Consider the following 144,179-nt stretch of genomic DNA (forward strand, 5'->3'; position numbering starts at 1 on the left):
AAAGTCTTTCTCAACCTAAACATATCCTCTACCTAATCTGACTCCTTTACCCATCACCCCAGCTCCTCCCACATCACGCACCCTCAACACTGGAAAAGCTCTGCTGACTTGCCGATACCCCTAAACTCCTAATATTAAGATTGGACTAAGCATAATACTCAAGAATGATGGGTAGAATCAGAAAAACAGGACAGAGAACGCTATAAATATGAGAACCAGGAATTATGAAGAGACAACAGAAATCACGAATACTGACCTACTAGAAATGCAAGAAGGGGAGTTCAGAATCTTGATGTACACTATGATGAAAGGATTTAAAACAAGTCTAGAGGAGGTGAAAGGTAAGTTAAAAACACTAAAAAAGAATCAGAAAGAGGTCTGGAATGAAATGAAAGAGGCAATAAGTGAAATGAAGACAGCAATAGAAAGAAATTCTGGAAGATTAGATGAAATGGAAAACAGAATATCAATATTAGAAGGCAGTACATCCCAAATTGAAAACACAGTCAGCGATATACAGAAATCTTTACAGCAACAAAACCTAAACATCCAGCAAATATGGGATAATATGAAGCGTCCTAATTTATGGATAATAGGCATTGAAGAAGGGATAGAGGTACACAAGGGCATCTGTAATATCTTCAAGGAAATAATCTCAGAGAATTACCAAATATGAAAAGAGACTTGGACCTTCATGTCCAGGAGGCATACAGAACTCCACTGAGACAGGACCAAAGAAAGACCACTCCATGCCACATAATAACCACAATGACCAATATAGAGGCCAAGGAAGGAATCTTAAAAGCAGTGAGAACAAAATGATGGGTGACATATAGAGGTAAAACAATAAGAATCACCCCAGACTATACAACCCAGGTCATGAATTCTAGGAGAGACTGGTATGACATGATTCAGACCCTGGAATAAAATAACTTCCAACCCAAACTAATCTATCCAGAAAAATTACTATTCAAGATCAATGGTGAAACCAAAGTCTTTCAGGATAAACAGAATCTCAAAAAATTCATGAATTCAAAGCCAACATTAGAGAAAATTCTTAAATAAATAAACCATAAGGAAGAAAAAATAAACAGACTTCAGGATCAGAGAAGAGATGAAGTTAATAAGTGGACCATTTAAGTAAAGAAGAAAGATCAAACCACCCAAGAATAGACAAAACACAAAATGGCAGAAAACAAAAATCATATTTCAATAATATCTCTTAATGTCAAAGGACTTAACTCACCAATCAAAAGACATAGACTGGCAATGTGGATTAGGAAACATAATCCAAATATATGCTGTCTGCAAGAAACTCACCTTACAGCCAAAGACATTCACAGACTGAAAGCGAAAGGATGGAAAAAGATATACCATGCCAATGGTGACCAAGAAAGAGCAGGGGTAGCAACCCTGATATCCAACAAAACAGACTTTAAACTAAAACACATCAAAAGAGACACATTAGGGCACGTCCTTTTATTAAAAGGAACAATACACCAAGAAGATATAATGATAGTAAATATTTATGCCCCAAATATGGGTGCAACCACATTTGTAAAACAAACCCTTCTGGACATAAGACCCCAAGTAGACCCAAATACAATAATTCTGGGAGACTTTAATACACCTCTCACACCACTGGATCGATCTTCAAGGCAACAGATGAGTAAAGACGCTTTAGAACTAAAGGAAACCATAAACCAATTGGACCCAGTAGACATTTTCAGATTATTTCAACCAGGAACTACAGAATACACATTCTTCTCAGTAGCCCATGGAACCTTCTCCAAAATAGACCACATCCTGTGACACAAAAAACCCCCAGCAAATTCAAAAAATGTAATATAATTGCTTGCATCTTTTCAGACCACAAGGGAATAAAAGTAGAAATCAACAACAGGAAACTCAAAAGAAATTATTCAAATTCATGGAGTATGAATGATACACTATTGAATGATGAATGGGTAAGAGCAGAAATTTGTGAAGAAATAAAGAAATTTATGAAAACAAACGAAAACAGAGATACAACCTACCAAAATCTATGGGACACCATGAAGGCAGTATTAAGGGGAAAGTTTATTGCATTGAATGCCCACATAAGAAGGACAGAGAACCACCAAATAAAGAACCTAATGACACAACTCAAGGACCTAGAAATTCTGCAACACTCTATTCCCAAAGCCAGCAAAAGGCAAAAAATCATTAAAATTAGAGCAGAAATACATGAAATAGAGAACAAAAAAAAAAAACAATTCAAAGAATCAATAAAACAAAAGTTGGTTCTTTGAAAAGATTAATAGAATTGATAAACCCCTGGCCAACCTAACCAAAAGAAAAAGAGAATCAACTCAAATTATCAAAATTAGAAATGAAAAAGGAGATATCACCACAGATAGTGAAGAAATTCAAAAGATTATCAGAAACTACTTTAAAAATTTATACTCCAATAGACTTGAAAACCTGGAAGAAATTAATAGATTTCTAAGCACAGTTAACCTTCCTACACTCAGCCAAGAGGACATAGCAAGCCTAAACCAGCCAATAACAACCAAAGAAATAGAAACGGCAATAAAAATTCTTCCACCAAAGAAAAGCCCAGGCCCAGATGGGTTTCCAGCTGAATTCTACAAAACCTTCAGTGAACAACTAATACCAATACTTCATAACTTGTTCTGGGAAATTGAAAGAGATGGAACTCTCCCAAATTCCTTCTATGAGGCCAGTATCACATTAATCCCCAAACCAAATAAAGACACCTCAAGAAAGGAAAACTACAGACCAATATCCTTAATGAACATAGATGCAAAAATTCTAAACAAAATACTAGATATACGCATTCAAAACTATATCAAGAGAATAATACATCATGACCAAGTCGTTTTCTTCCCAGAAAAACAAGGATGGTTCAACATACGCAAATCAATACATGTTATTCACCACATAAATAGAACCAAGAACAAAAACCACATCATCATAGCAATAGATGCTGAAAAAGCATTCGACAAAATCCAACACCCATTTATGTTAAAAACACTGCAAAAATTGGGATAGAAGGAAAGTACTTCAACATAATTAAGGCAATATACTGTAAACCCAAAGCCAACATTATATTGAATGGGGAAAAACTGCAAGAATTTCCACTACAGTCAGGAACAAGACAAGGATGCCCACTATCACCACTCCTTTTCAATATAGTCCTTGAGACTCTTGCTGTAGCAATAAGGCAAGAGAAGGAAATCAAAGGAATTCACATAGGAAGAGAGGAATTAAAATTTTCCTTATATGCAGATGACATGATCCTTTATCTGGAAGACCCAAAGAACTCAACCAAAAGACTTCTGGAGCTGATTGACAAATTCAGCAAAGTCACAGGATACAAAATCAACCTAAAGCAATTAGTGACTTTTCTTTATGCCAACAACAAATCCACAATGAAAGAAACAAAGAAAACAATTCCATTCACTATAACTTCAAAACCAATAAAATACCTAGGAATAAACCTAACCCAAGACATAAAAGACCTCTACAACAAAAACTATAAAACATTAAAGAAAGAAACTGAAGAAGACCTTGGAAGATGGAAAGATTGCCCGTGCTCATGGATAGGCAGAATAAATATAATCAAAATGGCCATTCTGCCAAATCTGATCTATAGATTCAATGAAATTCTCATTAAAATACCAGCGACATTCTTCAGAGACCTAGAAAAATCAATCATGAATTTTATATGGAGAAAGAAAAGACCTAGAATAGCCAAAGCAATTCTCAACAATAAGAAACATGCAGGAGGCATTACAATCCCAGACTTCAAACTATACTATAGAGCAATAGTAGTAAAAACAGCATGGTACTGGCCCAATAACAGATATACTGACCAGTGGATTAGAATAGAAGATACAGAAACAAACCCACATATCTTTAGTCAATTAATCTTTGTCAAAGGGGCCAAACTCATAGGCTGGAGAAAAGACAGCCCTTTCAACAAATGTTGCTTGGAGAACTGGCTAACCATTTGTAAAAAGATGAATCTAAGCCCCTATATCTCACCAAACACAGGAATCAACTCAAGATGAATCAAAGACTTAGAAATGAAACCTGAGACTGTGAAGTTAGTAGAGGAGAGCATAGGTTCAACACTACAACATATTGGCACAGGCAGTAACTTTCTCAACAAAACCTCCAAAGCTCAGGAAATTAAAGCAAGAATAAACAAGTGGGATAGCATCAAACTAAAAAGTTTCTTCTCATCAAAGGAAACTATCAACAACCTAAAGAGGAAGCCTACAGAATGGGAAAAGATCTTTACCAGCCACCACTCTGTTAGAGAGCTAATATCCAGAATATACAAAGAGCTCAAAAGACTCTACACTAGCAAAACAAACAACCCAATCAAGAAATGGGCAAATTAACTAAATAGACACTTCACAAAAGAAGAGATACAAAGGGCCAATAGATACATGAAAAGATGTTCTTCATCACTGGCCATCAAGGAGATGCAAATCAAAACTACACTGAGATTCCATCTAACACCAGTCAGAGTGGCAAGCATAAAGAAATTAAACAACAACAAATGCTGGCGAGGATGTGGGGGAAAAGAAACTCTTTTACACTTTTGGTGGGAATGCAAACTAGTTCAGCCACTATGGAGATCTGTGTGGAGATTCCTAAGAAAGGTGGGAATAGATCCACCATATGATCCAGCTATACCACTCCTGGGTATCTTTCCAAAGGGGTTGAATTCAGAGAAATACAGCAACATATGCATACCTATGTTCATAGCAGCACAATTTGTAATAGCCAAAATATGGAACCAACCCAGATCTCCATCAACAGATGAATGGATAGCAAAACTTTGGGAAATACACAAAATGGAATTCTATTCAGCCATAAAGAAGATCAAAATTATATCATTTGCAAGAAGATGGAAAGTCCTGGAGAACATTATGTTAAGTGAGATCAGCCAAGCACAGAAGGAGAAGGTACATATGTTTCCTCTAATATGCCCAAACTAGGAAACACAGAGGATACCAGTGGGACTCCAGATAATGGAGGGGAAATACTAGCAAAGTTTGAATGGAAAGATAGGAGAGGAGGAAGGCTGATCTTGATTAATGAGGGTCTACATCTGAATATGTATAAAATTATGAATATGACATGGTTAACCTGGACAACCATTGGTGGGAGGGGGGAAGGGAAAATGGGGGTGGGGGGAGAGGGCACCAAATATAGTTTAAATGTATACTATTTATGTTCAATAAAAATTGTTAAAAGAAAAAAAATAAAAAATAAAAATAAAATAAAATACTGAAGTAAGCACATCTTTTGGGATTTAGTAACAGAGGCTGTCACTAAATTTTTAGCGATATCTGAGAAAATGTCTATTCTAGACAAGGATGGCTTGTCTAGCAGTCTGGGATATAGTATGGTACAATTAGAAATAAAAAAATGATAATTAAAAAAAATTGGAAACAGGGTCTCTTGAGCCAGTGATGTTGGCTTTGAACCTGCGTGATCCTCCTGTCTCCACCTCCCAAGCGTGGGAATTACCAGCATGCACCACCACATCTGGCTCTCCTCACTGTTTTTGTCAACAGCATGGAAAAGAAATTTCAAGGAAGGGAAATCCAATGATATGCTAGTTGACAGTTCTAATAACTGCAAAACTCTGGCGTTATAGTTGCAAATATTTGAGATCAAGATCATTCGATGTGCCCAGCGTGGTGGCGCACGCTTGTAATCCCAGCATTTGGGAGGCTGGGACTGGATGATCGCGGTTCGCAGACAGCCTCAGCTACTTAGCGAGGCTCTTTGCAACTCAGTGTGACCCTGTCTCAAAGTAAAGAATAAAAAATAGGGCAGGGGGTGTAGCTCGGTGGTCGAATGCCCCTGGGTTACATCCCCAGGCCCGCAAAAAAAAAAAAAATCATTCGATGTTAAAGAACAATAAATTCAATAAATAAATACTCTAGAACAGTGCCCGGCATAAAATAACTCTAATAAATGTGACTTATTATAGTTACTATTATTGTTCTATTGTTTCTTTTTCTTTTTCTTTCCTTCCTTCCTTCCTTCCTTCCTTCCTTCCTTCCTTCCTTCCTTTCCTTCTTTTCTTTTTTCCTGGCACCGAGGAATGAACCCAGAGACATTGTACCTTTAAGCTACATCCCCAGTTCTATTTTAGTTTTTGTTTAGAAACAGTCTTCCTAAATTGTGGAGGGCCTCACTAAGTAGCAGAGGCTGGCTGTGAACCTGTGCTCTTCCTGCCCCAGCTTCTTGAGTACTGGGATTACAAGCATGCTCCTGGCTTTCATTATTCCTTTCATTCAAATTAAATTTTAAATCATAAATAAAACATAAACATTATACATACGAGTGGGGTACTCTGTGATGTTTCAATACTTGCATACATTGTGTTGGGTTTGAATCACAGTAAATATATCTAACTGCTTAAATATTTATCTTTTCCCCTTTTTATTGTGTGTAGTGCTGGGGATCGAACCCAGGGATGTTCTACCACTAAGTCACGTCTCCAGCCTTAGCCATAGTTTTTTTTGTTTTGTTTTTTCATTTTGAAACAGGGTGTCGCCAAGTTGCTGAGGCTGGCCTTGAGCCTGTAATCCTCCTGTCTCGGCTTCCCAAGTACCAGGATTAGAGGCCAGTGTGCCACCATGTCCGGCTCATATATTGTTTCTTTATGGTGAAGCATTCAAAATTCTTTCTTTTAGAGTTGACAAAAATCTACAGTAGATTATCATTATCTATAGTCACTCCACTGCACAAGTATACACCAGAATTTCTTACTCCAATCAAATTGTCACTTAGTACTTAGAGATCAACCTTTATCATATTCCTCTCTCCCTTCTATCATTATGCTCTCTTCTTCAGTGTGCTTATTTTATTTATTTCTTTATTTTTTGTGATACTGGGAATGAAACCCCAGGCCATTCTACCTCTGATCTACACCCCCGCCCTATTTTTTATTCTTTCTTTCTTTCTTTTTTTTTCCATCTGGTCCTGGGTTTTTCTTTTTTTTAATTTTTAATTTTTTATTGGTGCACTGTATTCATACATCATAGTGGGATACAAACTTTTGTAGACATACATGCACACATCGCCCAGTCAGCCCCCACCCGATCCCCACCCCATTCTCTCCCCATCCCTACCTCCCATGCTTGGCTTAGTGGTTGACATCTAGTATTATAGCAATTTATCCAAAATTAAAAATGATAATCTCACATAATAGTTTCATTTGTCTGATACCAAGCTTTTGATGACTTAAAGATAACATTTCAATATTTCTTTTTACTTTCTTTCTTACCAGAGAATATTTTTTTCTATTTTTTTAGGTGAAACTATCATATATTTATATATTTATTTTTCAGAAAAAAAATCTATCCTAATATGGAATATGGACTCTAGATACCCAAAACGATCTTGAAAAAGAACAAAGCTAGAAGATATATATTTTCTGATTTCAAACCATATAAAGCTACAATAATTGAAACAGTGTAGTACTATTCTAAAGGCAGATATATAAACCATTGGAGTTAAATAAAAGCCTAGAGCTAAATTCTTCCCTATATTGTCAAGTTATTTTTGACAAGGTTTCCACGAACATTTGGTGGTGGGGATAATAATCTTTTAACTAAATATTGTTGAAACATAATAATTACATGGAAAATAATAAAGTTGGATCCTTACCTAATCCCATATACAAATATTAACTCAAAATAGATAAAAGACCTAAATATAAATCTTAAGACTATAAACTTTTAGGAGAAAATCTGGGTCATAAAACCTCACAACATTGAAATTGGCAGTGATTTCTTGGATATGATTTCAATGGCACAGGCAACAGAAGAGTATACAAACTCCCTAAAAAATAAAAAAGATATTGTATATACAAAGACAATGTAAACAGAGTTAACAGTTACTAATAGAATGGGGTAAAATATTTCCAAATGCTATATCTGAAGGTATATTAATATTCCAAATAGAAATCCTAAAAATTAACAACAATAAAGGCAAACAATACCATTTAGAGATAGGTAAAAGACTAACATAAGTAATGAATCTCCACAGATAACCAATCTTAGTTGTCTGTTGGATAGAAACTCTTGTTTCTCTGGTTATGGTGTGTGTTACCTATTTCTTCTTTGTAGTTAATCTCTTTGGGGATTTTATCTAGTGCTGGTTTTGAAGACATAAATTCCTTCAGTTTCTGTTTGTCATGGAAGCTTCTTATTTCTCCATCTAATTTGATAGAAAGTTTTGCTGGGTAGGAAATTTTTGGCTGGAAGTTGTTTTCTTTCAGAGTTTGGAATATGTTACTCCAAGCCCTTCTGGCTCTCATGACTTGGTTTGGGAAGTCTGGAGTGATTCTAATTGGTTTGCCTCTGAATGTCACTTGGCCCTTTGTTTTTGTTGCCTTTAAGATTCTCTGCTTGGCTTCCACATTGATCATTTTGACAATTATGTGGCGTGGGGATCCTCTTCTCCGATCCTGTCTAAAGGGAGCTCTATAAGTTTCCTGGACCTGTGTATCAACCTCTTGCTCTATGTTTGGAAAATTTTCTGCTATTACTTCCTTGAAGAGATTGTTGATCCCTTTGGTTTCACTTTCTTTTCCCTACTCTATTCCAATTATTTTTAGGTTAGCTCTCTTAAAATGGGCCCATATTTCTTCAATATCAGATTCCTGCTGTCGGATATTTTTTCTAGATTAGAAACTATGCGTTCATTTTTGGAATGATCATCTTCTAAGAGCGAGATTCTGTTCTCCATGTGGTCTAATCGGTTGTTTGTGCTTTGAATTGAGGCCTTTACTTCATTAATTGCATTCTTTATCTCTTTTTGGCTCTCTCTGAGTTCTTTTCGAAGCACCTCTATTATTTCTACAGTTATTTTCCTGATTTGATCTTCTAGAAATCTCTGATTTTCTGTGTTATCGGGTTCTGATGTTGTGGGGTTGTGGGCATTCATTGCTCCAGTATTATTCCTCTTTCCCATGATTTCGGAAGTTTGTGCCTTCTCTGGGTTCTTCCCTTGGGTCACTATGACTTCACTTAAGGTGTTCTGGATCTCGAGTCTGTGGTATCTCAGACCCCACTACTCCTTTACTGGGTTGTATCACAGAGTCTCCGACCCAGAGAGTCGATAGAGGCTGCTTTAGACTGTGGGGGGTGCCAGGTTGCACGTTCTCCTATGGTGTGATATTTCTGCCACCGCCCCTCCCCCACTTGGTCAAGTCCCAGGGAGTACAGTACTGGGATTTCTCCTCTGTGGCCCGCAATTTGACTCACTGTTCTTGAGTTCGCAGATGTAGCTGTACTGGATTCGGTGAATTCTCTGCTGCTGCCGCCGGTGGCAATATGGCGCCGCTGCTACGCCCTCAGCCGTGAGACTGGCGTATTTCTTCTTGGTTTTGATTTCCACTCTGAATCCCTGCAGCGTTTGCTGAGCTCAGCCACTGGGAGCTTTAGATTTTACCTGCGGTGAGAAATCCTGCCTGGCTGTTCTGCAGCGGCTCACCTTGTCTTGCTGTAGCCGTCCGGTAAAGTCGCCGCTGCTGCAGGCAGTATGGCGCTGCTGCCGCGTGTGTATCTCCTCTGTGGCTCTGAGCTCTGTTCTCAGTTCGCTTTCTCTCTGGAGCCTGGTGATTTTTTTGTTTCTCTGGTGATGGTGTTTTCTGGCTATGAAAGGCGCTGATTTTGTGGTAATGGAGATTGGTGTTAGCGGGGCTCTTAAGCCCCGCTTTTCTCGGTCGCCATCTTCCCGGAAGTCTCATTTTATTTTTTATATTTTATATTTTTGGTGGTACTGGGGTTCCTGGAAGCCCTTCTACCTCCAAGCTACACTCCCAGACCTATTTTATACTTTTTGAAATAGGGTCTCTTAAGCCAGCGCAGCTGGCTTCCAACCTGCGTGATCCTCCTGTCTCCACCTCCCAAGCGCGGGGATTACAAACCTGAGCCAACACTCCCAGCCTTATTCTTTATTTTGAAACATGGTTTCACTAAGTTATGGAGGGCCTAAGTAGCTGAGGCTGGCCACAGACTTGGGATTCTCTGTCTCAGCCTCCCAAGTACTGGGATTAGAAGGGTGTGTCACCATGCCCGGCTTTTATGTTTGTCTTTGAGATGGAGTCTCACTTTGTTGTCGAGGCCTTGACCTTGCCATCCTCTTGGGTTAGCCTCCCCAACAAGTCACATTACATATACTTGCCACCCTGCTTGTCTCCGTGTGCTTCTTTTACAACAGAAGCGATGCCTTCGCTTTCAAAATGTTTCTGCTCATGCGCATTTATTATAGTGGAGGTATATGTCGAATGTTTAATCTGTTTTCTTTTTGTAACTAGGTTTAAGCCACATATTTAAATGAAGGTGCGCATACCTTTTGGAGAGATTTACTGTGATTGATTTTTGGTAAGTATTTTAAATTCAGCAGCAGAACAATTACATTCTACTTGATATTGGCCCCTACTGCAGGTTGCAAAGTAAGTTTTGAAAATAAGTCTACTGTTTTGTTTGGTACTATGTATATTTAAAAAAATCACAGGGGGATGAATAAGCAGAATATGATTGTGCATGCCAAACAAGACCTAGCATGCTCACGATTTCTAAGTTTAAATATAAAGAAAGTAGTAGTTCCCTCAAAATGGGTTTAGAGATCTCTCCCTACCCGTCTTTCATACTTCTCATACTGGGAATTGAGCCCACGAGCATTCTAATTCTGAGCTACACCTAGACCTTTTTAAATGTTGAAACAGGGTCTCACTAAGTTACAGAGAGGAAATATTTTCTTAATAAAAATATAAAAGTCACAGCCGGGCGTGGTGGCGCAGGCTTGTAATCCCCACACTTGGGAGGCAGAGACAGGAGGATCGAGCATGTTCGAAGCCAGCCTTGCTGGCTTAAGAGACCCTGTTTCTAAATAAAAATATAAAATAGGCCTGGGAGTGTAACCCGGAGATAGAAGGGTTTCCAGGAACCTCAGCACCACTAAAAAATTTTTAAAAAATAATAAAAATATAAAGGTCACTTTAAAAAGCCAGGCATGGTGGTGCACACCTGTAATCCCAGTACATGGGAGGCTGAGACAGGATGATCGCAGGTTTACAGCCAGCCTTAGCAGTTTAACAAGGCCCTAAGCAATTTAGTCAGACCCTGTTTCAAAATAAAAAAGAATTAAATAGGGATAGGGATATAACTTGGAGGTAGAATGCTTCTGAGTTCAATCCCCAGTACCACCACCACCACCAAAAGTCACTTGTAAAAATATAGGCACATTATCCAGACATGGTGGCACATGTTTGCAATCCCAGTACTTGGGAGGCTGAGACAGGAGGATGGCACAGATTCGAAGCCAGCCTCAGCTATTTAGTGAGATTCACAGAAACTTAGTAAGACCCGGTTTCCAAATAAAATAGAAAATAGGTCTAGGAGTGTAGCCTGAAGGTAGAAAGCCCCTGCATTTCATCCCCAGCAACACACACACACACACACACACACACACAAATATATAGGCACATTCAGGAAATGCTTTCAGTTTAAAGAAAAATAAAATGTGAATGTCTGAACATGGCAATATGCAGTATGTGTTACAAAAGGAAACAAATAGAGTTTTGTTACCTTTACAAAAATTTTGTATTCCTGAAAGACCATTTGTTTGATGCCCAGAGAAACAATCGGCTTGTTTTTCATACGTTAATACTAAAGTTCAATATTGTATGTACACAACTTGTCATGTTCTAAGGATTCTATTATTCTTCACACAAATTTGATGTTTTTCCTTTTTATAAATCTGAAATCTGGTTTCTTTTCATTAATTCTTACCGGCCATATTTGATGGTGATGACACCAATTATCACAATATTGGTTTATTTGAAATTATTCCTCCCCCACCTTTGCTAAACCTAGGGAATAAAAATATATGTACCCATCCACAGTGTAGAAAATGTGTCTATTTCATTGGCTTTAAAAAACTACTTATCACTAAAGTGGAATTTTTTACAAAATAAAATAAAAATAGTAATTATCAGAAGTAAATTTCTTTACAAAGTTAATAAATTAGATCATTCTGTTTCCTTAAGAAATCATTAGTATATATTTCTAAAGGAAATCTCTATTTTTATATGGATTACAATGCTGCCCTATTTCTTCCATACCTTTTTAAGTGGATAATTTATCTGGCAGAGTAGTTTTGTGTGTGTGTGTGTGTGTGTGTGTGTGTGTGTGTGTGTGTGTATTAGTCTCTCAAAGGTTCACATTTTATATGCATGCAGTACAGTAAATTCACATTTTTGTAACCTTTTATACACTTAAAATATGCTATTGTTTAATAATAATGAATCAGTTTTGCAGTTTTACATATTTGACTATATCCAGTCCTTTTTGGAGGAGAAAAATGAATCAATCGGAAAGTATGATAATAATGAATTAAAAAAATGTTTAGAGGTAAAGTTATAGCTTATTAAGAAATAATTATAAAAACCGGGTTCAGTGATACAGGGCTATAATCCCAGTACTTAGAAGGCCTGAACAGAAAGATACTGTTCAAGGATACCCTCAGAAACTTAGTGAGACCCTGTTTCAAACTAAGAACTAAAATATGGCTGTGGGCGTGGCTCAGAGGTAGAATGCCCCTGGATTCAATCCCTAGTACCACACACGCATAAAGAAAGCAATTATATACTGTACACTGAAGAAACTAATAGAGCTGAAGAAAAAAGTAAATTTTAATCACCTCATGGATTTCTGGTGTTCTTGGAACAAGTTAATTAAAAACATTAAATAATAAAACAATTCTAGTAGTACCAGACAAGTACAAATACACTTAAAGGAAAATTGCTTTATTATTTTCTTTTCATATCCTAGATTAACTCTAGTTTGGAAATACCATTTTAAGATGAAACAAAGACATGAATTCTCTTTGAGAATTGGTTATTACTTACCAAAATTTGCCATCTGTATTGTCTGGTTGCCAGGCTCTGGAGCATTGTAAATCACAACAGCATCGGCGTTGCTTCTACCTGCTGTTTGAATTTTTTCTGAAAACGTACAATTACCTCTTTCTATCAGTGCAATCCAGGGCTTCTTCATGTTAGTAAATTCAGTGTTGTAATCGCAAGCTTGGTAGTTATTATTCGTAGGGATGCTGACCACCCCCATAGCATTAGCCAGTGGTGAGGCTAATCCGTAAACACCACATTCACATGCCTCAGTTGTAGTATAGTTGCTGGTTTCATTGTAATATATCACAGTCACATAGGCATTCACTGAAAAAGATGCTGTACTTTTAAGTAAAAAGGTAAAAATTACAAGGAGCCGAAAAAACCTGGTCTTACTCTCTTGATTCATTGCTCATTCATCTGAGCATAAAACTTAAGATGTCTGCTGATACTGTCCACTCATGTCCCTGCTAAACAGAAGTTTGAAATTTCAGTTGCAGGCAGGTAACTGATCTCACCTCTAGCAACATAAGCTCTGAATACATCAGCTCTTTTTCACTTTAGTTATCTACATTCACCTTTGCCTGTCCCTTCTCCAATTGTACATGGGCGTATAATTCTTAACCAGGCTACCTTAGTACTAAATAGCACCACCAACTTTATTCTACATGTCAGCTTATCAGGGTTGGATGACTTCCTGCACTGAAGTTTTTTTCTTTTTACTGTTCCAGCAAATGCACTTTCATAAACACGGCGTGGATTGGAATGAGGAACTGGACTCTTGGGAATCACACGTGACAAGGCTGAAAGTCACCTCTCGCAGAATATCTATAGCAGTAAACTGGTTTTCCAAGCCCTGCTAAAATATCCTATTAACCAGTTCAGTCAGAAGTAAGTTAAGGTCCATAATTTTAATTGCTATGGCATTAGTAAAAAGGATTTAACTGCCTTTCTTTTCTTGAACTTCTCTGTAGATGTTTTTCTTAGCAGGCTCCCCAAGGAGTATCCTCTGCTACCTTGTTTATTAGAAACCAAGCATAATTCAGTGGCAAGAGATCCTTTCAAGTACAATGCCTCCTTGCCCCTGGTAGGTGCTCAAATGTTTGTTGATTGATACCTATGATTTTCTGCATTCCATTAATTTCCTTCCCCCATGTGTTATATTCCAAAAAAAGACTGAGGCTTAACTTTTAATATACTTTTATTGGTGTATTGTACCTCATAATGAGGTGCAGAGTGATAGGAATGTACTTGCACACAGCACTTGGTGTGTTTCCCTCTGGATCCCACTCCATTCCCTCCTACTCCCCCGACATATTATTGTGATTGATATTGATAACTTCATATATGTGCATAGCATTATTTAAACTGTTTCTTGCACCAGGGACCTTTCTTCCCCTCTTGACTACGCTCCCAGATTCCCTTCCACTATTCTACTTGGTGGAACTTAGAGAGAAACTGGGAAACCAAATGGGCAAGAGATAAAACAAAGTGTGTGTGTGTGTGTGTGTGTGTGTGTGTGTGTGTGTGTGTGTGTGGTACTAGGGATTGAATCCAGGGGCTTTCTACCTCTTAACTAAATCCCCAGCCATTTTTATTTTTTATTTCAAAACAGAGTCTTGCTAGTTTTCTGAGAGTCCTGCTATGTTGTTGAGTTTGTCCCCAAACCTGCGATCCTCCTGCCTCTGTCTCCCATGTACTGAGATTACACTTGGCTTAACATTTAATTTTTAACGTTAGAGTTTTAAATTTTCATTTTTTCATATATATAGAAAGTTTTCTTTGCCTTCTTTGAAGCTCTGTTTTTGTTTTTGAAGCTGTTTTAAATAAGTAGACTGGACATTAGCAGCAGTTGGAAACAAATTGCTAGAGGTCAGATGGTCTGGGGAATTTTCTGGGCTGGGGAGATTGCAATGTGTACTAAGGGCTCCTGAAGGAATAGATGAATGTACAACCACGGGACAGAAACAAGATAACAGAAGTTCTTGTTGAGTCAAGAGTCAGCAATCTAGACAAACAGGCATGAGGCTGTCAGAGAAACAGAAAGTCACCAGGTCAAAGGAAGGCAGGTGCAGTGATAGTCCAAAGTCCAAGGCAAGTAGTTTGGAACCCAGACGACTACCGACTATCGGGTGAGTCAAGAGGAGGAAAAAACAAAAAATAAGAAAATCAGAGACACTGTTGATGGGGATGGTCAGGGAAGTTGCTTACATTTCTATGCTTAGGCAAGTGAGTTCTTAGCATTACAGTGGACCTTGCAGGTGGCAATTAACAGTTAACACTACCAGCAGAGGTGAGGAGTTCTGAGGATGAGCAGTAGAACCTGCTGAATAAATCCCAACAGATGCATAATACAAATATAAACCTACCATGTCACAGCTGCCAATTACCCATCAGTGTACCTACCAACAATATCTGGTATTAGTAGCATTTTACACATAAAAACCATTTAATGATCCATATAATTGAAATGAAAAGTTTTTTTTATTTGGTGGTACTGGGGTTCCTGGAAGGCCTTCTTCCTCTGGGCTTCACTCCTAGACCTATTTTATTTTTGGAAACAGGATCTCTTAAGCCAGCGAGGCTGGCTTTGAACCTGCGCGATCCTCCTGTCTCTGCCTCCCAAGCGTGGGGATTACAAGCGTGCACCACCACGCCTGGCGGCGAACTGAAAAGTTTAACATCTTGTATATTAGCTTATGTCCTATTTAAGAGTAAATACAAATAATATATCATTTTGCTACTAGCAAAATTTAGATTAGCTTCTAGCTACCATTTAGATGTGTTAAAGAGAATTATACTGAAAACAGAAATGTTATTACTGTTCTTGAAAATAACAATACCAAAATACCAGAAATAAAAAATACAACAGGGTTGGGGGTGTAGCTCAGAGACAGAAGTTTCCTTGGGTTCAATCTCTAGTAACACACATGTGCGCATGTGCAAACACACACACACAAACACAAATGCAAGTAATTAATGAAGTCCCAGAAATGTGATATAACCCTTTGTACCAGTTATTGCTTCTAAAGGAAAAACTTGTAAATAATTTAAAAATAACTTAATGAAAAGTTAGTTAAATACAACAAAAACCAGATCTTGTTGAATAATTTTAAAATACTAGTTTCAAATCTTCACATTTCCCACAATTCCATCATTCTATGCATTAAAAATGACAACTTTCCCATAACACTTTGTGGCAGTGCTGGTATGTTAAAGAGAACACTAAACTCTTAAGTAAAAATTTTTCTGGAAGTTGAAATGCATGACTTTGTATGGTAGCCAGCATTGTATAACTTATAAATGTGCCTTTGTGGTTTCCTTTTATGGCTTTCAAAAGCAGAACTTGCAATGATAATTTTAAATTGCTTTTAAACATTGTATTTAAGTAAAATTAGTTCTGAAATAATAGTCATCCCTGAATTTTTTTTTAAACTCTTCAGGTATTTGCTGGAGGTGAGTGGTCTAAATGCTTATTTAGTGTTTGAAAGTTTCGGCTGTGGAGCATCTACATAGTAATCTCTCAAAAGCTTATTAAAACGAAGGTTCCTGGGTTCCAATATGCATCATTCTCTTAAAAAATACTTTCATTGGTGCATTGTAGTCTCACAGCATAACGTAGTTCAGAGTGATAGTGACAGACATGCACACAGTCCTTGGTGGGCTTCCCATAAGCTGAACTTCCTCTCCTTCCCCATACATGATATCGCGATTGGCATTGGCATTCTCACATATATACATAATGTCAATGGAAGTGTTTCCTTTATTAATTCTCCCTCTCTCCACTCCCTCCCCTAGACCACTTCCCTTGCTCCACTGGGGTTTATCCTCTTTTTCAAAAGTCCCTAGCTCCCATATATAAGAGAAAACGTATGCTCCTTCACTTTGTGACTTACCATCATGTTCTCCCAGTCCATCCATTTTCCTGCAAATGACACAATTTTGTTTTTCTTTTTTGCTGAGTAGAATTTCATTTTGTATATATTTCATAATTTTGTAATCCATTCATCTGTTGATGGACACCTAGGTTGGTTCTATGATTTGACTATTGTGAATTGTGCTGATATAGACAAGGATATGTATGTGTCACTATAATACTCTGATTTCAATCATTTTGCAAAGATACCCAAAGGTAGAATAGGTGGATTGGAAGGTAGATCCATTCCCAGTTTTCTGAGAAAACTCCACAAAGATCTCCATAGCAGCTACTATACACTACTGCACTATATGCAATCCTGCCAGCAGGGGAGAAGAGTTTATATTTCCTCCCATCCTCACCAGCATTTATTGTTGTTTATATCATTTGTTTTTTGCAAGACCGGGGATGGAACCCAGGGACATTCTACTTCAGAGCGGCACCCCCAGCCCTATTTTTTATTCTTTATTTTGAAACAGGGTCTCACTAAGTTGTAGAGACCCTCACTAAGTAGCTAAAGCCATCCACGAACTGCAATCCTCCTGTCTCAGCCTCCCAAATGCTGGGATTACAAGTGTGGGCCACCATGTCTGGCTTAATGCAAACACTTTTTATCATTCGATTTTTTTGTGTGTGGTGCTGGAGATGGAACCCAGTACATTCTACCTCTGGGCTACACCCCCAGCATATTTTACTGTTTGGAAACAGGGTCTCACTAAGTTGCAGAGAGCTTCATTGAGTTGTTGAGGCTGGCTTTCAACCTGCAATCCTCCTGTATCAGCATCCCAAGTACTGGGATTACAAGCATGCACCACCACACTTGGCCCCATCATTCAAATTTTAGGACAGATTAGTAACTGCATCTAGTTATGGTTTTGACACCTCAGTTGCTGTCATTTTACTTCAACCTCAGTGTGTTTCAACTTCCAATGTTTAAATGACTGATGTTTGTTTTTTTAGGTAGTACTTTGAACATTAATAAAATACCTTGCAAACCAAAAGTTTCCACAAGTGAGGATTCTGCAGCAACTACCATCCTTCCTTATGAAAACAAAAACTTCTCTGGGCCTTTCTCTCTATTTGTACATGAAAAGGGGTTGGACTAGGAGTTTTCTACAGTCCTTTCCAGATCTACACATGATCGAACTCCATGAAAATTAAAGTTTTTTAGGAATTTTCAACTTCTCATTCTTTTCTTCCCAATACCACAATTTATGATAGAGTTGTATTTAAAGAACACATGAAATGTAGGACCTCGATATGAGGTAAGTTCAAAGAGCTTAAATAAAACTTACAAATGCTTGAAACAGTGCTATTTTTCTTTTTTTTTTTTTTTCGTGGTGCTGGAGATGGAACTCAAGGACCTTCTACCTCTGGGCTACACTCTCAGAGCTATTTTATATTTTATTTTGGGCACAGGGTCTCTTAAGCCAGCAGCTGAGGCTGGTTTCGAACCGGCACAATCTTCCTGTCTCGGCCTCCCAAGCACGGGGATTACAAGCGTGGGGCACCACGCCTGGCTACAGTGCTATATATTATTAATGGTCTTCAGACTTGTCTGTACATTAAAACCATCTGGGGCTGGGCATAGTGGTACACACTGGTAATCTCAGTATTTAGGTGGCTGAGACAGGAGGATTTCAGTTTTGAGGTCAGCCTCAACAACTTAGTGAGACCCTGTTTCAAGGCATAAAATACAAAAAGGGCTGTGCCAGGTGTGGTGGCGCACGCTTGTAATCCCCGTGCTTGGGAAGTGGAGACAGGAGGATTGTGCAGGTTCAAAGCCAGCCTTGCTGGTTTAAGAGACCCTGTTTCAAAAAAAAACTCAGTGAGACCTGGTTTCAAAATAAAGAATAACAAAATAGGGCAGGGGGTATAGCTCGGAGGTCAAATGCCCCTAGTTTCCATCCCCAGACCCACACACACAAAAAAGGCCTGGGAGTGTAGACTAGAGGTAGAAGGGTTCCAACCCCTGTACCAGCACCAAAATACAAAAAGGGCTGGGGATGTAGCTCAGAGGTAGAAGACCCCTGAGTTCAATCCTCAGTCACAGATACACAAAAAAAAAAGAAAAAAGAAAAAAGAAAAAAGATACCTGGGGAGTTTTTAGTTATTCTCATGCTCATGTTGCACCCCAATCAAAAACTTGGGGCAAATCTCAAGCACAGTAATTCTTTTTTTATTTTTTAATTTATTTTTTATTTTTATGTGGAACATAATAAAAATGGCATTAATACTGTGCTTGATGCCCCCCAACTTTCTTTTTCCCTCTCCCAACAATGATTGTCCAGGTTAACCATGCTATATTCATACTTTCACACATATTAGGATGTAGCTCCTCCATTAATTAAGCATAGTAATTCTTAAAGCTTCCTAGGAAATCCCAGGTAAGGCCAAGTTTGAGAAGCACTGCTACTTAGTACTGTTTCTTTTTTTTTTTTGGTGGTACTGGGGGTAGAACCCAGAGGGTTTCTACTTCTGGGCTATACTCCCAGCCCTATTTTATATTTTATTTGGAAATGGGGTCTCACTGAGTTGCTGAGAGCCTCACTCAGTAGCTGAGGCTGGCTTCGAACCTGTGCGATCCTCCTGTCTCAGCCTCCCAAGCACCGGGATTACAAGCATGCGCCACCACACCTGGCTACTTAGTACTGTTCCTAACATTTAATATTACTAAACTGTTTTGATTGCTTGCACTAAATATTAATTGCAAGTAATCACTGATTTATACTTATCACTTTTACAACTTTACAACCTCTATTTTAACTGAACAATAAAATGTGTGTGTTTGTGGGGGAGGGTACTGGGGATTGAACCTAGTGGCATTCTACCTTTCAGCTATAACTCCAGCCCTACTTTATTTATTATTATTTTTTGAACTACTGGGGGTGGAACCCCGGGGCATTCTACCTTTGAGTTACACCCTCAGCCCTATATTTTTATTATTTATTTTGAAACAGGATCTCACTGAGTTGTGAAGGGCCTCACTAAGTAGCTGAGGCTGTCTGCAAACCGCGATCCTCCTGTCAGCCTCCCAAACGCTGGGATTACAAGCATGCGCCACCACGCCCGACTTATTTTTTTTTTTTTATTTTGAAAAAGGGTCTTACTGTGTTGCTGAGGGCCTTGTTAAATTGCTGAGACTGGCCTTGATGAAATCTGTGTTTTAAAGTTACCTTCAGAGTTTATATTGAATATATCTACCTCTTTCAATTTCATTTGTCACCTAGCTGGACTCGTTATTTTCAATTTTGCCTCCTGTGTAGTGTGATACAAGTCTGATTTCTTTGGCTTAAGCAAGACAGAAATTTTTTCTTTCCTCATGTAGCAGCGAGAATAAGTAAGAAGTACACCACTAATATGGCAGCTGAGCAAAGACAGGGGCCTAGGCTTCTACTAGTTAGTGGCTCTGCCATTCCTGGGATGCTGCCCTTTTCTCCATGATCCAAGATGTCTCTCTGTGCTAGCAGAGAGTGGAGGGGAAGGGAAGAGAGCATATGCTTCCCTTCCTTTGAGGGAATCATTCAGAAATTGCATCATGTATACTTACTACCATTGATCAAAATTTAACAGAAAGCCATTCTAAGTTACAAAGGATTCAGGGAAAAGTATCCTTTATTCTGGGTAGCACATGCACAGCTAAAAATTTGAGGGATCTATTATTCTAGAAGATATCGGACATTGGGTATAACTAACAGTCCCTGTCAACCTCCTTTTAATCTGCTCTGCTACCAACAAGCAGTACCTATTTTAAAACACGAAAGGAATCAGGATATATACTGGCTACAACCACTCAATTGCATCCCAGTACTTTAAAGATCCAATAAAGCCTCTACTGTGATCTAGAAGGCTCTGCAGAGTTCACAAGAGCCTTTGTTTAATTGTCTGTCTTGTACTATATGCCACTTTCTGCACTCCAGTCACATTGGTCCTTATCCAATTCCTCAAATACAACCTTCTGCTGTGAGTGATTTGTGCCTCAATTCTTCAGAATCTTTCCTAGGCACCTCTCCCTTTGTTAAAAAGCTCTACACTACATATAAACCACATGCCTTTTTGTGACATTCGTTTGTGTAACTGTGAATGTCATTCTCCTTCACAACACTCTAAGTTCCATGAGAGTAGGAACAGTGTTTGTTTTTCCTTGTATTGCATTGTGTTTCTAGTGCTACTCTAGGGCTTGGCACCGAGCAGATGCTCAAATATTTGGCTATATGTTACAATAATTTGGCTCATTCTTTTATGAGCCCCAGGGTTTAGTGTTTATCTTGCAAGGACCTAAAGTACCAACTGATATGTCAGTATTATTAAAACATTTTACTTTGTGCTCAAATTAGAATGAAAAGTAATTAAAGGAATTAAAAGAATTAAAAGAATTGGACTTTGTAGTATAAAGCTTGACTTTAAAATTTTTCTTGTCTATTTAGTATTAAGTCATTTAGCCAGCTTCCTTCCTTCCTTCCTTCCTTCCTTCCTTCCTTCCTTCCTTCCTTCCTCCCTCTTTTCCTGCCTTTTCTTACTTTTTTTGTGCTACCAGGGATTCAACCCAAGGCATTCTACCTCCGAGGACGGACCACCTTGCCCAGCTTCTTCCTTTCCTTTTTTTTTTTTTTAACAGTACTGGATATTGAGCCCAGGAGAGTTCTACCTAAGCTATAACCCCGGCCCAAATTTTTTATTTTGAAACAGGGTCTCATTAAATTGCTGATGCTGGCCTCCAACTTGTGATCCTCCAGTCTCAGCCTCCCAAATACTGGGATTACAGGATGTGCCACCACACCCAGTTCACTTAGCCGTTTTCTCTTTCAATATTCCATCCACAATATAAATATTAACACCTTGTTAGAGGCAACTTTTGGATCTCAAGCTAATAGATATAGTAATCTTAGAATAGCATCCAAGATACTATAGTTCTTTCAAAAATATTGCTTTGTTTTTCATTGAAAATGCATATATCATGTAAAAAGAGCTAATATGTTTTGAATATATATGTGTATATATACACCAATATATAAAATATTGCAATAAATTGGGAGGAAAACTAGCAGTAAATAACTGAGATTAAAAGAGTTTGATATTTATTTTTTAGTTACAATGAACTAGTATAACTCATAATGTTTTAATAATTTAAAAATTCTTAGTAGAAGATCACATTTTCGTGAAAACAACTCAAAAACATTTCAGTTCTTTAATAATTATACTGATAATTAGCCGGGCATGGTGGCACACACTTGTAATTTCAGTGCTTGGGAGGCTAAGACAGGAGGATCGCACAGGTTTGAAGCCAGCCTCAACTACTTAGTGAGGCTCTCAGCAACTTAGTGAGACCCTGTTTCCAAGTAAAATATAAAATAAGTCTGGGAGTGTAGTCCAGAGGTAGAAAGCCCCTGGGTTCCACCCTCAGTACCACAAAAAAAAATTATACTGATAGATCAAAACAATCATAGAAGGTGGGCGTGGAGGTGCACGCTTGTAATCTCAGTACTTGGGAGGCTGAGACAAGAGGATCATAGGTTCCCAGCCAGCCTCAGCTACTTTGTGAGGCACTATACAACTTAGTGAGACCCTGTTTCAAAATAAAGAATATTGGACTTCCGGGAAGACAGTGACCGGGAAAAGCAGCATTAATGAGCCCTGCTAAAACTTGATCTCTGTTGCCACAAAATCAGCACTTTTCATTGCCAGAAAATGCCATCAGCAGAGAAATAGAAAATGTAAACACAAGAGACAGAGAAAAAAACGACTAGAAGAACAACCAGAGACCAGAAATCAAGCCCGCAATGCAGCAGCGGGGCCGCTCCGGCACCATTTTCCCTCATAGCACCAGGATCCAGAGAGTAAAGGTAAACAAGGAGCTGAAATGAGCAGCCGCGGATCATTCGGGTGTAATTCAGCAGTTCTTTTGGCGCAAAGAACACCTAAAACTCCCAGTGGTCAAGCTCATCACGCCTTCCAGGGACTCAGAACAGAGCTCAAAACCAGAAAAGAAATATGCCAGCCTCACAGCCGAGGGCGTGGCAGAGGCGCCATATTTCCAGCAGCAGAAGCAAGTTCGCCGCACCCTCGACAGCTCCTGATCAACACGCACAATAACCATGAGTGAAATTGCGGCCCCTAAAGGAGAAATTTCAGTACTGCATGCCCAGGGACTGTGATAATCTCTCTGGGTCTGAGATTTTGCAGTCCAACCCAGTGAAGGAATAGCGGTGGTAGAGATACCACTCCCTAGTTGCAGCTCCCTGTGGGAAAACGCCCAGCCCAGCACCCCCACAGTCTAGCGCAGCCTCGATTAACTCCCTGGGTCAGAGACTTTGCGATACAACCCAGTAAAGGAGTAGTGGTGACTGAGATTACCACAGACTCGAGATACAGAACACCCTAAGTGAAGTCGTAGTGACCCAGGGAAGGCACAATATTCTGAAATCATGGGAAAGAGGAACAACAATAGAGCAATGAATGCCCACAACCCCATATTATCAGAACCTGATAACAAAGAAATTCAGAGATCTCCAGAAGATCAAATCAGGAATATAACTGTAGAAATAATAAAGGACCTTCGAAAAGAATTTAAAGAGAGCCTAAAAGACATAAAGGATGCGAGGTAAAGGCTTCAATTAAAAGTATAAACAATCGATTACACCAAATGGAAAATAGAATCTCGCTCCTAGAAGATGATCACTCCAAAAACGAACACATAATTAATAACTTAGAAAAAAATCAGACAGCAGGAATCTGATATTGAAGAAATATTGGCCCATTTTAAGAGAGCTAACCTAAGAATAATTGGAAATAACTATAGAAATAATAGAGGTGTTTCGTAAAGAATTCAGAGAGAGCCAAAAAGAGATAAAGGATGCAATTAATGAAGTAAAGGCCACAATTCAAAGCACAAACAACTGATTAGACCACATGAAGAATAGAATCTCTCTCTTAGAAGATGATCACTCCAAAAATGAACGCATAGTTTCTAATTTAGAAAAAAAAAAAAACAATCCAACAGCAGGAATCTGACATTGAAGAAATATGGGCCCATTTTAAGAGAGCTAACCTAAGAATAATTGGAATAGAGGAGGGAAAAGAAGGTGAAACCAAAGGGATCAATAATCTCTTCAAAGAAATAATAGCAGAAAAATTTCCAAACATAGAGCAAGAGGTCAATACACACGTCCAGGAAACATATAGAACTCCCTTTAGACAGGATCAGAGAAGAGGTTCCCCACGCCACATAATTGTCAAAATGACCAATGTGGAAGCCAAGCAGAGAATCTTAAAGGCAACAAAGGCAAAAGGCCAAGTGACATTCAGAGGCAAACCAATTAGAATCACTCCAGACTTCCCAAACCAAGTCATGAGAGCCAGAAGGGCTTGGAGTAACATATTCCAAACTCTGAAAGAAAACAACTTCCAGCCAAAAATTTTCTACCCAGCAAAACTATCTATCAAATTAGATGGAGAAATAAGAAGCTTCCATGACAAACAGAAACTGAAGGAATTTTTGTCTTCAAAACCAGCACTAGAGAAAATACTCAAAGAGATTAACTACAAAGAAGAATTAGGTAACACACACGATAACCAGAGAAACAAGATTTTCCATTCAGCAGATAACTAATATTGGTTATCTTTGGAGATTCATTATTTATTTTAGTCTTTTACCTATTTCTAAATTGTATTGTTTGCTTTTATTGTTGCTAATTTTTAGGATTTCTATTTGGAATATTAATATACCTTCAGATATAGCATTTGGTAATATTTTACCCCATTCTATCAGTAACTTTAACTCTGTTTACATTGTCTTTGGATGTACAATATTTTTTTATTTTTTAGGAAGTTTGTTTATCCTTTTGTTTTTTGTGCCTTTGAAATCATATCCAAGAAATCACTGCCAATTTCAATATTGTGAATTTTTATGATCCAGATTTTCTTCTAAAAGTCTATTGTCTTAAGATTTACATTTAGGTCTTTTATCTATTTTGAGTTAATATTTGTATATGGTTTTAGGTAAGGTTCCAGTTTTATTCTTTTCATGTAATTATTATTTTTCAACAATATTTAGTGAAAAGATTATTATTTCCTTCACCAAATGTTCTTGGAAACCTTGTCAAAAGTAACTTGACCATAATGGAAGAATTTATTTCTAGGCTTTTAATTTTACTCCACTGGTTTATATATCTGCCTTTATAGCAGTACTATACTGTTTCAATTATTGTTGGTTTATAAGGTTTGAAATCAGAAAATGTACATCTTCTAGTTTTGTTCTTTTTCGAGATTGTTTTAGGTATTTAGAGTTCATATTTGATGTTATGATCGATTTTTTTTCTGAAAAATAAATAAATGTATGATAGTTTCACCTTAAAAAAAAGAAAAAATACCTCTGGTAAGAAAGAAAGCAAAAAGAAATATTGAAATGTTATCTCTAAGTCATCAAAAGCTTGGTACTAGACACATCAATCTGTTATGTGAGATTATCATTGTTAATTTTGGATAAATTGCTATAATACTAGATGTCAACCACTAAGCCAAGTGTGGGAAGGAGGGATGGGGAGGGAACGGGGTGGGGATTGGGTAGGGGCTATCTGGGTGATGTGTACATGTATGTCTACAAAAGTTTTTTTTTTTTTATCCCATTATGATGTATGAATACAGTGCACCAATAAAAAATAAAAAATAAAGAATATTGTGAATTGTGTGGTTATGAACATAGATATGCATGCAGTAGTTTTGTAATTTGCTTTCCATTCTTTTGGGTAGATACCCAGACGTGGTATTGCTGGATATATGGTAGGTTCATTTTCATTCTTCTGAGGATTTTCCATACCGTTTTCCAAACTGGTTGCACTACTTTGCAATCCCACCAACAGTGTTTTAGAATTTCTACTTCTTCACTTCCTAGCCAGCATTTGTTGTTGTTTGTGTTTTGAATGATTGACATTTTAATTGGAGTTATGTGAAATCTCGGGGTAGTTTTGATTTGAATCTCTCTGATTGCTAATAACATTGAACATCTTTTCATACCTTTGTTGGCCATTTGAATTTCTTCTATTGTGAAGTGTCTATTTAGTTCACTTGCCCCTTCCTTTTTTTTCACTACTAGGGATGGAACCCAGGGGCATTCTACCTCTGAGTTATACCCCTAGCCCTAACTTGCCCATTTTTTGATTGGGTTATTTTTTTCTTACCTGTAAATTTCTTGAGTTATCTATATATTCTAGATATTAGTCATCTATCAGAGGAGCGATAGGCAAAAATTTTCTCCCATTCTATTGGCTCCCATTCTATTGGCTGGAAGTGGAGTTCCGAGGTGGAATGCTCCTGGATTTCATCCCCAGTGTCACAAAGAGAGAGAGAGAGAAAGAGAGAGAGAGAGAGAGAGAGAGAGAGAGAGAGAGAGAGAGAGAGAGATCAAAAAGGAGGAGGAGGAGGAGCAAGAGGAGGAGGAGGAGAAGGAGGAGGAGAAGAAGAAGAAGAAGAAGAAGAAGAAGAAGAAGAAGAAGAAGAAGAAGAAGGGAGAATGCATATTATAGAACTATATGTGACCATTATTTTGCAAATTTTACAAACAAGGAAATTGAAGACAAGAAGTTTAAGTGGCATTCCTTAAGATCACACAGGGATTTAGTGGCTAGCTTTAAATCTGTATTTATACACATGAGTGCATACACAGACACACACACACTTAGGGCTAGAAATGGTATCAATATATTAATGTGCATATGAAAGATGAGGTAGTGTGTAGCATGACCTGGATGAAAAGAAAATTTTACAGTTATTAGATTCCCAAACTTATTGGCTTGCCATCCCCTCTACAGAAAACAAAACAAAACCCAGCAACCCTCTGGGTGTTACCATTGCCTCCTTATTTTTTACATTAATTTTTGTGGCACTGGGGATTGAACTCATGGTCATTCTTCCTTTGAGTCCTACTTTAAAAAAAATTATTTTGAAACAGTTGCGTTGGGTTGCTGAGAATCTAGCTAAATTCCCGAGGCTGGTTTCCAAACTATGATCTTCCTGTCTTCAGCTTCCCAAATATTAGATTCTTATTTAATGTCTCCAATTGCACCTGAAACTACTACTGATCCCTTGGATGGATCCAGAATTACCCCTCCCTCAGGGGTGGTACTTTAGACTTTGGGAATCTATGATATTGTTTAAGAAGACTTGGACACAAACTCAAATATAATCTTACCTAGCAGCTAAAAACGTCACATAATCCCATTTCATTTTTACTTATTTTTCAAAAAATTTTCTTTAGAATGCCTTAGTAAAAAATCAAAATGCAAGCCAGGTGTGGTGACACATGCTTGTAATTCCAGCATTTGGGAGGCTGAGACAGGAGGATTCTATTTTGCAGTCAGCCTCAGCCTGAGGCACTTTGCAACTCAGTGAGACCTTGTTTCAAAATAAAGAACAAAAAATAAGGCTGGGGTGTAGCTCGGAGTTAGAATGTCCCTGGCTTCTATTCCAAGTACCGCAAAACAAACAAAAAAAAAAAAACATAAAAAAGCTTTAGTTGGTTATTGAAATAAGCAAAGTTAATACATATTTCACCTCTTGTTAATTTACATAAAATTATTGGGTAAAAATGTTTAACAAAGAAATAATGTAAATATATCTGATATAGAATAATCTTTAATCCCATTTGATGTAATAGCAACTAGCTCAGTTATTAGCTATGTGAATGGTTTTAGAAAAATAAGAATTGGCCAAGTGTGATGGCACACACTTATAATCCCAGTACTTGGGAGGCTGAGACAGGATTGCAGGTTCATGGCCAGCCTCAGCTATTTAGTGAGGCCCCCCCTTGCAACTTAGTGGGACCCTGTTTCAAAATAAAGAATAAAGCTGGGTATGGTGGTGCACACTTGTAATCACCACGCTTGGGAGGTGGAGACAGGAGGACCGTGCAGGTTTGAAGCCAGCCTTGCTGGTTTAAGAGACCCTGTTTCCAAATAAAAATATAAAATATGTCTGCGTGTATAGCCCAGAGGCAGAAGGGTTTCCAGGAACACCAGTACCACAAAGAAAGAAAGAAAGAAAGAAAGAAAGAAAGAAAGAAAGAAAGAAAGAAAGAAAGAAAGAATAAAATAGGGCTGGGGTGTAGCACAGAGGTAGAATGCCCCTGGGTTCAACCCCCAGTACCACACACACAAAAAGAAAAATAAGAATTGTTTATAGTTTATAGTTTGTACCAAATAAAACTATTAGTGACACCAAGGAAGAATTTCAAATTTCTTTGAAATCCTCTTCTTAGCCATGAGGCAAGGCCGGTGCTGGGGCCTCCGAGCCCAGGATTGGAGCCTGCTGAGGGGTTAGGCCATTGCCGGGGCCAACGGCCAGGATCAGAGCCTGCCGTGAGGCAAGGCTGCTACTGGGGCCTCCAAGGCCAGGATCGGAGCCTGACAAGGGGTTAGGCCAGTGCTGGGGCCAGTGAGGCTGGGATTGGAGTCTGCAGAGGGGTTAGGCCAATGCCGGGGCCAGCAGCCAGCATCGGAACCTGCCGTGAGGCAAGGCCGGTGCTGGGGCCTCCGAGGCCGGGAACGGAGCCTGCCAAGTGGTTAGGCAGGCGCGGGGGCCAGCGAGACCAGGATCAGAGCCTACCGTGAGGCAAGGCCACTGCTAGGGCCTCCGAGGCCGGGATCGGAGCCTGTGGAGGGGTTATGCTGGTGCCGGGGCCAAAGGTCGGCATAGGAGCCTGCCGTGAAGCAAGGCTGGTGCTGGGGCCAGTGGCTGGCATCAGAGCCAGCCATGAGGCAAGGCCGCAACTGAGGCCTCCGAGGCTGGGATTGGAGCCTGCTGAGGGGTTAGGCTGGTAACGAGGCCAGTGAAGCCGGCATCGGAGCCAGCCATGAGGCAAGGCCACTACTGAGGCCTCCCAGGTTGGAATCGGAGCCTGCTGAGGGGTTAGGCTGGTGCTGGGGCCAGTGGCCGACATCGGAGCCTTCCGTGAGGCAAGGCTGCTACGAGGACTCCGAGGCCAGGAGAGGAGTCAGTCGAGGGGTTAGGCCAGTACCAGGGTCAGTGAGGCTGGGACGGAGCTTGCCTTGAGGCTAGGCCGATGCTGGGGCCAAGGCTGGGATCAGAACCAGCAGAGGGGTTAAGACGTTGTAGGGGCCAGCGAGGCCAGAATCAGGGCCTCCCATGAGGCGAGGCTGCTGCTTGAGCCAGCGAGGTCTGGATCAGTCCACCAGGTAGCCAGGCCACTATTGGGGCCATCAAGAGTGGGATTGGTACTTGCAACGCGGCATGCACAGAGAAATATCACAGAAAATAAAAACTAGATGCTTCCCCTAATCAGCAATAACTAGGAGGAAAGGGGCAACAGGAAGAGGTTGAGTTATAGAAAGGGCCCTATAGTGAATCAATTAAGGTGACCAATCAGAGGGTATGGAATAGGGGAGGATAGAGCCTTTTTAAAATCAGGAGGTACATAAACAAATGTATCAAAGTTAATCACCAAACAAGCATGGGATCGAGGGAGGGGGAGGGAAGGGGATGGGAACTGGATGAGGGCTAATTGGATGATGTGTGCTTGTATATCCTCTCAAGTCTCGTATTCCAATGTGATATATGATTAGAATGCACCAATAAAAATAAATTTAAAAAAAGAAATCCTCTTCTTAATATACATAAAATAAATATAGGATATTTCCAATAAAGAAAAAGTATTTTCTGGACTAAAATGTTTAGCAAAGAGAACATGTGCTTAAATTCTTCCTTTAATAGCTTACAAAAGGATTATTTTTTGGGGTGATACTGGGGCTCGAACCCAGAGGCTTTCTACCTCTGGGCTATACTCCCAGACTTATTTTCTATTTTATTTGGAAACAGGGTTTCATTAAGTAGCTGAGGCTGGCTTCAAACTTGTGCGATCCTCCTGTCTCAGTCTTCCAAGTGTGGAGATTACAAGTGTGTGCCACCCCACCCGGCACCAAAGCATTTTAATGTGTATATTCCATGTGCTACCCAAATTAGAAACCTCACTGAGAGACTGTACTCCTCTTAGTCCTCTGGAGGAGTATATATTCTTCTCCTTCTCCTTTTCTCCTTCTCCTTCTCCTCCTCCTCCTCCTCCTCCTCCTCCTCCTCCCCCTCCCCCGCTCCCACTCCCCTCCCCCCTTCCTCCTCCTCCTCCTCCTCCCCCTTCCCCGCTCCCACTCCCCTCCCCCCTTCCTCCTCCTCCTCCTCCTCCTCCTCCTCCTCCTCCTCCTCCTCCTCCTCCTCCTCCTCCTCTTCTTCTTCTTCTTCTTCTTCTTCTTCTTCTTCTTCTTCTTTCTTCTTCTTCTTCTTCTTTACAGTACTGGAGAGGAACTCGGGCTCTTTACCTTCGAGCTACACCCCAAGCCCTATTTTTTTATTCTTTATTTTGAAACAGAGTCTCACTAAGTTGCAAAGGGCCTCACCAAGTAGCTGAGGCTGTCCACAAACTGCGATCTTCCTGTCTCAGCCTCCAAAATGCTGGTATTACAAGCGTGCACCACTACGCCACCTGAGTATATATTATTCTAAATTTTACTAGTTGATATGTTAATATGAAATTTGATTTATAGGAATTTATTTGTGTTGCTTTGGAATTAATGAACACATTATCACTTACAAATTCTTCTGATGGCAAATTGCTACTTCCCTAGGGAACTGCCATTGTAGCTATTTTAATCTGCAGCAACCAGAAATATGGACACAGATGTTTAACTCTAGAAACACTGCTAGAATGTAAAGTATATTTCCCCGTGAAATGGGTATGGTGGCATAATCCCAGTACTTGGGAGGCTGAGACAGAAGGATTCCAGGTTCAAGGACAGCCTCAGTAACTTTGCAAGATTCGGAAACCTAGTGAGACTGTGTTTCAAAACAAAAAATTAGCCGGGTGTGGTGGCACACGCTTGTAATCCCAGCATTCTGGAGGCTGAGACCGAAGGATCATGGTTCACAGACAGCCTCAGCTACTAAGTGAAGTGAGGTCCTTTGCAATTCATTGAGACCCTGTTTCAAAATAAAGAATAAAAAAACAGGGCTGGGGGTGTATCTTGGAGGTAGAGTGCCCCTGGGTTCCATCCCTAGTACTGAAAAAAAAAATTAGAAAAATTTGGGAGTGTAGCTCTGAGATAGAATTCCCCTGGGTTCAATCTCTAGTGGTGAAGTTTTTTTGTTTTGGAAATTCCTAAAATTTTAAATAGTTCATGTTTCCTATGCAATATAAGAACAGAAATTACAACTATGTATAGTTTTGAAATCCTTGCCTGTGGTTTTCAGTTAATAGCTATTTAAGTTTTTTTTCCTCTTTTACATTTATGTGGCATTAAATTGCATTGCCTGTCAAAAGTTATAACAGCTTTATACAAAAACCCGGATCACATATGGTAAACACCAGTCTTCAATACCATATAGAAAAAATATCCTGGATCCTTTAGCAAGTATACATATAACCTGAAACTATGGAGAAAACACATCAAATGCATCCAAAATAAGACAGGAAACCAACAATTTATTGTGTTTTAACTTCTTTAATAACACAAAATTTTCACATGAGTATTCACTATTTTAGTTAACATTTAAACACAGTTATAAAGAATAAAACACTGAACACATTTATGACCAAACTGCAGTATATCTTTAAGTTCCACAGGCTGCCCACCACGTTTAAAATGCATAATATATGAAGTCACAGAACTATAGAACTACAGGGAAATCCCATAAGTTAATAGCTTAACTACAACTGGATTTATATTGATGAAGAATAATCTTTAATCTCATTTGATGGCTGCTTTAGCTCCTCTAACAAATCACATAGATGTCAAGCACAGGCTGTTACAAACATAGGTCAGCCATCTACACGTAAGGTGAAGTATAATAGATAACCGAATGGAACCGATTCCCATAGTTACTGTTTTCTACTTTCAATATAATGTTAAGATGTTAAGAGAGAAAATTTCACAATTTCAACTCACATTACATATCTGAAACTACAAATGAGTACAGCAAGAATATAGACATACCGCAGCATCTGGATTTAACATCACATACTGGGCAAAATATTTAGAAATTCAAAGCATATGTAATCACAATATGGTGTGGAAAACTTTGATCCTGCACGCCCATTTTACAGCTGACCAAATTTTAAGAATATGGGGCACAAAGACCATAACAATCCATGTGTGTTTTGGGAATTATAGGAAGTATTTTGGTTGTGAGAAATATACATTAACCAGTTCAGGAGAATGAGAATTTAATCTTTAGATCAGCAATTCAGCATCTGCCATTAGATGCGACTAAAACTGAAAGGATGCTAAATCTCCATGAAATTTACTTTTGCAAGTCAGGATGCCTTGTACCTAAAACTTTAGAATAAACTTACACTTCACAAATGAAACAGTGAACACGAATTATTATAGGTCCAGATAATATTCATGTAGAAGATAAATTTTTGATACACAAAAATTGTTTTAATGACCTCTTTTAACAACGAATCTAGTATGAATGAAGCATTATCTCGAGATACAGGATGAGCATAAACCAGTGAATATTAGCGATCATATAATATTCTTGCTGAAAAGTTACTGAGAATACCAGCAAAGTAATAGAATATCTTTAAAGTAGCATTCACTTTATAACATGTAATAATTTCATTTGGCAAATTTTAAGAGGTATTCTCTGGACAATAAATTTTCTGCAAATAGACTTCCACTTTGTTGTTACCCAAATTACAGATATCCAAGATACCGATGATATGGACTCTATCCAGTTGAGTTGCAGCTTTTATAATATCACCTAAAAGTAAAAAAAAAACAGATGGTAAGTATTGTAAAATAGTTAAATATTTACTTGGATTTAGAATCACATAAGCTGATGATTTTCGCTTACAATATTCATACTGTCCCCCACCTCCCTTTCCTCTCCAATTCTTCATACACAGCTATCAAACTTAAAGTAATTTCTGCAGATAAAAGTTGCTACTAGTAATGTCAAGATATGGTACTCCAAAGTCATGTTTAGCATCCTTTTCTTCTTCTTTTTTGTTTTATTTTTGGTGGAGCAAAGCAAGTCTACATCTTTTAAGATCATTTATATGGTGCCAAATAAACAGCTTATTGTTAAATTTCAAAGACATGCAAAGATAAGTTTTCGTATTTTGAAATTCAATTTTCAATTTCTTTGCAAAATTCATTAGAGATGAAGCAAAACTACATATATCTACTTTATGTATTTTAATTACATATATGTAATTAAATAAATGATATATTGAGGCTTTTAAAAATTTTTATTGGTGCTTTATAATTACACAACATACTGAGGTTCAAAGTGATACATTCATACATGCACACAGCTTGTGGAGTGTTTCCCTCTGCATCCCCCTCCCTGTGTATTTTAGTGGTATTGGTAGGGAAACCTTCATATATGGACATAGCACTACTTGAACTGTTTCTTTCATCAATCCTTTTTCCTTTCTCCACCTCCTTCCCCCAAACCCATTCACTATTCTACTAGTCTCTCTCCTCATTTATCTGAAGTCCCTTTTGTTTTCTATTTTCTCTCTAGTTCCACCTATGAGAGAAAACATACGACCCTTGACTTTCTGAGACTGGCTGATTTCACTTAGCATAATGTTCTCTAGTTCCATCCATTTTCCTGCAAATGACATGATTTTGTTCTTCTTTATGGTTGAGTAAAACTCTGTTGCATATATATCATCTTCTTTATCCACTCATCTGTTAAGAGTATTTCTTTTGAAGTGGCTTTATCAACTAAGGCAGCTTCAGATACTTTCAAGCTTTATCAAAAGTGGATTAAGCAGAATTAATATCATTAAAATGGCCATCCTCCCAAAAGTGATCTACAGATTTAATGCAATGCCCATTAAACTACCAAGATCATTCCTCACAGACATAGAAAAATCAGTCCTTAAATTTATCTGGAATAACAAAAAGCCCAGAATAGCCAAGGTAGTTCTCAGCAACAAAAACCACGCAGGAGGAATCACAATACCTGACTTTAAACTATACTACAAAGCCATTGTAATAAAAACAGCATGGTACTGGCAAAAGAACAGATATATAGACCAATGGAGCAGAATAGAAGACCCAGAAACAAGTCCACACACTTTCAGCCAATTGATTTTTGACAAAGGGGCCAAAAACATACACTGGAAAAAAGATAGCCTCTTCAACAAATGGTGTTGGCAAAACTGGTTAACCATATGCAGAAAATTGGATGTTAATCCCACTTTTTCACCCTGTACAAAAGTCAACTCACGATGGATCAAAGACTTGGAAATTAAACCAGAGACCTTGAAGCTCCTTGAAGAGGGCATAGGTCCAACACTACAACACATAGGCACAGACAAACATTTCCTCAACAAGACCCCAAAGGCACAACAAATTAAAAGGAGAATCAATACATGGGATTGCATGAAACTGAAGAGCTTCTGTTCAGCAAAGGAAACTATCAAGAACCTCAATCGAGAGCCAACAGAATGGGAGAAGATTTTTGCCACCTACACCACTGATAGAGGACTAATATCTAGAATATACAGAGAACTCAAGAAACTCAACACTAAGAAAACAAAGCATCCAATAACAAAATGGGCAAATGAACTAAATAGACACTTCACAAAAGAAGAAATTCAAATGGCCAATAAATGCATGAAAAAATGCTCAACATCACTGGCAATCAGAGAGATGCAAATCAAAACTACCCTGAGATTTCACCTAACTCCAACTAGAATGGCCATCATTCAAAACACAAACAACAACAGATGCTGGCGAGGATGTGGAGAAGTGGGAACGCTAAGACATTGTTGGTGGGATTGCAAATTAGTGCAACCACTTTGGAAAACAGTATGGAGAATCCTCAGAAGAATGGGAACAAATCTTCCATTTGATCCAGCAATACCACTGTTGGGTATCTACCCAAAAGAAAAGAAACCAAACTACCAAACTAATGCATGTGTATCTATGTTCATAGCTGCACAATTCACCATAGCCAAACTATGGAACCAGCCAAGATGTCCATCAACAGATGAATGGATTACAAAACTGTGGGATATGTACACAATGGAATTTTACTCAGCCATCAAAAAAAACTCAATTACATCATTTTCAGGGAAATGGATGGAACTGGAGGACATTATGCTAAGTGAGATTAGTCAGGCACAAAAAATAAGAAATCAGATACTTTCCCTAATATGTGAGAGGTAGGGAGAAATGGGTCATAGGAGGAACTCTTGGAAGAGGATCAGTAACTTTTAACTCTGTTTACATTGTCTTTGGATATACAATATTTTTTTATTTTTTAGGGAGTTTATTTACTCTTTTGTTGCCTGTGCCATTGAAATCATATCCAAGAAATCACTTCCAATTTCAATGTTGTAAGGTTTTATGACCCAGATTTTCTTCTAAAAGCTTATAGTATTAAGATTTATATTTAGGTCTTTTATCTATTTTGAGTTAATATTTGTATATGTGTTAGGTAAGGGTCCAATTTTATTCTTTTTCATTTATTATTATTTTTCAACAATATTTAGTTAAAAGACTAGTATTTCCTCCACCAAAAGTTCATGGAAACCTTGTCAAAAATAACTTGACAATGTATGGAAGAATTTATCTCTAGGCTTATATTTAGCTCCAATGGTTTATATATCTGCCTTTAGAACAGTACTACACTGTTTCAATTATTGTAGCTTTATATGGTTTGAAATCAGAAAATATACATCTTCTAGCTTTGTTCTCCTTTGAGACTGTTTTGGGTATCTAGAGTCCATATTCCATATCAGGATAGATTTTTTCTGAAAAATAAATAAATTAATGTATGATAGTTTCACCTAAAAAAAAAAAAAAGAAAAAAATACTCTCTGGTAAGAAAGAAAGCAAAAAGAAATATTGAAATGTTATCTTTAAGTCATCAAAAGTTTGGTACCAGACAAATGAAACTGTTATGTGAGATTATCAATGTTAATATTGTATAAATTGCTATAATACTAGATGTCAACCAGTAAGCCAAGCGCGGGAAGGAGGGATGGGGAGGGAATGGGGTGGGGATCGTGGTAGGGGCTAACTGGGCGAGATGTGCATGTATGTATACAAAAGTATTTTCTTTATACCACTATGATGTATGAATACATTGCACCAATAAAAATAAATTGAAAAAAAAAAAAAGTGGATTAAGTAAATGATATCATTGAAAATAGCAGACCAGGAGACTCCAGGGCTCTGTCTCTACACAGAAAATTTTGAGGGGCTGGAAACCCCTCAGAATCAACATCTGGCATATTCTGAACTCTAGAAAAACACTTAAAACAACCAGGGGAAGATTAATGAAGAAAGACACTGCTGTGCGGTGGTGAGACTGTGCCGCTGTGTTTTAAATTGCTTGCCCACTGCCCTTCACACCCCAGATAATAGACAACCATGAAGATACTGACTCACACTCCTGGTGGAGGTTACTGCTACCAAAGAAAGCAATGCAGATTTTATTCTTAAATGCCTGTCTGGGTGTTTTGATCGGTCTGATAGCTCCCTCAAGGTCAGATTCAAGGATACCCAGTTTTGGAGCATTCTCAGAGCTGGGGTGGCTTTCCCCACAGTAGCTTTTGTTGAAAGCATATAAAACAAAAGTATTGGTCAGTGAAGCTGAGTAGGATGTAATTTTGGGGAGAGCAATAGACAGTCCAAAAATTCTCGGTAGGAAGAGGTTGAAAAAAGAGATAAACGGGGAATAAAGACTTTCAAGCTGGACATGGTGGTGCATGCTTATAAATACAGTATTTAGGAGATGGATCACAGGTTCAAAGCCATACTCAGCAACTTACTGAGACCCTGTTTCAGAATAAAAAATAAAATATGTCTTGGGGGGTAGTGTATCACAGGGGTGGAATGTCCCTGGGTTCAATCCCCAGTACCACACATATATGCACACAAAAGGCGTTCAAAAGTTCCTGTGTATACTGGGGAATCAAGAAAGCAATACACATACCAAGGGTTTGACTCATGATCAGAAATAGACTAAGAACACTCTGATCACTCACCTCTGACTGACTTTCAGAGCAAGCAGGAAATGAAGGATAAGGCAGAGTTGTAAATAGCCCAGCTAGTGTTGAATTGTACTCTGGCATGGGGCCAATCCTAAAAATGCTATCATATATTTTTCTTTGCTTTTCTTATTTTCTTGGTTCCTCGGGCTTAAGGAAACTCTCAAAATACTAGTCAACCACCACTAAGCTACTGTAGGACTTCAGTGCCTACACATGACAGACTATTTTGAATATGAAGAATTAAAACCACTTACAGTTTAAGTAACAAGCAAAGTCAAATGGTGATTCGAATTTAGACAGTATGGCTTCAAATTATATGCTTTAAACTTTTTATTCTAGATCTACATCTTTACAAAATTGTACTAAGATCCAGAAGTGGATCTAATACACTCTAAATACTTCTAAAAAGTATCCATTTTGTGAGCCTTTTTTATAAAAAACAAAAATAAAACATAATGTATAAGAATACCAAACAGGCCTTAGAAGAAAGCTATGCAAGCTTATGATTCATAGTAAATCTACTTCAGTTAGTAATATGAAATAATTTAATGAGTAATTTAAAATTGTTTAAACTCATTCAGGAGTGGTGGTGCATGCCTGTAATTCCAGTACTTGGGAAGCTGACACTGGAGGATCATAAGTTCCAGGCCAGCACACTGTAATTTAGCAAGACTCTGTTTTAAAAAAATAAGGCTGCGGTGTAGCTCAGAGGCAGAACTCTTCTGGGTTCAATCTCTAGTACTACCCAAATTAAAATTTGTTCAATAAAAGCACAATAAACATTATAAAAACTTTTAGTGATTCATGATTCTATTATTTGAGTTGGATGGACTTTAATTCAGATGATTTAGAAAGAATTCAAGACCTTCAGTTTTGATGCTAACATCAACAACCCAAACCAGTGGTGCATGCCTATAATCCTGGAACTTGGAAGGCTGAGACAGGAGGATCACAGGTTCAAGGACAGCCTTGGCAACGTAGTGAGGCCCTGTTTCAAAACAAAGTAAGATAAAATAAAATAAAATAATAAAATAAGGCTGGGGGTGTAGCTTGGAGGTAGACTGCCCCTGGGTTCAAGCCCCAGTACCACAAAAATTATTAGCATATATTGGCTTTTACAAATAATGATTTACATACCATCCTCAACATAAAATTTAAACCTTCTCTTTAAATGAATGCTGGCTGTGTAGTACTTTGACCAAATGACAACTTCTCTATTTGCCAATACAGAACTTATATCATAGAGTGTGTTGAAAGTTAAATATATGTGAAGCACTTATAAGAGTGGCCAGTACATAGTAAGCACTCAAATATTAGCAGTCATCATTTTTACTTGAGCAAACCTATATTTTTATATCATAGAAATCCTTAAGAGGACTGCAAATTTTACCTATAAACTTTTGTACATTTCACTTTAAACTCTTTAGAATGATAAGAATTGCACATTTTACTAAGTACATCAGAAATACATAAATACTCTTCATACATTATACAGAAATGTAAAAAGTGACATGTGAAAAGCAATCACAATGTATTCTTACTCAATTTCCTATTCTCAGGCACAGAGAAAGACAAAATGTCCTGGCTTCCTTTTAGCTAGGTTAGTACTGTGTAACTGAGTTCTGTGAGTGGGAGTGATGTGTCATTTCTAGTCCTCGGAGAAGCTAGTTCCTCCTTTATATCTTTCTTCCTTTGCCATTACAAACCTAGAAGCTATTTGTTCCTGCTGGGACAGAAAGACGGAAGTGCCTTAGACTTGTGAATCACTGCGGAGAAGACTGCTGATGACTGCATCACACTTGAGCAAGAAATAAACTTTTATGGTTAAGTCACTGTGACTTTAGAGCTGCTTTGTAACTGCAGCATAGACCAACTTATCTTATAATATTATGTGGTACTGCTGTCTCTGAAAACGATATGGGAAACTCTGATTACCTAGAAATTAAAAGTGGTTTCCTAAATGGGTAAAAAACATTTCACAGTATCAGTATTCTTCTGAAATGTTTATCAATTGATAGAACTCAATACTTCCAAGGAGTGGAAGACACATATTCCTGTGCTTCATAATTAAAGATGACAGCAAGAATGACTTCATATCAGCAAGCACTATTCAGTAAGTGATTTGGGATAAATGGCTATCCACTTGGGAAAATTTATATCTGGATTTTGATCTCTCCCATTAAACAAAATAAATTACAAATGAATCAACAGTTTAAGTTGTAAAACTGAAGGCATACCAACAATAACCCCTCCCCTAAAACATTCAAAAATGGACAAAGGAAATGAAATGTCTCCAAAGTAAATAATACATAAATGATCAATGAACATACCAAAAGATGTTCAACATCATTAGTAATTAGGGAAATACAAATCAAAACTACAATGAGATGCCACATTACACCCATTAGGATGGTTTTTATTAAAAGAAAAGGAAAGGAAAAAACAAAACAAAGAATCAAGTCTTAAGTGAGGATGTGGAGAAACTGGAATTCTCATACATGGTTGTTGTGAATGTCAAAGAGTGTAGCTGCTGTAGAAAACATAATAGCTGTTCCTCAAAAGGTTAATCATAGAGCCGGGCATGGTGGCTCACTCTTGTAATCCCTGCACTTGGGAGGCTGAGACAGGAGGATTGCACAGGTTCTAAGCCAGCTACTTAGTGAGGCTGTCAGCAACTTAGTGAGACACTGTTTCCAAATAAAGAATATATATATATTCTGGGATTACAAACGTGCACCACCACATCTGGCTTGGGTTAATATTTTAATATGAAAAGATAACAAAATTAATAAGAAAAGGAGCACATGACAAAATAGAAAAAATAAAATTAGTATTGAAAGGCCTAAAAAGTTCAAAGCAAGAAAAAATATGGATGAAAACATGAAGATTTTCACGTTCAGAAACAATTAAGAAATGCAAATCAAAATAGTATACATTAGCCAGGCGTGCTGGCGTACACTTGTAATTCCAGTATTTGGGAACTCAGTGAGACCCTGTTTCAAAATAAAAAATAAAAACTAGGCTGGGGGTATGGCTTAGAGGTAGAGTGCCCCTGGGTTCCATCCACAGTAACACACACACACACACACACACACACACATGAATATATATATATATATATATATATATATACATACATACATACATATACATACACACATTATTTTTCCAGCAGTCCATCAAAGATTAAAAAGATTAACTATACCTAGTGCTTAAAAGGGTAAGAATAAAATGGCACTTGCTTTGGGCTCAAGTGTAAATTAGTATACATCAGTTCTCTTTTGGAGAATAATTGGACAATATCTACCAGAATGTTAAATGCACATACCTTAGAATTCACCTTAGTGACTTCTAAGAATTTATCTTACTGATAAAGTTGTATAAATTTACAAAGGTTACACACATACAAACACACACATATACAGATACTCACTGCAACATTGTTTGCTAATAGCAAAAAAACCCACATTGAGACAATCTAAATGTTCATCAGTTGGGGACTGGGGAAGTAAATTCAAATATAGCCCCACAGTGAAATATGGTATAGCTATTAGAAAGAATTAGGTAGCCAGTCATGGTGGCGCATACTTGTAATCCCTGAGCTTGGGAGGTGGAGACAGGAGGACAGCACAGGTTCAAAGCCAGCCTCGTTGGCTTAAGAGATCCTGTTTCCAAATAAAATATAAAATAGGTCTGGGAGTGTAGCTCAGAAGGTAGAAGGGTACCATCCCTAGTACCACACAGACACACAAAATAGGTAGCCAGGTATGGTGGTACATGCCTATTAACCTCAGTACTTGGGAGATTGAGACAGAAGGATCTCAGGTTTGAGGTCAACTTTAGCAAACTCAGTGACGTCCTTAGTAACTTAGTGTGACTCTGTTTCAAAATAAAAATAAGTCAGGCGTGGTGGCGCACACTTGTAATCCCAGGGCTTGGGAACTTGGGAGGCAGAGACAGGAGGATCGCACAGGCTCAAAGCTAGCCTCACTGACTTAAGAGACTTAAGATTTTGCTTGTGGTACTAGGGATTGAACCATGGGCATTCTACCTCCCAGCTATCCCCCTCCCAGACCTATTTTATTTTTATTTTTGAAACAGGGTCTTGCTAGATTGACAAATGTCTCACTACTTGCTGAGGCTGATTTCAAATTTGTTATCCTCTTGTCTCAGTCTCTCAAGTACTAGGATTACAGGCTGAGACAAGAGGATAAAATGCCCAGGCACAATGATTTGTACAGACTTAAATGGGTGCTATTATTACTGTTTTTATTGTTATTGTTATTAATGCTGTATCATGAAAAACATGGTATGGTATTCAAGATGAATCACTTTTCTTCTGGTTACCACTTCACTTCTCTTCCCTAATTATTTCTGTTCTTCATATCCAAATAGTAACTACGTTTGTAGACTGATACCTTCCTTCCTTCCTTTCTATTTATTATTTTTTTTTACTAAGATAGTATCATAGGTATTTTTCATGTGTCCATGTTAGTAATTACTGGAAGGTTATGGGCACTAGCAACAAGCAGATAGCCAAAAACTCTAATCTGATAGTATATATAATCAATAGCATATATATTTAGCAGAAGACATGGGGCAGAAGTAGATATTACATGAAGTAAGAACATGAGTGAACAAATGTTTAAACTATATGTTAGGTCACAAATTTAGAAAGTTAGAGCAAAAGAAAGCCCAAAGAGCTGTAATTTAGCAAATAATAGTGTATGTCAACTATTGTATCCTCTCTAAAATGGACCAAAGGAAAATTTAAAAAATCACTTATGAAATTAGATACTCAAGCTCAGTTTGCATAACCAATACTGTCAAAAGTTACTTCATTGTCTGGCACAGCTCATAAAACTCAGTTGAAAATAACATACACTCAAGAGTTTCATAAGCTTAAAAAGATCCACCAAAATAATTCCAAGGTAATAAAGGTTTTCTCTTTTAAATATATTATCTTGATAAGCTCAGTGAAAATTGTTAGACACTTTACTACATGCTTAGGAAATATAAACAAAACCGGAAAGTGATCAGGATAATTATCAGTGGACAGATAGGTTTATATGTCTATAGAAATAATTTAAAGTTGGTATATTATTCAGTAGCCTAAATGATTAGTTGTTTGAAGAATTTCACTGTTGGGATCACATACAGCTCTAGTAGTTCTCAAAACAACTTATTGCACAGCAATTGAATAACTAAGCATTTACAAAGAAATTGTAATCTACTGTACTATATTATGTAGGTGTTGTGATTTCAAGCAAATATAAGGTAAAAGGACAAATTATCTCAATTCAGTTAAAAGGAGAAATGAGTAAAACCGCACTATTCCACACATATTCCACTTAGGCCTGATAAAAATTGCATTAAAATATTATTAATGCATGCCTGGAATTAGAAACAAACCATTCAATTTCTGTAACAGACATACGCTCAATTATAAGTATTGGGCCACATTTAACAAATAAACCTTTAGTTACACTAAATTAAATTTTAAGGCTAAAGCCGGGCGTGGTGGCGCATGCTTGTAATCCCCGCACTTGGGAGGCTGAGACAGGAGGATGGCACGGGTTCAAAGCCAGCCTCAGCTACTTAGTGAGGCTCTCAGCAACTTAGTGAGACCCTGTTTCCAAATAAAGTATAAAATAGGTCTGGGAGTATAGCCCGGATGTAGAAAGCCTCTGGGTTCCACCCCCAGTACCACCAAAAAATAAATAAATTAAGGCTAGAACTGTTTACATAATGAAATACGGTCACAAGAAAAAAGTTAGGATTGTTTAATATTTTCTTCTGAGTGGAAAGAATACTGGGATTGTCTCACCTGCAAGTGCTCTGGGGCTGGGCAGTCTATCATTGCCAGTAACTTCTGTTGGATATACACAGCTGTAATTCATGCAGGTCAACAATGTGTCTATTTGAGATGTTCGGACATCTTCTGCACAATACATTGGTAGGAATGCAACATCGATTGCAATCTCATGGTTCAGCCCTGTGGGACAAAAATAACACATTATTAAAAAGTTACCTGTGATCACTGTATTTGGAAGGATGAGACAGGAAGATGGCAGGTTAGATGCCAGCCTCAGCAATTTAGTAAGACCCGTAGCAACTTAGCAAGATCCTGTTTTAAAATAAGAAGTAAAAAAGCCTGGGGTGTAGTTCAGAGATAGAGTACCCCTAGGTTCAATTCTCAGTAGCACAAATGAATGAGTGAATAAATAAATAAATAAATAAATAAAGGGGCTAAAGTGTAGCTCAGAGGTAGAATTCTCCTGGGTTTAATCCATAGTACTCCCTCCTCCCAGCCAAAAAAAAAAATGTGTTAGTATGTAGTGCTAATGAGGTCAAGTTTGCTGATTTGATGTTAACATGCCATATAACTCCAGACCTGGAAAAACCTGTGTTTCCAAACTGGAAACCAAACAGCTTTGCAAACAATGTATGAATACGTGCTATTGGTTGAAAGAGCAGGCACTTCCGTGCAATCAATCACCACTGCTAGAAATAACAACTTCAAATATTTTCCTTACTGGGAGAAGATTAATTCAGAGGACAGCCTTCTATATGAAGATACACAGAGTGTTTCCTTGGTCATCCTTGACAGGTGCTATTATGGGGTAGGAAAATCCACAGATGACTATTGTTTCTCTTGCTGCCATCTGGACATATAGATACCTGATTCCAGTAAGGCCAGGTATAGTAGTACCTGAGTCCCATCTGTCCTCAAATACACAAGACTAGGTTCACATACTCACTACTGGGGCTAATGATCGATTGAAGTAGAAAAGGGCTAAGGGCGAACAATCAAAGTGAATACTGACCTTTGACTGTTACCTCTTTATATGGGTCAATGTTAACTAGGGTGGAGACAAAAAGAAAAAAGAAAAAAAAGGCTTATGAGCCAGGCATGGTGGTGCATGCCTGTAATTCCAATACTTGGGAGGCTTAGAATCACAGGTTCAAGACCAGCCTCAAAAACTTAGTGAGATTTGTTTCAAAATAAAAGTAAAATAGGGCTGGGGTGTAGCTCACAGGTAGAAAGCCCCTGGGGCCAATTGTCAGTAACACACATACATACAAACACACACAGACACACACACACAGACACACACACACACAAGTTGGTGGACAAATACAAGGAATTGAGCTAGGGACTAAAGGATGGATGACATTTGAGTAAAAAGAGAGGAGGGCATTTTATGTAGAGCAGAGAGTAGCAGAAGCCAAAGGTATACACCAGAGTAATGCATAAGGCAAACATCAGGCTGGAACAAGGATAAACAAACACAGAGCACATCTTTAAAACTATGAATTCCATTTAGTTTCTCTATATTGCTGAGGCTGGCCTTGAATCTGCTATCCTCCTGTCTCAGCCTCCCAAGTATGGGGACTACAGAGGTGCATAGCGTAAGAATTTTTAGATAAGAACCAGAGCTTCTGAGATAGGTTTGTGATGTGCCATAGTACCCAACTGATTGTTGAGAGCCATCAGAACTGTGGGAAGGAATACTAATAATTCTATTCAATGTTTTCCATAATAATTCAGTCAGGGCTAATATACCAGTCAGGGCTAATGCTAATATATTTGATAATATATTTATTTAGATATATTTGTTTAGATTAGTTCTGGCAGCCTTAGTTATGAAAAAGAACCTTAGAAAAAGTGTCATAAAATTATGACCTGAGGGCAAAATCCAGCCTAGTTCTGTACATACCATGAGCTAAGTATAGATTTTACATTTCTCAACAGTTAAAACATCAGAAGAAAAATATTTAGTAATGGATGAAAGCAAAATTTAGTCAGGCGTGGTAGCATACACTTGTCATCCTAGCTCTCATGAGGCTGAGACAGGAGGATCACACAGGTTCAAAGCCAGCCTCAGCTACTTAGTGAGACTCTCAACAACTTAGTGAGACCCTGTTTTCAATTAAATATAAAAATAGGTCTGGGAGTATAGCCCGGAGGTAGAAAGCCCCTAGGTTCCATCCCAAGTTCCACAGGAGAAAAAGAGAAAACATAAAATGTAAATTTCAGTGTGCATAGGCTTTTATTGAAACACAACTATGAACATATTCATTTGCATATCAGCTAGGGCTGTTTCCACACTGAAACAGTAGAGCTGAGTCACTGCAACAGAAACTAGGGCCTGCAAAGCCTCAAACATTTGCCCTTTGTCCTTTACTGAGCACACTTGCTTCCTTGTATGGGATAATTTTAAAGTCATATTCCAGTTTGAGGATTCTTTTAACAATCAGTGTGTTAAAAGAAATTCAATCCTCTCTTCTGTGTTCATTGCTCATGCCCATTCTTAAAATATATAGATCATTTGTCTGATCTTGGAATACAACTTGGTTCATACTTTCCTCAAATATATGACAAACTTAACAGTTCCATTTCTTTTTTTAAATTTTTTTATTGGTGCATTGTAGTCATACACCTTAATAAAAGTCTGTGGAGACATACATGCACACATCATCCAATTAGAGCGTGGTGCTAATAACACTTCTATTTCTGATATTCAGCTCTCATTTTGCCCTGAATAAGAGAAGGTCTAAACTTAATGTATTAGAGAACAGCAGTTCTCAACATTTAGTGTGTGTGTGTGTGTGTGTGTGTGTGTGTGTGTGTGTGTGTGTTATCATGGACTGAATCCAGAGGCATTCTAACTGAACTACACCCCTAGCACTATTTTATTTATATGTTTATTTAAAATGGGTTCTCACGAAAGTTGTTGAGGGTCTCACTAAGTTGCCGAGGCTGTCCTAGAAACTGTGATCCACCTGTCTCAGCCTCAAAAGTACTGGGATTACAAGTATGTGCCACTATGTCCAGCTCAATCTTTATTCTTTACCTGCATACATAGTAGATAGGATGTATTCTTTCCCCTGGCTCTTTCTGTGGCAATATCTCCGTTATGAAGGGTAGGCTAGATGGCTCCTTTTCTAGCATGTATCAGAATTCCAAGTAGTGTGGGTAGGTCGCTCTCAGAAAATTTTGATAGGTTACCCCTCCACCAAGATTTATGAGAATCATTAAGCCCGGTAGCATTTATCTTTTTTGTGTAGATTTTATTCCTATATTAAGTTTAACCATTAGAGAGTGGAATATACAGATTACATAATAATAAGTAAAAATAAACTCCTTTTTTTGTAGTAATGAATATTGAACTCAGGGAAATTCTACTTCTGAGCTACATCCCCAGACCTATTTTATTTTATTTTTATTTTGAAATAGGGTCTCATTGAACCTGTGATCCTCCTGTCTCAACCTCCCAAGTTCTGGTATTATAGGTATGCATCACCATGTCCAGCAAAAAATAAACTCCTTTATATGATGTGAAGATATGATTAATCGGCTGAATGTAGTGGTGCACACGTATAATCCCAGTACTTTGAAAGGCTGAAACAGGAAGATTACAGGTTTGAGGACAGCCTCATCAACTTAGTGAGGCTGACAGCAATTTACGGAGACCCTATTTAAAAAAAAAAAAACAAAAAACAGGGCTGAGGTTGTAGATCAGAGGGAGAATTCCTGGGTTCAATCTCCAGCACCACAAGGAAAAAGAGATGACTAATGAATATTAGTCATATTATTATGAAGTTGATGTAGGAATCAACTATCTGAAGGACATTTCCATACTTTTGAAAAAGAAAAGTATAGCTGAAGATATCAACACATTTGTTATTCTGTGATATTTATGCAATAATTTCATACAGTATATTCAACTTTGAATTTTGTTTGAAGAAAAAACCCAACATGATTCTTATATTTGAGTGTTTTCTCTGCAATAGAAGATATGTTTAGAGACTCAGAAAAACTAATTTCTTATTATGGCCAGGCTTCTACCTAGCCAAACGTTAAGACTAGAATATATTCAAGCTCCTTTTAGCTCTAATTCTGAAAATGTAATCAGGGGGAAAAAAAACCCTTTCCCTCTTCCTGCCAGAAAGCTTAGGGAAAATTACTGCCAATTGGTAGTAATTTCGTTATTTGCAAGAGCCTAGTAACACTCGATTTTTCTGCTTCCTTTAAAATGTTGTTTTGTTTTATTCATAAGTGACTTATTTTCACTGTCTATTAACTCTGAATACCATCCTTGAAAACAGGTAGGATATAAAATTTATTTAAAAAAGCATACTTCTAACATAGACTCCAGCGGGCAACCAGAATAAATTTGTCTTCTTCACATTTGCATCCTGCTTTGAGCTGACTCACAGCCAAAGCTACAAACGTTTACAATTAGATGTAAGACAGCTGAGATATCTTAGTCAAGCTGTTTTAATGGATCAATAGCATGTTAAAGAAAGAAAAACATTACATTTCTGTGTTTCTAGATGAACTCATCATTTTCATGGTTACATTTTATGATGCATGGGAAATCTTTCTATAATTTTTAATTCCTGCACATAAAACTAAGGTTGATAAACTAGATGGAACAACATAGTTTTGTTAAAAGCATTTGAAGCTTAGTGGAAATTGATATATTTCATAGATTATCTATATACTAACCCATATGCATATATATATATTTATGTATGAGGAAGGGATGAGGAAAGTAAGAGTAAAAATAATCTCGAGAAATGTCAAGGTAATTGATTTTGGCTATATAGATGCAAAAATCCATGAACATGATTTTTTCCAAGGTATTACGTTAACATGCTCAGTTAGGAGTGGTAGCACATAACTGTAATCCCGGTACTTGGGAGAGAGAGACAGGAGAATAGATGGAGGACAGCCTCAGAAATTAACTGATGTGCTCAGCAGCCTAGCAAGACTCCATTTCAAAACAAAAAAATCAATAAAAGGGCCAGGGGTATATCTCGGAGGTATAATGTCTTTGGGTTTAATTCCCAGTGCAAAAAAATGCTCATGACTTTTCCTCATTGTTTCATTTTAGAGTGGCAGGATCTAGTGCTAAGATTTTTTCTATGAAACACACACACACACACACACACACACACACTTTCCTTGACTCTGAGAATCAGTTTGGCTAAGGTTTTATTTTAGAATTACTTTCTGTATATCATTTTCATTTATTAGAAACAAACAAAAATAATTTTAAGTTTCAGAATGTTTCTTATTTTGGTACTGGGGTTGAACACAGGGGATTTCTATCATTGAGCTACACCCCCAGTCCTTTTTTTACTTTTTATTTTTAATCATGGTCTTATTAGGTTGCTAAGGGTCTCACTAAATTGCTGATCACAGGCTACGAGCCTGTGATCCTCTTGTCTCAGCTTCCCAAGTACTGGGATTACAAGTGTGCACCACCACACCTGGCTAAGAATGTTTTATATTTTTTTTTTAATTTTTATTGGTGCATTATATCTTTAAGTTTCTGTAAAGTCTATAGCTATCTGTCAGTTTTAAAGACATTGGGAAAACCAGCTTATTTTCCCTTATCAGACAAGGTTAGTCTTTTCAATAACTTCTTTCTCTTAAACCTGAGTTACTTGATAATTTTTTTCTTCAGGGAGTAAACAGACTTCTTTGCATAGGATTTTACCTTTATTACTATCTATTTTTCTTTTAAACTTATACTTTACAATTCAATGGTTTGGAAGCACTAAGAAAGAAGTAAACATTTTTGGAAGTTCAGTAGTCAGATAGTCCAGGGTAAGGAAAAACTCCTTTAGTTCTATTATTTTCTTCTCAAATACTTTCCAAAGACGTGTCAATGTTGAAAAGCCTACAATTAACTCTTTATTCATTCCAGAATGAGTTCTCCATTCCTTTAATTCGAGCCAAATAGAAGCTGCATTTGGGCTTTACATATGTGTGTGGAAGGAGGGGCATAATTCTTTAAGCAAAATAGTAACATAACAATACTTAAATATTTTAAATCAATAATATTAAAAGAGAACAAAGGTTGGGTGTCATGGCACATGCTTGTAATCCCAGTACTTGAGAGGCTGAGACAGGAGGACTTCAGGTTCACAGATAGCCCCAGCAACTTAGTGAGGCCCTCCACAATTTAGTGAGGCCCTGTTGCAAAATAAAAAATAAAACATAGAGTTGGGGATGTAGGTTAGAGGTAGAATGTCCCTGGGTTCAATTTCCAGTACCACACATACAAATAACGAGAGAATAGAGTTGGACGTGCTAGCACACACCTGTAATTCCAGTACTTGGAAGGCTGAGACAGGAGAATCACAGGTTCAAGGTCAGCTTTGATAATTTAGCAAGACCCTGCTTCAAGATAAAAATTAAAAAGGGCTGAGGGGTAGCTCAAAGGTAGAATGGCCCTGGGCTCAATCCCCAGTACCACACACAAAAAAGGAAAATAAAAAAGAGAAAGTAAAAGATAAAGAAAGGAGAAAAACAGTTAACTTACCTAGGATGGTTACTTCAAAATGTCCAAGGCTTCGAGCACTCTTAAATTCATCAAGCTTTGGAGGCCTTCCTTCTGGTGGTATGTATTTTGCAGGTTGAGAGTTATACTGCTGAGTAAGAAACTTCCTGTGTTCTAAACTAAATTTCCGTGGAATACTTTCAGGATAAACACGGCTGTAATGCAGGTGGTCTATTAAATCAAACTTTTTCTCTTTCCACAGCTGACTTTCCCACTTATCAGTTATGGTTTTTCTGGCCTTCCCTGTGCTATTAGCACTTGTATTTTCTGGACCTGTAACACAATGAAACAAACATGGTTGACTTAACTTATAAACTGGCTTAATGGAGGCTTTACTTAAAAAGTAAATTAGTGTGGACTAGTTAAGAAACATTAAGCATTATTTTCAAAATGCAAAGTGAATATTCAAATGATAACTCTTATTAAAATCAGAAAAGAGCTGGACATGGTGGCACATACTTGTAATCCCAGTACTTGGGAGGCAGAGACAGGAGGATTGAAGGTTTGAGGCCACTCTCTGAAGCTTAGTGAGGCCCTCTGCAACTTATTGAGACCATGTTTCAAAGTAAATGAATAAAATAGGGCTTAGGGTGTAGCTCAGAGGTAGAACGCCCTTGGATTCAACCCCCAGTACTGTATACAAAAAGAAAATAAGGAAAGATCTAAATTTACTTTTAAAACAAACTATTTCAAAATAGTAAACATGATTAAAAGGTGATAATTTTGTCTGTTGTTGAAGTTATAGAGCTTTTTAATTATCTTTATACTTTTCAATAATTTCCAAATGTCCTAAAATATACACATAATTCTTTTATATTTAGTGAAAATTCAATTAAAACTAAATTGATCTGGACATGGTGGTACACACCTGTAGTCCCAGTACCTGGGAAGTAAGATAAGAGGAACACAGGTGTGACGACAGCCTCAAGAATATAGGAAGACTCTCAGCAACCTAGTGAGACCCTGTTTCAAAATAAAAAGTAGAAAGTGCTTGGGGAGCTCAGAGGTTAAGCATGCCTAAGTTCAACACCACACACACAAACTTTGGTGAAAATGGTACCCTTTACAGATGACTCATTATTGGTAGAATTTGACATTAATACACAAAATTTTGTTAATCTCCACTAAAAGTAGCCTGAAAAAAATCAATCTCTTGGATATATTTCTCCTTCAAAAAGACTATTTATTATGTACCATACTCCTTCAGATATAAGATAGGGAAACAAAGAAGGAACTAAATTGAGATGAAAGATCTTCTTAATTATTTTGGGGGGTAGTACTGGGAATTAAACCCAGGGTCCTTCTACCACTGAGGTATACCCACAGCTATTTTCATTTTTTTATTTTGAGACAGGATCCCCATGCGCTGTCCAGGCTAGCCTTGAACTTGTAATTCTCCTTCCTCAGCTACCTATGTAGCTGGGATTATAGGTATATACCATAATTCCCAGCTTCCTCCTCAATTATTGATTGTTGTTTATTAATAAGTAAATTTATCTAACATGTTTAGTTTCTAAGGAAGAATATAATCTATCATTTACACATTATTACATAAAGCCAACATATAATTACTGAGCACTGATTATGTGTCAGACACTATTCTATGGAATTTGTACAAATAGTATATTAAAAGAATTAGTACATCTGAGGACCTGAAGACACATGGTAACATCAGAAAAAATGGATTTGGAAACAATACTTTGATATTGTCAACTGTAGCCAAGGAAACCTGACAGTAACTCTCTTTCGAATTTACAGCTGACTGTGCCCTGGTGTTGATTCTTAAGTTCCAGTATTAAGAACCTTTGCTGAGCCAGGCTTGGTGGAGCATGCCTATAATTCCAGTACTTGAGAGGCATAGACAAGAGAATCACAGGTTTGAAACCAGCCTTAGTAACTTAATGAGACTCTCAGCAATCTATTGAGACCCTGTTTCAAAACAAAAAAAAAAAATTAAAAGTAGGGTTAGGGTTGTAGCTTAGAAGTAGAATATCCCTGAATTCAATGGTTCAATCCCAGAACCACCAAAAAGAAAACAAACAAAAATCTTTGCTGAGGTAGAAGGTGGTTTCAACATTTAAAATTCAGTACAGTGAATATAGGACTTCTGCTTTTCTGATTGTGGGGTGTATATCTGTGTGTGTGTGTGTGTGTGTGTGTGTGTGTGTGTGTATGTGTGTGTGTGTGTGAGAGAGAGAGAGAGAGAGAGAGAGAGAGAGAGAGGTGATCTACCTCTGTCCTATTTTACTCGCTAGCTTGATGAGAGTCTCAGTAATTGCTAAGGCTGTCCTTGAACCTGAAACCCTCCTCTCTCAGTCTCACAAGTACTGGAATTACAGACATACGCCCCCACTCCTTGCTTTTCAGATTTTATTCCATATTTCCAGACTACTTACGTGGTTTCTTAAGCCTACTTGGAGACTTATCGAAAATTTGATACAAAGTAAAATATTACATTGAGTTGTAAAGGAAGATGAAGAAATTGGAGGAGACTTCCGGGAAGATGGCGACGGAGAAAAGCGGGGCTTATGAGCCCCGCTAACAACCAATCTCTATTACCACAAAATCAGCGCCTTTCATAGCCAGAAAACACCATCAGCAGAGAAACAAAAAACGTAATTACAAGGGACAGAGAAAAAGAGGGCTGGAAAAACAAGACACCAGAAAGAAACCAGACCGCAGTGCTGCAGCTGGAGCCGCGGCACGAAGCGGCGGGCGCCATCTTTCCTTGCAGCACCAGACCCCAGAGAGGAGGGGGACTCAGAACGGAGCTCAGCGCCACAGAGGAGATACGCTGGCCTCATGCCCGAGAACGCAGCAGCAGCGCCTTACTGCCGGTGGCAGCGGCGAGTTCACTGTATGGCTCCAGACAAAAGCACTCAACAGCCCACCAGGCTCCAGAGAGAAGCGGTGGACAGCGAGCCGAGGTGAGCCGCTGCGGATCAGCCAGGAGGAATTTGGCAGATTATTCAGTGCAGGGAGCATCTAAAGCTCCCAGAGGCTGGGCTCAGCATACCCTGCAGGGACTCAGAGTGGAGCTCAAAACCAGAGAAGAAATATGCCAGTCTCATGGCCGAGGGCGTGGCAGCAGTGCCATATGGCCACCGGCGGTGGCAGCAGCAAATTCACGGAGTACACTACAGCTCCATCAGCGCACTCAACAACAGTGATTCAAATTGTGGCCCCTAGAGGAGAAATCCCAGTATTGCACTCCCAGGGACTTGACCCAGTGGGGGAGAGGCGGTGGCAGAGGTATCACACCATAGGAGAACGCCAATCCTGGCACCCCCCATGGTCTAAAGCAGCCTCAATTGACTCCCAGGGTCTGAGACTCTGCGATACAACCCAGTAAAGGAGTAGTGGGGACCAAGATACTACAGACTCGAGATCTAGAGCACCTTAAGTGAAGTCGTAGTGACCCAAGGGAAGAACCCAGAGAAGGCACAAACTTCCGAAATTATGGGAAAGAGGAATAACAATGGAGCAATGAATGCCCACAACCCCACAACATCAGAACCTGATAAAACAGAAATTCAAGATTTTATAGAAGATCAAGAAAATAACTGTAGAAATAATAGCGGTCTTTCTAAAAGTATTCAGAGAGAGCCAAAAAGATATAAAGGATGCAATTAATAAAGTAAAGGCCTCAATTCAAAGTACAAACAACCGATTAGACCACATGGATAATAGAATCTCGCTCTTAGAAGATGATCATTCAAAAAATGAAAGCATAGTTTCTAATTTTGAAAAAAATTCCTACATCAGGAATCTGACATTGAAGAAATATGGGCCCATTTTAAGAGAGCTAACCTAAGAATAATTGGAATAGAGGAGGGAAAAGAAGGTGAAACCAAAGGGATCAACAATCTCTTCAAGGAAGTAATAGCAGAAATTTTTCCAAACATAGAGCAAGAGGTCGATACACAGGTCCAGGAAACTTACAGAACTCCCTTTAGACAAGATTAAAGAAGAGCATCCCCATGCCACATAATTGTCAAAATGACCAATGTGGAAGCCAAGCAGAGAATCTTAAAGGCAACAAAAGCAAAGGGCCAAGTGATATTCAGAGGCAAGCCAATTAGAATCACTCCAGACTTCCCAAACCAAGTCATGAGAGCCAGAAGGGCTTGGAGTAACATATTCCAAACTCTGAAAGAAAACAACTTCCAGTCAAAAATTTCCTACCTAGCAAAACTTTCTATCAAATTAGATGGGGAAATAAGAAACTTCCATGACAAACAGAAACTGAAGGAATATATGTCTTCAAAACCAGCGCTAGAAAAAATACTCAAAGAGATTAACTACAAAGAAAAAATAGGTAACATACACCAGAACCAGAGAAACAAGATTTTCTATCCAACAGACAACTAAGATTGGTTATATGTGGAGATTCATTATTTATGTTAGTCTTTTACCTATCTCTAAATTGTATTGCTTTTATTGTTGCTAATTTTTAGGATTTCTAGTAGGAATACTAATATTCAGATATAGCATTTGGAAATATTTTATCCCATTCTATCAGTAACTTTTAACTAGGTTTACATTGTCTTTGGATATACATTTTTTTAATTTTTTAGGGAGTTTGTTTACCCTTTTTTTGCCTGTGCCATTGAAATCATATCCAAGAAATCACTGCCAATTTCAGTGTTCTAAGGTTTTATGACCCAGATTTTCTTCTAAAAGTTTATAGTCTTTAAGATTTATATTTAGGTATTTTATCTATTTTGAGTTAATATTTGTATATGGTGTTAGGTAAGGGTCCAATTTTATTTTTTTCATGTAATTATTATTTTTCAACAATATTTAGTGAAAAGATTATTATTTCCTCCACCAAATATTCGTGGAAACCTTGTCAAAAATAACTTGACAATATATGGAAGAGTTTATCTCTAGGCTTTTATTTAACTTCAATGGTTTATATATCTGCTTTTATACCAGTACTATACTGTTTCAATTATTGTAGCTTTATATGGTTTGAAATCAGAAAATATACATCTTCTAGCTTTGTTCGTTTTTGAGATCGTTTTGGGTATCTAGAGTCCATATTCGATATTAGGATAGATTTTTTCTGAAAAATAAATAAATAAACGTATGATAGTTTCACCTAAAAAAAGAAAAAAATTATCTGGTAAGAAAGAAAGCAAAAAGAAATATTGAAATGTTATCTCTAGCCGGGCGTGGTGGCGCACGCTTGTAATCCCCGCGCTTGGGAGGCAGAGACAGGAGGATCGCGCAGGTTCGAAGCCAGCCACGCGCGCTGGCTTAGGAGACCCTGTTTCCAAGTAAAAATGTAAAAATAGGTATGGGAGTGTAGCCCGGAGGTGGTAGGGCTTCCAGGAACCCCAGTACCACCAAAAAAATAAAAGAAATGTTATCTCTAAGTCATCAAAAGCTTGGTACTAGACACATCAGTTATGTGAGATTATCATTGTTAATTTTGGATAAATTGCTATAATACTAGATGTCAACCACTAAGCCAAGCATGGGAAGAAGGGATGGGGAGGGAACGGGGTGGGGATAGGGTAGGGGCTAACTGGGCAATGTGTGCATGAATGTCTACAAAAGTATTTTTTATCCCATTATGATGTATGAATACAGTGCACCAATAAAAAACAAATACATAAATAAAAAGAAATTGGACACATATTTCTTATTTATCAGGAATCTAAAATGATGCAAAATTACGAAAGAGGTTTTTTAAAACTAAAATTAAATTGATAAACACAAGGAACTTTTTTATAATTCTTGATACAAAGAGAAATCAATCATGCATGAAAAGGAAAAAAAAGACAAATGAATTAAGTCTAAAAAACTCAGAATTAATAGGGCTAAAAAGGAATGGGAAAGCCAGGTGTTGTGGTACACGCTTGTAATCCCAGTGCTTGGGAGACTGAGATAGGAGGATCACACAAGTTCAAAGCCAGCCTCAGCTATTTAGGCTCTCAGCAACTTAGTGAGACCCTTTTTCCAAATAAAGTATAAAAAATAGGTCTGGGAATATAGCTCAGAGGTAGAAAAGTCCCTGGGTTCCATCCCCAGTACCACCAAAAAAAGGAATGGAAAATTATTTGATTTTTTATTTTCTAAAAATAAATCTTCCCTATTCAAGCTAATAAAAGTCCACAGGTAGAATAGCAATAAGTAGCTATTGCAATGATCCAAACCTATTGCACATTCCCAGATGATTTGTTCCAGAATATAAAATGAAAAAGTTATATGCTGGGGATGAAGATATGGCTCAATGTTGTAGCACTTGCCTAGTACATGCAAGGCCATGGGTTTCAACCCACAGCAGTACAAATTAAAGTTAGAGGCTACTACAGCTTATTAAAGGGTTAAGCATTTCTATCTACCTTATAGAAAAAAGAATGACTGACCCTGCCAAAAATAAGTCAAAATTTTCTTTTTATATATTTTGAGTTTACTATTAAGGAGTGCCAAGATATCAATGCTTATATGAAAAATGCCTCTAAAACTCATCCTTTGTTTTTGCTTCAGTATTTTAGGATTATAATTATATACCTCAGTTATATATTCATAATTCATGAATACAAGTGGCTGAGAAACCAATATAGGATACATTGACAATTTCTGGTTATAGATAGCAGCATTTCAAAGAAATGTAGGAAAGAGACAAAATATATCCAGAGCTCAGTGAGGTTTTTCTAAATATGAAATGGAAAAGTCATAAACTAGAATTCTTTTATTTTTAGCTCATGTATAGAAATTGTCATATGAAATATGTTATATTCCTAAACTTGATCATAGCTAAAATACAGGTTATGTAGCAAAATTATATATTTTTATAATTATAAATGCCACTGTATTACTTTAATTATTCACTTTAACCCTTATTTTTAGTGACATTGAATTTATTTTAATGAGGAAAATTTTAAGTAGAAGACTATGAAGAAAGGACATATTTTATATATTTATTTATATATAAATGAGTGTGTGTGTATATATATGTATACAGGCATATATATATATATTTTTTCTCCATAAAACCTACTTCAAACATTTCCTTATGAGGATAAGAATGCTAGGGAGTGGTGTGTGGAGGCAAGGGGAGAGAAAGCAGCTATTTCCTTTTGCCTTTACCCCCTTGCTTTCCCTGACCCCATCTTTCCCTGACCCCCATCTACAAAGTTAGAAAAGAACAGGGTATTCCAGTTAGTGATTAGGTCTATGTTTGGTGGCAAGTATATTATAGAACTTTTTAGATTATTGTGTAAGTCAGAGGTTACCCTGTGATCCTTTAATGTCTTGTGATCATGATTGTACTAATCTTGTTAATTGTTAACTTTAAAAAATGTATGTCTTATCTAATTATCTAAGTTACTAGATACAAAGGATAAGATATTTAACTTTGTAGACTTCAAAAAGACTAGCACAAACAAACCATATATGTATGTTAACTACATATTCACTACATGAATAAATTTGAACTTAGAGAAATAGACAAAGCCAAATCTATCATGAAACATAACATGTTAGTAACCCGGTTGACAAATATAGATCTGTTCATTTTTACAGTGTTGGCCTTGCACATGCTAGGCAAGTGCTCTAACGCTAAGCTACAGCCCTAGATAAAAATATAGATTTAATTCACTCACTAAAGATGCAAAATACTATTGTAGTATATATACTATATTTTATGCATACATCCTCTGCTAATTAATGTGTAGCCTTCAATCTTCCCTATTATGAAAAATACTTCAATAACATCTTAGAACTTTTCCATCTGTGGCCAACATGTAGGTAGAATCCTTAAGTCACATTGTATATAACAAATTTTCAACAAATTATGTATTTTCAAAGTGCTCTTGAAAGGTAGTGAAACACATTTATCTAAGAAAGGAGTGGCATGACTCTTTCTGATATATACAGAAATTATTTATAAAAACAAATATTGGAAAGAAAAACCATTAAAAAACCATTAAACAAATGCATATATTTAATGCATATAAATCTACATGCAGAGCAGGTACGTCAAAGATTCTGACCCCCAACAGAAACAGTGAAAAACAAGCATTCAGTGTCAGAACTGACTTTTGCCAGAAATCTGAAAAACAAAGGTTTAGAGCGACCAAGTGAACACTAAATCTAGAAAAAGGTGATTTAAAAAAGAGTACAAAGTTTTGTGACTTTTTTGTGATACTGGAGATGCAACACAGGGACTTGAATTTGTAACATTTTTACTTGCTACAATCATATTTTATATATATATATATATATATATATATATATATTCTTTGTATATTTAACTTCGGATCTATATATATAATCAAATTACAAAACAAAATTAAATGTTTATTCCAATAAAACATTCCCTAAGAATTAAAATACAGGAGTGAACCTAACTGTCTATCCAGTTGGTGGTAGAACCATACAGAAAGAAACATTACAAGTGACTCTAAACTATTATGATTTGACTGCTTCTCTCTCTGTCTGTCTGTCTGTCTGTCTGAGGATTGAACTAAGGGGCAGTCTACCTATAGGCTACATCACCAAGCACATTTTTATGTTGAAACAGGGACATGCTAATTTGCTGAAGGCATTGCTAAGTTCCTGAGGCTGGCCTTGAACCTGCAATCTTCCTGTCTCAACCTCCAAAGTACAAGGAAGACACGTGTGTGCCAATGAGCCTGGTGTGACTGTGCATCTTCACTGGGGTATACCTTAGCAAGACAAATAACTGTAAAACAGACCTTAAAAAGATTACTCTGACACTATTTTAAATATGTTGGGTTAACATAAGTAAGTTAATGTGTGATGCTCTAATTCTATCATCTGTAGTGTATTTCAGAGACAGGATTATTGCAACAAAAAGAGTTTTCTATTTTTATCTATTAAGTTATAATTATTTAGTTGTGAATTTGAATTCAAAATATAAATGGAAAATCATGATATACTTTGTCTTAACTAACAGTTAGCTAATAACAAATAGCTCAAACTAGCACCTTTTCTAGTTCTATCCATTGCAAAGGCTTAGAGATAATAACTAGGCCTGTGTAGAAGAGCACCCAGAATGCCCAAACTCTATTCTCTACCAGACCTCTGTGGGAAAATAACTGCCTTCGTTTCTGGGTTAAGAATGTTCAAGATTTCCAGGCATGGTGACTGGAGTCACATCAAAAACACTCATAAGCAAAAATGAAGTTCCCTACTCACCAAAGATGGGATAATGTGAAAAGCAATAAGGCTAGTAATTGCAATAGATAACACACATTGAATTGTTTAAATCCATGAATTTATAATATTGAAAAAACAAAACCAAATTACCAACTGGTCAACTTTGGAGGATGCTGGGGATCCATTGAGAAATGTCAAGCATCTATCTTGTCTTTATCAAATTAACTACCCATCTAGGTAATCATACAATAGATAAAAGGACGGTTTTCTTTATAGAACTTCTTTAGCTAATAAAAAAGAAATGATAGAATTTGAATATAAACATTTTGTAATCCCTTATGAATTAATGGACCTATGCATTTATCATCATCAGTATCTGATAACATTATGAAGAAACATCACACCCTTATGAGTGAGCAAAATGGAAGAGCAAGTATCTCAAAAATTCTGACTCCCAACAAAAACACTGAAAAACAGTCAGAATGTGTCAGAACTGACTTTGCCAGAAATCCGGAAAACGTTTTAGAGCAACCAAGTGAACACTAAATCTGAAAAAAAAAGTGACTTAAAAATATTAGAAAAGCTTTGTGGCCTTTTTTTTTGCAGTACTGGAGATAGAACCCAGGATCTTGACTTTTTATTATTTTTACTTGCCCTTGCTCCAACACTTGCTTGGCGTGGCAGTAGTCTTAAAGAGGTTGACTTGGGATCCCACTGAGGGATTATAGTCCTGGTTCTAGAGGGAGCAGGGAGATTTTAATCACAAATTATTATGTAGTTCTGTTCCAACCTGTCTGGGGTGTACCTCAAGGACTGACACATGACCCTGGTCTCTGTTTCATCTAATTTGGAACTTACCTAGGATAAAACAGCAGTGGGCATGGCTCAAAAACATTTTAAGTTTGACAAACAACCCACAGATAACTGGGACAAAAGATTGAGGTTGAGACATAAAATCAACTGCCTAAGGCCACACAGGAAATATCAGGGAGAAACTTTTTGTTGGGAAATCAGTGCATTCAAAAGCATCGATACATCTTGGGGAATTTAGAATCCAAGGGCAGGTCCAGCCCAAGGCGCATACCTAGAGAAGACCTAAGACCTTAAGTTTTCACCTCAGGCTGTTCCCTAGGCTCAGTGCAAGGCTAGCTACGTGTTGAAGGAGGGCCAGTCTATACAGACTGAGACAGATGGTATTTCCTTCTAGTTTCAGTTGTTCAAAGAAGTCTCTGTTAGAACAACAGACGAACACAAATGAACAAACAGACTTCAGTGGTTACACAAAAAAAGCTATAGTCTCTGAAAAAAATTGGGAAAAGTCACTAGGCAAAGAGATAAATATGGCTGTTAGCAGTCCTCTTCCTGACTACAAACCCTGACAAAGTGAATGGACTTTCCAGTTATCACATTATAATATTCCAGTGTCCAGTGTAAAAAAATAATCAAAGGCCGGGGGTGGTGGCTCATGCTTGTAATCCCAGCATTTGGGAGGCAGACACTGGAGGATCACAGTTCACTGACAGCCTCAGCTACTTAGTGAGGCCCTTCACAACTAAGTGACACCCTGTTTCAAAGAATAAAGAATAAAAATAGGGCTGGGGGTGTAGCTCGGAGGTAGAATGTCCCTGGGTTCCATCCCCGGTACCGCAAAAAAAAAAAAAAAAAAAACATAAATACATAAAAATACATAATACATACATACATACAAACATACAATAATCAAAAACATACAGTGTTGTAGGAAAGAACAGTCCATTGAGAGGAAAAAAATAAATGAACAGAAATAGTTACTAAAGAACCCAGACACTGGACTTTCAAGGCACTTAAACACAAGTGACTTAAATATGTTCAAAAAATAAAGGAAAACATGAACAAAGATCTAAAGTAAATCAGAAAAAATAATGAAATAACAAAATGAGATCATTAATAAAGAGAAAAAATTATAAACAATCTTCATAGTAACTACAGAGAAAAATTAATTGCACATATGTATATCTATATATACATATACTATATATATATGTATGTATGTATATATATATGCAAATCAATAATAGAGCAATAATAAAAGATTCTGCCCACCAACAGAAACATTGAAAAACAAACTTAGTAACCACAAATGAAATATGAAATATAATCTGTCCTGTATATCTGTGGATTCTACAGTTGTCTATTCAATCAACAATGGACTGAAAATATTTGAAAAAATGCATCTGTACTGAACATATACAGACTATACTTTGTTGTTATTGTTTACTAAACAATAGAGTGCAATGACTATTTACACTGTATTAGGTATTATATCTAGAGATTATTTAAAGTATACGGTAGGATGTGTGTAAGTTATATGCAAACAATGTATTTTATGTATGAAGCTTGAGCATCTGAAGACGATGGTGTCTGTAAGGGGTTCTCGGACCAATCCCTTGCAGATAACAAAGTATGGTTATAACTTAAATATAGACATACAAAAGGAAATGAGAAGGGAATCAAAGCTGTACAATACAAAAAATCAACTAGATAAAGGAAAAGGAAGTAATGGAGTAAATGAAAGACAATAAAGGTATCACACAGAAAACAAGTAGGAAAATATCATAGTTTCTTCTTCATCAGTTATTAATTACATTAAATGTAAATGGTCAAATGCTCTAACCAAAAGGCAGAATTTGTCAAACAAAAACCAACATGATATCAATATATGCCCTTTTTTAAGAGACTCACTTTAGATATGAAGATACAAATAGATTAAAAGCAAAAGGATGAAAGACTGTTCTATGCAAACAGTCACCCAAATGGAACTGGGGTAACTATACTAATATCCACCAAACTAATAAGTCAAAAAGAAAAAAATGATTTACTGATAAAAGGGCCAATACATCAAGAATATATAATGATAAACTTACATTCAACTAAAAACAAATATATAAGATATATAATGTAATCATTAAGGAAATGGAAGGTAGAAATAAGCAGTTCCATAATCATAGTTGGAGATATTAATAGACCACTTTGAATAATGGCTAAAACATCAAGCTAGAAGATGAATAAGGAAAAAGTGGACTAGACAACACTATAAACCAATTAGAACAGACATTTATAGAACACTTCAACCCAGAACAGAGAGTACATATTCTTCTCAAGAACACATGAAATATTCCAGATGAACCTATGTTAGGCCACCAAAAAAGTCTAAATAAATTTTAAAAGACGGAAATCATTCAAAGCATCTTTTTTGATCATAATAGAATGAAGCTATAAATCCATAAGAGAAAACCTGAAAAATTCACAAGTATGTGGAAATTAACAGTCTTAATGGGTCAAAGAAGAAATCACAAAGGAAATTAGAAAGTATCTTGAAGTGAATAAAAATGAAAATACAGTATAAAACCTATGGGATGTAGTGAAGAAATGCTCAGAGGGAAATTTATAGCTGTAAATGCTAACATTAAAAAGATTTCACTTTAATAAGATAACTTTATACTCTGAAGAACTAGAAATAGAAAACTAAACTCAAAGAGAAGGAAATAGTGTTCAGAGTAGATATGCAATAGGGAATGGAAAACACTACAATCTATGAAACTAAAATTTGTTCTTTGAAAAGATCAATAAAATCAATAATATAACATAGACTGGGCAAGAAAAGATACAAAGAATTGAAATCAGAAAAATTGTGATTCATAACAGAACTAAAAATATAATAATTCTATGAGCAATTGTATGCTAATAAATTATAAAACCCAGATCAAATAGATAACACATAAGATCAAATTACTTAAACTCACTCAAGAAAATATAGAAAATCTTAACAGGCCTGTAACAAACAAAGAAATTTAAAAGATAATAAAAAATTTCCAAAAAGAAAAGTACAGCAGCAGATAGCTTCACTAGTGAATCCTACCAAATATTTACAGAAAAATTGTCCCCAATCTTTCTCAAAAACATTTTAAAAACATAAGATGGGGAAATATGCCCTTATTCCTTCTAACGGGCCAGTATTACACTGATACCAAAGTCAGATAAAGACATTTGAAAAGAAAATTATAAGCCAGGCATGGTGACACACACTTACAATCCCAATACTTAAGAGCCTGAGACAGGAGTATTGCAGATTTGAAGACAGCCCTAGCAATTTTGGGAGGCCCTCTGTAACTTAGTGAGACCTTGTATCAAAGTAAAAAAATAAAATAAGGCTGGTGCTGTAGCTCAGAGGTAAAATGTCCTGTGTTCAATTCCTAGTACCACAAAAAAGAAAAGAAATCTACAGGCCAATATTATTTAATATAGATGCAGCATTATTGAAAAAATTACTAGCAAACTGATTTCAATACCTTTTTTTTAACAGATTATTTACTACAATCAAGTAAGGATTACCTGAGAAGTGGAAGTGCAGTCTGACACAAGAAAATCAATAAATATAATACATCACATTAATACAATGAAGATAATACAATATGATCATCTCCACTGATGAAGAAAAACCACTTGATACAATCTGACATTTATTTTTGATAAAAGCACTTAGAAAAAGAGGACTATAGGGGATTTTTGTAAATATTATAATGAGCCTTAATAAAAAAAATATCTTTGGGAGGCTGAAACAGGAGCTTCACAGGTTCAATGCCTTCAGCAACTTAAGCAAGACCCTTTTTCAAAATAAAAATAAAAAGGGCTGGGAGGTATAATGTCCCTGGCTTCAACCCACAGTACCTATCGACCAACCAATCAACCAAACAAACAAACAATGAATGAATACTCATTATGGAAAAATATCTTATTTAGTGATATATTGAAAGATTTATTGTATGATTAGGCACAAAACAAAGATGTCTACTTTTACATTGCTATTCAACATTGTACCGAAAGTTTTGATAAAGCAATTAGGCAAGAAAAAGAAACAAACAGGATCTAAATTGGAAAGAAAAAGTAAAACTATCACTATTTACAGATTATATGGTTCTATGCATAGAACTTTTAAGAATTAAAAAAAAATCTGGTAAGCCGGGAGTGGTGGCACATGCTTATAATTTCAGTATTGGGAGGTTGAGACAGGAGGATTGCAGGTTTGAAGCCAGCCTCAGCAACTGGCGGAACCCTGCTTCAAATTTTTAAAAATTGGGCTGGGGTATGTGTAGCTCAGAGATAGAACACTCCTGGGTTCAATCCCCAGTGCCACACATACACACAAAAATACTAAGGGTTAATAAATTAATCCAAGTTTTTGTAGTTGACAGGATTAACACACAATAATCATTTGTGTTTCTAAATTTGTGTTTCTATTTGTGTTCAGTCATGAACAGTCTGAAAAGAAAATTAAGATGGCAATTGTGTTTATAATAATAGCTAAAAGAATGAAATATCTAGGAATAAACATAAGCAGGGAAGTTAAAATTTTGTATACCCCAAAATAAAACATTGATGAAATAAATTAAATACCAAATAAATGAAAAGTTGTCCAGTGTTAATGGCTCAGAAGACTTAGTATTGTTAGGAGGTCATTACTATACAGAGCAATTTATTGATTCAATGGGATTCATATCAAAATTTCAACAGCCTTTTGGCAGAAAGATATACTGATTCTCTGGGCATGGTGTCACACACTTACAACTTCAGCATTTGGGAGGCTGAGACAGGAGGATTGTGTTTCGCGGACAGCCTTAGCTACTAAGTGATATCCTTTGCAACTCAGTGAGACCCTGTTTCAAAATAAAGAATAAAAAATAGGACTTGGGGGTGTAGCACAGAGGTAGAATTCCCCTGGATTCCATCCCCAGTATTGAAAAAAAAAAGAGAAAAAGAAAAAAAGAAAAAAGAAAAAGAAAAGAAATACTGACTCTCAAATTCACATAGAATTACAAGGGTTCCTTAATGTTAATATAATCCTGAACAAGAAGAACAAAGTTGGAGGCCTCACACATCTCAATTTCAAAAATGTACTACAGAGATACACTAAACAAAATGGTTTGAAATCAGCATAGGAATAGACAATGTAGACTAATGGAATACAGTTGAGAATCCACATCTTACAATAGTATTGCTATAATAAAAATGAAATATAATAAGCATTGGTGAGAATGTATGGAAAATAAATTAGGATCCTCGTACACTGCAAGTGAGCATATAAAATGGTACACTCGCTGTGGAAAACAGACGGTCATTCCTCAAAAGGTTAAGAATAGAGTTACCATATGAGCGAGTAATTCTACTCCTAGATATTTATCTTAAAAATTGAAAATAGGGACCAAAACAAAAACGTATTTACCAATGTCTATAGTAGCACTATTTATAAAAGTCAAAATGTTAAAACAACTTATGGGACCATTAACAGATGACTGATAAACAAAACGTGGTTTCTAAATAACTTGAATGAAGCACTATTCAGCCACACTATTCATGTTACCACATGAAAAAATTGTGAAAACATGTCTTACCAAAATAAGCCAGATACAATGTAAAAATAATTTTATTTCTATGAAATAACGTAAATAGACCTTCATAGAGATGAAAAGTAGATTAGAGGCTGGGGGAGGGTTATGGCATAATGACTACTATTAAGGGAATGAAAAAATTTTGGAAACAGTGGTGATGTTTGCATAATATTGTAAATGTAATCAATGCCGTTGAATTGTACACTTAAAATGGTTAAAATGGCAAATTTTTATGTCATATATATTCCGCCACAATAAAAATACTCAAAATATTTACCACAAAATTTTTATACATTATCCTTTAAATGTTTGGTAGAATTCTCCAGTGTTATTTATATAAGCCCTCTGAAGCAATATAGAACGTATAAAAGTTGTCCTAACCCCACCATATCAAACCCGAATATCAGACCTGTAGATTCAACTATCAATGTTTAAAAAATATGTAAGATAGAGCAAAATATTCAGGTTATATAAATGAAATCAGCACCATCTAAATTGTGAGACTGTCTGAAGAACAATGACCTGGTAGTTTTAACAAAAACAGTTTTTTTTTCCTCCGGTACTGAGGGTGGAACCCAGGGGCATTCTACCTCCAAGCTATATCCTCAGCTCTATTTATTTTTCTCTATTTTGAAACAAGGTCTCACTAAGTTGCAGAGGGCCTCACTCAGTAGCTGAGTCTGTCTGTGAACCCGTGATCCTCCTCCCAAGCACCGGGATCACACATGTAAGCCACCACCATGCCTAGCTTTAACAAATGCATTTTAATGGAAAAAAAATGGACGATGAAGCTATAGTCCAAGAGTCACTTGCCTTATCTGGACTTCAAGTCAAATAAACAGAAAAAAAATGTTTTAAAGTGACACTAACGAGCCAATAGGGATTGTGAATTCTAAGTGGATATGTAATGATATTAAAAATTAATAATTGTAATGCCAGTACTTGAGAGGCTGAGACAGGAGGATTACAAGTTCGCAGGACTTTACTAAGGTGAGGTCCTCCAGAACGTCCTGAGACCGTTTCAAAATAAAGAATAAAAAATATTCTTAAATATACATAAAAAATATGTAGCTCAGAGGTTGAATGCCACTGGGCTCAATCCCTGGGATTGCAAAAAATTAATAATGATATTATGATTGTATTAAATAATCCTTACCTTTAAATATATAATGAAATATTTACAGAAAAATGATCAATATCTATCCATGTCTAACTAAATAACTAAAATCAGAATGCTACATGGCCAGCCATACCAACTTCTTTTCTTTTCCTTCCTTCCACTCCCTCTGTCACTTCCTTCCTTCTTTCCTTCCTTGTGTGGTATTAAGGATTGAACCCAGGGACATTCTACCTCTGCCTTAGCCCTTTCTATTTTTATTTTGAAACAGGATCTTTCTCTTTGTGTGTGTGTGTTGTACTGGGGATGAAACCCAGGAGAATTCTACCTCTGAGCTCCACCCCCAGCCCTATTTTTTATTCTTTATTTTGAAACCGGTCTCAATGAGTTGCAAAGGGGCTCACTAAGTAGCTGAGTCTGTCCTTGAACTGTGATCCTTTAGTCTCAGTCTCCCAGATGTTGGAATTACAAGTGTGAGCCACCAGGCCTGGCTGAAACAACCATTTCTGCTTGCATTCTTCTTTCTTTGGGGTTCATTCTCCTTTCTTGCCAAACTTTGGACTTTTAGAATTCTTTACTCATTTATTAAAAACCTGTGAGTAATGTCTCTTATTCTCTGAATATCTGAAAATATCTTAACTTCCCTCCCATTCTTGCTTTATTTCTTAGTTAAATATAAAATTCTAGGATGGAAATTAGTTTTCAATTTTCTCAACATTTTGAAGACATTATTTTATTGTCTAAGACATCTATTTTTGCTGATGAGAAATCGTTCAGTTTAATTATATTTCCTTTGTAGATAAATTGGTTTTTCATCTCTTGTAGCTTTTAAGATGCTTAAATATCTTCAGGTTCATTATGATATGTCTAGATATAGACTTATCTTTATTTTGCACAGAATTTATTGTGATACTGATTCACTTAAATGATTCATATATATATCTTTAATTAAAAAAACTTCTCCAAATATTGTTTCTTCATGACTATCTTTATTCAGTTGTCCTAGAACTTTTTTAAAATATAAACTGGGACTTGTGGGAAGATGAAGACTGAGAGAAGCAGCACATACCAGTCCTGCTGACACCTGATATCAATTTCCTCAAAAACAGCATTATAGAAAGCCAGAAAATACTATCAGTAGATGAATAACAACGATAGATACAAGGGATAGGTTAAAAGAAGTTTAGAAGATGAATCAGAGAGCAGAAAATAAATCCTCCCACCTTGTAGCAGCAAGTGCCATGGCGGCGCCATCTTGCCTCACAGCACCCATCTTCAGAGATGAAAAGGAAAACAACAAAGGACCTGAAGTGAGCAGCTTCAGACCATCAGGTCTGTAAGCCACCAGTTCTTCTGTGCATACACCAGCTACAACTTCCAGCAGTGGTGGCCAAGCTCACCACACCCTCTATGGATTCAGAGCAAAGCTCAACACCAGAAACAAAACCCTCCTGCCTCGCATCCAAGGGCACCACAGTGGCACCATCTTGCCTCACTGTACCCGAATCCAGTGACGATAAGGAAAACATCCAAGGACCTGAAGTAAGCTTCTGCAGATCATCAGAATTGTAAGTAATCTCTTCCTCCTGCGCAAACATCAGCTACAACTTGCAGCAGTGGCAGCCAAGCCCACCATGCCCTCCAGAGAAGCCCACCATGCCCTCCAGAGATCCAGACTGGTGCACACCAAAACCATAAGTGAAGCTGGGATCCCTGCAGGAGAATCCCCTGAGTGACACACCCCAGGGACTCACACAGCTGTGATAAATGCCCTGGGTCTAAGACTTTACAGGTCAACCCAGCAAAGGAGAGGGTGGAGTCTACAACTTGCAGCAGTGGCGGCTGAGTTTACTACCATGCTCTCCAGAGATCCAAAGCTGTGCTCAATAACACCATAAGTGAAGTCGCGGTTCCCAAGTGAAGTCGCGGTTCCCATGGGAGAAGGCTCAGCATGGCGCCCCCAGGGACCCTTGCAGCAACAATAAACTCCCTGGGTCTGAGATTTTGCGGTTCAAGCTGGAGAAGGTAGGGATGGAGTCTGCTGTTGAATATAGCAGAGGCTCAGACAGACTCAGGCTTTGATCAGTGAAAAGTGTTGGGGGAGACCTACACTTAACACTAGACACCAATAGTAGAATCTCAGGGATCACCACACACCACCCAATTGTGGTGAATGAGGAGAAGTCAGACCAGCCCTGCCCTATCTGTGGAGAACAGAGAGTCTTACACTGAATCTGGTCTCAGAGGCATATGCCACCTACGGAGGAAGGGAGAGATCGAGACTCCAAATCTGTGGAAAGCATGTAGGGTGACCTGTGCTTAAGACTAGATGTAGCCTCATTGATACCTACCATCTTCCTAGACTAAGAAAGACTAAGAGAACTAGGCTTACAGCAGGAAAGGTGCCAATGGCATTAGTTATCAGCACAGAGAGAGATCGCAGAGGCCCAGTCTGCTGAATCGTCAGTTATTCGTAGAGTTGTATTAATTTGTCATTGGGGTTGTTTTGGTTTTGTGTTCTTTTTTGTGTGTGTGAGTTTGTATGCCTGTGTTTTTTACCCCCTTCCCAAACCTTTCCCAAGCTTTTTCCCTTATACATACCTACTCTATTTTATCCCTTTTCTATCTTTTTTCTTTGTTCTCTCTCTCTTCTCTTTTCCTTGCCTGGTATTAAATCTGCTTCATATCACTATACCAGAAACTCTACATTGGTTACTAGAATACTACTATATATTCAGGATCTCTAATCTCTAGTATATACTACCTTATCAAACTTATACTCTCATTGTATTCAATCCTATTCTTCCATTTAGGACTTCACTTCCATCCTCATTCAACCTTCACTGTTGAATACAATACAACTTGACCTTGGATGTACCAGCTGACAAATAGAGGTTAAGAGAAATCTATCAAAAGCAACAGATACAAACTTTTGAAATCATGAGAAGGAGGAATAACAAGGAAGCAATGAGCTCCCACAACACCACAATAACAGAATCTGACAAAACAGAATTGCAGAGATCTCCAGAAGGTCAAATAAAAAAATGTAACTGTAGAAATAATACAGGACAGGATTTCTGAAAAAAAATTTAGAGAGAGTCTGAAAGAAATAAAGGATGCAATCATTGAAGTGAAGGCATTAATTCAAACTATAAAAATTGATTAGAACATATGGAGAATAGAATCTTGCTTCTAGAAAATGATCATTCCAAAAATGAACACTAGATCAAGAAGGAGATTGTATAGATGAGCAAATAAGGAGACCTGAGGAGATGGGAGAGGGGAAAGGAGAAATTCTCTAAAGCATATGATGTATTTTAACAAACATATCCAAGTTAATGACTAAGCCACACATAAGAAGGAGGGAATGTGGTGGGAATTGGGTAAGGGCTAATTGGGTGATGTGTCATCTATGTCTCTACCATCTTGTATCACATTAAGATGTTTGACTACAATGCACCAATAAAAAATTAAAAATATATATACACTGGATCTTGTCCTCCTATCCACAATGTATATAAACTTCTCTTTTACTTTTCCATACCCTTTATCACTTTCTGGTGTGATTTCCCTTTATCTATCTCCAAATGTTCTAATTCTTTCTTCATCTGCATGTTTATTCTTCAGCAAATCCTCTACCAGTAAGTGTATATATTGCTTTCATAGATGTTAATTCTTTTTTCAAATTTATCTGTTCCTGACTTATGTTTATTATCTAATTCCTTAAACTTTTAAAATTCATTTATCAAATATCTTTTTTATTGGTCTAATATTTCCAGTTTCTGGTGTACAAATTCTTCCATGTGCTATATCTTATCACTTTGTTTTAAAGTAATTTCCTTAGGATATTTATAATTTTTAAGTCTTGAATACATTTGTTATAGATATTCTTTTTCTTTTTTAGTACTGCTGATTGAACCCAAGGGCATTCTACTTCTTAGATATACCCTCAGTCCTTCGTATTTTTAAAATTTTTGCAGTACTGGGGATTGAAACCAGAGGCATTCTTCCTCTAGGCAATACCTCAGATCGGTTTTATTTCTTATTTGGAAACAGGGTCTTGCTAGGTTGCTGAAAGCCTCACTAAATTGCTGAGGCTGTAATTTCCTGTCTCAGCCTCTGAAGTATGTTATTATAGTACTTAATTTTATTAATTTTGGACCAGATAGGAACGTGTTATTTCCTTATTTCAGTGTCCTCACCATTTGAGTCATGTGAATTGTCACCATACTTTCATGTTTATGAAGTTTAATTTCATTGCTTTCATTGCTTTCTTTGAAATTTGGCAGAGAAACACAAAAATCTATAAAGAATTGTTTTTATCCTTAATTTCCTTTTTACCATTTATAATTCAGTAAGATATATTTCCTCAGAAATGTTTTTTTAAATTTCATGTTACACTTCTTTTGGAAAATCATTTTTTCTCCATGAATTCCAAGATTATATTAAAAACATAAAATGCTCATTGAAACATTTGGACAAAATATTCAAGATTATTTTAGAACAGTCTGTCTAGAGTATGATGTGTAAAATAAGTAAAAATTTATTATTAGCTAATGCATATAAATCATATAGGTTAAACTTAGTACAGATGCGTATTATTTAGAGAGAGAAATATTAAAAATTTTATAATGGAGCCGGGTGTGTTGGCACACACTTGTAATCCCCGCGCTTGGGAGGTGGAGACAGGAGGATTGCACAGGTTCAAAGGCAGCCTCGCTGGCTTAAGAGACCCTGTTTCCAAATAAAAATATAAAAAATAGGTCTTGGCGTGTAGCCTGGAGGTAGAAGGGTTTCCAGGAACCCCAGTACCACCAAAAAAAATTTATAATAGAAATTTTCAAAATACTGCAATTTCATATTATGTAACAAAAATCATATAAAATACTTTGGATTCATTGAGACATCAAATATAAGAGTAAAGAGCAAAATGACAGCATCATTTCTGTCTATAGGGAAAATGAAAAAAAAAAAAAGGAATACTGCCCAGAACAAGAGGGTAAAGTGCTAAAACTTCTAATTAGAGAGATTATCTCTTATAATATCTAACTTAAAACAAATTACTGTAAGAATATCCAACCAGAACTAAATTGTATTATAAAATTGCTTCAGAAATGAACCCAAAGTTCAAACCAGCAAACCCAAGATTAAAGAGAAAATAGGACTTTTAAGACATCAGTATTTATTGTCAATTAAAATTAAATTCCCTGCCAGGCGTGGTAGTGCATATTTGTAATCCCAGTGCTGAGGAGGCTGAGGCAGGAAGGATTGCAGGTTTGCAGACAGCCTCAGCTAATTAGTAAGTTCCTCCGTAACTTTGTGAGATCCTGTTTCAAAATGATGTATAAAAACTAGGGCTGGGGGTGTAACTCGGAGGTAGAACGCCCCTGGGTTCAATCCTCAGTAACAAAAAACAAACAAAAATTAAATGTCCTACTAATTATTCCTCTGTTAAGTAAAAAGGATATATTTGCAGAGATATAAAAATAAACTGGTATGTTTGTTAATGGTTATTTTCATGCTTTAAAAATAATAATTTGTTCTACTGTTAACAATTTTTAAAAATTTTTTGGTTATATTTCCCATTTTATACCTAGGTTCTGCAAGAGTAAAAACATACCACCTTTGACTTTCCGGGGACCTCACTTAGAATCATATTCATATTAACCCATTTGCTGGGACAAATTATATGTACCTGATAAAGATATTTGGTAGTATGAAACATTTGAGAAAGGAACATTAACACAAATGCCAATAAAATTCACTTTTAAAATGAAAAGTAACATGTCATACGTAGACAAAATGTTTTTGGTTTGTATTGACACTGGTTACATTTTAAGAGTGTGTACAAGAGCACCTCCAAATGGACAATAAGAGACAAGTCACTAAATGGCAATGAATTCCTTTGGTTAACAAGGAAAATATTCTCTAGCCTTTTAAATGAACTATACTTTATAAGAAACACTCAAATACCAGAAAACTTCAGCAAATATTGTTAGGAAGCCTTCAATGAACGTAACATTTGAATTTCCTGGCAAGGTTAACAGCACTATATATAGAATCATGTGCCAAATTTGCAAATTTAGAGGCTTGTTTTGCTTTTAGAAGTTGCTATTTTTGGATTGCCACTCAGAAGATTATTCTAAGGTATATTATGAATATAAATTTATAAATATTTATTTTACTTACAGGATTAACTTACTGTTAGCAACAGACTGGTTCATGAGTACACACTTATAATATGGCCATAGTCACAAGTGAGACTGATGAGATCCTGACCTTTTTTATACACATACACTCTTATCCTGCTTCCAGAAAGCATCAGCCTTAAACTTCTGCTCTGCTTTTCAGGATATTCTGTTTTCTGCCTGAGGTGAACGGATTCCTTCTAACCAACATCATATTTAAGTTGAACGCTAAGGTTTTTTCATATTTTACCATTTTAATATATGATAGCAGCTCAGATAGCCTATTTCTTTTAAAAATATTTAAAATATTTAGTTGACACATAATTGTACAGGTTTATGGGGTATAGTGTGAGTTTTTAGTAGTAAGTGTACATGATATATAATGATCAGATTAACCATTGGCATATCTGTCACCTCAAACACTTATCATTTGTGTTGGGACCATTTGAAATCCTCTATTATTTTGAAATATGCAGTTAAATGTCAGCCATAGTTACTTTACTATGATATAGAACATTAGAAGTTATTTTTCCTATCCAATTGCATCCCTGTACCTGTTAAGCATCCTCTTTTCAACCTTCCCTTTCTGGCTCTAGTATCCACTATTGCAGTTACTTTCACTTTGGGGATGCTATCAAATTAATCAGTAATTCGATGACTAAGCTAATATAAAGCACTTACATTTTACTAGTAGTAGGTATGACACAACGAGGTAGAATCAAATAAAATGGTAATCTGGAATAATAGTATTCCACAAAGTTTTCATAAATAATAATAAAGAACAACAACATACGTTGGAAGATGCTTGGCATACCATGTCTATTTCCTTTCGCTTGTGCAGAAGCTTCTGGCTGAGGTACAGCAACTCTACAAAGTATAAAAATAAGATAATCAATAGTTATAAAAAAGACTAAAAAAAAACCCCAAAATTGGTTCTATTCAGAATTTATTTCAAATCGATACATTAGAAAATATGAGTTAAGTTTCATAAAATAAAGCATTAAATATATTCATAATTATAAATATTATACATAATACAATCCAAACTTTTAAATATATTTAAATTCCCTCCTAAGGAGTATTCTATAAAAAGGAGCATTTTACTGATAAATATCAACTAAATATGGTAATATTTTCATTCTTTACAACAAAAGTTTAAAGTTAGTGCAATGGCCTAGTTCTCATATTTGTTTAGCAATTTTGGAAAATAACCTCATCTATTTCTCCAACTTTATTTAATAGTTTTTGCAAGCCCCATAACCATTCGTGCTTTTCCTTCCACATTGAATAATCCCGTGCCCATTTTCCTTTGCCTGGTTAACTCCTATCCATCCTTGAAAATTTACAAGAAGCCTTCTCTGGTCTCAATCAAAGTTAAATGATCCTTGTATATGCTATTACAGGAACATAAATAAACTTCTGTGATAACACATATTATACTGTATTGAAATTACAGGTTTGAAAATCTGTATCTTTTAAAGATTAAGCTTTCTAGAAAAGTATATACTTTATTTTATTTGTTTTTACATCTTCCTTATAGTAGCTGCTTACTATTTAACGAACTGATATGAAGGAAAGGGGAAGCATTTTCTTTGAAGCTAGAGAATCTTTTTTTTTTTTTTTTTTTTTTTTTGCGGTACTGGGGATGGAACCCAGAGGCATTCTACCTCCAAGCTACACTGCAGCCCTATTTTTATTCATTATTTTCAAACAGGGTCTCACTGAGTTATTTGCACAGGGCCTCACTAAGTAGCTGAGGCTGTCTGTGAGCCCAGATCCTCCTGTTTTAGCCTCCCAAATGCTGGGATTACAAGTGTGTGCCACCATGCCTGGCTGAGAATCATGTTTTTATAAGAAAACATTTTCATCTTATGAGCTTTTAGCAATATTGCTATGATGAGTTTTCCCCAAAAATCCTGGTATTTCCAAAATTAATGGAATAATGTTAAATGGAAATGACACATTGTAAAATGCCACATATATTGCTCAATTTATTTTATCCATACATTTCCTCTTACAATAATATTCTTAATTCTGCTAGTCAGTTATTAATAAACTAAAAAAATGGTGTTCGTGGAGGATAAAAGAACCATTTAATCATAAAATTCTGGAAAATAAAAATATTTATAGTTGTAGTTTTAATTAATGAAAACTTGGTATTTCTAGAAATTACTAACAAACTCTAGAGGAAATATAAATAACTAAAAATAAGTAGTTAAATTACATGTATTTTTGATACTTATGCAGCATGTATATTCTTTTTTTGGGTACTAGGGATTGAATTAAGGGGAATTCTACCTCAAGGCTACATCCCAGCCTTTTTATTTTTTATTTTGAAACAGGATCTCACTACTAAGTTGCTGAGGGTGTAAGTTGTTGAGGCTGCCTTGAACCTGTTATTCTCCTGTCTAAGCCTCCCAAATACTGGGATTACAGGCATGCACTAGCATGTCTGGTTATGTATGTATACTTTTAACAGGTGTGATTATAAAGTGATTTTATTTCCTCTGAGATAAATGAAGAATAATATTTTTTCAATTTCTAACATCACCATTATATGAAATTTTAGAGAAGTGGTTTAAGATCTTCTTACAGGTATACATAGCATTCATTTGTAATATTTTAATATCTTTAAGGCGAGGGGTTAGATGACAGAAGTAATGCTATGCAATTTTTCATGGCTATCAACTGAAAAAACTGGAAAAAGTCAGACAAAAATGAAAAAATAACAAAAGTGTAAGTGAGTATGAAAAGGGTAAAGAGCATTAAAAGAAGAGAAGAGAAGAATGCATATGGTGCATACTGGCAGAATATTATAAAATTTTGTTGGGATAATAAGTAAAACTATAATATTACCCTTATTACCAACTTACTGACTTGAGATAAGTCATATAGATTATTTGGTATGATAAAAAGATTTCTCATGCTCTTGGATAGGCAGAATAAATATCAAAATGACCATTCTACCAAAAGTGATCTACAAAGTCAATGCAATTCCTGTCAAAATACCAATGGCATTCTTAACAGACCTAGAAAAATCAGTCCTAAATTTCATATGAAGGAATAAAAGACCCAGAATAGCCAAATAAATTCTCAGCAATAAGAACCATTCAGGAGGCATCAGAATTACTGACTTCAAATTATACTACAGAGCTGCAGTAATAAAAACAGCATGGTAGTAGCACAAAAACAGACACATAGACCAGTGGAATAGAACAGAAGATACAGAAACATACCCACATACTTAAAGCCAATTGACTTTCAACAAAGGTGCCAAACACAAATATTGGAGAAAAGATGGCCTTTACAACAAATGGTGTTGGGAAAACTGGTTATCCATTTGTAGAAAAATGGACTTAAATCACTATCTCTCACCCTGCAAAGAGTCAATTCAAGATGGATTAAAGACCTGAAAATTAGACCAGAGACTTAAATTACTAGAGGAGGGCATAAGTCCAACACTCTAACATATAGGCACAGGTACAAATTTCCTCAATAAGACCCTCCAAAGCTAAGGAAATAAAAACAAGAATAAGTGGAATGGAATCAAACTAAAAAGTTTTTGATCATCAAAGGAAACCATGGAGAGTCTAAAGAGAAAGAGAATGGGAGAATATCTCTGCCAGCTATTCCTTTGATAAAGGTCTAATATCTAGAATATAAAAGTACTTTATACACTAAAATTTAAATAACCAAATCAAGAGTTAGGCAATTGATTTCTAAATAGACACTTCACAAAAGAAGAAATACAAATGGCCAATAAATATATGAAAAATGTTCAACATCATTAGCAAGCAGGGAGGTGCAAATTAAAACTAGGTTCAAGCCGTGCGTGGTGGCACACGCTTGTAATCCCCGCACTTGGAAGGCGGAGACAGGAGGATCGTGCAACTTTGAAGCCAGCCGCGCTGGCTTAAGAGACCCTGTTTCCAAATAAAAAAGTATAAAAAATAGGTCTGGGAGTGTAGCCCGGAGGTAGAAGGGCTTCCATGAACCCCAGTACCACCAAAATAATAATAATAATAATAATAATAATAATAATAATAATAATCTAGGTTCAATTTCCAGTAACCTCCAAATACACCAATAAATAAAATTTAAAAATAAAATTAAAAAGGGGCTGGGGGTGTAGCTCAGAGTTAGAACACCCCTGGGTTCACAGTCTCTATATGTGTGCATGTGTGTGGCTGTGTGTATACATATACATCTATCTATCTATCTATCTATCTATCTATCTATCTACCATCATCTATCTATCTATCTGAATATTACAAAAGTCTGCTGGAGAAATTGAGCCCCTTATTCACAACCTTCTTGCAAAGAAAACCTCATATTTTGATGGTTTACTAGATAGTTCATCTAAACATTTATGGACGAACTAAAACCAATCCTACACATTGTCTTATAGAGAATAAAGGAAGAAATATTTCACAGTTCTTTTTAATGAAGCCAGTAAAAATTAGATTTATAAACCACAGGAGATAAAAATTTATAGACCAACTCTTGAATATGAAAATGCTAGTCGAAATGTTACAAAATCAAATCCATTAATATATAAAAGAGATAATATATCAAAAGTAAATAAAATTATAAAAATGTATGGATGATTTAACATTCAAGAAATTGATCAATTTAACTACGTGAAAAGAATGAAAGACAAAAATTAGTGGATTGATAGACTCAGTATAAACACCTAAAATAATTCATCTCACATTTACAAGAAAACATTAGCAAACTAGGATTAAAACACAATTTACTTGATATGATAGAAATTATTCACCAAATTCCTGAATGGAGAAATCTTGACAAATTTCCCTCTGAGGTTAGAAATAAAACAGAGCTCTTTCTATCATTAGTGCTATTTAATATTGTACTAGAGGTTATAGCCAGTACAATAACAAAATAAATAGGGATAGAAAAACCATTGGAAAGGAATTAACTGCCATTATTTGCAGATTACATAAAAATAAGTTGGAGAAAATACCAAATTAACCAAAAAACTTTTAGAATAAGTGAGTTTATGAAGGTTTGTAGATACAAGGTCATTATTGCAGCAACCTTAATAAATTCACTTATTTATAAACAGAAACGACTGGACAATTTGGCACAGCTGCTATAAAATGAGAGTTTTATATTATTTTTTTTACCTGCACAACCCTTTCATTAAAGCACCTAGAGAAAGTCTTAAAACCCCAAATGATTCTGTCCTTTGCTTTACAATTGTCTTAATTTTACTGTTAAAGAAATAAAAACTGTTGATTATCTACAATTTCTAATGGATGCAGTTTACACGGGAAAGATACATGCTTATTCAAATATAAACTATATTAATATGAAATATAGTTTATTATATTATAAATATAATTTGTTATATTATAAACTATATTTTATTATTTATTTATTTATTTATTTATTTATTTATTTATTTATTGTTTGGTGGTACTGGGGTTCTGGAAGCCCTTCTACCTCCGGGCTACACTCCCAGACCTATTTTATAGTTTTTTAAAATTTTTGGAAACAGGGTCCCTTAAGCCAGCATGGCTGGCTTCGAACCTGCGCGATCCTCCTGTCTCCGCCTCCCAAGCGTGGGGATTATAAGCGTGCGCCACCATGCCCAGCAAACTATAATATTTTAAATTAACATAAAATAAAACAAAAATGTTTATTTTATTTTACTTTGAAACTGGGGATTAAAACTTTGAGCTACACATCAGCCCATTTTTTATTTTTTTTTGTTTGAACCAGGGTCTCACCAGGTTGTTGTGAGTTTCACTATGTTGCTGAGGCTGTACTTGAACCTGCAATTCTGTCTCAACCTTCCAAGTACTGGGATTACAGATCTACATCACCACATCTGGCTACATGTTTGTTTGTTTGTTTGTTTATTTATTTATTTATTTATTTATTTATTTATTTATTTATTGGTGGTACTGGGGTTCTTGGAAACCCTTCTACCTCCAGGCTATACTCCCAGACTTAGCTTATATTTTTATTTGGAAACAGGGTCTCTTAAGCCAGCGAGGCTGGCTTCGAACCTGCGTGATCCTCCTGTCTCCGCCTCGCAAGCGCAGGGATTACAAGCCTGCGTCACCACGCCTGGCTACATGTTTATTTTTTAAAACCTCATTTTCACCTCATTTTCTATTTGTTCTGTTGGTCATGGTAGATAAGAATTAATTTGCTATAAGTTAAACTGAATGCGCCCATTTATAAATTTAATTTCTAACCCCTAATACTTCAAATGTGAACTTATTTGGTTATAGAGTTACTGAAGATATAATAAGATTAAGATGAGAACATATTGGAATAGGGTGGCCCCCTAATCCAAATTGACTAGTGTCCTTATAAAAAGCAGATATTCCCACAGGTTCAAGGACTCCCTCAGCAACCTAGTGAGAGCCTGATTTGAAACAAACAAAAAGGGCTGGGGGTGTAGTTCAGAGGTAGGACGCCCCTAGGTTCAATCCCCAGTACCACATACAAATACAGAAAGTTAATATATGGATACAGATATACATACAGAGAGAATCCCATGTGAAGACAGAAGCAGAGATTGGGATGATATATCTGCCAGTCAAGAAACACCAAAGATTGCCAGAAACTCACCAGAACATATGATTCCTTGAGGCCCCGGTAGGAATCAATCCTGCTGACACTTAATTTGAGCTTTTAGCCTCCAGGATTGTCATTTAAGCTACTTGGCTTGTACTTTGTTATATTTGTTAAAACATGTTATAATACATGTTTTAATATCGGGGGTGGGATTCAAATGAGATACAGAGGGGAAGCTGAAAGAATTTTGAACGGCATAAAGAAAAGGTCTAAAGAGACTGTTGGTAGAAATATAAACTTTAAAGAGATTTTTAGGGGCTCACAAGGAAATGAGGAGTACTGTAGAGAAAGCTTATGTCATCTTAATACATAGTTCATCATGAACAGAATGTGGCTAAAACCTGAATGTAAATGGTGATTCTAGTGAGGTTTCAGAAGAGAAATGAGAAACATGTTATTAGAAAGATGATCCTTATGCCATGGTAAAGGGCTTAGTCAAATTGTATTATATTTGGATGGAAAGATGAACTTGAAAGTGATAACCCTGGATACTGAGCAGAGGAGATTTCTAAGCAACTGTTGAAGGCATGACCTGGTTTCTCCTTGCTGTTTACAGTAAAATGGAAAAAGAAAGGGATCAGTTGAAGGGAAATTGCTAAGCAAAAAGGAACCAGGAATTGAGGAAATGGAAAATCATCAGCCTATCAATATTGCAAAATCTGTGAAACTTGCTCAAGAGAGATCACCAAAGGTGTGGCCAGAAACCATTTGCTCAAGACCTTAGGTTTTGTGACTTATGAATCCTGTCGACCATCAAAGCAAAAGGGCTCATAGTCTGTACTGAACTGGGCATAGATGGGTTGAAATGAAGGAGGCTTTCAGACTTCTGGGATTCCAGCTGCAGGAAATGAGTTAACAGAGGTATCTGGCTGCAAATAAGTATTATTCTTCAATAAAAGGGAAGAATAATTCTGAGGATGTCCCTTACTCCTTGGTTCTAGAGGGCAAGGTCACAGTTTCAATACCAGAGGGTGAGACCATCTCCTTGATTCCGTAGTATGGGGTAACTATGTAGGGCTGAAAGAGTAGGGTAGGTTAACCTTGGTGGGCTTGAAGGATACAGAGGATAATTCTGAAGCCTTAAAAAATCCAAAGGTTCTTGAGTTGTGTGTGTCCCATTGACTGTTTTTTTTTCCTTCCAATTTCTCTCTTTCAGAATGGAAATATGTATTCTATGCCTATCTCACCACTGTATTTTAATTAAAAATGCAGAATTTTTGCCCTGGGATGAATCATCCTGAGTCTCTACTCTATATGATCTTTAATATATATAGCCAGCCAGACATAAAGATACACACATACACACCCACAACCCCCCCACACTCTTTTTTTGCTGTTCTGGTGATTGAACCCAGGGTCTTGCATGTGGCAGGCAATCAATCTACTATGGAGCTATATATCCCCAGCCTTTTTTTATTGTGAGAGTGGGTCTTACTGAATTGTGCAGGCTGGCCTCAAACTTGTGATCCTCTTGTCTCAGCCTTTCCAGTATTTGAAGGCATGTATCACCATGCCCAGCTTAGATGATATTTGGATAAGATTTTGGGCCAGAGTTAAGACTTTCCAGAATGTTATTATGGAGTAAATATATTTTGCATGTGAGAAGGACATGAATTGTTGGGGGTAGGGGAGACTGTTAAGGATTGAATTATGTCCTTCCAAAGTTTATATGATAAAGTCCCAATCCTCAGTACCTCAGAACATGGCCTTATTTGGGAACAGAGTAATTGTAAATATTATTTGATTATTGTAAATATTAATTGATTATTAACATGGGCTCATGTGGGGAGCCATTAAGGTTTTCCCCTAAAAGAATACTTCTGACTGTCCTTTGCACAGAGTCAATAAGGTTTGGGGTCATGGAAAGTTCGAGGTCTGAGAGAAGCTCAGGTGGGATTGATTGGTTTGACCATTACGCGCACAGGTGGTGATGTCACAAGGGTTGATTAACCTGGAGCTGTATAAATAGGACAAGAGTGATACACCTGGGATTAGTCAGTAGAGATATCGACCCGGGAGTGTACTGGCGATCTTTCTATGATAGAATTAAATATTCTTTGAATCAAATTCTTAGAATTGAATTCTTTTCATCCTCACTCCTCTCTTCCGAACCTGTACTTTTGCCAGCTGGCCCCAGCAGGCTCAGACTGAAGGAGGATGGGCCCCTAAACCAGTATGACTGGTGCCCTTTAAAAAGGGGAATTTGAATATTGATGTGCATACAGGAACTGCATATGAAAAGAAAGTGGAGATTAATGTGATGCTTCTACAAGTTAACGAATATTAAAGATGATCAGCAAAACAGCAGAATCTAGGAAAAATGAAATGAAATGGATTTTTCCTCATAGTTCTCAGAAGAAACTATCCCTACCTCAACCTTGATTTTGAACCTCAACCTCCAGAACTGTGACAAGATGAATTTCTGTGTTTAAGCCGCTAAGTTGTGTTACTTTGTCATGTCATCTATAGCAAACTAACACAGCTTTTATCACAGTTGCTTATTTTATAGGGTAGAGAAAAGCAAAAGAAAAAATTCTTATGCTTTGCATATACATATTCAATACAAATGACTTACGGTTTATTATTTGGGCCTTGAAGAATTCTTCTTTTCTTGCTGGGACTCAAACCTGTAGATGTAGTTTGACAATACTGAGAATTTGCAGGCCCATCATCTCGATGCTGTTTACCGTCTCTTTCCTGACTATGATTTTGTTCTCTAGCAGCTTGAGATGTTGAGGGTTGGTTAGCATTCTAAAACCAACAATTTAAAGAAGACATTTTAATTAATTCATGAAAATTTTTATTTTAAAAGACTATATAATTTTAGTTTGCCTATTTTTACTACAATTTTTAAGAGGGGCAAAACTTTGCAATCATAGCATTGATTATTAAATCTAATCTGTCATTAAATAGTTTATTTAATTTTTGGTACTGGGATTGAACCCAGTGGCATTCTACCTCCAAACTACACCCCAAACCTTGTTGTTTTTATTTTGAAACAGGGTCTTACCAAGTTGCTAACAGTATCACTAAATTGCTGAGGCTGGCCTCAAATCTGTAATCCTCTTATTCTCAGCCTCCCAAGTACTGAGATTATAGGTTAGTACCATCATGCCTAGTTGCTATGAGATATTTTAAAGAGGAAGATAAACAAAAGTCTTATACTAGCATAACTGAAGAAGTTAAACACTTATTTCTAAAAAATATTCATAATTCTAGACAGTTTTTAAATTAAGTTGCATTTATTTTGCTTAGATTCCAGAACTGGCCTCTTCTGCTAGACCATTTATCTTATAAAAGTTATTGCTGTATCTTAGAGAACCTAAGCAAAACTACTGTGTCAGAGAGTATATAGAGATAAAAACTTCCTGTGAAAGTTTTCCTGTACTTTTGTCCTAACAAAAGTTAGAAAACCAATTTAGTTATATATACCACCTGGAAGTTTAAGACATTTATAATAATCTCAATTTATTCAGAAGGCAGCAAGTGTTGAGGGCATTGGGGAATGTCAGAGGCTGTGACCATTAACCCAGTGTGCCCCAAAACAAATGACAGAAAAAGTAAATAAAAAATTAAAATGAATATTCTCTCTTAGATTTATATCTTTAAGAGTTGATGTATAATGTACAAGTCATGAGTTGCAATTATGAACACAGTGCTTTCAGAGATATACTATTAATTCTCTGGCACCATACCCGAAGTGTTTCTGATGCTGAGGCACTTTCAGTTGCACAGCTATGGGGGATATACTTTATAACAGTAATTATCCCCTGAATTGCAATGCGCTTTTGTTCCCTATACTGCAAGTCTTCAATCTCCTTCCTCACTTCACTTATAGCTGTCAAGAGCGACTCAACTGCAAAAGAATAATTCCAAGGTAATTGTAAGTTTTAAAGAACTGAAATGATAAAAATAAGAATTAGATTTGCAATGCAATTTCACAACACGAAATTATAAACTTGCTACATTAACTTAAATTTGTGGGTCTTCGTTTCAGATTTGACATCCTCTTATGTAATTTTTGTAAAATAGGCAAAATACATTTATCAGTTAAATTGTGATACAGGCTTCCAGTCTGAAGTCTTATTTGTAATGAAAATTTTGCATGTTGAATATAATTTGTATACCACATTTCAAACTATAGAGTTGCCTAGTCACTGTATATAAAACACAATTTAATTATTTCAATCAGATACAACACATTGCTAATATTATGATGTACAAGAGGATGCCAATATTTAGAGATATGTCAGCACTTCAGTGTTTCCCTTTTACCCCCAAAACATGCACTTATTTCATAGCTTTCTAAAAAAGTATATGATTATTTAAATTTTTTCAACGGCTACATAATAATCTGACTAAAATGTAAATTAATGTTAGACCTCTCTGGTGCATAAATTCCAAATTTGATCCCATTTGTTTTGGTGTCAATTTTTAGTAGCATAATACAGTTGTCAGTATCGACATATCAAATTTCCCACTGTGTCTTTTAAATATGTGTTGTCTTTCTTTATAATAGTATAAGAATTGAGACCTACCAAAGTCATATCTAATCTCAGTGACATTAAATCAAGACATTATCCCCTATTAGTGTTTTATACATTCTTTCCTTCAAGTATAATAAAATCAAAACATTTACCTTTAGGAGGCACAACATGTATTTTTAGTTCTACAAATAAGACAAAATTATTATCATTTAGTGTTGCTACACTTGAGCTCACTCCCATAAAGGATAAAGATGACTAACTGAAAAAGTGTATAGTGTATGTATAGCATATAAACTTAATATTAACAAGGAACTGGCAATTATATCAATACCTTTAATAGAACTACTATACTTGGAAAATGTCTCTGGCACTGGTGGATAGGGGTAATATCCACCAATAACAGTGTTCTTCACTTCCCCAGAATTGTTCTTTGTTCGAATCCACTGAATAAAGTTTTTTACCTTGGTATCATAGGTATACGGCTGGCCTCTATGACCTTCTCGCAAGAAGGGTGAAGCGTATAAAAAAGAGAGATAAGAAAGTCACTGTAATAAATTGCGTGACATTAAAGAGGTTTAATAAACTAAATTTAATAACAGTTTAATAATAAAGCCTTTCCTTTCACCAAGAACAAAAGGTCAAGTTCATTTTTTCACTATGTAGCATATATTTATCCAAAGAAAATCTTAAGGAAATCAGACATATTATAGTTTAAATAGGTTAATCTACAACTGTGTAAAAGATGACAAAAACATCAGAAAAAGAAAAATGAATAAACTCTATTTTTGTAACTCTTCAAAATTCTGGCATCTTCTGATCATAATTGTTTTTAGGTTAACCTGAAAGTATGGGATCATCTAAGAATTAAACTGTCTATGAGTTCGTACACACAAGTTTTTTTTATCCCAATTAGTTGTATGAATATAATGCACCAATAAAAAATTTTTAAAAATTAAAGAATAAAAAAGAAAAAAAAGAATATAGCTCGGCATTTAAATTCATTTAAAGCATACTTAAAAAGTTGCATTACATCTGATATTGTATTTATAAAATAAGGGGCTATGACAAATAGTATTTATAAAATAAGGGGCTATGACAAACTTTTCTAGAACTTTCCTTCGATGAATTTCTCCATTACCAACATTGTAGCATTCTGGTCAACATCCCATTGCATACTATTCTATTCTCTCATTTGGAAACTTTCAGCTTAATGGTTTTAGAGGGAATAAAGAAAAATAATGGAGAGTTGTTTCTAAATATCTGTGTGGGATTGATTTTAGGACTCATGGAGGTACCAAAGCATGCAGATGCTCAAGTCCTTTATATAAAATGTCATAGTATTTTCATGCAACCTACGCACATCTTCCTGTGTATTTGAAATCGTCTCTGCTTATAACAATATTTCACTGTTATGAGAATGGTTGTTATGCCATATTGTTTATGGTATAATGACACCAAGTCTATTCATTTTCAGTACATATGTACTTTTTTCAAATATTTTGTATTCAAAGTTGGTTGAATTTATGGGTATAGAACTCACAGATTTGGAGTCCTTAATTTAATTAACTCAAACTAATGAGATTATATAAGTAAAACGTGCAATCTTGGAGTAGAAATTTGACACATGAGTTTTGTACTGAGCACAAGTTAAAAATAATGTTAACAAGCCATGTCGTGGTACTTGGCCTATCAGTCTTCTTTTGGGCAAGCAATTTGGGATTATCTACATTCTATATCAAGCAGGAATTAAAGTGAACAGAAGGAAAAATGCAATTCTTCAATGAGTTACAAATCATAGAAGCAATATAAACATTCTCCTCCTCCTCCTACTACTACTTCTTTTTTTTTGGTAATGGGGATTTAGTCTAGAGGTATTTTACCTACCTATGAGGTAAATCCCTAACCCTTTTTAAATTTTTCATTTTGAAACAGGGTATTGTTAAGTTGCTGAAGGTATCACTAAGTTGCTGAGGCTGGCCTTGAACCTGAAATCCTACTGTCTCAGCCTCCCAAGCAGTAGAATTACAGGCAAGCACTATCACACCAGGCCACAAATATTCTTTTAAAAATATTTTAAAGTAATAAAGGAGGTTTAAATGAAGCTTATCTTTTTAGTTGAATGTTCAAATGTAAAAATTAACCTGTGCTAAATGGTTCTAGTAAAGAGAAAATATATTCCATTTCTAATAAAGAATATACAAAGAAATAACTCACCAGTAATGAATACTCGGCTTTCATTTGTAGTAGTGAGATAAAGCAGTTTAGGTACTTGAGCGTCATTTCTGACAACTTTCAACTGTGTACACACAAAGTATGTCACTGTAGAAAATAAAAACACATGAAATGTTTTAGCATTTCAAAGACTACATACCAATTTAAGGATCTACCACAATGTTTCTCAAATTTGAGGAACATAAGAATCACATAAGACTATTGTTAAAATGCAAAGTTAACGCCGGGCGTGGTGGTGCAAGCTTGTAATCCCAGCATTTGGGAGGCTGAGACTGGAGGATTGGGGTTCGCGGACAGCCTCAGCTACTTAGTGAGGCCCTCTGCAACTCAGTGAGACCAGGTTTCAAAGTAAAGAATAAAAAAATAGGGCAGGGGCTGTAGCTCAGAGGTCGAATGACCCTGGGTTCCATCCCCATTACCCCCCCCAAAAAAATGCAAAATTACAGTCAATAGATCTAGAATAGGGCCTAATAGTCTACATTTCTTATAAGCTCCTAGTTGATACTGATGCCTCCTGTCCTCTCACTACACTTGGAGCAGCAAGGCCCCATACTTACTAGCTTACATTTTACCAGAAGTCTTTTCTTTGGAAAGTACAATGGCTAGGTGTAACTGAACTTTTTGCCTAGTGCAAAGATGAAGAATAAGAGTCATTCTAGTTGGACACACAACAGTATGAACGTTATTTCCTATAGTGAAAAAAACTTAGTTTCTCTATGATACTTCCACTGATTAATGCCATGTAACAAGAGCTCCAAATTACTCCAAATCCTTCCACCAGATAAGGCTATAGAGTATTAATATTTATTTGCTTATGCAAGTATTTTCTATCTCTCATGTATTTATCTAAATTAAACTGCAAGGCTTAATAACAGGGCTTATAACACCTATTTATTTATTTTTGGTACAGGGGATTGAACCCAAGGGTATTCTACTTCTGAGATACACCCCAGCATTTTATGTTTTTTTTTATTTTTTATTTTGAAGTAGGGTTTCCCTAAGGTGCTGAAACTGGCCTTGAACCTGAAATCCTCCTGTCTCAGCTTCCCAAGTACTGGGATTACGGGTGTGCACTACCATTCCTGGCCAACACCTATTTATATTTTTCTGATTAACCTACTGTATAGGCTACAAGGTATCCCTGGATGGGACTATAATGTCTTCAGACTTCAACCACTTTTGGAAACTAATCATTATTTTAACTATTAGTTTATTTAGGTATTAATCATTCATTAATCCAACAATGTTTAATTTACTTTAACTTATCATATACCCAGTTATCATCTTATAAATTAGGAAATAAATAAATAAAATATAAATTTATGTAATCACAAAAATGTGGGTTCTAGTTTGAGAATAAAAATTTCTCCGGAGCACTATTATAACTTCATTTGCCATATCTCATCTTCTGAGTATTAGTTCCTTATTCTGTAGTCATGAAAATAAAAAAATTTGTTCAACTGTTAATAATATTAGTTTTGTCATTTTTCTTCACACCCAAACTATAAACAAACAACTATTAGTGACAAAAGGTGCTAATATAGTCACATTAAAAAATCCTTTAAAATCTGTTGGGTGAATAAATCTCATGTTGTATTCTTGCCACGAAAGAATAAATAAAATAGAAAAATAAAGAAATCTTTCATTCTAATATCACGGCCATTAAAAATAGGAGTGTCAAATTTAACAATTTCTAACTGTTTGACATCCAGAAAATAACCCCTCAGCATCTTTGCTTTTTCATTTAAAAATCTGTTACATAATTAGCTCTCTAAAAGGTAACTGGGAGTATAAAATGAAATATTATCTATAAGTATCTGGTACAAATAAATGCACATTATTAGCTCACTTTACTTTTTCGCCTTCCTTAATAGTAAAAACAATAATAATAATGATAATAATAATAATAAAAATAGTCATTCTACCTAAGAATGTTAGTATTATTTCAGAAGTGTTTTGGTCATGTGTCCCTTCATAGGCTGAAATGTCCTTAGTACTCACCATTTAGTATTTTTTCTTTAAGTCTTAGTCAAGAGAAAAAAATAAATTGTGATTGTTGTCAGCTATTACACTAGGATGAATCTCACCAAGGGCAATACATACCCTTTATTTTTGCGGGTCTGGGGACAGAACCCAGGGGCATTCGACCTCCAAGCTAAACCTCCTGCCCTATTTTTTTATTCTTTATTTTTTTGAAACAAGGTCTCACTAAGTTGTGGAGGGCCTCACTATGTAGCTGAGGCTGTTCACGAACCACGATCCTCAGGCCTCAGGCTCCTGAAATGCTGGGATTACAAGCGTGTGCCGCCATGCACGGCTAATACATACCTTTCATATGGAGATATATTTCACATTATCACAAGAAATTTAACATGCATACTTGGCAAACATTTTGTGAGAAAGCCTTACTCAAAATGCATGTCAGATACTTTGTTTAAAGTGGCTACCAATAGAAAGGGACTTGATCATAAAGCTCACCTAAAGTGAGGTAATGGAATTATCACTGGAAATATCCACTGCCAATCATTTATGCTCTCAGAGAAGTTATATAAGAGGTCATAGCCGACTGGCCTTGGAAGTCCGTGCCTTGGTATGGACTTCCACTGGGCATGGAAGTTCATGCCCAAAATTACCTGTTTCATTTCCCAAAAGCTGGGGTGAGCATCTATTCTATTCAGATATATCAACAAAAATTTTACCTCACAAGGCAATGGTAGAATCTAATGAAGTGGAAGTGTGAAATATTATTTTGCACAAAGAATAAAGGGCAGCAGGACAGAACTGTGTATGATCTCTCGAACTCCTAGAGACCTTATTTCTTATTTACAACTTCTATCTTATTGCTGGTTAAGAAAATTAGAAAAAATAAATACTGGAGATTTCCCCGTTGCTGACAAGCAAAAATAATAAATAGCATGCTATATCTAAAATAGTTTTATAATCTGAATTAGAATAAGAAAGTATCCATTGAAATTGTTGAAAAGTATTAAATATATTTTTATCTTATCATGATAGATTTGAAGACTAGGCTACTATGTTATATAAAACATATAATAGGATATCCTTACAATGTTTTAAAATAAATAAAACTACTCAAAATACATTTATATCTGAATGAATGCAGAGGAAAAAAGTTAATGTCAAAGAAAGCAAAATATTGACCAGATAGTATAACACCACCAACACAATATAAATTTAATACTCAAATGGAATAATATTTTCCATTGTTCTTACTTAACTACACATTCTGCCAATCCTTTACTAGTTAATGCCACATTAGTAACATTTTTGTTGTCTTTAATGGGCCTATGCTTAAGTTTTACTGAACTGTAAGTGTATTTTATGTGTGAAATTCTAATAATAATAATTGACAAAAGCACCTGTTTTCTGAAAAACTGGTTTCAATCCCAATTTTGAACAGACAAGTAGTTAATATCTATACTAAGTATGCTATTAATATAGACATCTAAATATGCTGTCAGACTGCTTGAGTTTGCTAATTCAATGTTATGCCACTTCTGTACGTCAGCTTATTATTAATAATATCCCCACTCCCCAAATAAAAATACAAACATATTAAGAATTGAGTACTTGGGTAAATATTTTCAAAGATTTCTGGCTGAGATGTAGAAAACAGTTCCACTATAAATGGTAGATCTGAAGTCCCATCAGCAATGTGGATCCAGCGATATGACCAAAAATCTTCACGGTTTTCTATATGGGTAGAATATTAAAATAAATGAAGGTAGCTGATTATATGCATATGAACACAGAAGAGTTCACTGAAATACTTTCTATATTTTTAATTTAAAAGCTTACCTTTCTTTTTTGATCGCTGAACCCTTCCTACAAAAGCTAGCATTCCAATAACATCACAGATAGAATTATCTGGCATATCATCCAGTTCTGATCTGAAAAGCAAAATTATCAGATATTGTATTTTAAAGACCAAAAACACAGTATATTAATGACCATGAGATATATACCTGCATAATTGCTACCACACAATTTGGGTAGATTTTGAGCAAAGTATAAATTCATTACTTTTCAGTAACTTATATTTGAAAATTAATATTTAAGCCACTTTACATAAACTGTTTTACCTTGTGATAAATCGGTGATTTAATTTTGGCAATCTCCATTCTGGTTTCACCTGCTTTTCTGGAATGATGATTATATTAGTTGGAGGATCTCGAAGATTCAGGCAGATTTCTGAAAAGCAAATATATTGTTTTAAAATGATATCTTAAAGCTGGGCATGATGGCATACGCCTGTAATCCCAGCATTTGGGAGACTGAGACAGGAGGATCCTGGTTTGCAGACAGCCTCAGCTATTACTTAGTGAGGCCCTTTGCAATTCAGTGAGATCCTGTTTCAAAATAAAGAATAAAAAAATAGGGCTGGGAGTATAGCTCAGAGGTAGAATGTCCCTGGGTTTCATCCCCAGTAACACACACACACACACACACACACACACACACACACACACACACACCAGAGATCATATATACCCCATAGAAAGTGCATATGCATAAATTACATTGCAAAACAATAGTCTAAACAGGTTTTTTTTTGCAAGCTTAAGCAATTTCTATTATTACAAAGGTAGAAAGAAGGGACAGAACAAAGCACTGCATCAGAGAAGATGCAGTGGAGTGCCTTGAAAGGAAGACATGGGTTTTGAACATAGAAGAGTTTATAAGGATTCATTATCTCCCATCCTGCTTAACCAAGTCTTATTACCTTTCCCTGACCCAAAGCAGGCGCAGACCCACCCATTATCTCCGCAGTGCAAGCCTTTGTTATGACCAAGATATGTTACTTGGTTAACAAAGTCAGGGGTCACATGAAGGCCTGTATCATCCTTTGGAGTCCTTGGGGAGTTTTCCGCCTTTTAATATCTATCTGCTATAAGTTACTTATCATGTAAACTTAGGTCAGCCTCAATTTGAATATGGGATATTCACTATGAATAAGGGATAGCTGACCAGTTATCTAGACCTTCCTCAATGTCTCTCAGCAATTTGTTATATAATCTCCAAACAGGTCTTACATATCTTCTGTTAGATTTATTTCTAGATCTTATAGGTATTATTGACAACATAACTAATAATTTTAAAATTATAATTTATCTTTATTTTTGGAATGTACAAAATCAGTTGACATCTGGGCAGTGATCTTCCAGCTATCTTTGAAAATATCTTACTCTTATTACTTTGTGTTTTGAATTTTCTGTATATAAATAATCCAACTTCTGAACAATAAGAGTTTTATGGTTTTCTTTTAAAATCCTTATGCAATTAATGGATTTTTGTCTTCTCACAATCACTAGGAAATTCATTACAACATTAAATATAAATAGTAGGAGATAACCATGTTTTGCATTTAAAAATTAATAAACACATATCACTGTAATGTATCTATAAATGCATGCAATGATATCTAGCTACACTTCTTCCACCTTGACCTCTCCCCCCTGGCACTCTTCTCAGTAATAGTAATTGCTATTCTACTTTCAGGTCGACTTATTTTTTTAGTTTGTACACATTCTGAGAGAGAACATGAAATGCTTGTCATTCTGTGCCTGGCTTATTCTCTTTAGCCTGATGTCCTCCAGTTCCCTCCATTTTCCTGCAAGTGATAGGATGTCACTGAATATATAAGCCATGTTTTCTGTTTCCATTCATCTGTTGCTGTGTGCCTCATCTGATTCCAGATCTTAGAGACTGTGTTATGATAACCATGGGCTTCATTTCCTTTAGATATACCTAGGATTGAGATAGTTGGATCACATGGTAATTCTATTTTAGTTTTTGGAGAAGCCTCCATACTATTTACCACAGTGGCTATACTAATTTAGATCCCCACCAACAGTGTATAAGAGTTCATTTTTCTCTACATAATTTTTGAACAGCTCTTGTTTTTTCTTTTATAAAGAATAGCTTCTAAAATGTTCCCATTAATAATTGTTTGCTGTTTTGTTTTGATTTTGTAAATACCCTTTTCTTTTTAAAATCAATGAATAGGTGTAAAATTTTAATACGTGCTTTCTGTATGTCTATTAGGATAATTATCTTCTCTGATCTGTCAATGTGGTGAGAGGCACGAACAGGCTTCATATGTGAAATCAACTTTGCATTGCTGTTGGGAAAATGTGACTTGGTTACAGCAAATTATATTATTATTATCATTATCACCATCATTATTATCATTATCATTATCATTTGACAAATATCCTAATTTATTTTGCTAGTATTCTATTCAGAATATTTGTATATATATTCTTGGCTGAGGTTGGCCTATAATTTTCCTCTTTCATACTATTCTTGTTCAGTTTTTATTATTATCCTTAGATTAGTGGCAATGAATGAGAGAGTATGTGTTCTGTCTATTCTCTGTAATTTTTGGAAAGATATGTAGTTGTTTTGAATGATAGCTTGTCTCTGCCGAATGATGTGTCCATATTTTCTTTGTGAGAAGATTTAAAATATGATTCAATTTCTTTAATAGTTATAAAGTTATTTGAGCTCTCTGCTTCTTTATATGCCAGTTCTATTTTTTGGAAGAATTTATCATGTTACAAAGATTAAATGAAAATACCTGATTTATAGTTCTGCTTGTTATTAGTCATGTGACTAGAAAATTTTTCTTTACCTTTATGACTTTCAGTCTATTCATATATGAGAAAATAAAGCTTATATTACATGGCATCATTTTGTATCTAGAAAATATTTTGGATTTTATAAACAAAATTTGCATTTTATCGTCATATTATTACTTTATTCTACTTAAGGTCTCTTACAGCTGTAAATTGCTAGGATTCCTAATTAAATAAACAGCCACTCCGACCCCCAAACACTTGAAGCTACTATCATCTCAACATCTATTATGCAATATCATCTGAAAATATCAGGATTCTAAACAGTTTATTATTTGGTTATTTGTTAAAGGCAGACGAAATAATATATAAAATAGCAATATACAAATGCGTTTATTTCCAGAAAATAATATATCCTTTGTTTCTCAATAAGGTTTGATCTTTATAGTTTTCCATTTATTTGGTCATATGTTTTATCTCATATGCGGAAGCTTTGGAGGAGAGACCCCAGTGATGATCTGGGGGAAGGGGAGGGGGAGAGTGAGGATCAATGCAGGAATTACTATCATTGGCTACATATATACCATATGAAAATACCAATGTCAATCTCAGTACCTGTAGAGGGAAGGGGAAGATGGGGTGGGAGCCAGGAAAAAGCCTGCCAAGTACTGTGTGCATGTTTATCATGTCAATATGATTTACAGTATGATTTGAGACTATAATACATTACCAAAAGTGTAAAAACAAAAATCAAAAGAACATATGGGAAAAAAACAGAAACTGCCACTGACCTTAATATGAAGTAAAACTTCTTAAAGACAAAAGTCACATTTTAAATATACCCTCTTCAAGGCTATCATTTTTAAAAGGTTATATATCTGCAAGTACTTTGAAAGTATAAAAAGTATTTTGTATCTTCAAAAGAGGGTTTCACTATGAAAATCTGGCCCTATAAGTTTATATAGATAAGGCAGTATAGTGGTTGGTGGTTTGGTTTCAGTGTTACTTTCTTTAGTGACTGCTTAACTACTGACTACGTGCTTTTCATATTTTTAAAGTTTAGAAGCAGCTATTAGAACAAGACACATTTTGACTTCTCTACAAGCACGTGAAAACTATGATTTAAATTAATTCTTTTTCTACCATAAAACTATATATTTCAAAGAAATAATACCGGGCTAGTTATCAGCAGAACTAGATTTTTATATTCTTTATGCTAGTAATTCATTTTGTGTCATCAACAAAGTCATTACCTTACGAATCTTTAACAAAAACATCTACCTCTTTACTAAGGAAATTTTGTTACCACGATATGCTTGGCTGTGGAATATAATTTATAATTATTTCATGTGTGGTACTGGGGACTGAATTCAGGGGCACTCTATCTCCGAGCTACACCCCCAGCTCTATTTTTTATTCTTTATTTTGAAACATTGTCTTGGTAGGTTGCTGAGAGTCTTGCTGCTTTACTGAGGCGGTCCTCTAACCTATGGTTCTCCTCCTTCTGACTCCCATATAGTGGGATTACAGGCATGTGCCACCACACCCAGGTTTAATTTATAATTAAGTAGTCATAACACTGTATGTTATGAATTAGCTTCCTCTAATCACCTTTTACTGTATTATCTCAAGTAAGTCACAGTATCTCTATCAATTTAATGTCTTATCTCTTAATGATTCTAATAAGAGAGTAAGTATAGCAAACCATCTAGGTATAATTTCTTCATCTATCAAGAATGTGACTAATCAATATCTTCAAAGGAGTTATGATTTTAACAGAGAATCATCTCAGGTTTTCCCAAATGAACACATATGTAAGAAAACAATGAATAACTGTTGGATATTACCTGCATATTCTTTTAGTATTTAAGCTTGACGGGCTAGTGGAGGAATTGGGAATATATAGAAATACAGGTTCAAAATAAAATTATTATAATCCAAAAATAAAATTATTTAGCTTACTGAGCAATATGATTTGCAGTTCCAAAAAGTAAAAAAATGACATTCAGATCGAAAATCAACCTATTAATACTAACTCTAATATTTCAAGAGTAGTTGAGATGCCTAGATATTAAGTCATTGGTTTCAATACTAATTAGCAAAAGCCCTTTTAAGACTACAGCAATTGGCAAAATTTAAATACTGACTAAAGGTAATTAATCAATTTAAAATTAGCTGATTTTGGTAATTGTACTGCGATTATGTATTAAGGTAGCAGTTCTGGAAAAGCTACTGGGGATGAGACAGGCATTAAAGTCGAGCGAGCTGATGGATATGAACCACCAGTCCAAGAATCTGTTTAAAAGTCCAGATTTATAATACTGACAAATAAAAAGTCCTATTTGTGAAAAATATACAATAAAAGATTACTGTCATAAAGTGGTATGCATGATGGCTGCCCCTTCCTCTCAAATGTCTCAGAGAGAGAGAATGATAAAACAAAGGTAAATGTTAAGAATAGTTTAATGTGGGTGAAGGGTATTTGAGAGGTCTTTATACTATTCTTCCAACTTGAAAGAATTCCAAAATATAAAGTTAACAAAGCCCTTCCAAAGTAGCACCAATAGCAATAAAATATATTCAAGTCAATAATTTAATATTTGACAAAAAGCAAATTTTACAGACGAAGGAATTTGTTAGGTCCTAACAATTTTCAGTAGCTTTATGACCTTTTGTAAATTTTTATAAACAAAATAGCCATAATACAATAAATTCATTGAATACTTAACCCATTGTAGAAATTAGTTTGATCTGTGGATCCACAGGGAGAGGCTGCATTCTGAATGGATAGCTCTTTTTAACAGAATAATCTTGAAGTAGAAGAACTAAACCGACCCGCAGACTTTTATACCACTCAGGACACAGGGCATTCCACATAATCACTGACACTGTGCCAGAACTGTCAGCAACTTCCAGAAAGGTCTAGAAAAAAAGAGTAAAACCACATATGTATTCGTTATTTTCATCTATATACATAATACATAGCATATTGTCTGTGAAAAATTCAGACTGATAGAAAATAGCATTTGGATTTTAATTCTTAATAATGATTCAGTTGTCACCTCTGCTAATAGTAATAATCTCATGAAGAAATTTCTATAAGGTGCATGGAAGTCAGAAGTATTACTGACTGTGAGATTGTATACTTTGAGGCGCAATGACGCACAAACTAAATCATATTTACATTTGCTTCTCCCATAATGTTTAACACATTATGTGGGTACTTTATGTAAGGTCTTACATTACATAGTGTAACTGCATAAAACAATTGTCAAATGAATTGAACAAGTCATATTTTGGAGGTTTTATTTTATTTTTATTTTTTGTGGTGTTGGAGATTGAACTCAGGGACACTGTTCCAAGTTACACCTCGAGCCTTATTTTTATTTGGAAATAGGTTCTTGGTAAGTTGCTGAGAGCCTCACTAAGTTGCTAAGGCTGGCTCTGAATCTGTGAGTCTCCTGTCGCAGGTTTTAAATGGAGATCTTGATATCATACTTGGTTATTTGAAATGTGAAAGGGCCTTGATATGTATATTATAGAACTTCAGATAGGCATATAACTATGTGGACACAAAGTCATCAATGTCCTGATTACATAAATTTACGAATATTAGTATCAGAGACTCTGGCATAAATGATGTGGGAATTACTTCTGAGATACTACTTGAGAAATTACTCCTGCAGAAAGGAAAATGTTAACCCCAGTGCATATTATTGCAGAGTATGGTTATAGCTTAAATCTGCTGCAGTAGAAAGAATGATTTTTGAAGTTTTAAAATGTAACAAGACACAACTTTGGTGTATTTAAAAGAGAGTCAGGTGTTCTCAAGGTCTTTTCTTATTAAATGATGATGGTACATTCTTAAGATTCTCTCTCTTATGAATATATATTAATCCCTTTATTAATTAAATATGCACAAAGTTAATATTATGCTTTAGAAATCATGTTAGGCACTGGGATGAAGAGGTAAATAGGACACTATCCCTAATAATAATAATAATAATAATAATAATAATAATAATAATAACTAAAATAGGCATAGTACTTACTATATGCCTGGAACATAAGCAAATCCTTTACCTAGATTAATGAATTCATTCCTCACTTCAGCTCTGTAAGGTAAGTATAATCAGTAGTCCCATTTTACAAGTAAGTAAACTGAGGCTTAAGGAAATAAATACATTTGCTAATGTCATAAATCTAAAAACTGGTAGGCAGAGCCAATATTTGAAATCAGTTCATCTAACTTAAGGTTATGCACCCATAAGCAATCTACCATACTGCTTACCTACAGTCAGAGGATTCACACTGGAGTTAGGTTATAATATCTATTAAAATGTGTATAGCTGGATTGAGTATGCTCTGACAGATTAATAAAAGACCATATGGCGTAATGTAACTTATTTTTGTTAGAGACTATGCATATAGTTATACATGGGAAGGCTTAAAGCAGAAGAAAGCATTGAGATGAATCTTTAAGATAGCTTTTTAAATCTTATGAGAGTTGAGAAGAATCTTCTGGTAAAAGAAATTTCATGAGCAAAGGCATGAAATGTAGAAAACAATTTGGTACCTTTAGGAAATTCTAGGTTAGAGAGTTTGGTTAGTATACAAAATGGAGAGCTCAGGAGGAAGTAAGAATAGAAAGATAATCAGATTGCTGGGTGTGATGGCACAAGCCTGTAATCCTAGTATCTGGGAGGCTGAGACAGGATTGCAAGTTTGAGGACAGCCTCAGCAATTTAGTGTGATACTTAGCATCATAGCAAGGCCTTGTTTCAAAGAAAAGAATTATAGCCCTGCCTGGTGGTGCACACTTGTAATTCCAGCACTTGGAAGGCTGAGACAGGAGGATTGCAGTTCAAGTACAGCTTTCGCTACTTAGTAAGGCCCTCCACAACTTAAGTGAGACCATGTTTCAAAACAAAGAATAAAAAAAATATGGCTGGTGTGTCACTCGGAGGTAGAATAATGACCCTGGGTTCAATTCCCAGTACCGCAAAAAAAAAAAAAAAAAAAAAAAAAAGGAAAGAAATAAAGAGAGAAAAAGAAAGAAAAGAATTATAAAAAGGTCTGGTGATGTAGCTTAAAGGTAGAATTCCCATAGGTTCAATACCTACTATGGAAAAAAAAAAGAAAGATAATCAAGGGCAAGAAGACACTAGAACAAATGCAGTAACAATTTCAGAGAGAAAAATATCTCAATTTTTTTTCGGGGTCTGGGGCTGGAACCCAGGCGCATTCAACCTCCGAGCTACACCCCCTGCCCTATTTTTTATTTTTTATTTTGAAACAAGGTCTCACTGAGTTGCAGAGGGCCTCACTAAGTAGCTGAGGCTGTCTGTGAACCATGATCCTCCTGTCTCAGCCTCCCGAATGCTGGGATTACAAGCATGCAGCCACTACACCCGGCTAAAATACCTCAGTTTGAGGAAGAAAAAAAATCAATAGGAAAAAAGTCACTGGATAGTTTTTATATCATATGATAGAATATATATAACTTAAAAATTCTGAAGAATTTGTAGTGATATAAGAAAATACTTAAGAGAAGTTTAATAATTATAATCTACCAATAAAAATAAAATGTTAAGTGATACACAGCTGTATGTATATGGTTCCCATTTTGTAAGATATCTTCATGTGCCATATGACATATATAATCACATACAATATATAATATATATGCACATACATGTGATATATAATATATATGTATAAGATATGTAAGATTAACATGAAAACAGGAAAGAGAGTAAAACATAAGAGGTTAACAGCGGCTCTTTCTCTGAATGGTAGGATTGTAGATAGTATTATTTTCTTTATGCAGTTTTCTACATTTTCCAAATTTTCTCTAATAAGCATGCATATATTTTGTAATAGAAGCTTAATAAATCACCTAAAATACTTCTTGATTACATTAGAATCTACAGTATAATAAGTAAAAAGAGTAAAAAACTTATTAAGAAACTAGATATCTTCACCATTATATAGCATAGAATCAAGAAAATAAAAAAGCGTCAGCCTGGGCTCGGTGGCACACATTTGTAATCCTAGTACTTGGGAGGCTGAGACAGGAAGATTGTAGGTTCAAAGCCAGCCTCAGCAATTTAGCAAGGCCCTCTGCAACTTAGTGAGATCTTATTTCCAAATAAAATATGGCTGGGGGTGTAGCTCAGAGGTAGAATGCCCCAGGTTCAATCCCCAGTGCCCCGTACAGCAACAATGCACATAATAGAAAAGCATCCGATATACTGGACAAGATGAAGACTACTAGTAAAGGATGAGATGAAGAAAAAAGCCAAAGTCATTCTGTCGAGAAGTAAATAAGAGACAAGCAAGTGAAAGCATCTAGTGTAAGCTACTTCTTCAAAAAGCTTGCCTGAAGAGGACAGAGAGAATAGAGGAATCATAAGGTCAAAGGAGATTTATTTCCTTTTCTTTTTCTTTAATAGGAGACTAAAGTAAGTTTATATACTCATGTGGAAAGCACAGTAAAGAAGAAAAGATTGAAGACAAAGAAAACGGTGTGAAGGAGACCAGCTGGATCAGGGAACTAGAATGTAACAACACAGAAATAAATTTTTTCTTTTTTCTTTTATGTGGTACTGGGGAATTGAACCCAGGCCTTCATACAGGTAGGCAAGTGCTCTATTACTTCAGCACATCTCCTGCACCATATATATATATAGAAAAATACTTTGCAGGTGTATTCATTTCGAGTCACCCCCTCATGCCATTTTGGCATGGGGCTGTATTTCTATTTTCTGTATTTCTATCTTTTAATAAACTTCTTTAAATCTTCAAAAAAAAGAAAAATAATTTGCAATATCCATTTATATGTACTGAAATATTATTAAATTGAACCTATGAAATATGAAACAAATTCTTTATCCTACTATAGAGTTAAGTGTGTAAGTTATATATGTAAATTTAAATTAACATATATAATGTTATCACTACTTGTACCTGGTATGGTTCGATCATCTTTTTGTCAGGTTTTCCATAGTATCGCAATTTTGATTTATACAAGATCCTCACAAGCAAGGCAGGAAAATTTCTCCTGTTAGCCCATGTCATTTCCAGATGAGAAAGGGAAATTATTTTTATATCTATAATATAAAAAGAGAAAAAATTATACTTAACATGTCATGGTAATTTCAAAGATATATTTTAATGGTTAAAATTGATAGCCAGATCACACCCAATTTAATTCCTTCTCACCAACTACGTTAGTCTATGTACTTCTACCTATTTTTACATAAAGTACACAGTAGCTCTAATAATAGCTGCATATATACACACACACACACACACACACACACACACACATACATATATATGTAAAGGACTTACCATGCTTTCCTGGATCATTGTTAAATATTTATATAACGTAATACACTGTTACATCTAAACTACCCCCAAGCCATTTCATTACTTCCTGAAAAATTTGGAACTAAATTTGCCTTTCATTTATTATTTTAGCACCAATAAACACTTAAGTTATAAGATAAATATTTAAGTTATAAGAACTGTTTTATGACATATGTCTATATTGTCCTCACCTTATTTTCATATACAGTGGTTCCATCTTGCCCACACCTGTCATTCATGATTCTGTGTCGGTGCCTTTGCACTTGCTATTCTTTTTGTCCAGAATGTCTTGCTTTTAGATATCTAACTGACTTCCTGCATCTCCTTTCAAGGTTGCTCAAAGGTCACGTTCTCAGTGATGTTATCCCTAATCACCCTATTGAAAACTAACCCCTTTACTTATCCCCCATCCCATTTTGTTTTTCTACATAGCACTTATTATCTTCTCACATACCATATAATTTGCTTTGAAACGTTTTAATCTCTAAGCCTGCTCAAGCACAAAAACTGCTTAAAAACTATTCAACATCTTAAAGAATTAACTTGTACCTCTGATGTTATTCTCCCTTGCATTAAAAGAGGGTCCATCTGCAATTCTCTCCACACTTTGCTCTCATAGCCTATGCCTTAAATTTTAAAAACCTAAATTTGCATCACTTCCAGTATGTTTTGTTTGCTAAGACATCCTCCATTTTGATATTTATTTATATAATGTACTACCTAGTCAACATTTTGGTATGAAAATCATAGTTGTAATTTATTATCAACAAGCATTTAAGTAGTATTTTATGATTGTGTGTATATGTATACCATACACACACACACACACACACACACACACACACACACACTTTTCAGAATTTTAGAATCACTTGTGATACTTTCTTTCCAGAATCTCCCAATAATACATTACTAGCCTGAGATCACAGGCTCTAATATTTGATCTGATTTGTTTTTAATATGGTCAGGTGAATCATAAATAAGCTTTGAATTATCTGTAATATATGTGGAACACTGTTAATCAACAAAGGCAGATATGCCTCCTTTACTAGCTGAAAGAAATTCAAAAGCTACTTGGTTTTGAAAACACAAAAGTTCTAAGAACTAATGTTTCTACCATAATTAGATCCAGAGAGCTATGATAAGACATCTGTGCAGTTGCCATTTTTCCAGGTTTAGATTTTTAACTCACAGACTTGACAGAATATACATATTTCTCAAATCAAAAAAAGAACTACAGGCTATTTATAGAGAACAAGGAATTTATACAAATTCATGGCAATTGATGTGTTCATTATAAAAAAGAATGAATGAAATAAAAATGGACTTAGATATTCAATCCTGAATGTTAGACAATAAGCAATGGAACAGCGATTTTCAAACTTTTTGGTCTTGAGACACCTTTACATTCTTAAATATTATTATATATCTTCAAAGGCTTTTGTTTACATGAGTTATATCTGTCAATATTTGCTATAAATTAAAATATTAAAACAAATTAATTTAAAAGATCAATAATAAATTATAAATAACATATTCTTTTAAAATAAATCTATTTTCCAAAATAAAAAATAAATTGAGAAAAGTATAATTAGTATCTAGCTTAACAGAAAAGAGCTAGATACTCATATCTTCTTTGGCATTCAGTCTGTTTCAGGGTCATGTCATGCAGCCTCTGGAAAACTCTGCTATGCATTTGTGAGCGAATGAGAGTGAGAAAGATAAGTAAAACATTGATATTATTAAAAATAGTTTCATTTTATGAACACTTGAAGATGCCATGAGGACACAAGTAAGGGCACTTTATGGATTACTGCAGAAGAAATAAATCTAAGTAATACAGAAAGGAATAAAAATAAAAGCTGAAAATAATGAATTACACAACACGATACCACCATAAACAAAACAAAAACAGTAGCATACCTAAATCTAATTATTTGTAAAAATAATGAAAAGGTAAACCTTTGGCAAGTCAACCATGAAGAAAGAAAACAAAAATGTAATATTCAGAATATGATAAACCACATAAAAAGTAAAAATTTCTAAATGATTATTATGTATCAATAATTCATAACAAGTGAAATAGATAATCCTCTAGGAAATTATAAATTGGCAGTATTTCTGTAAAAAGCAGAAAGACAAAATAGGTCATTAGCCATGAAAGATAATAAGAAAAGTTCTACAAAAATGGCAATGGTTTCACATGGTTTTATAAGAAAATTCTAATGTCTTTCAAGGACTAGGTCTGTCACAGAATCATAGACTATTCCAGAGTCCAGCAAAATACACCAATTCTACCAATTCATTTTATGAACTTAAATAATCCTGAGCAATAACAATCTTGAGAAATTGTATAAAAGAGAAAACTACAAACCAAAATAATTTATGATGGTAAAAGTATTAGGTCAAAAACTTTCAAGTCTACTATCACAGCATGCCAAGAGACACTTGTGCCAGGGCCAAGCAGAATCCTAAACTTTACCTGTTTTGTAGGGTGATTTTATAAATGCTGAATAATTCTGAAGACTTACACAGATATGTAAGGTTTAATGTTTTTTAAAATGTTGAGTGTTCACTACATTATATAACTCCCAAACTACTAGAAAAAATATTGCATAAGTCAAAAGGTAAAAATAAGAAAGAATGGCTCATAGTAAATATAAAAGAGTAAACATTAAGAACAGATGCAACCATCACTAATCACATTAAATCCAATTGAATGAAATTTATCTCTTAAAAGACTAAGAATTGGTTTGGGTCAAAAAGCAGAATTAGCTATATGCTTGTGTGTGTGTATATGTATGTATGTGTGGTACCAGGGATTGAGCCTAAAGGTATTCTATCTCCAAGCTTCACCCCCAGCCTGATGTTACTTTTATCATTTATTTTTAAATTTTTATGTGGTACTGAGGATTGAACTCTGGAGGCATTTTGCCTCTGAGCTATACGCCCAGCCCCATTTTATGTAAGTCTGTCTGTCTGTATGTATGTATTTATTATTTATTTTATTGAGGTACTGGGGATGGAACCAAGGATATTGTACCTCGGAGCTATACACCCAGACCTATTTTTCTGTCTTTTCATTTTTGAAACAGCGTTTCACTAAGTTACAAAGGGTTTCGCTAAGTAACTGAGGCTTTCTGTGAACTGCGATTCTCCAGTCTCAGTCGCCCGAATACTGGGATAACAAGCGTGTGCCACCACGCCTGCCCTCATTTTATTTTGAATCAGGGTCTCATTAAGTTGCTGAGGCTGACTTTGAACCTGTGATCTTCCTATCTCAGCCTCCCAAGGACTGGGATTACAAATATGCAACACTATGTCCGGTATCAATTTTTACTTAAAAATGCTTTTGAGTTGCTATGAATGCCCATTTATGTTTAAAACCATACCCTAAATGCTACCAAAAAGACAGTAGAAGTGGCAAATATCAGTATCAGACAAAACAGAATTCAAGTCAAAAAGGCACAAAGATGCAAATTACATACTGATAAAGGGTAGAATCCACCAACAAGCTGTTAATCACTCATAATTTTTACATATAGCAAAACCTACTTCAAAAACTTAGAAATAGAAAAATAGATAAAACTATCATCATGGAAAGAAGGTAATAATCTTCTCAGAGAAATGGGCAAATTAAGCAAAGTAGAAATGAGGATATTAAACATTTGAATTAAAAATTTAAAACCTGATATACGTAACTATGTCTGATAAATAGACCTTTTCTAAACTCTTGGAGGTGAAGGAGGAACTCCAATTTAAATTCAGAAAATATGAGTAGTGAATAATAATGAGGTATACTTCAAAATCTTAGTGATACCGCCAAAGCAGTATGCATAGGAGATTAGAATTTTTAAAGCTTCAGAAGAAATAAATGAATGAAGATTTCAACTCAAGAAATCAGAGCTGGGCACGGTTGCACATGCTATACTTCCAGTATTTGGGAGGATATACTATATACTCCTATATAGTATATAGGGAGGAGAGCAGGATAGAAATCAGCTTCAGCAACTTAGTGAGACCTTGTTTCAAAACAAAAAATAAAAAGGGGTTGGGAGTGTATCTCGGAGATAGAATGCTCCTGGGTTCAATCCCTAGTACCACACGCACATACATGCAAGCAAGCAGTACTAGAAAAATATAAACAAAGGTAATAGAAATTAAAGATGATAGAAGAAATTAAATACAAAGCATCTTCCTGATAGTAAAGCCAAGAGTCTTTTTTTAAAAATTAACATAAAACAGACAAAATTCTGGCAAGGCTAATCATGAGGAAAGGTGAACACAACAACATTAGGACTGTGAAAGATTTAGTTATAAAAGACAAATTAAAAAGCATAGATTAGTATATATTACTATATACTATTATTATATATAACTTTGATATCTAGGTGAAATATCAACACAACCATACCCTCAAAAAGAAACATTATTGGTTTAATCACATCCTCTATAAGAAATTAAAAAGGAGTCAGTCTCATTACCTCCTAATCACAGCCCCAAACACCATATTCAGTCAGTTTTAGTGGTAATTGTATTAAATTTCAATGAACATATAATTTTTATAAGCACAAAAAGGACAAACTTCCCAATACATTATCCTAGGCTAATATTATCCCAATATAAAAAGTTGGACTGGAAAAGTACTCCCCCCTAAAAATCAAAAGAATACCACACCAAATTCACTTAAATATACAAATAAAAACATAAAAACCATGACCAAGTAGGAATCCAAAAGTGACTCAACAATAGAAAATACATGAATAAAACTCACTTCATTTATCAATATAACAAACACCTCCTGAATGCCTACTGTGTGCCAGATACTGTTCTAGGTATAGGGAATATAGTTCACAACAGTAAAAATGTCATAGATATTATAAACAGGTAGGATAAGACATAAAACAACCAATTAAAACAATTTCAGAATGTTATATGGCTCTAAGAAGGGCATTTGCAGAGTGCTATAATAAGAATGAGTAGAAAGGGAATATTTACTTGAAAATAGCCCGTTATAATATATTTTATATATTTGAGCTGAACCGTGAGAAAGAAAGAAACTCTCCAGACAGGGAGAAAAACAGGTGCAAGTACCTAAGGCAGCCAAAATGTGGAGGTTTGGAGATCAAAAAGACACACACCTGTAATCCCAGTATTTGTGAGGCTGATAGGATCACAGGTTTAAGGCCAGCTTCAGCAATTTAGTGATACCCTTAGCCACCTAGCAAGACATTATTTAAAAATAAAAATAAAAACGGGGTATAGTTCATTATACAATGATAAAACAAAATAGTATTGACAATGGCCGTATGTATTACAAAGACAAAAAAATTGTCATTTGGCTTTTTACAGAAAGTCTGCCAACCTTGTTGGGCCTGTGGACTCTAGTATTGAGTTTGAATTGTTGTCTCGATGCAATGGAACATTTGAGAGATGTAGGCTTTAAAAAAGTAGCATGATTGAACCTCCATTTTAAAAGGTTGTCTTTGAGGTCACGGTACTGAGTTTCCTTTCAGGTAGGTTTACTGACGGGAAGGGGGTATAAAGGAATCTTTTGTGGGTGCCTGCATGTTCTCTATCTTGATAGGAGTATGTTTACACAGGTGTATGTATAAAGAAAAATTTATCAAAAGCCAGGTGTGGTTGCACATGCCTGTAATCCCAGTACTTGGGAGGTGAAGACAGAAGGACTGAAGTTTTGAGGACAGTCTCAACAATTTAGTGAGAACCTGTTTCAAAATAAATAAATAAAAAAAGAATGAATGGGGATATAGCTCTCTGTGGTAGAACACCCTTGGGTTCAATCTGCAGCACCACACACATGAACAAAAAAATTGTCAAGTTGCATTTTTTAGTACTTTTTCATTTTACCCTATAAAAGTATACCTTGATAAAAACATTCTGAAGGCATAAAAACATGCAAAAAACAAAGTAAAATGAATAGAATCTGTAAAAAAAACCAATCTGGAGTACATAGAAGACAAAAATTGAATGACCACTAGATATAAAATTTATAATAAGTCAAAAGATATTGTTTCAAATATAAGATATAGGGAAATGGGAATTCATACATGCTGGGGAATGTCAATTAGTATGAATTTTCAGATGGTGATTTTTCAATGTCCATTAAATTAAATGATTCGAATATCTTTTAACCCACCGAATCTTCTTCTAGAAATCCATCCATTTAACAGAAATACTTGAACATAATCAATATGCATATATCCTAACGATGTTAAGCACTGTATCTAATAAGGAAAAACTAAACACTGCCTAAATGACAAATGAGAATGATTATAGCAGTTATGATAGATTCATACTATGGAATATTGTATGTACAGATATACATGAAATATGCCAGAGATATGCTGTGGCATAGGAAATCATACAATGCCAAATTACTCATTTTTTTCAGAGATGCACATAGAACCTTGACAGGAATTTTGAGAGCAAAGCTGAAGGTATAGGGAAAGGTGAAAGAGGTCTTTCATTCCACTCCAAAATTTTATTATTAACAATTTCAAACATAAGCAAACCTGAAAAGGATTTTACAATAACCACAATATACTTACTCCCTAGATTTGACCATTGCCATTTTACTATACTTGGATCTTACACTTTTAAAACAATATACTTTCTTCTTGGTTATGGGGATTTGAACCCAAGGGCATTTTTTTTTAATCTCTGAGCTACACCCCAGCCCTATTTTTAACTTTTACTTTGAAACAGGGTCTAGCTAAGTTGCTGAAAGTATCATTAAGTTGCTGAGACTGGCTTCAAACCTGCAATCCTGTCTCAGCCTCCTATCAGATAATGGGATTACAGGTGTGCATCAACACACCTGGCTTGTAATAAACTTTAAAATATATATCTTGAGTTTTTATCATATGGAATTTCCTTTTGCAATAAAATATAATTTGGATGAATGAATATATATTATTCCCATAATAAGAACCAAAAAACCCAGATATACTTTTACAAAATAGACTCTTTTAATTTTTCTTAGGCACCAATTTTTCATTTACACAATGATTCAAAAAATAAAAAGATCAATGTATAGAGTAGTAAGGTAGTACTGCTTTATTTCATTCTATTATTTCAACCTGGAAATAACTATTTTACTTTTAAAATTTGGTTATTTTAATCATTCTTGAGTACAAAATTCTATAAAATTTTCTTTACTCTTAAAATTGGATATAATTATAATTGCATATTTTTCACTCTCAAGCTTGTTGCTCTTACATGCTATGGTAGGATGATCTGTAATTTAGTGTGGTGATGGCAACATAAAAAAAGACTGAAAAGCAGTAATGTAGAAAATTATAACATTTCTTCTTCTAGTACCCTTTTTTATCTTTTTAATTTTAATTTTTTCCCATTCCATATATGTTCAGGCCGATAGTATTACCATTCCCCTTAACTCTACCTCGCATAGAAAAACCACAATTTAGAGCCGTTACTGATGATAAACTGGCATTTTCAGGCTAACTTCCTACTTCTGATCAGAAAAAATATTGAACTTTCTAGATGAGTAATATCTGTAGTGCGAAATATACAAATGAGAATCTCAAGCCTTTTCACAAAATCGCGCCTTCTAAAAGTTTTATTTACATAACTCTTACATTTAAATATATAAAATCGACATTTTGATGAACACAAACTTAAGCAATAAATCGCGGAAGATCTTTTTTGAATGAAATGTAAAGCACTTAACCTGCAAATATTAACAACTTTTATGCAAACTTCTAATCTATATGCTCTTCAACTGACACAACCTACTATCTTCCTAAGTGTAATGAGACTACAACTAAAGTTAATTCACCATAGCTAAACATATATGAAGAATATAGGTTTGACTATGAGGAATACTGACTTTCACATTAATACCTTTCCAAATTGAATTTAAGACATTGGCATTTTCTGAGTGGCCACTTATGCAAATCAAACGAAGATATGAGCGGCACAAATTTTATTAAGACAGTCAGTCATTTAAGAAAAGTTGTCTACTAGTACTCTTGGCTTGGAATCAACAATACAAAAGCAACTTTATTTCCTTTCCCATTAGCAAAAGCTCCTGAAAACCACTTTTTATAAGTTTTATTGGTGCAATATACACATATACAGTGAAGTGAGATTTAAAGCAATGCATTCACATATGCACAGAAAATCTTTTGGCGTGGTTCCCGCCTCACCCCATCCTGCTACAAAACTACTTTTGACCTCCCTTTTTCGTTTCCTCCAATTACTCACCGTTAAAGTTGTATTCCTCAGGTTGCTTGTTGGTGAGCCAGATATCTCCATATGGATCTTCGTTATTCCACAGCGCCAGGTAGTGACTCTTCCCGCCCCGTAAGGGTCTCTCGGGTTTCTCCTCGTGTGCTCTATTTCTGAAAGGAGTTTCTAAAGAGATAGCGTCTAGGGTCTCTCCGCAGTGGACATTATCTATGCACAGGATCCCCTGGCCTACCCTCTTCTCGTTGTAAAGACACGAGACTCTGGAAATTTTCATCTCGATTCCAACTTTAAGAATATTCTGATTGACGAGAGAGTTCAAGCTGGGGTCCAAGTAGCATTTCTCCTGATACACCCCATCCGAGATCGTCACATCATAGCAGTAAAGGGGAGGCTTGGGCACCGTGTCGCGTGGCTCATCCTCTAACAGGTACCTTTGGACGGCCAGCACAGTGACAGGCACCACCTCTGAGGGCGTGACCCACTGCCTAGGTGAGCCGGTTATCTGCTCAAGAACCTTTTGGATCCAGGATCTGGGTCCTGGGGCACCAGCCCTTCGGATCACTCCTCCTGGGACCCCAGCCCGCTCTCTCGGAGGGTTTGGCCAATCTAGCCCAGCGTGTGAGGGGCCAGCCTGAGGCTGACCTGGCTCACCAGACATTGTAAGATAACTGCGAACTCTCTACTCTCAAAAGCTAGTTTGCCTAGTTACAAGCTGAGAGGAAAGAAACCGCGCGCTTTGGCGAGAATCACTACTCTGCCCCTACTGACTGGCAAGGCTCCGCTCCGTAGAGGCGGACCAGAAACTACGCCTGCGCGTCAGCTCGCCTACCCCGCCCCTCGCTCCACTTGCTTCCAATTCAGAGGCACTGTTACTAGGCAGTCACACGCGCGGGTTACCTAGCAGCTCGTCCCATCCGGTCCCGCCGGGTTGTCATCTGGGGAAGGAGTGACAGAGAAGGGAAGAGGGAGGGGGAAGTGGTGGGTTCCCAAGGACTGTTAGCAGCTCGTGGCTCACCTAGAAAGGAGAGTGCCAAGTGGCAAAAGAAAGTGGCAATAAGTGGGGTGCAAGTAGTCATAGCTTCGGGGGGAATGGGAATATGGGCCTTGGGCCAGCAGAAGTAATTTAGTGTTGGTTAAGATACATGCATGTTATAACCTGGGTCTCCTGTATTATGAACAAACCGAGATAATATATGCACAGCCTTCAGGAAGTCCCTAGAACAAAAAGTTCTGAATAAACAGTAGCTGCTATAGCTATTAGCATTAGCATAATTGTCTGCAGTGGTTCCCTGAGTGCAGGGTGGGTGAATTAGTGATTAAGCGCAAATGAAAACAGAAAATTGTAGAATTGGCTTGATAAAAAGCCTCCTTTAGACTCTTAAAATGCAGTCTTCCCCCCCATACAACACCTGGGATGATATACAGTTAGGATATATAATTTCAGAAAGTGCATTTATTAATTACAAAGAATAAATTGGGAATAAATAGGGTTAAAGAGCTGATGAGAATTAAGAATATAATAATATTTAGTAGTTGGTCCCACCATTGCCCAAAATGTAGAAACTGTCTTAATAATACTTTTATTTTTGACATTGGGGATGTAACCCAGGGGCATTCTGCCTCAAAACTGTACCTCCAGCCCTTCTTATTTTGAAACAGGGTCTCCCCAAGTTGCTGAGGGTATTGCTAAGTTTCGGAAATTGGCCTTGAACGTGTGATCCTCTTTTCTCAGCCTCCCAAATACAGGGATTACAGGCGTGCTTTACCACATCCAGCTAAGAATGCTTTTAAAAATCGTTATAAGTTAAATTTTAAAATATCATTTCCATTGTGTTTTCTATTTTATAATTATATACTATGAAGTCCCTACTAAGAAGCAGGGTCTGTTCTAGGACACAGGGGATAACTCTAGTCAGGATCTTTCAGTAAAGCTTTTTTATTATTTGGGCTGTACAACTTTGGAATTTTTAATGTTTACCTATTTGCTAATTTTATATATATTTCTTGAGTGTCTATTCTTGGCCAGGTTCAGTCTTACTATGGAGAACAAAAAGCACAATATTAGGAAAAGGAGTGGAGGGACAAGAGTGAATATTTTTAAAAGACTATTATTAGAGAAAAGCTTTCTAATAAGATGTTGAAAAGAGAAGAGACCTGCAGACAGAAGGAGTAAGTTATGTGGATAACGAGGGGAAGGACACTTGAGTCAGAGGAACAATAAGAGCAGATTCCAAGGGAGAGAAACATACTTGATATTTCCAAGGAAATGCAAAAGTGAGTTGCTTGTAGTGGAAGGAAGAGAGAGCGTTAGGTAAGATCAGAAAGGTAGCAGGGCCCTACTGTCCTCTGTTTTGAGCAGAGGAGTGATGTCACACTTCAGCTTGAGCTCCACTCCCTTTATGACACTTCCCCAAACCAATTAAGTCTAGAATGTTTCTTCTCTTATTGGTATCATTTTGTATGTATTTATCATACATTTAACATTTGTCACCTCAGCCTTTCATTGAAAAAAAAAACCTTTCAATATATGTATCCTCTCCTCTTCTCTCTCTTTCCCACCTCCTCCCACCCCCACCCCCTTTTTAGTGGGGATTGTACAAGATGTGTTCTAACTCCAGGATACATCCCAGCCCTATTTTATTTGTATTGGGAAACAGGGTCCTGCTCAATTGTTGAGAGTCTCACTGAGTTGCTGAGGCTGGCCTTGAACCCGTGATCCTCCTGTCTCAGTCTGCCAAGCACTGGGATTACAGGCATGCACTACCAAGTCCAGGCTTGTATCCTCTCTCTCGTGGTTTCTCAACATTGGCACTGGACATTTGGGGGCTAAACAATTAGTTGTGGCAGGGCGGTGTTGTGCACTGTAAGCTATTTAACAGTATGCATGATTTCTTTCCACCACATGACTATAGCACCCACTTCCTCACACTGTTGTGACAGTCAAGAATATTTCCAGATATTGTCAGATGTACCTTGAGGTGCAAATTTGCCCTGATTATGTACTGTTGGTTTATCTTTATAAGCCTTTTGAGAGCAGAACTGACTTGTTCCCCTTTTGTTTCCTATATTTCTTTTACTACTGCTATGCAGAAAAGGCACTCAATTATTTTAAATGAATGAAAATTATAATTATCACTATCTTTCTTCCAAAGGAGAACACAAATACTGCTTTCTTTTCTTTCTTTTTTTTTTTTTTTTTTTTTTTGGTGGTACTGGGGTTCCTGGAAGCCCTCCTTCCTCCGGGCTACACTCCCAGACCTATTTTATATTTTTATTTGGAAACAGGGTCTCCTAAGCCAGCACGGCTGGCTTCAAACCTGCGCGATCCTCCTGTCTCCGCCTCCCAAGCGCGGGGATTACAAGCGTGCGCCACCACGCCCGGCTCAAATACTGCTTTCTATAGATAAAAAATGCAATATATAAAAATCCAAATTTAAGAAACATAAAATAAGTGCTTCATGATGTATTCCAGTGGCAAAATTACTATCTAGCACAGAGTAGATTCTTAATAGTAACAGTAATTGTTAAATTAATAAATGAAATTATAAATTTTATTAGATTTACTGTAGAGATCATTAAATATCAACCATCTATGTTATTTACCTAAAAAAGACTTAATTGAAATATTTTCAATATCCTCCATCAGCACCCCCAAAACTATATACTCAATGGAATTCATGGACAATATTACTGTACTCTCACATTCTGGGTCCATTCATCTAATTCATGAAAGATGAATATTTGCAGTGGTTTTTGGTAGTTGGATGTTTACTGAAATTGGGAAGAAATGGCACCCATATTTGTTTTTACACGACTTTTTATAATAAAATGTACATAATTCAGGCTACACATTTGGAGTCTTGTTCTACTGATGATCTGCTGATAATGTCCTTGCATTAAGAATTTAGGTGTAGACTTGAGTAGTAGTCACATCTATGGAAGTATGAAAGTTCCCTGATGTGGTTATGTTAAGTACCTATTTGGGGTCAGTTACAGTATACAATAATAAAATAAGTAAGGAAAATGACTTTCAGAGTTTGCAGTGGGTATCATTTAGGTTTTCTCCTCTCCCACCAGAAAAGTTTGCTATAGTGCCCTCCATAGGTTAAAATGGTAACAACAGGCAAGACATTTGTGGAGTCAACATGCTGTAAGATACTCTGAACCCTAAATATTATGAAATATATTTTGGTAGTCCACTAAATTTGTTACATGTATAAGCCATAATTATATTTTATCTTTAAAATTATACTAATGATAGTAGTTATGTTTTTAAAAATTAATTTAGGGTTATTAATTATGGGTAATGTGCTTAAAATAATGTTACCTGGCAAAAGTTTAATAACTGCTAGCTATTGTTACTGTTACTCTAAAATTAAGATAAAGGCATGACATAAAATCTCAGAATTCTAGAACTATAGGAAGCCATTACATACTCATTAATTCAGTGTTCTTCAAACGATGGACTCTGAAGCATCAATGAGGTTATGAAGTCAATTAATTTTGTTACAACCATCAATTAAGCACATGAAAAGGATAGCATAGGAAATATCAGAGTATATCACACACAGTAAAGGTAAGAATTGCTTCACGAAATTTTTGTTTTATATTTGTTAGCATGTATATGAGTATACAGGATCATGCTATAAAACATATTTCTTATAATAGGTTGTGGACAAAAATGTTTAAAAACAACTATTATAATTCAACTCCATTTTATTACAAATGAATAAATTTGGGTACAGAAAAGGGGACTAACATGAACACATTTATTCAGTGATAAGTTGCAGAGCATCAGAACTATTGGCCAAGCCTCATAATTACGAAGTCTTTTTTTTTAATGCCTTTCTGTAACATTAACTCTGATAAACCTGACATTGTTTTCCAAATACATCAATTTTTACATTTGAAGAAAAATTTTGGGGTCTATTCTCTCATTCATTTAACTATCCTTTCATTCATTTCCCTGGGCAGACAACTTAGCATCATACCTTGGCCTTGGACTTTGGAGGTTCACATGTAGGGACACCAATTTGTCAGATTATAAGAGTGTAGGTGGAGTTGTGGGGGAGGAGTAAAAAGAAGTGACATGACTAGTTGGTGCTAAAAGGATGTGGAGAGTTCGGATGCTATCTCAAAGAGTGTTTAGGTAAGCTCTTGAAACATCACCACGGTAACAAGAGAGGGCCTGAGGGTGGCTGCCTGGCAACCAGAGCACTACAACCTCCAATACAGTGCTGTCCTTTCCCAACATCTTTCCCTTTTGTTGCTGCTCTTGATTTTATTAACTAAATTGCCTCTATATACAAAGATGGATTTGTATTGCTATAATACCTCCTATTTTGTTGGAATCAAGGATGTTCCTATGTTTCTATCAGATGAGGAATATGGTTTGATTTATTTATTGGAAGAGTATAAACAGAAATCTTTAACATGGACTCACCATTTTGATGGCTCTAGTCTCCTTTTTCCCCTCAGTGTCTCAAGCAAAAGCTTATATTTGTCTTTATGCATTTTATCCTGAACACATATTGGATGCACTATAAATGGTTTATTGATGTTCCCCCTTCCTTCCCCTTTGCCCATTCAAATCCTACTTCTATCTTACATAAAAATGTCAATGTGTTAGTTTTTCTACTTAGCCTCAGTATTATTAATCTGTAAGAAACTTTGGTATTGAATGTGGATTTGCTTATTTTGAACTTATATCTTTCCTTTTCTATTAATAGAAAAGGAGGTTTTCCAGTAAATTCCTGGATTCTTGAAATTACCCCCCCTTTACCTTCATTTATAATCATACTATGATTGCTTATATTCCTTCTCTCAATAATTTGTTTGTTAAAATGGTCACTAAAATTTGATGACTCTATGGAAATCTGAACACCAATGTGTGTACCAGGGTTCCTCACCTGAATTAGAACCAGGGCAGTAAGTTAGTTTGCAATAGGTTATTTTTCCAAAGGTACTTATGTTGGTTTTTTTTTTTTTCTTTTGGTACTGGGGATTGAACCCAGAGGTGTTTGACCTCTGAGCTATACTCCCATACCTATTTTATTTTTAACTTTGAAACAGGGTCTCATTAAGTTGCTGAGGGTCTCACTAAGTTGCTAAGGTTAGCCTCCAACCTTTGACCCTCCTGTCTCAGCTTCCCAAGTACTGGGATTGCGGGTGCCACCATGTCTGGCTTTATTAGCCTTTCTTAAATAATAGCTTTACTGAAACATTAATCATCAACAATAATTTACTCAATTCCAATACTGGCTCCAATGGCAGCCAATCACTAATCTATCCTCTGTCACTATAGATTTGCCTACTCTGGACATTTCATATAAACTAAAACATACATTATATCTGGCTTCTTTTACTTAGCATAAATATCTAAAGATTCCTCCACATTATAGCACACTTGATTCTTTTTATTTTCTTTTGTGGTGGCACTGGGGGTGGAACCCAGGGGCATTCTACCTCTGAGCTACACCCCAGCTCTATTTTTTATCTTTTATTTTGAAACAAGGTCTAAGTTGTGAAGTGCCTCACTAAGTAGCTGAGGCTGGCTGAAAACCTGTGATCCTCCTGTCTCAGCCTCCTAATATTAAATATTAAAATATTATTTAAGCATAAAAATAAATTTTTATGCTTAAATAATATTTTATTGTATGGATATACCACATTATAATTATCCATTCATCATCTGATGGACATTTGGGTAGCTTCCACTTTTGGCTATGACAAATAAGGCTGACATGAGTATTAATGTAAAATATTTATTGGGATCTATGCTTCAAATATCTTTTATTTACCTACAAGTAATATTATAGGCTCATATGGCAACACTATGGTTAAGTTTTTGAATAACTGCAAAAGTGCTGCCCCATTTTACATCCCCACCAGCAATGTATAAATTCCAGTTTCTCACATCCTTGCTAGTAACATTTGTTACTGTTCCCCTTCCCCTCACTTTTTGCTCTACTGGGGATGGAACCCAGGGGCATTCTATCTCCATGCTATATCCTCAGCCTTATTTGTTTTTATTCTTTATTTTGAAATAGGGTCTAACTGAGTTTCAAAGGGCCTCACTAAGTAGTTGAGGCTGTCCACGAACTGCGATTCTCCTGTCTCAGCCTCCCGAATGCTGGGATTTCAAGCGTGCGTCACCACACCTGACACGTGCCCCCCCTTTCTCTCTCTTATTGTAGCCATCCCAGGGATGTGAAGTGAAATCTTGTGATAAATTTGGTTTGCATTTTTCAAATGATTACTACTTTTCAGAATTCTTTTATGTATTTTAGCAACTTTTATATCTTGTTTTGAAGAAATATCAGTTCAGATTCTTTGCCCATTTTTAAAAATTGGATAATTTGTCTTTTGATTATTGAGTCATGCTATGGTTTGAATATGTTCCCAACTGCAGCAGTGTTGAGAAGTGGGACTTTGGGGAGGTGATTGTGTAATGAGGTCTTCACCCTCATAAATGAATTAACTCAGTGATAGATTATTGGATTAATGGAATATTACAGGAGTGGCTTTGTTATAAAAGTAAGATCTCTGGCATTCTTGCTCTATTTTATCTTGTGATGACCTCTACCATGTTTTGATGGAGCCATGCTCTTGGACTTCACATCCTCTAAACCAGGAGGTAAATAAACTTCCAGTCTGTGGTATTCAGTTATAACAACAAAAACAGATTAAGACCAGTTATAAGACGTCTTTATGTATTCTAGATACAAGTCCCTTTATCAAACATATGCTTTTCAATATTTCTCTAGTTATGTGAGCTGTTTTTTTTTATTCCTTATGGTGCTCTTTGGAAAATTATAGGTTTAAATTTCTGTAATCTAGCCAGGCTAGATTTATTTTTCAACAGGGTCTCACTAAATTGCGGAGGGCCTCACTAAGTAGCTGAGGCTGTCTGCGAACCACAATCCTCCTGTCTCAGCTGCCCAAATGCTGGGATTACAAGCATGCGCTACCACGCCCAGCTACTGCTCTTTTCTTAATAAAGTTTTTTTAAATTATTATTGAACGTAAGTATTTTTGATTGGCAGGCCTTTTCTTTTAGTACTTTGAATATGTCATCTGATTGACTTCTGGCCTCCTCAGTGTCTGATGAAAACTCAGCTACTAACCATAAGGATCCCTTGTATGTAATGAGTTGCTTTTCTCCTGCTGCTTTCAAGATTCTCAATTTGGCTTTGGCTATTGACAATTTGATGATAATGTATGTATATTTAGGTCCTTTTGTGTTCGTGTTTCAACTGTTTGGAGTTTACTGAGCTTCTTGGATGGGCAGGTCAGTGTTTTCAGTCAATATTTTTTTTTAATTTTCTCATTACCTTTTCAAGAATTCTTTTTGTTTCTTTGCTCTCTCCTTTCCTTCTAGAACACCCATTATGTTAATATTGTTTGCCTGATGATGTACCATAGGTCTCTGAGGCAATATGCAATTTTCTTTATTTTTTACTCTTCTGTTCTTCAGAATGGATAACCTCAATAGTTGAATATTTAAGTCCATTGATTCTTTCTTCTTACTGCTTAAATCTAGTGAATTTGTTGGTTTTTCCTGTAGTTTTGCGCTCCTTTCCAGGAATTCTATTTGTTTCTTTTAGAGAAAGCATACAACTCTTTCCTTTATATTCTTTAAGACATTATATGCATAATTTGGGTCTTCACATACATAGTTCCCTTGAGTTTTTTGAAAATATTTAAAATAATAAATTTAATGTTTTTTCTACTAAGTCCAGTATCTGGGCTTTGATAGAGTCAGTTTCTAGTGACTGGTAATTTTTCTTGTATATGGGCCATATTTTCCTATTTACTTGTATAACTCATATTTTTTGAAACAGGGTGTATTGACCAATGAGATGGAATATCCCTAAAAATTATACAAATACCTTGGTGTGTTGTGGTTGTTGCTGTGTGTTATTGATGGTGTTTGTATTTGTTTAATGCCTTTCCTGGACTAATTCTGTAAAGTATATGTTCTTTGTCATGTGAAAACACTAAAATCTCCACTAGTTTATTTTAGTAGTTATCTAATGATTGCATTGAGCCTCCCTTAAATGACTTTAATGAATAAGTCTCCCAATCTTTGCTATGGCGTCCTTGTATGAATGTTGGGATATAGCTTCAGTGTTCTAGCAGTTGACTTAGTCCTCATTTTCTGTTAGTATAGGTTGTTCAAAGGTTTGAGATTTAGATCATCTGAGGTCTTTCCTTAGTGTGAACATAGCTATGCCTATGCACATGTCCTTTTAGGGTCATAAACAAACAGCTGATGGATATGACAATTATTTTAAGTAATGAATAGATGATGGTTTTTGTAAAATGTGTTTTCTGCACGAATTGAAATAGTCATGATTTATTCCTCTAGGTTATTGCTAATATAACATTGAATGTTTTAAAAATGTTGATCAAGTCTTACATAGCTAGAATGAGTGTCACTTGGTCATGATGCATTATTCTTTTGATATGTTGCTGAATTTGGTCTGTCAATATTTTGTGGAGCATTTTGTCTACTTTCATGAGGGATACTGGTCTGTAGTTTTCTTCATCTTTTTAACTGTCTTTTTTCCAATTTTGGTATCATAGTAATAAGGGCTTTATGAAATGAGTTAGGAAGACTGCCCTCCTTTTTTATTTTCTCAATGTGATTGCTTAAAATTGGTGTTGAGCCAGGTGTGGTGGTGCATGCTTGTAAACCCAGCATTTGGGAGGCTGAGACAGGAGGATCACGGTTCCCAGACAGCCTCAGCTACTTAGTGAGGCCCTTTGCAACTCAGTGAGACCCTGTTGAAAAATAAAGAATAAAAACCAGGGCTGGGGTGTATCTTGAAGGTAGAATGCTCCCCACTTCCATACCTAGTACCGCAAAAAATAAAATAAAATAAAATTGGTGCTAATATTTATTTATTTATTTATTTATTTATTTATTTATTTGGTGGTACGGGGTTCCTGGAAACCCTTCTATATCCAGGCTACACTCCCAGACCTATTTTATATTTTTATTTGGAAAAAGAGTCTCTTAAGCCAGAGAGGCTGGCTTAGAAGCTATGTGATCCTCCTGTCTCCCCCTCCCAAGCGTGGGGATTACAAGCGTAAGCCACCACGCCTGGTGGTGGTGCTAATTTTTCTTTAAACGTTTCCTAGAATATTCCAATGAAATCATGAAAGCCTTATATTTCTTTTTCAGTTTTTTTTTTTTTTGTGTGTGTGTGTGTGTGTGCTGGGGACTGAACCCAGGGTAGTGTATATGCTAGACAGATACTCTACTACTGAACTACATCCCTGGGGTGATTTTTTTTAAATGATCAGTTCAATTTCTCAATAGTTACAAGAGGCAAGTGGTATCATGATTTGAACCCAACTGATCTCCTAACTTAGGTTCTACTTCACAAGAACAAAGGTTCAGCACATGCCTGAGAGGATAGAGCCACCTGTACCTTTCTTGCAGCACGTGGAGATCATAGAGTTAAGAGGATGAGGCTAAGCTTTGCATACTGAACTTCATTCCCCTAACTCTTCAGCTTCATTACGTTTCCTGTTGGATGAAACCTGTAAAGAGTGGGAGGAAAGGTCAGAGGTATAATTCTCTTGGGGGCTCTTCCATTGAAAACAGTAAACTGGGGGGGGGTGGTAATTCCTCAAATATAGAGCAAGACTTCAGAAGAACTAAACTGTCCTGCAAGAAGCAAACATACCTCTGAGTTGTCTGAATCTTACACCTGACAGGATATTATTCTATTATTGTATTTTTTAACAGTGCCTAGATCTTTATTTTTCATAACCTACATTTCTTCAAATGAGACAGTTTTACACTGCATGACACAAAAGAAAAGTTAAATTACCGATAGTTTACATGGAAGCTTGATTCCAGTCTTAATCAAAAGAAGCAGAACAGAAACAAAAACCCTCGAGAAAATGAGCCTGTCTGAGACTCGGCAGCTGGCAGTGCTCCTCACATTGTTGATTGTCTGCTGCTTTCTGTGTTACAGGCTACAAAGCACACAAAACTCACGACTATGGCTCATTGAAGGGGATATGAGGACAGGCATGCACCTTCAGTGACCTGTTGTGATACACCGAACTAGTTTTTAAACATAAACTACAGATTTCCTGACTAAAACAGCAGCAACAGAAGACGTCTTCTGCCACCTGCAAGTGGTGCCCAGTGATGCAGTGACAGGAGGGACTAATCAGAAACATCAGGGCACCAGCTCTTAGCAACTCACAAAATTCACGTCTGGTGACAGGGGCCAGGTTCTTACTCCTGTAGTTCCAAATGAGAAATATCATCACACGATTTTATAAGTTAAAATGTCATTTGTGACTGCTGTATTTCTGATTCTATAACGGGAGATGCCCCTGAAAGGAATGAGTAAATTAAAAAATGCGTGAAGCCGGTCATGGTGGCGCATGCTTGTAATCCCAGCATTCGGGAGGCTGAGACAGGAGGATCATGACCCGGGGACAGCCTCAGCTACTTAGTGAGGCCCTTTGCAACTCAGTGAGACGCTGTTTCAAAGTAAGGAATAAGAAATAGGGCTGGGGATGTTGCTCAGAGGTAGAATGCCCCTGGGTTACATTCTCAGTACAGCAAAAAAAAAAAGCATGAAAACCCCATTTCATCAGCTGTGCGTGACCGACTGGTCTGTAAGCGCTTCAAAGCTTCCTGGTGTACTCAACTTCCACTGTTTTCTGAGTGGAAAATCTAAAAGTAATATCCAAAAAAAGATTTTTGTTTGTTTGCCATTATTTTATAGCACTTTTTTTTACTTAAGCAAAGATGATAGATATTATATTTCTAAACAGACACAATTGTTGTTTCTTTTATTGGTGCATACATCTTAATGGAGTACAAGATGGTAGAGGCATACATGCATACATCACTCACTTAGCCCTTACCCAATTCCAGCCCCATTTCCTCCTCCCTCCCTCCTTCTCATATTTGGCTTAGTGATTGACTTTGATATGTTTGTGAATGGACATCATGTACATTAGGGAATTTCCCTCTTCCCCCTCCTATCACCTTCAGTTAGTCGCCTTCTTTTCTTTTCTTTTCTTTTCTTTTCTTTTCTTTTCTTCTTTCTTTTTTTTTTTTTTTTTTGGTTTTACTGGGATTCCTGGAACCTCTTTTACGTCCGGGCTACACTCCCAGACCTAATTTTTTATCTTTTATTTGGAAACAGGGTCTCTTAATCCAGCACGGCTGACTTTGAACCTGCGTGATCCTCCTGTCTCTGCCTCCCAAGCGCGGGGATTACAGGCGTGCGCCACCACGCTCGGCCTTAGTCACCTTATTTTCTTACCTGTGGTTTTCTGTCTTTGTCTAGAGTTCCTTCTATGAGTGTGTGTGTGTGTGTGTGTGTGTGTGTGTGTGTGTGTGTGTGTGTTTGTGTGTGTTACTGGGAATTACATCCAGGGGCTTAATATGAGATACACCCTTCAGTACTACTTTTATTTTTATTTTGAAACAAAGTCTGGCTAAAGTGCTGAAGGCATTGCTAAGTTGCTGAGGTTGGCAGTGAACATATGATCTTCTTGTCTCAGCCTCCAAGTACTGGTATTATAGGCATGCAGCACCATGCCTGGCTCACAATTATTCTTAAAATCCACTTTTAATTGAAAATATTGTAACTCTTAACTCTAACAATATACTAATAAAATGCATGAAGTCGCCGGGCGTGGTGGTGCATGCTTGTAATCCCCGCGCTTGGGAGGCGGAGACAGGAGGATCGTGCAGGTTCGAAGCCAGCTGCGCTGGCATAAGTGACCCTGTTTCAAAAATATAAAATAGGTCTGGGAGTGTAGCCCGGAGGTAGAAGGGCTTCCAGGAACCCTAGTATACCACCAAAAAAATTGCATGAAGTCAAATCATTGAGGTATTTCGACTGTTTTTGTACAGAGTCACCTTAAGGATATAATTCATACTTAGTTACTGTGGATTGCATGCTTTTGAGTTAGATTTGGTTTTATTATCCTCTTGTTTCTCTTAATTTTCCTTCATCTTAATTTCACTCATCTGATTCTTCACCATCATCAGCTTAGTATCTTGAACCTCTTTATCAAAGGTGTCATTATCAGCTGGGCATGGTGGCTCATGCCTCTAATCTCGATACTTGTGAGGCTGAGACAGGCATATCACAAGTTCAAGGACAGCCTTAGCAACTTAGTGAGAATCTCAGAACCTAGTGAAATCTTATTTTAAAATAAAAAATAAAATATGACTGGAGGTGTGTCCTGAAGGTAAGATACTCCTAGGCTTAATCCCTATTACCAAAAACAAACACAAAGAACAAAACAACAACAAAAACCAGTAACAACAACAACAAAAAAATCATAACTCTCATCTACAACAGCATTTATTTTCTTTAGTTCTAGGGATAGAACCAAGGGACATTCTACCTCTGAGCTACAATCTCAGCCCTATTTTATTTTTTACTTTGCAATTAAGTCTTCCTAAGTTGCTGAGGTTAGCTGCAAACCTGTGATCCTCCTGTCTTGGATTCCCAAGTATTGAAGTTACAGTTGTCCTCCACCACACCTGGTTTCAACAGCTCTTCTTGGGCAATACTCATCCTGGCACTCATGGACAAAGTACTCCACTTCTTGTGCAGAAAAGAGAGCTTCAATAATATTATTAGGAATTTCAAAAGACAAAATTAGTTAAAGAAAGAATCATTATATAACTGCTAGAATGGCAAAAAAAGATATAAAACCATAACCTGTAGTGGGAGTGTAGATTGTTTTGAGAAGGGCAGACATTTGCATAGTCTATGATCCATTAATTCTACTTCTATGCATATACCCTAGAAGAGTGCTTGTCAAAAGGGAAAATAATTTTAATATTTTACTAGGAAATAATTTTTCCTTGTATTGGAAAGTGTCAGAAATTACAGGCTGTTTTAAAATTCCTCACACTATGAATACCATCTGCATTTTCCAATGATTGTGATAAGCAATCCTTCCCAGGTATAGTTACTCACTTAGGGAAGCTAGAACACCTAGCTGCACTTATAGATGTATAAACAAATGTTCATAAGAACCTTGTTCACAATAGCCCAAATGTCCATAATAGAAGAACGCATATATAAATTGTGGTGTAATCACACAGTAGAACACCTTGGTTATCTCATGATATCAGCATCCAGCCCTCAGTTGCCTACAGCTAGTCTTTTAAATGTAAGAGCAAAATAATCTTTCTGTCTTATTTAGCCACACTTTTCCTCTCCTCTAAGAAAATATGAGTTTGAAAAATTACTCTGACTTGAAAATGAGCACTGGCCTTTAGTAGGGATCCTGCCAAGGAAAAGTGGTATTTTAATGATACTTTTTCCTCTTTAACCACAAAATTGTTCCCTAAAATATGTCAAATGTGTAGGGCTTCAATGTAATGCTGGCTGGTGTAATTTGTGACACAGCTTTCAGAATTTTAGGTTATCACATTATTTTTTAAATTATTGTGTGGTTGTATTTTAGTTATAAGTATAAAGCAAAATACTATGCCTGAAGCAGCCATTCTCTGAATGTCTGGCCACATCTGATACAATTAAGTCACTTAGACTCTTGTGGCCCTTTATATGCTTGCGTAGTCTGAACCTCAAATATTTCCTAATTTTCATAAAAATCAGAACATAGACAGCTTTATAAGATAGAATCCCAATGGGTTTATCACTTAAGTGTCCTAGAAATAACTCATATTATTAGTCTGTTCCAGTCTTATAAACTCTGACATATGCTTGAATATGTGCTATTCCTTCTCCGGCTTGACTGTTTTCTGGAAGAGCAAGTTCCTTTTGGGTATACCCTTAGTATCTTGAAATAATATTATACATCCTAATCATTTGTCAGAGAAAAACTAAGAGAACTTATAAGACATACACTAAAAGACATAATAAATGGAGTTACTTTGATAAAAGAAAAGTAATCCCAGATATAAGCAAGGTAATTTAAGAAGGAATGAAGAATATAAACCAAAATATACATTTGTATGTGATTAAAAGATTATCAAGTAATGTATGTACATTTGTTTTTATCACCTTTAACCTCACTATAATTTACAATTATAGTGCATAAATAAAAGTATATAAATAAGCAGAAAATTATCAAATATAAAGAAGTAAAAAGACATAAGATGTGAAATACCTCTATGCAGAAAGCAATGAAATACTGAGAGTAATTAACATAAAACTAAATGTAGAAGATAATTTTACACTGAATATGAATTGGACAACTCTATTTTAAAAAGGTTACTTTTCCCTAATTTGATCTTTGATTAAAAATGATAATATATCCATTTTCCTGCTAATGACACAAATTTTGTTCTTTATGGCTGAGTAGAATTCCATTGTGTGTATATCTCATAATTTTGCAATCCATTCATCTGTTGATGGAGATCTAAATTGGTTCCACAATTTGGCTATTACGAATTATGCTGCTATAAACATGAATATGTATGTATCACTATAATGTTGTGATTTCAGTTCTTTTGTAAAGATACTCAGAAGTGGAACAGCTGGATCATATAGGTGAATCCATACTAGAGAAACTTAGAATAATGTAGAAAACAATTTCATTCACAATAACCTTAAAACCAATAAAATATCTAGGAATAAACCTAACCAAAGAGATAAAGGACCTCAACAATGCAAATTATAAAACACTAAAGAAAGAAACTGAAGATCTTAGAAGATGGAAAATATCTCTTGCTCTCTTTGATAGGTAGAATAAATATTATCAAGTGGCCATTCTATCAAATGTGATCTACAGAGTCAATGCAATTCCTATCAAAATACCAATGTCATTTTAATAGACCTAGAAAAAATGCCCTAAATTTCATATTGAGAAAAAAGGACCCATAATAGCCAAAATAATCTCCATCAATAAGAACCATGCAGGAGGCATCACAATTCCTGACTTAAAATTATACTACAGAGTTATAGTAATTAAAACAGCATGGCATTGGCACTAATACAGGCACACAGACCAATGGAACCGAATAAAAGATACAGAAATAAATCCACACAATTATAGTCAATTGGTCTTTGACAAAGGGGACAAATACATATGCTGGAGAAAAGACAGCCTTTTCAACAAAAGTGAAAACTGTGCTGTGAAAACTGGCTATCCATTTGTAGAAAAATGGAACTAAATCCTTACCTCTCACCCTGCACAGGAATCAATTCCATATGGATTAAAGACCTGGAAGTTAGACCAGAGGCTGTTACAGGAGGGCATTGGCTCAACACTCCAACATATAGGCACAGGTAGAAACTTCCTCAACAAGACCCAGAAGCTCAGGAAATTAAAACAAGAATTAGTAAGTGGGAAGGGATCAAACTAAAGTTTCTTCTCATCAAAGGAAATCATCAAGAGTCTAGAGAGAAAACCTACAGCAGAAAATCTTTACCAGCTATCCCTATGACAGAGGACTAATATCTAGAATAAACAAAGAACTTAAAAGATTTTACACTAGAAAAACACATGAGGGGATGAGATAGGAGGCTCTCAGGTTCCCGGCCAGCTTCAGCAACTTAGTGAGACCCTATCTAAAAATAAAAAAACAGGGTTGAGAGTATAGCTCAGAGGTAAATGTTTCTGAGTTCAGGTTCCATTACCAAAATAAATAAATAAAATAAAATAGAGCTTGGGGTAGAGCTCAGAGATAGAATGCCCCTGGGTTCAATCTTCAGTACCAAATAAATAAATAAATAAATAAATAAATAAATAAATAAATAAATTTTACCTATCATTGACCAAGCAGTTCCAAATTTGGGGATCTGTTAGAGTCAAGATACTTTTTGTCTAATAAAAACTTTGTTTCTATTCTAGGTGTGAGATAGGTTGCTCTTTCCTGTTCCTTTGGACTTTGGTAGTGCCATTGATCAGTTTGGGCCAATAAAATTTAAATGGAAGTAAAATCACCACAAACAAAATAGAAACGACCGATGACCAAATAAACCAACCAAATCAGATTAAAAAAAAAAAACAACCTGAAACAAAAATAAAAAAAAAGATTAAGTAAATCCAAACCAGTAGAAATGAGATTTCTTTTGGTATATTTTTGGATTAACAAATTAAAAAAAAAGGACAAAACATTATGTTGGGAGCAGATACAAGAACTGAGCACTGCTGGGCACCAAATGCAGGTCACATAGATGGAAAGTAGGGAAACATAAATTGGAAGCCAGTTCTGTTTGTATCCACAGCTCATTCCTTGGAAAGCACAGAAGTACTGATATATACTGGCTGCTTGCCAGAGAGCTAGAAATCTGACAAGGAAAATTACACCCAGACAGTCCTGGCAAATAGAGACAGTAGTTATATATGCTGCACTTTTCAGCTATGGAAAACTTCTTTCTTAACTAAAGACAAGATGTATGTGTATATATGTGCTTGTGTGAGAGGGTGTAGTGTGTAAGACAACGAGATATGTCATTTTCAGGTTCCTTTCTTCTGATTATAATACTGTGACTTGATGAATGAGATGACAAGGGAAAAACACTCTATAAGCAGTCATAAAACTCTTGACATCAAGAACACGTGCAACATTAATCCGCAGCCTCATGGAGACTTCTATTTTCACCTAAAGATGTGTGTGTGTGTGTGTGTGTGTGTGTGTGTGTGTGTAACAAAATAGGATAGGCCATTTTCAGCTTCAATTTTTCTGACTTAATAAATGTTCATCCATTCAAAAGTTGAGTATGATGCTGATAAAAAACAGTGAAGAAAAAATATATTATCAATAATCTTGTCACGCAGAACTTTTTTTTTCAGTATTGGGGATGGAACCCAGGAACATTCTACCTCCAAGCTACACCAACAGCCCTATTTTTTATTCTTTATTTTTCATACAAGGTCTCCCTAAGTAGCTGAGGCTGTCCACGAGCTTGTGATCCTCTTGCCTCAGCTTCCCAAGTACTGGGATTACAAGCATGTGCCACCATTACCAGCACTCAGAAATTTTTTATGTTAACATTTGAATCTATCAGCTTCTAAACTTTTATTCTAGCTTTTGTGGGTTGAATTATAGCCCTCTAGTATGCTGAAATCCCTATCCACATTTACCTATGAATATGACCATGTGGAAAGCAGATGTTTGCAGATACAGTGAAGTTTAATGCAATATCATACTGGATTGGGATGGGCCTTAACACAAAATTAAAAGAGACAGAGTCAAAGAAAAAGAGAGGCTAAAGCCATGAGAATGCACAAACTCATAAAGGAGAAGAGAAGGCCATGTAACGATTTGGTAAAATTGAACAAAATATGATTTTGTGTACATATGGATATGCCACAATGAAAGTCACTATTCTGTATACTTAATATGCATAAATAAAAATAAAACCATATATGATACAAGTAATCTAATTTTCAAGAAATATACTAAATATTTATTTTTGTGTTACCATTTTTCTACTATCAATAATTTTCAACTACATAAAAGAGAAAATGAGGCACAGATTAGAATGATACAGCTAAAATCCAAAGAATACCAAGGATCGCCATCAGCCCTCAGAAGTCACAAAGAGGTGTAGAAAAATTCCTTGCCAAGAGCTTTCAGAGAGACTATGTACCTACCATCACCTTGATTTTGGACTTCTAGTCTTTTGTACCTGACAAAATAAATTATTATTATTATTATTATTATTATTATTATTATTTTGGTGGTACTGAGGATGGAACCCTTCTACCTCTGGGCTACATCCCAGACCTATTTTTATATTTTATTTGGAAACAGGGTCTCTTAAGCCAGCTGAGGCTGGCTTCGAACCTGTGTGATTCTCCTGTCTCCGCCTCCCAAGCGCGGGGATTACAAGCGTGCGCCACCACGCCTGGCAAATTTATCTTATTTTAAGACACATAATTTGTCTTATTTTATTATGACATCTCTGGAAAGCGAATACACCATTTTATTTTATTTTATTTTATTTTATTTTATTTTATTTTATTTTTTGTGGGTCTGAGGATGGAACCCAGAGGCATTCTAACCTCTGAGCTACACCCCCTGCCCTATTTTTTATACATTTTTAGTTTCATTGATATTTAATTTACATACTATACAAGGCACCCACTTGAAGTGTACACAAATAGTTTCTGGAATATTTTCAGGGTGTGCAAATATCACTATCTTATTCCAGAATATTTTCATCGTCCCCAAAAGAAACCTTATGCCCGCTAAGCACTCACTTCTCATTCCCCTTTTCCCTAAGCCCTGGGAACCATAATATACTTTCTGTCTCTATGGATTTAAGTTGTGGAGGGCCTCACTATGTAGCTGAGGCTGTCCACGAACCACGATCCTCCAGTCTCTGCCTCCCGAATGCTGGGAATACAAGCATGCACCACCACGCCTGGCTTCTATTCATTCGTTTTAAATGAACTGTTTTAAGATCATTCTTTAAAAGTAATTCTAAAATTCATATTGGAAATACAAAAGATACTACATAGCCAAAGGAACCTTGAACAAAAAGAACAAAGCTGGTGGTATCTAAGTACCTGATTTCAAGGCATACTACAGTCATAGTAATTAAAAGTTCAATGCATGATTCTGGAGTAAAAATGGCATACGGACCAATGAAATGTTAAAGATTCCAGAAATAAATCTATGTGTTTATAACCAATGACTCCTGACAAGGTCATTAAAAACAAGCATTGCATAAGAGATAGCCTCTTAAATAATAAGCCAGGCGTGGTGGCGCATGCTTGTAATCCCCATGCTTGGGAGGCGGAGACAGGAGAATCGTGCTGGTTCAAAGCCAGCCTAGCTGGCTTAAGAGACCCTGTTTCCAAAAAAAATTATATATATATATATATAATTTTTTTTTGTCTGGGAGTGTAGCCCAAAAGTAGAAGTGTTTCCAGGAACCCCAGTACCAACAACAACAACAACAACAACAAAAACAACAAAATGATGCTGGGAAAATCACTTATCCAAATATTTGTAACAGAAACCTGACCCCCCTATTTCTCAGCCTGAATAAAAAAAACACTTGAAAATAGATCAAAGACCTAAATGTAAGACATGGCACTGTGGTACTACTAGGAGAAAACATAGGGAAAAGACTTCAAGACATTTTCATAGGCAACTGTAGGATACCAAATGCACAGGAAACAAAAGCAAAAATAGACAAATTGCATCAATCTAAAAAGGCTTCTGAAGCTGGGTGTGGTGGCGCATGCTTGTAATCCCTGCATTTGGGAGACTGAGACAGGATTGCAGCTTTACTGCTAGTCTCAGCTGCTTAGTGAGGTCAGTTGCAATTTAGTGAGACCCTGTTTCAAAGCAAAGAATAAAAAATAGGGCTGAGTGTGTAGCTTGGAGGTAGAATGCCCCTGGGCTCAATCCCTAGTATGGCAACAAACAAATAAATAAGCAATTTCTGCACAGCAAAGGAAATAATCAAGAGAGTGATGAGACAGCCTACAAATGTAAGAAAATATTTGCCAACTTGTTATCTGGTAAAGGATTAATATCCAGAATATACCAAAAAAATTTAAAAAATGACAAAAACAAGTAATCAAATTAAAATTAGGTAAATTATCTGAATAGACATTTATCAAAATAAGATATCTAAATGGAAAATAAATATAGCAAAATTATCAATATAATGAGCAATCATGGAAATACAAATCAAAACTACAATGAGATATCCTCCCATATCCAGCTGGAATGGATAGTATTAAAAAACAAAAAAGGACAAATGTTAGTAAGGATGTAGAAAAAACAAACTCTCAGAATTGGTGAAAATGTAAATTATTACAGCAGTTATAGAGAATACTATGGAAGTTCCATAAAAAAACCAAAAATTGATCTAGAACATAATCCAGCTATCCCACTTCTGGATATATATTTTTAAAAAAGGAAATCAGCATAGCAAAGAAAATACCTGCAAACCTATGTTTATTTAGTGTGTTACTATTTATAATATCTAAGATGTAGAATCAATGTATGGTACCATTGATGAATGAATAGATAAAGAATATGGTATATGTATGTGTATATGTGTATAGGTACACACATACACACACACTATATATATATATATATATATATATATATATATATATACACACACACACACATACATATACACAGCGGAGTATTATTTAGCCATAATGAAAATGATATCTTGTCATTTCCAGAAAAATATATGCAACTAGCTGGGCATGGTGGAACACCCCTTTAATCCCAGTACTTGGGAGGCTGAGACAGGAGGATCATAGGTTCAAAGCCAGCCTCAGCAACTCAGCCAGACCCTGTTTCAAAATTTAAAAAATAGGACTGGAAGTTTAGTTCAGAGGTAGAATGCCTCTGGACTCAATCCTCAGTAACACAAACACACAGAAATAAAAAAATAGGTGGAAATGGAGCACATTATGTTAAGAGAAATAAGCAGACACAGAATGAAAAAACAATGTTTTTTTCTCATATGTAGAAGCTTAAAAAAAAGTTAACCTGGAAGTACAATAGTTATTACAAGACATTGGGAAGATAGAAATTAAAATACAGTGGGAGAGTGAATAAAGGGTGAATGGATATGATAAGCATAAGATACATTGTATGTATGTATTGAGATATTACTCTGAACCCCATTGGCTGTATATATACAATTAATATATGTTAATCAAAGACAAAAATTAATAAAATTGTATATATTATATCTATACCCATACTATTTACATCATTATTTTAAGCCACTAATGGAAGGTTTAATTTTGTGCAAGGCTTTTATTTTATTTTCTAACTACAAAGGCAGTACATATTTCACATAGACAAATAGTAGAAAAAATCTGTAAATAAGATTTAATTGCCCTGTAACTACATAACTAGGCTCCTTTCTAAGATATTCACTATAAACAATTTGTATATATTATTTTAGACATTTTTCACTTCAGATTTCTTATCAAGCGAAATGTAAGCCAGGTGTGGTGGTGCACACTTGTAATCTTAGCTTTGGGAGGCTGAGACCAGAGGATCGTGATTCCTGGACAGCCTCAGCTACTTAGTGAGGCTCTTTGCAACTCAGTATGACCTGGTTTCAAAATAAAGAATAAAATAAAATAGGGCAGGGGGTGTAGCTCAGAGATAGAATGTCCCCTGGGTTTCAAATCTTTGTAACAAATGTGAAATCTATCAATGAGAGCTGCATCTGCTTTGTTGATATGGTCTTAATGAGAAGTGTATCCGTTTTATTGATATACTCTTATTTGCATAACAATTATTATTGAAGAATTATCTATAATGGCAAAATTCCAGAAATGAATTGTTTGTCCAACAATTTTTGGATGCTTGAACAAATTGTGCTATATCTATTAAAAATTTTTCTTCAGCTGTTAGAGGAAGAATTATTTATACCTTTATTAATTACTGAAAGGGACATTTATGATGTATTGTTACATGAAATGTGCACACATAAAAGTAAGTATTGGAAAAGTGGATAATACACAGTGTGTTACGTGGAATCTGGAGGTGAAGAAGGAAAAGTATAAGTGTAAATGAAAATAAATTATCACAGGACCATTATGTTATTTCACTGCATTGCTTGAAGTGAACAGATGTTAATTTGATGATACTGAAAGAAATTTTAATCATAGATTGAAAATCTTTATTTAATATGAATATATAAATTGAATAATATATTATATTTCAATTGTCAAATTTTTTATTTGGGGGGTGGTACTGGGGATGGAACCCTTCTGCCTCTGGGTTACACTCCCAGACCTATTTTACTTTTTAAAATTTATTTGGAAACAGGGTCTCTTAAGCCAGAGAAGCTGGCTTCGAACCTGTGTGATCCTCCTGTCTCTGCCTCCCAAGCGCGGGGATTACAAGCATGTGCCACCATGCCTGGCAATTGTCAAACTTTTTTGTGTGGTATTGAGGATGGAATCCAGGGGTGTTCTACCTCCAAACTACGTTCCAACCTGATTTATTTGGAATAGTTATCACTAAGTTGCTGAGACTGGTCTTGAATCTTTGATTGTTTGGTTTTGGTCTCCCAAATACTGGGATTATAAGCATGCACCACTATATCTGGTTTTTGTTTTAAACTTGCAATCAATTTATTACCTAAAAGAAGAAAATATAACATAGTGCAGAATATCTTGGTATTTACTGCCATAAACATAAAAATATATCTTATTCATTCTCAAACAGAAAGTTCTCTATTTTTAATACATCTTCCCTTCTTTAAAAGAACAGAATCATCATTTAATAACATGAATTATGAGATTTTATTTATTCAAAAATCCTCATTGATGATAGATAAAGGTTGGGTAAAATTACCTATCAGGAGGTGTTGTAATAGCATTTGCAGAAACCAAATAAAAGGATGTTACAAATAGCTCTTTTGAGAGGGCTCTTCAGGGTCATTTATTTGCTCTTGCTATGTGTTTCCTTTTCAAATTTCTATTTCAGCATGCAATTTTGAAGTAGCTCCTAATTATAGTAAATGACCATTGTTCCACAAAATATATGACATTTTAGAAAAATGAAATAGCCTCTGCCACAGTAATTTTCTTCCTGTCAACACAGTGCCATCATCACGGTCTTCACTCTAATTTATTGTGGGGACTATAACAGTGTCAATATTTTCCCAGTCTGTTAAAGACTGGCAAATGGCAGAGAACTGCCACGATGTGTATGTTACAAGTGCCATGTTGTCCCTGAGCCAGTTTGCAGCAGCTTTTACTGGTCACAATGACAGTTTAGTGGAACACAATGTCTTTTTGTATCATGCATAATATAAAATAATTAATTAAATGATTTCTGTGTGATGGAAACAGTGCTATGCATTATACAGACATAAAATGATAATTATCCAATTAGGTAGGTATTATTATCTACATTTTAAATCGAAGCTCAGGGTTTAAAGCATTTGTCAGATAGCAAGTGACTGAGAGCTAGGGCTTGAGTTCAGAGTTTGTGACACCAGGTCCTCTTTACCTATAAGCTATACTACTTCCAATAGTATCTGAGGTATTCACTATTAGAGTTCAACAATATCTGGCCCTCTATTTCATGGGCACTGGGACTTCTAATTTCTAGTTCTTTTATAATTAGATAGAGGCAACTAACTGGCTGAACCATTAAATTGCTAAAGTGCAACTATCTTGACACCTTTCTTTTCCTAGTTGTAGTAACTGAGGAGGCCTTGTGTTGAGTTGCTGGAGCTTCAAGTTTGTAGTAGTCTGATTACTTAGTCACCATATAGAAGGAAGATACTTGTGAGAGCTGTCTGAATGAATAGTGTAATTTAGGAGTCAGTAACATGTTGCTGTGTTAAGCCACTGAAATGATAAGACTGTTATCTAGCTGAGCATAGAATGCAAATAGTGGTACTGAAAACAGAGTATTGCCATAACAAAAAACTAAGATGTGAAACTAAGTGTTTTTTTTTTGTAGGATTTTGCAGTGTAAAATGTTAGTAAAATTGTTACCTGTAGCATGGCATGGTGGCATATACCTGTAACTCCAGTAACTGGGAGACTGAAGAGCAGAATCACAGGTTTAAGGCTAGCCCCTGTAATGTAAGGAGACTCTCAGAAACTTAGCTGTTAAAAAAAAAGTAAGCTGGGCCTGGTGGTGCACGCTTGTAATTGCAGCATTTGGGAGACTGAGATAGGAGGATTATAGTTTGTGGATAACCTCAGCTACTTAGTGAGGGCCTTTACATCTTAGTGGGACTCTGTTTTAAGTAAAGAATTAAAAATGAGGTGTATCTTGGAGGTAGAATGTTCCTGGGTTCCATCCCCAGTACTGCAAAATACATACATACATACATACATACATACATACATACATACATAAAAAAATAAAAAGGCCTGGGGGTATAGCTTGGAGGTGGAATGCCCCTGAATTCAATTCCAAATATCACTCCATTAAAAAATGTCAACTACAGTAGGTCCATATAATTAGGGAAACTAACTTGGTAGAAGATAGGGAGAAAATGCTAGTAAGAGGCATATTCCAGGGGAAATCCTGGAGAACAGGATGTGAGTACTATTCACAGTTGTGATAGTAGTGTTTATTCATTGCTGGTGCCTTTTATTGGAAAGATAGTGAGAAAAAAGAGGTGAACATAGAAAAGATTTAGTTTGCAAACACAATTCACAGGAATTTTAGACCTTGTCTGTTTGAAAAACCCGATATGTGTTTTAGCTAAGCTGTGAAATGTAAAGTGCTTTTGATGAACAAATTGCCATTTAAAAAGTTTATAATTATTAAAACATATCAGAAAAATTAGATTAATGCTATAATTCCCTGTAAAATTTTTAATTAACTAGAATGACTTAAAACAAAGATTACCTTAAGGATGTGGTCTTTACTCAGAAGACTTGATATTCTCAAATTCATCCATGCTTTAGAGGAAGATATGGACACAAGCAAAAACAAAAAAGGTACAAATACAAAATTATGCCTGCAAAAGAACTTTTCATGTGGTTACTGGCATATGAGGCTGACCAAAAGCGAGCCTGTGGTTTTTTTTAATACTCTCATTGTATTACAATTAATATGATTAATTATACATCTCTTGACACTTTTCTTTGTAAGGCAATTACATTGCAATTATACATCTTAGTAAGGCTCAAAGTCATACATGTATCTTGATATGTTTCCCTTCAGGTCCCACCCCAGCTACCCACCCCTGCTTGTACATAATAGTGAGGTTGGTCCTGATCCTTTTATACATGGCACAGTATAATTTGAATTGTTTCCTTCATCAGTTCTCCCTTTTCTCCTCCTTACATCCCTCCCTCTATTTCTTTCCAATATTCTACTTATCATTCTGCTCAAATATCTAAAGTCCTTTTTTTATTTTATCTTTTTTAGACAACTAAGCCATTAAATATACCATGAGCCCAAACTAAGAAGGCCTGCCAAAAGACTTAAAACAACCCTTGAGTCATCAGGATTGAAACAATCTAGATTACCAGACCTAATTAGAGCCATAACAAAAACAATCCTTTGGTCACCAAAATTCTATAAGACAAGGAGCAGGCTGAGGAACATGCATAAGTCAAAGAGGGCATATTCCATAACATTCACTTTGTGGTTTTTTTTTTTTTTTTGGTGGTACTGGGGTTCCTGGAAGCCCTTCTACCTCCAGGCTACACTCCCAGATCTATTTTTACATTTTTATTTGGAAACAGGGTCTCCTAAACCAGCGCACGCGGCTGGCTTTGAACCTGTGCGATCCTCCTGTCTCTACCTCCCAAGCACCGGGATTACAAGCGTGCGCCACCACGTCCGGCTCTGTAACATTCACTTTGGATGTAGCTGAAGAAGATAATGAAAACTGAAGAACCACTTAGAGAATAAATCATGAAAACACAAAGAACAATGAAGAAGCAAGAGAATTGACTTTGAAGAAATGAATCAAAGCCTAATAAAGGAGCATCCCCAACTTCCTGGGTAAGAGATACAATACCAGCTATAATTTGCCTTTGCAATTGAAAAAAGTTTATTGTAATTATTCCATCATCATTAAATCATGCATATTAGACACATAAAGGTCAGATGACTTGTCTTTTTAGTTTATGGGCCTCAGGATTGAAAGAAGCCACAACTTAACCTGATGGAGAGAGTGCTGCAAATCATCTAAAGATTATGAACTCTTAAATTATGAATGAGTGAGTTTTGTGTTGTCTTCCTTGGAAGAAATGTATGTTTTCTCTGGAGAGAATAACAAAGCAAGTGTTCGATGGAATATGTTAGTGGTCACTAACACTCCTCAGTATTTTTTCTCTACTTCCTGGGCATATAGAACAGCACACTTAACAATCTTTTTTAGCCGGGCGTGGTGGCACATACTTGTAATTCCTGTGCTTGAGAGGCTGAGACAGGAGGATCACGTAGGTTCGAAGCCAGCCAGCCTTATCTGGCTTAAGAGACCATGTTTCAAAATAAAAAAAATATGTAAAATTGGTCTGGGAGTGTAGACTGGAGGTAGAAGGCCCCTGGGTTCCATCCCTAGAACCACCAAAAAAAAAGTCTTTTTTACTTTTTATTAATAGGAGGATGCTGAAGTATCTACTCATTATTGCAGAACTGTCAATTTCTTCCTTCTCAAATCTTTCAGAGGTTAAGAGACCAGAGCTTGCAACTGCCCTCCTATGGGACACATGTACCAGTGACAATCCTGTGTGACATATGTCCTCTCTTATTCAATTTGGACAGTGGGTGCCCCATAGTTAGATCCCTTGGGTCCAGTACTGGTATTTACCATTCACATCTGAAACCCAAGTGTTGAGTGTGATGCTTCCCCCACAGTAGGAGCTCAGCCTATGTTTGGTTGAGAAGAAACAATGGCATAGCACAATCATATTTTCTCTGGTCATTGCCCTGTCAAAACCCCTGGTGGTTTCACAGTGGCCTCAGGGTAAACTGTGACCTACTTATCCTGGCTTCCAAGTACTATCACAGACAGCATCTAATCACCTCATCCACTCTCCCCATCCAACCCGACTTACTGCATACGTCCTTAATATAGTCTTGAAGCTGGCAGTGGCTGGAATGAGATGCTTCATGTCATGTCCTGCCCATGGTCATTTAGCAGCAGGAGTTGCTGTTACTACTACCATTACAGCTAGAAACTGAAAGAGGCAAGGCTGAGCTCAGGTCTTCTTATTAAGACCAGTGTTCTTTTCTCCTGCTGCATCATTATATGGTGAAGTACATAATTAAATCCTGAATAATAGAATGTTTTCTTCTACCTTCTTTGGCCTCCTTTGTATCCTATTTTGGAGTTCTCTGGCCAGGAAACAGTACAGGGGATTTTCGTAAGCAGAGGACAAGACTGGCTTTTCCCCAGGGTGAAATATAGAAGATGTCTAGGATTAGAAGCTACCTTTTAAATAATTTCCTCCATTGCATAAATCATTTCTACAGTACCCATTATAGAGGTTCTCCCCAGCCTCTGACTATGTGTACCCTTTCCTTAAAAGGATGTCAGTGCCAATATTATTTGACCTTGATGGTGAAAACAGTTTTTCTTCTGCAAACTGTTGGTACTTTTGCCCATGATCATCATTCTGTCTCATTAAAAGTCTCTTTTCCTAACATAAACCTGGACCCCACCTGTTCTGACAATCCTCTTTCTTTTTATTTCAGATTAAGGACCTAGCAGCCAAAGCAATCACGAATAGTTCAAACCTTATCAATTTTTATAATTTTCTCTTTTAGCCTTGGCTTTATACATCAGTTTGAAAATATTATCCCAGGGTTCATGTCAGGGTTAATTTGTAACTAAGAGTGCTCTAATTTTGCAATAGATGGCATATTATAAAGATAGAAAGATGTTCCTTTATGAGAAATGCAAGTGGCTTCCTGGGAATGTGTTGTTTTCTTTTTTCTTCACTGAGAACTTTGAACATTTCTATCAGTAGGTCAGAGTTCCAAAAACCTGTGAGCTCTAAGTTCCTAAGCCCAGGAGCCAAGGTATAAGTGTGGGCATCTGAGAAATGACTTTGAAGCCAGCTTCGATGACTTTTACAGAAAGAGCACTCTAGTAACAATATGGAAATCAGATAGAGTAGTAGAAAGAGTAAAGTTAGAATGTAGAGGATAGGAGAAAGTGTGACTAACTAGGAGTTGATATAGTGGTTCTGGCCATGAACTGAGGCAGTGGCAGTACAAATAGGAAAAAGGGAGAAATTTTGAGAGATACTTAGGATGTATTCATGATTCACTAGAATTGGGGAATGGACCAAATAATCTCTAATTTAATTAATACAGCATCCAAAGACAAAGGCATAAGAATCAAATAAATTCTGTCCTACATATGTTGTATAATAAGTATTTGGCCTTTGCCTATCACCACTCAAAAAAAATGGAGAATAAGAATGAAGGGAGCTGTCAGGATGACTCTCAGGTTTCTGGTGTGGGATTTTTCAGAGATTGATGTACTAGACTAAGATGTGGGATAAAGACAAAGGAACAGACTTGAGGGGTGGGGACATACATAATGTGTTTATATTTGAGATTTCTAAATTGAAACTTAAGACAAGTATGAAATATTCTGGTGCATGTATTTAATAGAAAATGTGATACTTGGCTAGAAACTCAGAAGAACAATTTGGACTAGAGATAAGTAGTTCTGTGAGGTAGAATTTGAGTTCCTGAGAGTAGATTACATGGACCGAAGAAAAGGATAGAGGACTGTGGAAGGAGCTCTGGTCCTGTTCTGCCATGGGTCTCTTCTATCTGACCAATTATATCCCTGGTTATTACTGAGTCTATAGCTAACTAATTCCTTTATGCATCACCTTGCATTCTTCTAGGTTCAGCATGTTTTATACCATATTTTTCTGGCTTCCTTTCTAGTAATTTAGAAATTATACAGTCATAAAAATGATAGTGTTTAGGTGCCTTGTAGCTTAGAAATAACTCTCTTTTTTTATTGGTGCTAGGGATTGATCCCAGGGATATTCTACCTCCAAGCTACCTTCCAGACCTCTTTTATTTTTTTTTATTTTGAAACAGGACCTCACTAAGTTGCTGAGGCTGGCATCTAACCTGTGATCCTCCATCTCAGCCTCCTAAGTATTGGGATTATAAATGTATGCCACCATTCCTGACTTACAAATAACTCTTTAGGTGAAAATAATAATAAGCATGATCAAAAATGCATGCTGCTATATCTTCATTCTTGTTTTGAAAGAATCCTGTGGCTTCTATGCATCCTACAGATGCATGGATTTCAGCACATTATCTAGCCCATGGGTCCTTAAACTATCATACTTCCATTCTAACTAAACATATATTTTGAAAATTGTTGCCGGACATGGTGGTGCATGCTTGTAATCCCAGCACTTGGGAGGCTGAGACAGGAGGATCGTGCAGGTTCAAAGCCAACCTCAACTACTGAGTGAGGCTCTCAGCAACTTAGTGAGACCCTGTTTCCAAATAAAGTATAAAATAGGTCTGGGAGTATAGCCCAGAGGTATAAAATCCTCTGGGTTCCACCCCCAGTACAAGAAAGAAAGAAAGAAAGAAAGAAAGGAAGAAAGAAAGAAAGAAAGAAAGAAAGAAAGAAAGAAAGAAAGAAATTATTCTCTACTTTTCCTCTAGCCAAAGAAAGTAAAAATGCTCTCTCATCTAATTGCTTATATATTTTATCTTAAAGTACCATATTAAATAATAACGCAAAACTGGGCATGGTGGCATACACTTGTAATCCCAGTACTTGTGAGGCTGAGGCAGGAGAATTGCACAGGTTCAAAGCCAGCCTCGACTACTTAGTGAGGCTTTCAGCAACTTAGTGACACCCTATTTCCAAATAAAAAATAAAATAGGGCTGGGAGTGTAGTCCAGAGGTAGAAGGCCCCTACGTTTCATCCCCAGTACCACAAAATAAAAAGAATAATGCAAGCCAAAATTCTATCTACAAAGAATAATATATGGAGAAAAAATGTTTTTTACCTCCTTCAAAAAGGTTGCCTCTGGTGCCAACATAAAGTGATTCAATTTCCATAAATTTAATTTACTCACATCATTTTCATAATGTCACTATTATTTGGATGAGAGTCCATGGCATTATTTCTGTGGCCTCAACAAGCCACTTCTCCTATGCCCTGTTCCTATTAAATGCGTCATCAGCTTTTCAGGGGAAAAGGCCTCCACTCAGCCCTAGTGAGCACACCAACAAATAGTTCTATTAATCAAGCTGGGTGATTATTATGTGTCCCTGACAAAGAAAGTGTTTTATCCAGCTAAGTTCCCCTGACAGTTCTATCATCTCTTTTCTTATATACTATCTTTTCATACTTGGACTTTATGTTACAATCCAATGTGTACCACCTAATAGTTCTGAAGGTAAAAATAAGTATCTGCCATTTGCCTCAAAAAAGAGAAGGGACATATGTTTTCTCTAATATGCCCAAATTAGGGAATATTGGATATACCAGAGGGACTCCAGATAATGGAGGGGAAACTTCCGCAAAGCTAGAATGGAAGGATAGGAGAGGAAGAAGGCTAAGGTTGATTAATGGAGGAGCTACATCTGAATATGTATAAATGTATGAATGTAGCATGGTTAATCTGGACACTCATTGTTGGGAGGGCCAAAGGGGAAGTAGGGGGAAGCACCAAGCACAGTCCGAATACATGCCCTTTTCAATATGTTCCACATAAAAATAAAAAAGATAAGGATATGAAAACAAAAGGCTTTGCATCCAACCTGTACCAAAAGTTCACTGTGGATACTCCAGATTGAAATATCTTTTTCCCTGTGATCGTTTCTGCAGTTTTCCTTTGGAATCTGCTCCTATATCCACGTCAGATCTGGAAGTTCTTGGGTTCAACCTTACATTCACCCAAAGCAAGGATTACAACACATGATCTACTCACCAAATTTCTCAAATAAAGGAATGCCACCGCAGGAAGGAAAAACTGTCTTCATTAGCAAGTGGCTGAAACTACCAACAGAGTTATCAGATGATGTCAAAACATGTTAAAATATTCTATGAAACCTGCTTCCTTAATAATCTGATTCATTCCTAGGTCTTTTTACTAAGTAGCCTGGCCATACTCCTAGTAATATAAAAATTAGTAACAGTAGTGGAAATGCTATAGATTAGACTTTCAATGAAGACTCTGAAACAAAACTTATTATGCAAGATGTTTATGTGGGAGTGACCTTGGGATTGATGCCTATGAAATGGGAGGGAAAGGAGTAGAATTGGGAAACAAGATAAGAAAAATGAGAAGTATCTATATTGGAAAGGAAGAGAAAGTTTTCATTTCTATTCTTCATGATTGACTACAAAGAAATTTGGAAAAATTGCAAATCAAATATGAGAGTTTGGGAAAAACACATGTTGAAAAATTTTTAAATTATGTAATTAAAATTAATCCAAAATCAAGGGAGAGATAAAACAAGTTTTTTGGATAGAAGACTGATGTTATAAAATTATAATTTCTCAGCCAGGCATGGTGGAGCATGCTTGTAATCCCAGCATTTGGGAGGCTGAGACAGCAGGACTGCAGTTCAAGGATGGCCTCAACTACTTAGTGAGGCCCTTTGCAAGTCAGTGTGACCCTGTTTCAAAATAAAGAATAAAAATAGGGCTAGGGCATAGCTTGGAGGTAGAATGCCCCTGGGTTCCATCCTCAGTACCAAAAAATTAAAATTAAAGTATAATTTATCCTTGAATAAATCTATAAACCTTGTATAATTTCAACCAATTTCTCAATAGAAATTCTTGGAGACCAAACAAACAATAACATCCATATGTAAAAAATTAAAATCTATGAACAGCCAAGAAATCTGGGAAAATAAAAAGGCAAGGAAGGGGGGATTGGAATAATGTCAGTAGAAGTCTACAGAGAAGTCAGTAAAACCAAATTAAAATATTAGAAATGGACACAAACATAAATGGAAATTTGGTATATGAAAGAACTGGAATAAACTGAAATGATGATCACATCTGTAGTGGAAATAGGACAATGTACTTATGATATGGAAAAATACTAGACCTGTGCTTTTCACAATAACATAAATTCCACAAAAACCAAAGATTTAAATGTAAAAAGAACTCTGAAATAATTAAAAACATACTTTATGCTCTGGAGGATGGGGAGGAATTTTTAAAATAAAACAAAAAGCAAAACAGATATAGGAATATATTTAAACAACTGATCTCAAGAATAAAGCCTTCACAGAATGGAATTCTATTCAGCCATAAAGAACAAAATGATGTCATTTGTAAGGAAATGGATTGAATTAGAGAGTATCATACTGAGATCAGCCAGTCTCAGAAAGTCAAGAGTTCTCTGTTTTCTCTCATATGTGTATGTTAAAGAGAAATTGGGATACATAAGGAACTTCAAATAATATAGAGAGAGACCTGTAGAGGAGTGGGAGGTAATTGGGGAATGGACTCAGAGAGAGGAAGAAGGAAGACTGAAGAAGAAAACACCAAATCATACTGTGCCGATACATGAAAGTATTACGTCCAAAATTCATTAACATCTGTGAGTAGGGAGGAGGGCTTAGCAGGGTGGGATATAGCCAAAATATATCAAGAGCTGCATGCATGTATAATTTAAACACATGAAGCCTCAATATGATGTATAATCACATGCACGAATGAAATAATTTTAAAAAGAATAAAGTCTTATGATTAAAAATACATCTTTAAAAAGTGAAAATAAGCCGGACGTGGTGGCGCACGCTTGTAATCCCAGCATTCAGGAGGCTGAGAACCTAGGATCACGGTTCGCGGACAGCCTCAGCTACTTAGCGAGGCCCTCCGCAACTTAGTGAGACCCGGTTTCAAAATAAATAATAAAAAAATAGGGCAGGGAATGTAGCTCGGAGGTCAAATGTCCCTGGGTTCCATCCCCAGACTGGCAAAAAAAAAGTGAAAATAAGAGAATAAGCTGTTTGCAATATATATACTAGGTACGGTAATATAGTGAATATCTACAAAAATAATAATATGATGACATACACGCCAACTAGAAAAATATAGCCAAAAATCCCAACTCTCAGATGAAGAAAAGATTGTCCAATAAACTTATCTATGGAGAATGCTATCAACTGGGAATATTACAAATTTATTGAAACCAAATCCCTGGAAGTGGAGGTTGTGTACATGTGATTATCCTCCTTCCCTCCCTCCATCCCTCCCTTTCTCCTTCCTTCCTTCCTTCCTTTGTATTGGGCATTGGGCATTGAACCTAAGGGCCTTATACTTCTCAGCTATAACTCCAGTCCTTTTTATTTTTTATTTATTTGTATTTATTGTTTTGTGGTACTGGGGGTGGAACCCAGGGGCTTTTCTACCTCTGGGCTATACTCTCAGACCTATTATATATTTTATTTGGAAACAGGGTCTCTCTAAGTTGCTGACAGCCTCACTAAGTAGCTGAGGATGTGCGATCCTCCTGTCTCAGCCTCCCGTGTGGGGATTACAAGCGTGCGCCACCACGCCCGGCGTTTTATTCTTTATTTTAAAACAGGGTCTCACTCAGTTGCTGAGAGTTGCCTTGAACCTGTGATCATCCTGTCTCAGCCTCCCAAGTACTGGGATTACAGGTATGCACCACCACGCTGGGTCTTTTTGGGATCTTCTTGGAGCTCTGTGCATTATTTACTTATTTATTTATTTAGGTACTGGGGGTGGAATCCAGGGGCCTTCTATCTCCGGGCTATATTGCCAGACCCATTTTATACTTTATTTGCAAACAGGGTCTCACTAAGTTGCTGAAAGCCTCACTAAGTAGCTGAGGCTGGCTTCGAACCTGTGTGATCCTCCTGTCTCAGCCTCCCAAGCCGGGGATTACAAGGGTGTACTACCATGCCCGGCTATTTTTTATTTTGAAACAGTGTCTCACTAGATTGCTGAAAGCCTGGCTACCTTCTGAGGCTGGCCTCCAACCTGTGATCCTCCTGTCTCAGCCTCCCGAGTACTGGGATTGCAGGTGTGTGCTACCATGCCTGGCTCAGAACTGCCTTTTTTTCCTTTCAAAAGATAATACAGGGCCATGCATGGTGGTACATGCCTGAAAACTCAGTACTTGGGAGTCTGGGACAGAAAGATCACAAGTTTGAGGAGAGCCTTAACTAGCAATTTAGCTTTTTGCTACCTTCCAATTTCTGAGATTATATATATGCATCACCATACCTGGCTTCTTTTGCTTTTTTCATATTACTTTTTTATCTTTGTTGCAGTAAATACTATACACAAAGTACACAAATCACAAGTATTTATCTCAATGAATTTTAATAAAATGAACATAGCCATGTTACCAGTATTCAGATATCATATGCAAGAAGCCTCTTCATGCCTTCATAGGGTGTACTTCCCCCTATAATAACCATTATCCTGACTCCTAACATTACAAATTAACTTTGTTTTTATCTTGTATAAATGGAATCATATAGCTTATATTATTGGTGTCTGTCTTTTTTCACTCTGCATTATGTTTATGATATCCATATTTTTTTCATGTATAGCTTGCTCAGTCTCTTTGGTGTATGGCATTTTGTTATATGAGAAGACCACATTTTAATTATCCATTCTTTTTTTTTTTTGGTGGTACTGGGGTTCCTGGAAGCCCTTCTACCTCCGGGCTACACTCCCAGACCTATTTTATATTTTTATTTGGAAACAGGGTCTCCTAAACCAGCGCGCGCGGCTGGCTTCGAACCTGCGCGATCCTCCTGTCTCCACCTCCCAAGCGCGAGCATTACAAGCGTGCACCACCACGCCCGGCTTAATTATCCATTCTAATGTGTTGGACACTCTGGTAATTTTCACTTTGGGGCTGTTATAAATAGTGAATGTCTAAACATTCTTGTATAGGGTTCTGGTGAACAAATACATAACTTCCTGTTGTATATAGGAGTGGAACTGCCAGGACACAGGGTGAGCATATAATCAGCTTCCACTTACATAGATGGGCCTGGGCCAAAACCATGATTGTTATTATCTCGCTGTATTTATTTGTTTAATTTTTTTGTGGTACTGGGGATTGAACCTAGGACACTCTACCTCCAGGCTACACCCTCAGACTTATTATTTTATTCTTCATTTTTGAAACAGGGTCTCACTAAGTTGCAGAGGGTCTCACTAAGTAGCTGAAGCTGGCTACAAACCTGTGATGCTCCTGTCTCAGCCTCCCAAGTACTGGGATTATAAATGTGTGCCGCTATGCCTGACATCTTGCTGCATTTCAACTGACAAAGATCCCCAGGGAATGCTGTTGATTATGATCAAAGTTAATTGTTTATTCTTTTTGTTATTGTTTTTAATTTATCTTTTTTTAAATTGGTGCATTGTAGTCATACATCCTAATGGGGTACAAGATGGTAGAGGCATACATGCACACATCACTCATTTAGCCCTTCCCCATTTGCCACATCATTCCCTCCCCCTCCCTCATTCTCATGTTTGGCTTAGTGAATGCCTTCGATAAGTTTATTAATGTACATCATGTTCATTAGGGAATTTCCCTCTTCCCCCCTCTTATCACCCTCATTTAGGTCACTTTATTTGCTCATCTAATTGTTTATTCTATCCAAGTCTTCCAACTCCTGCTAACTGGAATAGAGGGGAGTATTCTCAGCATCCTTCTACCTGAGGAGTATTTGTCTCCTCAGTTTTGAGAGAGTGGGGGAAATTCCATTCTGCCTTTCAGAGAGATTTCAACTCAACATTTTGACACCTCTGTCTTTCAGCTTTGAAATTTAGCAAATGGCTTGGAACCAGGTGTTCTGGTTATGTGTACGAGTCCTCTCAGGCTTTGAAATTTGTCACTATATTTGACTGTGATCACCAAAATCTCCTCCAGTTTGCTTATACCCCATCCACTACCTTTTTTCAAGAACTGGTAAAATCCCTAGGGGAAAAAATGAATTGTAGTTCCTAGCTGCATCTTTTAAAATAGGTTATCTGAAATTTCTTATTTTTTAAATTTATTTATTGGTGCATTGGAGGCATACATTTAATGGGGTACAAGATGGTAGAGGCATACATGCACATATGACTTATTTAGCCCTTCCCAAATTCCCACCCCAT

General features: G+C 36.2%; 2 protein-coding genes across 4 annotated transcripts in view; both read right to left on the bottom strand.

The window, feature by feature from the left end:
• Positions 1 to 13,361, bottom strand: part of RNF128 (ring finger protein 128) — a gene marked incomplete at both ends in the record, with an annotated part of 123,755 nt that extends 110,394 nt beyond the window's left edge. The window contains one exon of the mRNA XM_080719155.1: positions 12,956 to 13,361. Coding sequence (XP_080575281.1) covers positions 12,956 to 13,361 — 406 coding nt within the window. The remainder of the gene's footprint in view (positions 1 to 12,955) is intronic.
• Positions 13,362 to 32,502: 19,141 nt separating this feature from the next.
• On the bottom strand, positions 32,503 to 108,312 carry RADX (RPA1 related single stranded DNA binding protein, X-linked; the record flags this gene model as incomplete). Of its 3 annotated transcripts, none has more annotated exons than XM_080719591.1 (14): positions 32,503 to 32,633; positions 42,719 to 42,886; positions 49,233 to 49,523; positions 72,909 to 72,982; positions 81,303 to 81,478; positions 82,423 to 82,583; positions 83,546 to 83,710; positions 85,429 to 85,533; positions 89,038 to 89,160; positions 89,266 to 89,357; positions 89,550 to 89,658; positions 94,775 to 94,967; positions 99,015 to 99,157; positions 107,670 to 108,312. In XM_080719591.1, the coding sequence occupies 14 exons, from the start codon at positions 108,310 to 108,312 to the stop codon at positions 32,503 to 32,505; spliced, it is 2,574 nt and encodes an 857-aa protein (XP_080575717.1). The 3 variants fall into 3 exon arrangements, with proteins under 3 accessions (XP_080575717.1, XP_080575716.1, XP_080575718.1); XM_080719590.1 differs by having other exon boundaries at positions 83,546 to 83,713; XM_080719592.1 differs by lacking the exon at positions 82,423 to 82,583 and having other exon boundaries at positions 83,676 to 83,710.
• Positions 108,313 to 144,179: the final 35,867 nt, after the last annotated feature.

This window comes from Muscardinus avellanarius (genome assembly GCF_963383645.1).
Source record: "Muscardinus avellanarius genome assembly, chromosome: X".
NCBI lineage: Eukaryota > Metazoa > Chordata > Mammalia > Rodentia > Gliridae > Muscardinus > Muscardinus avellanarius.